Raw genomic sequence first — 144,179 nt, 5'->3', positions numbered from 1 at the left:
GCGTTTTTCCGTGTGAATCAGTTAAAATGGTGACGATTCCGGTAAGTACTTCTAAGCAAACTGTCAAATTTTGGTAAAACTTTTAAAATACACAATGATAGTTCCTAGAAATGATTAAGAACGTGTAAGAAACACCTCAAGTACACGTAATTAGATTCTTACTACATTTACTGTCGTATTCAATCAGGGAGGTTTCCGGTGGAAAGCTGTGAAATAATGAAAATACTGGTAATATTCACAACTCCGGTACTTCCGGTGACGTTTTCACGGGACTGTGCTTTCTAATAGTAAGAGTTCATGCTTACAGAGCTCAAAATTGGTGTCTAAAGCCTTGGAATGACGGGAATAGTGTTTCTGTTTACAATCAAGGAGGATTGGCTTTGGCGTTTTTTCGTGTGAATCAGTTAAAATGGTGACGATTCCAGTAAATACTTCTAACCAAACTGTCTAATTTTGGTAAAACTGTTAAAATACACAATGATAGTTCCCAGAAATGATTAAGAACGTGTAAGAAACACCTCAAGTACACGTAAATAGATTCTTACTACATTTACTGCCGTATTGAATCACGGAGGTTTCCAGTGGAAAGCTGTGAAATGACGAAAATACTGGTAATATTTTCAACTCCGGGTACTTCCGGTGGCGTTTTCATGGGACTGTGCTTTCAAATATTAAGAGTTCATGCTTACAGAGCTCAGAATTAGTGTCTAAAGCCTTGGAATGACGGGAATAGTGTTTACGTTTAGAATTAATGAGGATATGCTTTGCCGTTTTTCGTGTGAATCAGTGAAAATGGTGACGATTCCGGTAAATACTTCTAAGCAAACTGTCTAATTTTGGTAAAACTGTTAAAATACACAATGATCGTTGCCAGAAATGATTAAGAACATGTAAGAAACACCTCAAGTACACGTAAATAGATTCTTACTACATTTACTGTCGTATTCAATCAGGGAGGTTTCCGGTGGAAAGCTGTGAAATAATGAAAATACTGGTAATATTCACAACTCCGGTACTTCCGGTGACGTTTTCACGGGACTGTGCTTTCTAATAGTAAGAGTTCATGCTTACAGAGCTCAGAATTGGTGTGTAAAGCCTTGGAATGACGGGATTAGTGTTTCTGATTACAATTAAGGAGGATTGGCTTTGGCGTTTTTTCGTGTAAATCAGTTAAAATGGTGACGATTCCAGTAAATACTTCTAAGCAAACTGTCTAATTTTGGTAAAACTGTTAATATACACAATGATAGTTCCCAGAAATGATTAAGAACGTGTAAGAAACACCTCAAGTACACGTAAATAGATTCTTACTACATTTACTGCCGTATTGAATCACGGAGGTTTCCGGTGGAAAGCTGTGAAATGACGAAAATACTGGTAATATTTTCAACTCCGGGTACTTCCGGTGGCGTTTTCATGGGACTGTGCTTTCAAATATTAAGAGTTCATGCTTACAGAGCTCAGAATTAGTGTCTAAAGCCTTGGAATGACGGGAATAGTGTTTATGTTTAGAATTAAGGAGGATAGGCTTTGCCGTTTTTCGTGTGAATCAGTGAAAACGGTGACGATTCCGGTAAATACTTCTAAGCAAACTGTCTAATGTTGGTAAAACTGTTAAAATACACGATGATAGTTCCCAGAAATGATTAAGAACGTGTAAGAAACACCTCAAGTACACGTAAATAGATTCTTACTACATTTACTGTCGTATTCCATTAGGGAGGTTTCCGGTGGAAAGCTGTGAAATGACGAAAATACTGGTAATATTTACAACTCCGGGTACTTCCGGTGGCGTTTTCACGGGACTGTGCTTTCAAATATTAAGAGTTCATGCTTACGGAGCTCAGAATTGGTGTCTAAAGCCTTGGAATGACGAGAATAGTGTTTATGTTTACAATTTAGGAGGATTGGCTTTGTCGTTTTTTCGTGTGAATCAGTGAAAATGATGACGATTCCGGTAAGTACTTCTAAGCAAACTGTCTAATTTTGGTAAAACTGTTAAAATACACAATGATAGTTCCCAGAAATGATTAAGAACGTGTAAGAAACACCTCAAGTACACGTAAATAGATTCTTACTACATTTACTGCCGCATTGAATCACGGAGGTTTCCGGTGGAAAGCTGTGAAATGACGAACATACTGGCAATATTTTTAACTCCGGGTACTTCCGGTGGCGTTTTCATGGGACTGTGCTTTCAAATATTAAGAGTTCATGCTTACAGAGCTCAGAATTGGTGTGTAAAGCCTTGGAATGACGAGAATAGTGTTTATGTTTACAATTAAGGAGGATTGGTTTTGGTGTTTTTTCGTGTGAATCAGTTAAAATGGTGATGATTCCCATAAATACTTCTAAGCAAACTGTCAAATTTTGGTAAAACTGTTAAAATACACAATGATATTTCCCAGAAATCATTAAGAACGTGTAAGAAACACCTCAAGTACACGTAAATAGATTCATACTACATTTACTGTCATAGTCAATCAGGGAGGTTTCCGGTGGAAAGCTGTGAAATAATGAAAATACTGGTAATATTCACAACTCCGGTACTTTTGTGACGTTTTCACGGGACTGTGATTTCTAATAGTAAGAGTTCATGCTTACAGAGCTCAGAATTGGTGTCTAAAGCCTTGGAATGACGGGAATAGTGTTTCTGTTTACAAGTAAGGAGGATTGGCTTTGGCGTTTTTTCGTGTGAATCAGTTAAAATGGTGACGATTCCAGTAAATACTTCTAAGCAAACTGTCTAATTTTGGTAAAACTGTTAAAATACACAATGATAGTTCCCAGAAATGATTAAGAACGTGTAAGAAACACCTCAAGTACACGTAAATAGATTCTTACTACATTTACTGCCGTATTGAATCACGGACGTTTCCGGTGGAAAGCTGTGAAATGACGAACATACTGGCAATATTTTTAACTCCGGGTACTTCCGGTGGCGTTTTCATGGGACTGTGCTTACAAATATTAAGAGTTCATGCTTACAGAGCTCAGAATTAGTGTCTAAAGCCTTGGAATGACGGGAATAGTGTTTATGTTTACAATTAAGGAGGATAGGCTTTGCCGTTTTTCCTGTGAATCAGTGAAAATGGTGACGATTCCGGTAAATACTTCTAAGCAAACTGTCTAATTTTGGTAAAACTGTTAAAATACATGATGATAGTTCCCAGAAATGATTAAGAACGTGTAAGAAACACCTCAAGTACACGTAAATAGATTCTTACTACATTTACTGTCGTATTCAATCAGGGAGGTTTCCGGTGGAAAGCTGTGAAATAATGAAAATACTGGTAATATTCACAACTCCGGTACTTCCGGTGACGTTTTCACGGGACTGTGCTTTCTAATAGTAAGAGTTCATGCTTACAGAGCTCAGAATTGGTGTGTAAAGCCTTGGAATGACGGGAATAGTGTTTCTGATTACAATTAAGGAGGATTGGCTTTGGCGTTTTTTCGTGTGAATCAGTTAAAATGGTGACGATTCCAGTAAATACTTCTAAGCAAACTGTCTAATTTTGGTAAAACTGTTAATATACACAATGATAGTTCCCAGAAATGATTAAGAACGTGTAAGAAACACCTCAAGTACACGTAAATAGATTCTTACTACATTTACTGCCGTATTGAATCACGGAGGTTTCCGGTGGAAAGCTGTGAAATGACGAAAATACTGGTAATATTTTCAAGTCCGGGTACTTCCGGTGGCGTTTTCATGGGACTGTGCTTTCAAATATTAAGAGTTCATGCTTACAGAGCTCAGAATTAGTGTCTAAAGCCTTGGAATGACGGGAATAGTGTTTATGTTTAGAATTAAGGAGGATAGGCTTTGCCGTTTTTCGTGTGAATCAGTGAAAACGGTGACGATTCCGGTAAATACTTCTAAGCAAACTGTCTAATGTTGGTAAAACTGTCAAAATACACGATGATAGTTCCCAGAAATGATTAAGAACGTGTAAGAAACACCTCAAGTACACGTAAATAGATTCTTACTACATTTACTGTCGTATTCCATTAGGGAGGTTTCCGGTGGAAAGCTGTGAAATGACGAAAATACTGGTAATATTTACAACTCCGGGTACTTCCGGTGGCGTTTTCATGGCACTGTGCTTTCTAACATTAAGAGTTCATTCTTACAGAGCTCAGAATTCGTGTCTAAAGCCTTGGAATGACAGGAATAGTGTTGATGTTTACAATCAAGGACGATAGGCTTTGGCGTTTTTTCATGTGAATCAGTTAAAATGGTGACGATTCCCATAAATACTTCTAAGCAAACTGTCAAATTTTGGTAAAACTGTTAAAATACACAATGAGATTTCCCAGAAATCATTAAGAACGTGTAAGAAACACCTCAAGTACACGTAAATAGATTCTTACTACATTTACTGTCGTATTCAATTAGGGAGGTTTCCTGTGTAAAGCTGTGAAATGATGAAAATACTGGTAATATTTACAACTCCGGGTACTTCCGGTGGCGTTTTCACGGGACTGTGCTTTCAAATATTAAGAGTTCATGCTTACAGAGCTCAGAATTGGTGTGTAAAGCCTTGGAATGACGGGAATAGTGTTTCTGTTTACAATAAAGGAGGATTGGCTTTGGCGATTTTTCGTGTGAATCAGTTAAAATGGTGACGATTCCAGTAAAAACTTCTAAGCAAACTGTCTAATTTTGGTAAAACTGTTAAAATACACAATGATAGTTCCCAGAAATGATTAAGAACGTGTAAGAAACACCTCAAGTACACGTAAATAGATTCTTACTACATTTACTGCCGTATTGAATCACGGAGGTTTCCGGTGGAAAGCTGTGAAATGACGAACATACTGGCAATATTTTTAACTCCGGGTACTTCCGGTGGCGTTTTCATGGGACTGTGCTTTCAAATATTAAGAGTTCATGCTTACAGAGCTCAGAATTAGTGTCTAAAGCCTTGGAATGACGGGAATAGTGTTTATGTTTACAATTAAGGAGGATAGGCTTTGCCGTTTTTCGTGTGAATCAGTGAAAATGGTGACGATTCCGGTAAATACTTCTAAGCAAACTGTCTAATTTTGGTAAAACTGTTAAAATACATGATGATAGTTCCCAGAAATGATTAAGAACGTGTAAGAAACACCTCAAGTACACGTAAATAGATTCTTACTACATTTACTGTCGTATTCAATCAGGGAGGTTTCCGGTGGAAAGCTGTGAAATAATGAAAATACTGGTAATATTCACAACTCCGGTACTTCCGGTGACGTTTTCACGGGACTGTGCTTTCTAATAGTAAGAGTTCATGCTTACAGAGCTCAGAATTGGCGTGTAAAGCCTTGGAATGACGGGAATAGTGTTTCTGTTTACAATTAAGGAGGATTGGCTTTGGCGTTTTTTCGTGTGAATCAGTTAAAATGGTGACGATTCCAGTAAATACTTCTAAGCAAACTGTCTAATTTTGGTAAAACTGTTAATATACACAATGATAGTTCCCAGAAATGATTAAGAACGTGTAAGAAACACCTCAAGTACACGTAAATAGATTCTTACTACATTTACTGCCGTATGGAATCACGGAGGTTTCCGGTGGAAAGCTGTGAAATGACGAAAATACTGGTAATATTTTCAACTCCGGGTACTTCCGGTGGCGTTTTCATGGGACTGTGCTTTCAAATATTAAGAGTTCATGCTTACAGAGCTCAGAATTAGTGTCTAAAGCCTTGGAATGACGGGAATAGTGTTTATGTTTACACTTAAGGAGGATAGGCTTTGCCGTTTTTCGTGTGAATCAGTGAAAATGGTGACGATTCCGGTAAATACTTCTAAGCAAACTGTCTAATTTTGGTAAAACTGTTAAAATACATGATGATAGTTCCCAGAAATGATTAAGAACGTGTAGGAAACACCTCAAGTACACGTAAATAGATTCTTACTACATTTACTGTCGTATTCAATCACGGAGGTTTCCGGTGGAAAGGTGTGAAATGACGAAAATACTGGTAATTATTTAAAACTCCGGGTACTTCCGGTGGCGTTTTCACGGGACTGTGCTTTCAAATATTAAGAGTTCATGCTTACAGAGCTCAGAATTGGTGTGTAAAGCCTTGGAATGACGAGAATAGTGTTTATGTTTACAATTAAGGAGGATTGGCTTTGGCGTTTTTTCGTGTGAATCAGTTAAAATGGTGATGATTCCCATAAATACTTCTAAGCAAACTGTCTAATTTTTGTAAAACTTTTAAAATACACAATGATAGTTCCCAGAAATGATTAAGAACGTGTAAGAAACACCTCAAGTACACGTAAATAGATTCTTACTACATTTACTGTCGTATTCATTCACGGAGGTTTCCGGTGGAAAGCTGTGAAATGACGAAAATACTGGTAATTATTTAAAACTCCGGGTACTTCCGGTGGCGTTTTCACGGGACTGTGCTTTCAAATATTAAGAGTTCATGCTTACAGAGCTCAGAATTGGTGTGTAAAGCCTTGGAATGACGGGAATAGTGTTTCTGTTTACAATTAAGGAGGATTGGCTTTGGCGTTTTTTCGTGTGAATCAGTTAAAATGGTGACGATTCCAGTAAAAACTTCTAAGCAAACTGTCTAATTTTGGTAAAACTGTTAAAATACACAATGATACTTCCCAGAAATGATTAAGAACGTGTAAGAAACACCTCAAGTACACGTAAATAGATTCTTACTACATTTACTGCCGTATTGAATCACGGAGGTTTCCGGTGGAAAGCTGTGAAATGACGAACATACTGGCAATATTTTTAACTCCGGGTACTTCCGGTGGCGTTTTCATGGGACTGTGCTTTCAAATATTAAGAGTTCATGCTTACAGAGCTCAGAATTAGTGTCTAAAGCCTTGGAATGACGGGAATAGTGTTTATGTTTACAATTAAGGAGGATAGGCTTTGCCGTTTTTCGTGTGAATCAGTGAAAATGGTGACGATTCCGGTAAATACTTCTAAGCAAACTGTCTAATTTTGGTAAAACTGTTAAAATACATGATGATAGTTCCCAGAAATGATTAAGAACGTGTAAGAAACACCTCAAGTACACGTAAATAGATTCTTACTACATTTACTGTCGTATTCAATCAGGGAGGTTTCCGGTGGAAAGCTGTGAAATAATGAAAATACTGGTAATATTCACAACTCCGGTACTTCCGGTGACGTTTTCACGGGACTGTGCTTTCTAATAGTAAGAGTTCATGCTTACAGAGCTCAGAATTGGCGTGTAAAGCCTTGGAATGACGGGAATAGTGTTTCTGTTTACAATTAAGGAGGATTGGCTTTGGCGTTTTTTCGTGTGAATCAGTTAAAATGGTGACGATTCCAGTAAATACTTCTAAGCAAACTGTCTAATTTTGGTAAAACTGTTAATATACACAATGATAGTTCCCAGAAATGATTAAGAACGTGTAAGAAACACCTCAAGTACACGTAAATAGATTCTTACTACATTTACTGCCGTATGGAATCACGGAGGTTTCCGGTGGAAAGCTGTGAAATGACGAAAATACTGGTAATATTTTCAACTCCGGGTACTTCCGGTGGCGTTTTCATGGGACTGTGCTTTCAAATATTAAGAGTTCATGCTTACAGAGCTCAGAATTAGTGTCTAAAGCCTTGGAATGACGGGAATAGTGTTTATGTTTACACTTAAGGAGGATAGGCTTTGCCGTTTTTCGTGTGAATCAGTGAAAATGGTGACGATTCCGGTAAATACTTCTAAGCAAACTGTCTAATTTTGGTAAAACTGTTAAAATACATGATGATAGTTCCCAGAAATGATTAAGAACGTGTAGGAAACACCTCAAGTACACGTAAATAGATTCTTACTACATTTACTGTCGTATTCAATCACGGAGGTTTCCGGTGGAAAGGTGTGAAATGACGAAAATACTGGTAATTATTTAAAACTCCGGGTACTTCCGGTGGCGTTTTCACGGGACTGTGCTTTCAAATATTAAGAGTTCATGCTTACAGAGCTCAGAATTGGTGTGTAAAGCCTTGGAATGACGAGAATAGTGTTTATGTTTACAATTAAGGAGGATTGGCTTTGGCGTTTTTTCGTGTGAATCAGTTAAAATGGTGATGATTCCCATAAATACTTCTAAGCAAACTGTCTAATTTTTGTAAAACTTTTAAAATACACAATGATAGTTCCCAGAAATGATTAAGAACGTGTAAGAAACACCTCAAGTACACGTAAATAGATTCTTACTACATTTACTGTCGTATTCATTCACGGAGGTTTCCGGTGGAAAGCTGTGAAATGACGAAAATACTGGTAATTATTTAAAACTCCGGGTACTTCCGGTGGCGTTTTCACGGGACTGTGCTTTCAAATATTAAGAGTTCATGCTTACAGAGCTCAGAATTGGTGTGTAAAGCCTTGGAATGACGGGAATAGTGTTTCTGTTTACAATTAAGGAGGATTGGCTTTGGCGTTTTTTCGTGTGAATCAGTTAAAATGGTGACGATTCCAGTAAAAACTTCTAAGCAAACTGTCTAATTTTGGTAAAACTGTTAAAATACACAATGATACTTCCCAGAAATGATTAAGAACGTGTAAGAAACACCTCAAGTACACGTAAATAGATTCTTACTACATTTACTGCCGTATTGAATCACGGAGGTTTCCGGTGGAAAGCTGTGAAATGACGAACATACTGGCAATATTTTTAACTCCGGGTACTTCCGGTGGCGTTTTCATGGGACTGTGCTTTCAAATATTAAGAGTTCATGCTTACAGAGCTCAGAATTAGTGTCTAAAGCCTTGGAATGACGGGAATAGTGTTTATGTTTACAATTAAGAAGGATAGGCTTTGCCATTTTTCGTGTGAATCAGTGAAAATGGTGACGATTCCGGTAAATACTTCTAAGCAAACTGTCTAATTTTGGTAAAACTGTTAAAATACATGATGATAGTTCCCAGAAATGATTAAGAACGTGTAAGAAACACCTCAAGTACACGTAAATAGATTCTTACTACATTTACTGTCGTATTCAATCACGGAGGTTTCCGGTGGAAAGTTGTGAAAGGATGAAAATACTGGAAATTATTTAAAACTCTGGGTACTTCCGGTGGCGTTTTCACGGGACTGTGCTTTCAAATATTAAGAGTTCATGCTTACAGAGCTCAGAATTAGTGTGTAAAGCCTTGGAATGACGAGAATAGTGTTTATGTTTACAATTAAGGAGGATTGGCTTTGGCGTTTTTTCGTGTGAATCAGTTAAAATGGTGATGATTCCCATAAATACTTCTAAGCAAACTGTCTAATTTTTGTAAAACTTTTAAAATACACAATGATAGTTCCCAGAAATGATTAAGAACGTGTAAGAAACACCTCAAGTACACGTAAATAGATTCTTACTACATTTACTGTCGTATTCAATCAGGGAGGTTTCCGGTGGAAAGCTGTGAAATAATGAAAATACTGGTAATATTCACAACTCCGGTACTTCCGGTGACGTTTTCACGGGACTGTGCTTTCTAATAGTAAGAATTCATGCTTACAGAGCTCAGAATTGGTGTGTAAAGCCTTGGAATGACGGGAATAGTGTTTCTGTTTACAATTAAGGAGGATTGGCTTTGGCGTTTTTTCGTGTGAATCAGTTAAAATGGTGACGATTCCAGTAAATACTTCTAAGCAAACTGTCTAATTTTGGTAAAACTGTTAATATACACAATGATAGTTCCCAGAAATGATTAAGAACGTGTAAGAAACACCTCAAGTACACGTAAATAGATTCTAACTACATTTACTGCCGTATTGAATCACGGAGGTTTCCGGTGGAAAGCTGTGAAATGACGAAAATACTGGTAATATTTTCAACTCCGGGTACTTCCGGTGGTGTTTTCATGGGACTGTGCTTTCAAATATTAAGAGTTCATGCTTACAGAGCTCAGAATTAGTGTCTAAAGCCTTGGAATGACGGGAATAGTGTTTATGTTTAGAATTAAGGAGGATAGGCTTTGCCGTTTTTCGTGTGAATCAGTGAAAACGGCGACGATTCCGGTAAATACTTCTAAGCAAACTGTCTAATTTTGGTAAAACTGTTAAAATACACGATGATAGTTCCCAGAAATGATTAAGAACGTGTAAGAAACACCTCAAGTACACGTAAATAGATTCTTACTACATTTACTGTCGTATTCCATTAGGGAGGTTTCCGGTGGAAAGCTGTGAAATGACGAAAATACTGGTAATATTTACAACTCCGGGTACTTCCGGTGGCGTTTTCACGGGACTGTGCTTTCAAATATTAAGAGTTCATGCTTACGGATCTCAGAATTGGTGTCTAAAGCCTTGGAATGACGAGAATAGTGCTTATGTTTACAATTTAGGAGGATTGGCTTTGTCGTTTTTTCGTGTGAATCAGTTAAAATGATGACGATTCCGGTAAGTACTTCTAAGCAAACTGTCTAATTTTGGTAAAACTGTTAAAATACACAACGATAGTTCTAAGAAATGATTAAGAACATGTAAGAAACACCTCAAGTACACGTAAATAGATTCTAATTACATTTACTGTCGTATTCAATGACAGATGTTTCCGGTGGAAAGCTTTGAAATGTGGAAAATACTGGTAATATTTACAACTCCGGGTTCTTCCGGTGGAGTTTTCACGGGACTGTGCTTTCAAATATTAAGAATTAATGCTTACGGAGCTCAGAATTGGTGTCTAAAGCCTTGGAATGATGAGAATAGTGTTTATGTTTACAATTAAGGAGGATTGGCTTTGTCGTTTTTTCGTGTCAATCAGTTAAAATCGTGACGATTCCGGTAAGTACTTCTAAGCAAACTCTCTAATTTTGGTAAAACTGTTAAAATACACAATGATAGTTCACAGAAATGATTAAGAACGTGTAAGAAACACCTCAAGTACACGTAAATAGATTCTTACTACATTTACTGTCGTATTCAATTAGGGAGGTTTCCTGTGTAAAGCTGTGAAATGATGAAAATGCTGGTAATATTTACAACTCCGGGTACTTCCGGTGGAGTTTTCACGGGACTGTGCTTTCAAATATTAAGAGTTCATGCTTACGGAGCTCAGAATTGGTGTCTAAAGCCTTGGAATGACGAGAATAGTGTTTATGTTTACAATTAAGGAGGATTGGCTTTGGCGTTTTTTCGTGTGAATCAGTTAAAATGGTGACGCTTCCGGTAAGTACTTCTAAGCAAACTGTCTAATTTTGGTAAAACTGTTAAAATACACAATGATAGTTCCCAGAAATGATTAAGAACGTGTAAGAAACACCTCAAGTACACGTAAATAGATTCTTACTACATTTACTGCCGTATTGAATCCCGGAGGTTTCCGGTGGAAAGCTGTGAAATGACGAACACACTGGCAATATTTTTAACTCCGGGTACTTCCGGTGGCGTTTTCATGGGACTGTGCTTTCAAATATTAAGAGTTCATGCTTACAGAGCTCAGAATTAGTGTCTAAAGCCTTGGAATGACGGGAATAGTGTTTATGTTTACAATTAAGGAGGATAGGCTTTGCCGTTTTTCGTGTGAATCAGTGAAAATGATGACGATTCCGGTAAATACTTCTAAGCAAACTGTCTAATTTTGGTAAAACTGTTAAAATACATGATGATAGTTCCCAGAAATGATTAAGAACATGTAAGAAACACCTCAAGTACACGTAAATAGATTCTTACTACATTTACTGTCGTATTCAATCACGGAGGATTCCGGTGGAAAGCTGTGAAATGACGAAAATACTGGTAATATTGACAACTCCGGGTACTTCCGGTGGCGTTTTCACGGGACTGTGCTTTCAAATATTAAGAGATCACGTTTACAGAGCTCAGAATTGTTGTCTATACCCTTGGAATGACGAGAATCGTGTTTCTGTTTACAATTAAGGTGGATTAAGTTTGGCGTTTTTTTGTGTGAATCATTTAAAATGGTGACAATTCCGGTAAGTACTTCTAAGCAAACTGTCTAATTTTGGTAAAACTGTTAAAATACACAACGATAGTTCTAAGAAATGATTAAGAACGTGTAAGAAACACCTCAAGTACACGTAAATAGATTCTTATTACATTTACTGTCGTATTCAATGACAGAGGTTTCCGGTGGAAAGCTTTGAAATGTGGAAAATACTGGTAATATTTACAACTCCGGGTTCTTCCGGTGGAGTTTTCACGGGACTGTGCTTTCAAATATTAAGAATTCATGCTTACGGAGCTCAGAATTGGTGTCTAAAGCCTTGGAATGATGAGAATAGTGTTTATGTTTACAATTAAGGAGGATTGGCTTTGTCGTTTTTTCGTGTCAATCAGTTAAAATCGTGACGATTCCGGTAAGTACTTCTAAGCAAACTCTCTAATTTTGGTAAAACTGTTAAAATACACAATGATAGTTCCCAGAAATGATTAAGAACGTGTAAGAAACACCTCAAGTACACGTAAATAGATTCTTACTACATTTACTGTCGTATTCAATTAGGGAGGTTTCCTGTTAAAGCTGTGAAATGACGAAAATACTGGTAATATTTACAACTCCGTGTACTTCCGGTGGAGTTTTCACGGGACTGTGCTTTCAAATATTAAGAGTTCATGCTTACGGAGCTCAGAATTGGTGTCTAAAGCCTTGGAATGACGAGAATAGTGTTTATGTTTACAATTAAGGAGGATTGGCTTTGGCGTTTTTTCGTGTGAATCAGTTAAAATGGTGACGATTCCAGTAAATACTTCTAAGCAAACTGTCTAATTTTGGTAAAACTGTTAAAATACACAATGATAGTTCCCAGAAATGATTAAGAACGTGTAAGAAACACCTCAAGTACACGTAAATAGATTCTTACTACATTTACTGTCGTATTCATTCACGGAGGTTTCTGGTGGAAAGCTGTGGAATGACGAACATACTGGCAATATTTTTAACTCCGGGTACTTCCGGTGGCGTTTTCATGGGACTGTGCTTTCAAATATTAAGAGTTCATGCTTACAGAGCTCAGAATTTGTGTCTAAAGCCTTGGAATGACGGGAATAGTGTTTATGTTTACAATTAAGAAGGATAGGCTTTGCCGTTTTTCGTGTGAATCACTGAAAATGGTGACGATTCCGGTAAATACTTCTAAGCAAACTGTCTAATTTTGGTAAAACTGTTAAAATACATGATGATAGTTCCCAGAAATGATTAAGAACGTGTAAGAAACACCTCAAGTACACTTAAATAGATTCTTACTACATTTACTGTCGTATTCAATCACGGAGGTTTCCGGTGGAAAGTTGTGAAAGGATGAAAATACTGGAAATTATTTAAAACTCCGGGTACTTCCGGTGGCGTTTTCACGGGACTGTGCTTTCAAATATTAAGAGTTCATGCTTACAGAGCTCAGAATTGGTGTGTAAAGCCTTGGAATGACGAGAATAGTGTTTATGTTTACAATTAAGGAGGATTGGCTTTGGCGTTTTTTCGTGTGAATCAGTTAAAATGGTGATGATTCCCATAAATACTTCTAAGCAAACTGTCTAATTTTGGTAAAACTTTTAAAATACACAATGGTAGTTCCCAGAAATGATTAAGAACGTGTAAGAAACACCTCAAGTACACGTAAATAGATTCTTACTACATGTACTGCCATATTGAAAGACGGAGGTTTCCGGTGGAAAGCTGTGAAATGACGAAAATACTGGTAATATTTTCAACTCCGGGTACTTCCGGTGGCGTTTTCATGGGACTGTGCTTTCAAATATTAAGAGTTCATGCTTACAGAGCTCAGAATTAGTGTCTAAAGCCTTGGAATGACGGGAATAGTGTTTATGTTTAGAATTAAGGAGGATAGGCTTTGCCGGTTTTCGTGTGAATCAGTGAAAATGGTGACGATTCCAGTAAATACTTCTAAGCAAACTGTCTAATTTTGGTAAAACTGTTAAAATACACGATGATAGTTCCCAGAAATGATTAAGAACGTGTAAGAAACACCTCAAGTACACGTAAATAGATTCTTACTACATTTACTGTCGTATTCAATTAGGGAGGTTTCATGTGTAAAGCTGTGAAATGACGAAAATACTGGTAATATTTACAACTCCGGGTACTTCCGGTGGCGTTTTCACGGGACTGTGCTTTCAAATATTAAGAGTTCATGCTTACGGAGCTCAGAATTGGTGCCTAATGCCTTGGAATGACGAGAATAGTGTTTATGTTTACAATTAAGGAGGATTGGCTTAGTCGTTTTTTCGTGTGAATCAGTTAAAATGGTGACGATTCCGGTAAGTAATTCTAAGCAAACTGTCTAATTTTGGTAAAACTGTTAAAATACACAATGATAGTTCCCAGAAATGATTAAGAACGTGTAAGAAACACCTCAAGTACACGTAAATAGATTCTTACTACATTTACTGCCGTATTGAATCACGGAGGTTTCCGGTGGAAAGCTGTGAAATGACGAACATACTGGCAATATTTTTAACTCCGGGTACTTCCGGTGGCGTTTTCATGGGACTGTGCTTTCAAATATTAAGAGTTCATGCTTACAGAGCTCAGAATTGGTGTGTAAAGCCTTGGAATGACGAGAATAGTATTTATGTTTACAATTAAGGAGGATTGGCTTTGGTGTTTTTTCGTGTGAATCAGTTAAAATGGTGATGATTCCCATAAATACTTCTAAGCAAACTGTCAAATTTTGGTAAAACTGTTAAAATACACAATGATATTTCCCAGAAATCATTAAGAACGTGTAAGAAACACCTCAAGTACACGTAAATAGATTCATACTACATTTACTGTCATAGTCAATCAGGGAGGTTTCCGGTGGAAAGCTGTGAAATAATGAAAATACTGGTAATATTCACAACTCCGGTACTTTTGTGACGTTTTCACGGGACTGTGCTTTCTAATAGTAAGAGTTCATGCTTACAGAGCTCAGAATTGGTGTCTAAAGCCTTGGAATGACGGGAATAGTGTTTCTGTTTACAAGTAAGGAGGATTGGCTTTGGCGTTTTTTCGTGTGAATCAGTTAAAATGGTGACGATTCCAGTAAATACTTCTAAGCAAACTGTCTAATTTTGGTAAAACTGTTAAAATACACAATGATAGTTCCCAGAAATGATTAAGAACGTGTAAGAAACACCTCAAGTACACGTAAATAGATTCTTACTACATTTACTGTCGTATTCCATTAGGGAGGTTTCCGGTGGAAAGCTGTGAAATGACGAAAATACTGGTAATATTTACAACTCCGGGTACTTCCGGTGGCGTTTTCACGGGACTGTGCTTTCAAATATTAAGAGTTCATGCTTACGGAGCTCAGAATTGGTGTCTAAAGCCTTGGAATGACGAGAATAGTGTTTTTGTTTACAATTTAGGAGGATTGGCTTTGTCGTTTTTTCGTGTGAATCAGTTAAAATGATGACGATTCCGGTAAGTACTTCTAAGCAAACTGTGTAATTTTGGTAAAACTGTTAAAATACACAATGATAGTTCCCAGAAATGATTAAGAACGTGTAAGAAACACCTCAAGTACACGTAAATAGATTCTTACTACATTTACTGTCGTATTCATTCACGGAGGTTTCCGGTGGAAAGCTGTGAAATGACGAAAATACTGGTAATATTTACAACTCCGGGTACTTCCGGTGGCGTTTTCACGGCACTGTGCTTTCTAACATTAAGAGTTCATTCTTACAGAGCTCAGAATTGGTGTGTAAAGCCTTGGAATGACGGGAATAGTGTTTCTGTTTACAATTAAGGAGGATTGGCTTTGGCGTTTTTTCGTGTGAATCAGTTAAAATGGTGACGATTCCAGTAAAAACTTCTAAGCAAACTGTCTAATTTTGGTAAAACTGTTAAAATACACAATGATAGTTCCCAGAAATGATTTAGAACGTGTAAGAAACACCTCAAGTACACGTAAATATATTCTTACTACATTTACTGCCGTATTGAATCACGGAGGTTTCCGGTGGAAAGCTGTGAAATGACGAACATACTGGCAATATTTTTAACTCCGGGTACTTCCGGTGGCGTTTTCATGGGACTGTGCTTTCAAATATTAAGAGTTCATGCTTACAGAGCTCAGAATTAGTGTCTAAAGCCTTGGAATGACGGGAATAGTGTTTATGTTTACAATTAAGAAGGATAGGCTTTGCCGTTTTTCGTGTGAATCAGTGAAAATGGTGACGATTCCGGTAAATACTTCTAAGCAAACTGTCTAATTTTGGTAAAACTGTTAAAATACACGATGATAGTTCCCAGAAATGATTAAGAACGTGTAAGAAACACCTCAAGTACACGTAAATAGATTCTTACTACATTTACTGTCGTATTCAATCACGGAGGTTTCCGGTCTAAAGCTGTGAAATGACGAAAATACTGGTAATATTGACAACTCCGGGTACTTCCGGTGGCGTTATCACGGGACTGTGCTTTCAAATATTAAGAGTTCACGTTTACAGAGCTCAGAATTGTTGTCTATACCCTTGGAATGACGAGAATCGTGTTTCTGTTTACACTTAAGGTGGATTAATTTTGGCGTTTTTTTGTGTGAATCATTTAAAATGGTGACAATTCCGGTAAGTACTTCTAAGCAAACTGTCTAATTTTGGTAAAACTGTTAAAATACACAACGATAGTTCTAAGAAATGATTAAGAACGTGTAAGAAACACCTCAAGTACACGTAAATAGATTCTTATTACATTTACTGTCGTATTCAATGACAGAGGTTTCCGGTGGAAAGCTTTGAAATGTGGAAAATACTGGTAATATTTACAACTCCGGGTTCTTCCGGTGGAGTTTTCACGGGACTGTGCTTTCAAATATTAAGAATTCATGCTTACGGAGCTCAGAATTGGTGTCTAAAGCCTTGGAATGATGAGAATAGTGTTTATGTTTACAATTAAGGAGGATTGGCATTGTCGTTTTTTCGTGTCAATCAGTTAAAATCGTGACGATTCCGGTAAGTACTTCTAAGCAAACTCTCTAATTTTGGTAAAACTGTTAAAATACACAATGATAGTTCCCAGAAATGATTAAGAACGTGTAAGAAACACCTCAAGTACACGTAAATAGATTCTTACTACATTTACTGCCGTATTGAATCACGGAGGTTTCCGGTGGAAAGCTGTGAAATGATGAACATACTGGCAATATTTTTAACTCCGGGTACTTCCGGTGGCGTTTTCATGGGACTGTGCTTTCAAATATTAAGAGTTCATGCTTACAGAGCTCAGAATTAGTGTCTAAAGCCTTGGAATGACGGCAATAGTGTTTATGTTTACAATTAAGGAGGATAGGCTTTGCCGTTTTTCGTGTGAATCAGTGAAAATGGTGACGATTCCGGTAAATACTTCTAAGCAAACTGTCTAATTTTGGTAAAACTGTTAAAATACATGATGATAGTTCCCAGAAATGATTAAGAACGTGTAAGAAACACCTCAAGTACACGTAAATAGATTCTTACTACATTTACTGTCGTATTCAATCAGGGAGGTTTCCGGTGGAAAGTTGTGAAATAATGAAAATACTGGTAATATTCACAACTCCGGTACTTCCGGTGACGTTTTCACGGGACTGTGCTTTCTAATAGTAAGAGTTCATGCTTACAGAGCTCAGAATTGGTGCCTAAAGCCTTGGAATGACGGGAATAGTGTGTCTGTTTACAAGTAAGGAGGATTGGCTTTGGCGTTTTTTCGTGTGAATCAGTTAAAATGGTGACGATTCCAGTAAATACTTCTAAGCAAACTGTCTAATTTTGGTAAAACTGTTAAAATACACAATGATAGTTCCCAGAAATGATGAAGAACGTGTAAGAAACACCTCAAGTACACGTAAATAGATTCTTACTACATTTACTGCCGTATTGAATCACGGAGGTTTCCGGTGGAAAGCTGTGAAATGATGAACATACTGGCAATATTTTTAACTCCGGGTACTTCCGGTGGCGTTTTCATGGGACTGTGCTTTCAAATATTAAGAGTTCATGCTTACAGAGCTCAGAATTAGTGTCTAAAGCCTTGGAATGACGGCAATAGTGTTTATGTTTACAATTAAGGAGGATAGGCTTTGCCGTTTTTCGTGTGAATCAGTGAAAATGGTGACGATTCCGGTAAATACTTCTAAGCAAACTGTCTAATTTTGGTAAAACTGTTAAAATACATGATGATAGTTCCCAGAAATGATTAAGAACGTGTAAGAAACACCTCAAGTACACGTAAATAGATTCTTACTACATTTACTGTCGTATTCAATCAGGGAGGTTTCCGGTGGAAAGTTGTGAAATAATGAAAATACTGGTAATATTCACAACTCCGGTACTTCCGGTGACGTTTTCACGGGACTGTGCTTTCTAATAGTAAGAGTTCATGCTTACAGAGCTCAGAATTGGTGCCTAAAGCCTTGGAATGACGGGAATAGTGTGTCTGTTTACAAGTAAGGAGGATTGGCTTTGGCGTTTTTTCGTGTGAATCAGTTAAAATGGTGACGATTCCAGTAAATACTTCTAAGCAAACTGTCTAATTTTGGTAAAACTGTTAAAATACACAATGATAGTTCCCAGAAATGATTAAGAACGTGTAAGAAACACCTCAAGTACACGTAAATAGATTCTTACTACATTTACTGCCGTATTGAATCACGGAGGTTTCCGGTGGAAAGCTGTGAAATGATGAACATACTGGCAATATTTTTAACTCCGGGTACTTCCGGTGGCGTTTTCATGGGACTGTGCTTTCAAATATTAAGAGTTCATGCTTACAGAGCTCAGAATTAGTGTCTAAAGCCTTGGAATGACGGGAATAGTGTTTATGTTTACAATTAAGGAGGATAGGCTTTGCCGTTTTTCGTGTGAATCAGTGAAAATGGTGACGATTCCGGTAAATACTTCTAAGCAAACTGTCTAATTTTGGTAAAACTGTTAAAATACATGATGATAGTTCCCAGAAATGATTAAGAACGTGTAAGAAACACCTCAAGTACACGTAAATAGATTCTTACTACATTTACTGTCGTATTCAATCAGGGAGGTTTCCGGTGGAAAGTTGTGAAATAATGAAAATACTGGTAATATTCACAACTCCGGTACTTCCGGTGACGTTTTCACGGGACTGTGCTTTCTAATAGTAAGAGTTCATGCTTACAGAGCTCAGAATTGGTGCCTAAAGCCTTGGAATGACGGGAATAGTGTGTCTGTTTACAATTAAGGAGGATTGGCTTTGTCGTTTTTTCGTGTGAATCAGTTAAAATGGTGACGATTCCAGTAAATACTTCTAAGCAAACTGTCTAATTTTGGTAAAACTGTTAATATACACAATGATAGCTCCCAGAAATGATTAAGAACGTGTAAGAAACACCTCAAGTACACGTAAATAGATTCTTACTACATTTACTGTCGTATTCAATCACGGAGGTTTCCGGTGGAAAGCTGTGAAATGACGAAAATACTGGTAATATTGACAACTCCGGGTACTTCCGGTGGCGTTTTCACGGGACTGTGCTTTCAAATATTAAGAGTTCACGTTTACAGAGCTCAGAATTGTTGTCTATACCCTTGGAATGACGAGAATCGTGTTTCTGTTTACAATTAAGGTGGATTAATTTTGGCGTTTTTTTGTGTGAATCATTTAAAATGGTGACAATTCCGGTAAGTACTTCTAAGCAAACTGTCTAATTTTGGTAAAACTGTTAAAATACACAACGATAGTTCTAAGAAATGATTAAGAACGTGTAAGAAACACCTCAAGTACACGTACATAGATTCTTATTACATTTACTGTCGTATTCAATGACAGAGGTTTCCGGTGGAAAGCTTTGAAATGTGGAAAATACTGGTAATATTTACAACTCCGGGTTCTTCCGGTGGAGTTTTCACGGGACTGTGCTTTCAAATATTAAGAATTCATGCTTACGGAGCTCAGAATTGGTGTCTAAAGCCTTGGAATGATGAGAATAGTGTTTATGTTTACAATTAAGGAGGATTGGCTTTGTCGTTTTTTCGTGTCAATCAGTTAAAATCGTGACGATTCCGGTAAGTACTTCTAAGCAAACTCTCTAATTTTGGTAAAACTGTTAAAATACACAATGATAGTTCCCAGAAATGATTAAGAACGTGTAAGAAACACCTCAAGTACACGTAAATAGATTCTTACTACATTTACTGTCGTATTCAATTAGGGAGGTTTCCTGTGTAAAGCTGTGAAATGACGAAAATACTGGTAATATTTACAACTCCGGGTACTTCCGGTGGCGTTTTCACGGGACTGTGCTTTCAAATATTAAGAGTTCATGCTTACGGAGCTCAGAATTGGTGTCTAAAGCCTTGGAATGACGAGAATAGTGTTTATGTTTACAATTAAGGAGGATTGGCTTTGGCGTTTTTTCGTGTGAATCAGTTAAAATGGTGACGATTCCGGTAAGTACTTCTAAGCAAACTGTCTAATTTTGGTAAAACTGTTAAAATACACAATGATAGTTCCCAGAAATGATTAAGAACGTGTAAGAAACACCTCAAGTACACGTAAATAGATTCTTACTACATTTACTGTCGTATTCATTCACGGAGGTTTCTGGTGGAAAGCTGTGAAATGACGAACATACTGGCAATATTTTTAACTCCGGGTACTTCCGGTGGCGTTTTCATGGGACTGTGCTTTCAAATATTAAGAGTTCATGCTTACAGAGCTCAGAATTAGTGTCTAAAGCCTTGGAATGACGGGAATAGTGTTTATGTTTACAATTAAGAAGGATAGGCTTTGCCGTTTTTCGTGTGAATCAGTGAAAATGGTGACGATTCCGGTAAATACTTCTAAGCAAACTGTCTAATTTTGGTAAAACTGTTAAAATACATGATGATAGTTCCCAGAAATGATTAAGAACGTGTAAGAAACACCTCAAGTACACGTAAATAGATTCTTACTACATTTACTGTCGTATTCAATCACGGAGGTTTCCGGTGGAAAGTTGTGAAAGGATGAAAATACTGGAAATTATTTAAAACTCCGGGTACTTCCGGTGGCGTTTTCACGGGACTGTGCTTTCAAATATTAAGAGTTCATGCTTACAGAGCTCAGAATTGGTGTGTAAAGCCTTGGAATGACGAGAATAGTGTTTATGTTTACAATTAAGGAGGATTGGCTTTGGCGTTTTTTCGTGTGAATCAGTTAAAATGGTGATGATTCCCATAAATACTTCTAAGCAAACTGTCTAATTTTGGTAAAACTTTTAAAATACACAATGGTAGTTCCCAGAAATGATTAAGAACGTGTAAGAAACACCTCAAGTACACGTAAATAGATTCTTACTACATTTACTGTCGTATTCAATCACGGAGGTTTCCGGTGGAAAGCTGTGAAATGACGAAAATACTGGTAATATTGACAACACCGGGTACTTCTGGTGGCGTTTTCACGGGACTGTGCTTTCAAATATTAAGAGTTCACGTTTACAGAGCTCAGAATTGTTGTCTATACCCTTGGAATGACGGGAATAGTGTTTCTGTTTACAATTAAGGTGGATTAAGTTTGGCGTTTTTTCGTGTGAATCATTTAAAATGGTGACGATTCCGGTAAATACTTTTAAGCAAATTGTCTAATTTTGGTAAAACTGTTAAAATACACAATGATAGTTCCCAGAAATGATTAAGAACGTGTAAGAAACACCTCAAGTACACGTAAATAGATTCTTACTACATTTACTGTCGTATTCAATCACGGAGGTTTCCGGTGGAAAGTTGTGAAATGACGAAAATACTGGTAATTATTTAAAACTCCGGGTACTTCCGGTGGCGTTTTCACGGGACTGTGCTTTCAAATATTAAGAGTTCATGCTTACAGAGCTCAGAATTGGTGTGTAAAGCCTTGGAATGACCAGAATAGTGTTTATGTTTACAATTAAGGAGGATTGGCTTTGGCGTTTTTTCGTGTGAATCAGTTAAAATGGTGATGATTCCCATAAATACTGCTAAGCAAACTGTCTAATTTTTGTAAAACTTTTAAAATACACAATGATAGTTCCCAAAAATGATTAAGAACGTAAGAAACACCTCAAGTACACGTCAATAGATTCTTACTACATTTACTGTCGTATTCAATCAGGGAGGTTTCCGGTGGAAAGCTGTGAAATAATGAAAATACTGGTAATATTCACAACTCCGGTACTTCCGGTGACGTTTTCACGGGACTGTGCTTTCTAAGAGTAAGAGTTCATGCTTACAGAGCTCAGAATTGGTGCCTAAAGCCTTGGAATGACGGGAATAGTGTTTCTGTTTACAATTAAGGAGGATTGGCTTTGTCGTTTTTTCGTGTGAATCAGTTAAAATGGTGACGATTCCAGTAAATACTTCTAAGCAAACTGTCTAATTTTGGTAAAACTGTTAATATACACAATGATAGCTCCCAGAAATGATTAAGAACGTGTAAGAAACACCTCAAGTACACGTAAATAGATTCTTACTACATTTACTGCCGTATTGAATCACGGTTTCCAGTGGAAAGCTGTGAAATGACGAAGATACTGGTAATATTTTCAACTCCGGGTACTTCCGGTGGTGTTTTCATGGGACTGTGCTTTCAAATATTAAGAGTTCATGCTTACAGAGCTCAGAATTGGTGTCTAAAGCCTTGGAATGATGAGAATAGTGTTTATGTTTACAATTAAGGAGGATTGGCTTTGTCGTTTTTTCGTGTGAATCAGTGAAAATGGTGACGATTCCGGTAAATACTTCTAAGCAAACTGTCTAATTTTGGTAAAACTGTTAAAATACACGATGATAGTTCCCAGAAATGATTAAGAACGTGTAAGAAACACCTCAAGTACACGTAAATAGATTCTTACTACATTTACTGTCGTATTCAATCACGGAGGTTTCCGGTGGAAAGCTGTGAAATGACGAAAATACTGGTAATATTGACAACTCCGGGTACTTCCGGTGGCGTTTTCACGGGACTGTGCTTTCAAATATTAAGAGTTCACGTTTACAGAGCTCAGAATTGTTGTCTATACCCTTGGAATGACGAGAATCGTGTTTCTGTTTACAATTAAGGTGGATTAATTTTGGCGTTTTTTTGTGTGAATCATTTAAAATGGTGACAATTCCGGTAAGTACTTCTAAGCAAACTGTCTAATTTTGGTAAAACTGTTAAAATACACAACGATAGTTCTAAGAAATGATTAAGAACGTGTAAGAAACACCTCAAGTACACGTACATAGATTCTTATTACATTTACTGTCGTATTCAATGACAGAGGTTTCCGGTGGAAAGCTTTGAAATGTGGAAAATACTGGTAATATTTACAACTCCGGGTTCTTCCGGTGGAGTTTTCACGGGACTGTGCTTTCAAATATTAAGAATTCATGCTTACGGAGCTCAGAATTGGTGTCTAAAGCCTTGGAATGATGAGAATAGTGTTTATGTTTACAATTAAGGAGGATTGGCTTTGTCGTTTTTTTGTGTCAATCAGTTAAAATCGTGACGATTCCGGTAAGTACTTCTAAGCAAACTCTCTAATTTTGGTAAAACTGTTAAAATACACAATGATAGTTCCCAGAAATGATTAAGAACGTGTAAGAAACACCTCAAGTACACGTAAATAGATTCTTACTACATTTACTGTCGTATTCAATTAGGGAGGTTTCCTGTGTAAAGCTGTGAAATGACGAAAATACTGGTAATATTTACAACTCCGGGTACTTCCGGTGGAGTTTTCACGGGACTGTGCTTTCAAATATTAAGAGTTCATGCTTACGGAGCTCAGAATTGGTGTCTAAAGCCTTGGAATGACGAGAATAGTGTTTATGTTTACAATTAAGGAGGATTGGCTTTGGCGTTTTTTCGTGTGAATCAGTTAAAATGGTGACGATTCCGGTAAGTACTTCTAAGCAAACTGTCTAATTTTGGTAAAACTGTTAAAATACACAATGATAGTTCCCAGAAATGATTAAGAACGTGTAAGAAACACCTCAAGTACACGTAAATAGATTCTTACTACATTTACTGTCGTATTCATTCACGGAGGTTTCTGGTGGAAAGCTGTGAAATGACGAACATACTGGCAATATTTTTAACTCCGGGTACTTCCGGTGGCGTTTTCATGGGACTGTGCTTTCAAATATTAAGAGTTCATGCTTACAGAGCTCAGAATTAGTGTCTAAAGCCTTGGAATGACGGGAATAGTGTTTATGTTTACAATTAAGAAGGATAGGCTTTGCCGTTTTTCGAGTGAATCAGTGAAAATGGTGACGATTCCGGTAAATACTTCTAAGCAAACTCTCTAATTTTGGTAAAACTGTTAAAATACATGATGATAGTTCCCAGAAATGATTAAGAACGTGTAAGAAACACCTCAAGTACACGTAAATAGATTCTTACTACATTTACTGTCGTATTCAATCACGGAGGTTTCCGGTGGAAAGTTGTGAAAGGATGAAAATACTGGAAATTATTTAAAACTCCGGGTACTTCCGGTGGCGTTTTCACGGGACTGTGCTTTCAAATATTAAGAGTTCATGCTTACAGAGCTCAGAATTGGTGTGTAAAGCCTTGGAATGACGAGAATAGTGTTTATGTTTACAATTAAGGAGGATTGGCTTTGGCGTTTTTCCGTGTGAATCAGTTAAAATGGTGATGATTCCCATAAATACTTCTAAGCAAACTGTCTAATTTTGGTAAAACTTTTAAAATACACAATGGTAGTTCCCAGAAATGATTAAGAACGTGTAAGAAACACCTCAAGTACACGTAAATAGATTCTTACTACATTTACTGTCGTATTCAATCACGGAGGTTTCCGGTGGAAAGCTGTGAAATGACGAAAATACTGGTAATATTGACAACACCGGGTACTTCTGGTGGCGTTTTCACGGGACTGTGCTTTCAAATATTAAGATTTCACGTTTACAGAGCTCAGAATTGTTGTCTATACCCTTGGAATGACGGAAATCGTGTTTCTGTTTACAATTAAGGTGGATTAAGTTTGGCGTTTTTTTGTGTGAATCATTTAAAATGGTGACGATTCCGGTAAATACTTTTAAGCAAATTGTCTAATTTTGGTAAAACTGTTAAAATACACAATGATAGTTCTAAGAAATGATTAAGAACGTGTAAGAAACACCTCAAGTACACGTAAATAGATTCTTATTACATTTACTGTCGTATTCAATGACAGAAGTTTCCGGTGGAAAGCTATGAAATGTGGAAAATACTGGTAATATTTAAAACTCCGGGTACTTCCGGTGGCGTTTTCACGGGACTGTGCTTTCAAATATTAAGAATTCATGCTTACGGAGCTCAGAATTGGTGTCTAAAGCCTTGGAATGATGAGAATAGTGTTTATGTTTACAATTAAGGAGGATTGGCTTTGTCGTTTTTTCGTGTCAATCAGTTAAAATCGTGACGATTCCGGTAAGTACTTCTAAGCAAACTCTCTAATTTTGGTAAAACTGTTAAAATACACAATGATAGTTCCCAGAAATGATTAAGAACGTGTAAGAAACACCTCAAGTACACGTAAATAGATTCTTACTACATTTACTGTCGTATTCATTCACGGAGGTTTCTGGTGGAAAGCTGTGAAATGACGAACATACTGGCAATATTTTTAACTCCGGGTACTTCCGGTGGCGTTTTCATGGGACTGTGCTTTCAAATATTAAGAGTTCATGCTTACAGAGCTCAGAATTAGTGTCTAAAGCCTTGGAATGACGGGAATAGTGTTTATGTTTACAATTAAGAAGGATAGGCTTTGCCGTTTTTCGAGTGAATCAGTGAAAATGGTGACGATTCCGGTAAATACTTCTAAGCAAACTCTCTAATTTTGGTAAAACTGTTAAAATACATGATGATAGTTCCCAGAAATGATTAAGAACGTGTAAGAAACACCTCAAGTACACGTAAATAGATTCTTACTACATTTACTGTCGTATTCAATCACGGAGGTTTCCGGTGGAAAGTTGTGAAAGGATGAAAATACTGGAAATTATTTAAAACTCCGGGTACTTCCGGTGGCGTTTTCACGGGACTGTGCTTTCAAATATTAAGAGTTCATGCTTACAGAGCTCAGAATTGGTGTGTAAAGCCTTGGAATGACGAGAATAGTGTTTATGTTTACAATTAAGGAGGATTGGCTTTGGCGTTTTTTCGTGTGAATCAGTTAAAATGGTGATGATTCCCATAAATACTTCTAAGCACACTGTCTAATTTTGGTAAAACTTTTAAAATACACAATGGTAGTTCCCAGAAATGATTAAGAACGTGTAAGAAACACCTCAAGTACACGTAAATAGATTCTTACTACATTTACTGTCGTATTCAATCACGGAGGTTTCCGGTGGAAAGCTGTGAAATGACGAAAATACTGGTAATATTGACAACACCGGGTACTTCTGGTGGCGTTTTCACGGGACTGTGCTTTCAAATATTAAGAGTTCACGTTTACAGAGCTCAGAATTGTTGTCTATACCCTTGGAATGACGGGAATCGTGTTTCTGTTTACAATTAAGGTGGATTAAGTTTGGCGTTTTTTTGTGTGAATCATTTAAAATGGTGACGATTCCGGTAAATACTTTTAAGCAAATTGTCTAATTTTGGTAAAACTGTTAAAATACACAATGATAGTTCTAAGAAATGATTAAGAACGTGTAAGAAACACCTCAAGTACACGTAAATAGATTCTTATTACATTTACTGTCGTATTCAATGACAGAAGTTTCCGGTGGAAAGCTATGAAATGTGGAAAATACTGGTAATATTTAAAACTCCGGGTACTTCCGGTGGCGTTTTCACGGGACTGTGCTTTCAAATATTAAGAATTCATGCTTACGGAGCTCAGAATTGGTGTCTAAAGCCTTGGAATGATGAGAATAGTGTTTATGTTTACAATTAAGGAGGATTGGCTTTGTCGTTTTTTCGTGTCAATCAGTTAAAATCGTGACGATTCCGGTAAGTACTTCTAAGCAAACTCTCTAATTTTGGTAAAACTGTTAAAATACACAATGATAGTTCCCAGAAATGATTAAGAACGTGTAAGAAACACCTCAAGTACACGTAAATAGATTCTTACTACATTTACTGTCGTATTCAATTAGGGAGGTTTCCTGTGTAAAGCTGTGAAATGACGAAAATACTGGTAATATTTACAACTCCGGGTACTTCCGGTGGAGTTTTCACGGGACTGTGCTTTCAAATATTAAGAGTTCATGCTTACGGAGCTCAGAATTGGTGTCTAAAGCCTTGGAATGACGAGAATAGTGTTTATGTTTACAATTAAGGAGGATTGGCTTTGGCGTTTTTTCGTGTGAATCAGTTAAAATGGTGACGATTCCAGTAAAAACTTCTAAGCAAACTGTCTAATTTTGGTAAAACTGTTAAAATACACAATGATAGTTCCCAGAAATGATTAAGAACGTGTAAGAAACACCTCAAGTACACGTAAATAGATTCTTACTGCATTTACTGTCGTATTCATTCACGGAGGTTTCTGGTGGAAAGCTGTGAAATGACGAACATACTGGCAATATTTTTAACTCCGGGTACTTCCGGTGGCGTTTTCATGGGACTGTGCTTTCAAATATTAAGAGTTCATGCTTACAGAGCTCAGAATTAGTGTCTAAAGCCTTGGAATGACGGGAATAGTGTTTATGTTTACAATTAAGAAGGATAGGCTTTGCCGTTTTTCGTGTGAATCAGTGAAAATGGTGACGATTCCGGTAAATACTTCTAAGCAAACTCTCTAATTTTGGTAAAACTGTTAAAATACATGATGATAGTTCCCAGAAATGATTAAGAACGTGTAAGAAACACCTCAAGTACACGTAAATAGATTCTTACTACATTTACTGTCGTATTCAATCACGGAGGTTTCCGGTGGAAAGTTGTGAAAGGATGAAAATACTGGAAATTATTTAAAACTCTGGGTACTTCCGGTGGCGTTTTCACGGGACTGTGCTTTCAAATATTAAGAGTTCATGCTTACAGAGCTCAGAATTGGTGTGTAAAGCCTTGGAATGACGAGAATAGTGTTTATGTTTACAATAAAGGAGGATTGGCTTTGGCGTTTTTTCGTGTGAATCAGTTAAAATGGTGATGATTCCCATAAATACTTCTAAGCAAACTGTCTAATTTTGGTAAAACTTTTAAAATACACAATGGTAGTTCCCAGATATGATTAAGAACGTGTAAGAAACACCTCAAGTACACGTAAATAGATTCTTACTACATTTACTGTCGTATTCAATCACGGAGGTTTCCGGTGGAAAGCTGTGAAATGACGAAAATACTGGTAATATTGACAACACCGGGTACTTCTGGTGGCGTTTTCACGGGACTGTGCTTTCAAATATTAAGAGTTCACGTTTACAGAGCTCAGAATTGTTGTCTATACCCTTGGAATGACGGGAATAGTGTTTCTGTTTACAATTAAGGTGGATTAAGTTTGGCGTTTTTTTGTGTGAATCATTTAAAATGGTGACGATTCCGGTAAATACTTTTAAGCAAATTGTCTAATTTTGGTAAAACTGTTAAAATACACAATGATAGTTCTAAGAAATGATTAAGAACGTGTAAGAAACACCTCAAGTACACGTAAATAGATTCTTATTACATTTACTGTCGTATTCAATGACAGAAGTTTCCGGTGGAAAGCTATGAAATGTGGAAAATACTGGTAATATTTAAAACTCCGGGTACTTCCGGTGGCGTTTTCACGGGACTGTGCTTTCAAATATTAAGAATTCATGCTTACGGAGCTCAGAATTGGTGTCTAAAGCCTTGGAATGATGAGAATAGTGTTTATGTTTACAATTAAGGAGGATTGGCTTTGTCGTTTTTTCGTGTCAATCAGTTAAAATCGTGACGATTCCGGTAAGTACTTCTAAGCAAACTCTCTAATTTTGGTAAAACTGTTAAAATACACAATGATAGTTCCCAGAAATGATTAAGAACGTGTAAGAAACACCTCAAGTACACGTAAATAGATTCTTACTACATTTACTGTCGTATTCAATTAGGGAGGTTTCCTGTGTAAAGCTGTGAAATGACGAAAATACTGGTAATATTTACAACTCCGGGTACTTCCGGTGGAGTTTTCACGGGACTGTGCTTTCAAATATTAAGAGTTCATGCTTACGGAGCTCAGAATTGGTGTCTAAAGCCTTGGAATGACGAGAATAGTGTTTATGTTTACAATTAAGGAGGATTGGCTTTGGCGTTTTTTCGTGTGAATCAGTTAAAATGGTGACGATTCCAGTAAAAACTTCTAAGCAAACTGTCTAATTTTGGTAAAACTGTTAAAATACACAATGATAGTTCCCAGAAATGATTAAGAACGTGTAAGAAACACCTCAAGTACACGTAAATAGATTCTTACTACATTTACTGTCGTATTCATTCACGGAGGTTTCTGGTGGAAAGCTGTGAAATGACGAACATACTGGCAATATTTTTAACTCCGGGTACTTCCGGTGGCGTTTTCATGGGACTGTGCTTTCAAATATTAAGAGTTCATGCTTACAGAGCTCAGAATTAGTGTCTAAAGCCTTGGAATGACGGGAATAGTGTTTATGTTTACAATTAAGAAGGATAGGCTTTGCCGTTTTTCGTGTGAATCAGTGAAAATGGTGACGATTCCGGTAAATACTTCTAAGCAAACTGTCTAATTTTGGTAAAACTGTTAAAATACATGATGATAGTTCCCAGAAATGATTAAGAACGTGTAAGAAACACCTCAAGTACACGTAAATAGATTCTTACTACATTTACTGTCGTATTCAATCACGGAGGTTTCCGGTGGAAAGTTGTGAAAGGATGAAAATACTGGAAATTATTTAAAACTCCGGGTACTTCCGGTGGCGTTTTCACGGGACTGTGCTTTCAAATATTAAGAGTTCATGCTTACAGAGCTCAGAATTGGTGTGTAAAGCCTTGGAATGACGGGAATAGTGTTTATGTTTACAATAAAGGAGGATTGGCTTTGGCGTTTTTTCGTGTGAATCAGTTAAAATGGTGATGATTCCCATAAATACTTCTAAGCAAACTGTCTAATTTTGGTAAAACTTTTAAAATACACAATGGTAGTTCCCAGAAATGATTAAGAACGTGTAAGAAACACCTCAAGTACACGTAAATAGATTCTTACTACATTTACTGTCGTATTCAATCACGGAGGTTTCCGGTGGAAAGCTGTGAAATGACGAAAATACTGGTAATATTGACAACACCGGGTACTTCTGGTGGCGTTTTCACGGGACTGTGCTTTCAAATATTAAGAGTTCACGTTTACAGAGCTCAGAATTGTTGTCTATACCCTTGGAATGACGGGAATAGTGTTTCTGTTTACAATTAAGGTGGATTAAGTTTGGCGTTTTTTCGTGTGAATCATTTAAAATGGTGACGATTCCGGTAAATACTTTTAAGCAAATTGTCTAATTTTGGTAAAACTGTTAAAATACACAATGATAGTTCCCAGAAATGATTAAGAACGTGTAAGAAACACCTCAAGTACACGTAAATAGATTCTTACTACATTTACTGTCGTATTCAATCACGGAGGTTTCCGGTGGAAAGTTGTGAAATGACGAAAATACTGGTAATTATTTAAAACTCCGGGTACTTCCGGTGGCGTTTTCACGGGACTGTGCTTTCAAATATTAAGAGTTCATGCTTACAGAGCTCAGAATTGGTGTGTAAAGCCTTGGAATGACCAGAATAGTGTTTATGTTTACAATTAAGGAGGATTGGCTTTGGCGTTTTTTCGTGTGAATCAGTTAAAATGGTGATGATTCCCATAAATATTGCTAAGCAAACTGTCTAATTTTTGTAAAACTTTTAAAATACACAATGATAGTTCCCAAAAATGATTAAGAACGTAAGAAACACCTCAAGTACACGTCAATAGATTCTTACTACATTTACTGTCGTATTCAATCAGGGAGGTTTCCGGTGGAAAGCTGTGAAATAATGAAAATACTGGTAATATTCACAACTCCGGTACTTCCGGTGACGTTTTCACGGGACTGTGCTTTCTAAGAGTAAGAGTTCATGCTTACAGAGCTCAGAATTGGTGCCTAAAGCCTTGGAATGACGGGAATAGTGTTTCTGTTTACAATTAAGGAGGATTGGCTTTGTCGTTTTTTCGTGTGAATCAGTTAAAATGGTGACGATTCCAGTAAATACTTCTAAGCAAACTGTCTAATTTTGGTAAAACTGTTAATATACACAATGATAGTTCCCAGAAATGATTAAGAACGTGTAAGAAACACCTCAAGTACACGTAAATAGATTCTTACTACATTTACTGCCGTATTGAATCACGGTTTCCAGTGGAAAGCTGTGAAATGACGAAGATACTGGTAATATTTTCAACTCCGGGTACTTCCGGTGGTGTTTTCATGGGACTGTGCTTTCAAATATTAAGAGTTCATGCTTACAGAGCTCAGAATTGGTGTCTAAAGCCTTGGAATGATGAGAATAGTGTTTATGTTTACAATTAAGGAGGATTGGCTTTGTCGTTTTTTCGTGTGAATCAGTGAAAATGGTGACGATTCCGGTAAATACTTCTAAGCAAACTGTCTAATTTTGGTAAAACTGTTAAAATACACGATGATAGTTCCCAGAAATGATTAAGAACGTGTAAGAAACACCTCAAGTACACGTAAATAGATTCTTACTACATTTACTGTCGTATTCAATCACGGAGGTTTCCGGTGGAAAGCTGTGAAATGACGAAAATACTGGTAATATTGACAACTCCGGGTACTTCCGGTGGCGTTTTCTCGGGACTGTGCTTTCAAATATTAAGAGTTCACGTTTACAGAGCTCAGAATTGTTGTCTATACCCTTGGAATGACGAGAATCGTGTTTCTGTTTACAATTAAGGTGGATTAATTTTGGCGTTTTTTTGTGTGAATCATTTAAAATGGTGACAATTCCGGTAAGTACTTCTAAGCAAACTGTCTAATTTTGGTAAAACTGTTAAAATACACAACGATAGTTCTAAGAAATGATTAAGAACGTGTAAGAAACACCTCAAGTACACGTACATAGATTCTTATTACATTTACTGTCGTATTCAATGACAGAGGTTTCCGGTGGAAAGCTTTGAAATGTGGAAAATACTGGTAATATTTACAACTCCGGGTTCTTCCGGTGGAGTTTTCACGGGACTGTGCTTTCAAATATTAAGAATTCATGCTTACGGAGCTCAGAATTGGTGTCTAAAGCCTTGGAATGATGAGAATAGTGTTTATGTTTACAATTAAGGAGGATTGGCTTTGTCGTTTTTTTGTGTCAATCAGTTAAAATCGTGACGATTCCGGTAAGTACTTCTAAGCAAACTCTCTAATTTTGGTAAAACTGTTAAAATACACAATGATAGTTCCCAGAAATGATTAAGAACGTGTAAGAAACACCTCAAGTACACGTAAATAGATTCTTACTACATTTACTGTCGTATTCAATTAGGGAGGTTTCCTGTGTAAAGCTGTGAAATGACGAAAATACTGGTAATATTTACAACTCCGGGTACTTCCGGTGGAGTTTTCACGGGACTGTGCTTTCAAATATTAAGAGTTCATGCTTACGGAGCTCAGAATTGGTGTCTAAAGCCTTGGAATGACGAGAATAGTGTTTATGTTTACAATTAAGGAGGATTGGCTTTGGCGTTTTTTCGTGTGAATCAGTTAAAATGGTGACGATTCCGGTAAGTACTTCTAAGCAAACTGTCTAATTTTGGTAAAACTGTTAAAATACACAATGATAGTTCCCAGAAATGATTAAGAACGTGTAAGAAACACCTCAAGTACACGTAAATAGATTCTTACTACATTTACTGTCGTATTCATTCACGGAGGTTTCTGGTGGAAAGCTGTGAAATGACGAACATACTGGCAATATTTTTAACTCCGGGTACTTCCGGTGGCGTTTTCATGGGACTGTGCTTTCAAATATTAAGAGTTCATGCTTACAGAGCTCAGAATTAGTGTCTAAAGCCTTGGAATGACGGGAATAGTGTTTATGTTTACAATTAAGAAGGATAGGCTTTGCCGTTTTTCGAGTGAATCAGTGAAAATGGTGACGATTCCGGTAAATACTTCTAAGCAAACTCTCTAATTTTGGTAAAACTGTTAAAATACATGATGATAGTTCCCAGAAATGATTAAGAACGTGTAAGAAACACCTCAAGTACACGTAAATAGATTCTTACTACATTTACTGTCGTATTCAATCACGGAGGTTTCCGGTGGAAAGTTGTGAAAGGATGAAAATACTGGAAATTATTTAAAACTCCGGGTACTTCCGGTGGCGTTTTCACGGGACTGTGCTTTCAAATATTAAGAGTTCATGCTTACAGAGCTCAGAATTGGTGTGTAAAGCCTTGGAATGACGAGAATAGTGTTTATGTTTACAATTAAGGAGGATTGGCTTTGGCGTTTTTCCGTGTGAATCAGTTAAAATGGTGATGATTCCCATAAATACTTCTAAGCAAACTGTCTAATTTTGGTAAAACTTTTAAAATACACAATGGTAGTTCCCAGAAATGATTAAGAACGTGTAAGAAACACCTCAAGTACACGTAAATAGATTCTTACTACATTTACTGTCGTATTCAATCACGGAGGTTTCCGGTGGAAAGCTGTGAAATGACGAAAATACTGGTAATATTGACAACACCGGGTACTTCTGGTGGCGTTTTCACGGGACTGTGCTTTCAAATATTAAGAGTTCACGTTTACAGAGCTCAGAATTGTTGTCTATACCCTTGGAATGACGGAAATCGTGTTTCTGTTTACAATTAAGGTGGATTAAGTTTGGCGTTTTTTTGTGTGAATCATTTAAAATGGTGACGATTCCGGTAAATACTTTTAAGCAAATTGTCTAATTTTGGTAAAACTGTTAAAATACACAATGATAGTTCTAAGAAATGATTAAGAACGTGTAAGAAACACCTCAAGTACACGTAAATAGATTCTTATTACATTTACTGTCGTATTCAATGACAGAAGTTTCCGGTGGAAAGCTATGAAATGTGGAAAATACTGGTAATATTTAAAACTCCGGGTACTTCCGGTGGCGTTTTCACGGGACTGTGCTTTCAAATATTAAGAATTCATGCTTACGGAGCTCAGAATTGGTGTCTAAAGCCTTGGAATGATGAGAATAGTGTTTATGTTTACAATTAAGGAGGATTGGCTTTGTCGTTTTTTCGTGTCAATCAGTTAAAATCGTGACGATTCCGGTAAGTACTTCTAAGCAAACTCTCTAATTTTGGTAAAACTGTTAAAATACACAATGATAGTTCCCAGAAATGATTAAGAACGTGTAAGAAACACCTCAAGTACACGTAAATAGATTCTTACTACATTTACTGTCGTATTCATTCACGGAGGTTTCTGGTGGAAAGCTGTGAAATGACGAACATACTGGCAATATTTTTAACTCCGGGTACTTCCGGTGGCGTTTTCATGGGACTGTGCTTTCAAATATTAAGAGTTCATGCTTACAGAGCTCAGAATTAGTGTCTAAAGCCTTGGAATGACGGGAATAGTGTTTATGTTTACAATTAAGAAGGATAGGCTTTGCCGTTTTTCGAGTGAATCAGTGAAAATGGTGACGATTCCGGTAAATACTTCTAAGCAAACTCTCTAATTTTGGTAAAACTGTTAAAATACATGATGATAGTTCCCAGAAATGATTAAGAACGTGTAAGAAACACCTCAAGTACACGTAAATAGATTCTTACTACATTTACTGTCGTATTCAATCACGGAGGTTTCCGGTGGAAAGTTGTGAAAGGATGAAAATACTGGAAATTATTTAAAACTCCGGGTACTTCCGGTGGCGTTTTCACGGGACTGTGCTTTCAAATATTAAGAGTTCATGCTTACAGAGCTCAGAATTGGTGTGTAAAGCCTTGGAATGACGAGAATAGTGTTTATGTTTACAATTAAGGAGGATTGGCTTTGGCGTTTTTTCGTGTGAATCAGTTAAAATGGTGATGATTCCCATAAATACTTCTAAGCAAACTGTCTAATTTTGGTAAAACTTTTAAAATACACAATGGTAGTTCCCAGAAATGATTAAGAACGTGTAAGAAACACCTCAAGTACACGTAAATAGATTCTTACTACATTTACTGTCGTATTCAATCACGGAGGTTTCCGGTGGAAAGCTGTGAAATGACGAAAATACTGGTAATATTGACAACACCGGGTACTTCTGGTGGCGTTTTCACGGGACTGTGCTTTCAAATATTAAGAGTTCACGTTTACAGAGCTCAGAATTGTTGTCTATACCCTTGGAATGACGGGAATCGTGTTTCTGTTTACAATTAAGGTGGATTAAGTTTGGCGTTTTTTTGTGTGAATCATTTAAAATGGTGACGATTCCGGTAAATACTTTTAAGCAAATTGTCTAATTTTGGTAAAACTGTTAAAATACACAATGATAGTTCTAAGAAATGATTAAGAACGTGTAAGAAACACCTCAAGTACACGTAAATAGATTCTTATTACATTTACTGTCGTATTCAATGACAGAAGTTTCCGGTGGAAAGCTATGAAATGTGGAAAATACTGGTAATATTTAAAACTCCGGGTACTTCCGGTGGCGTTTTCACGGGACTGTGCTTTCAAATATTAAGAATTCATGCTTACGGAGCTCAGAATTGGTGTCTAAAGCCTTGGAATGATGAGAATAGTGTTTATGTTTACAATTAAGGAGGATTGGCTTTGTCGTTTTTTCGTGTCAATCAGTTAAAATCGTGACGATTCCGGTAAGTACTTCTAAGCAAACTCTCTAATTTTGGTAAAACTGTTAAAATACACAATGATAGTTCCCAGAAATGATTAAGAACGTGTAAGAAACACCTCAAGTACACGTAAATAGATTCTTACTACATTTACTGTCGTATTCAATTAGGGAGGTTTCCTGTGTAAAGCTGTGAAATGACGAAAATACTGGTAATATTTACAACTCCGGGTACTTCCGGTGGAGTTTTCACGGGACTGTGCTTTCAAATATTAAGAGTTCATGCTTACGGAGCTCAGAATTGGTGTCTAAAGCCTTGGAATGACGAGAATAGTGTTTATGTTTACAATTAAGGAGGATTGGCTTTGGCGTTTTTTCGTGTGAATCAGTTAAAATGGTGACGATTCCAGTAAAAACTTCTAAGCAAACTGTCTAATTTTGGTAAAACTGTTAAAATACACAATGATAGTTCCCAGAAATGATTAAGAACGTGTAAGAAACACCTCAAGTACACGTAAATAGATTCTTACTGCATTTACTGTCGTATTCATTCACGGAGGTTTCTGGTGGAAAGCTGTGAAATGACGAACATACTGGCAATATTTTTAACTCCGGGTACTTCCGGTGGCGTTTTCATGGGACTGTGCTTTCAAATATTAAGAGTTCATGCTTACAGAGCTCAGAATTAGTGTCTAAAGCCTTGGAATGACGGGAATAGTGTTTATGTTTACAATTAAGAAGGATAGGCTTTGCCGTTTTTCGTGTGAATCAGTGAAAATGGTGACGATTCCGGTAAATACTTCTAAGCAAACTCTCTAATTTTGGTAAAACTGTTAAAATACATGATGATAGTTCCCAGAAATGATTAAGAACGTGTAAGAAACACCTCAAGTACACGTAAATAGATTCTTACTACATTTACTGTCGTATTCAATCACGGAGGTTTCCGGTGGAAAGTTGTGAAAGGATGAAAATACTGGAAATTATTTAAAACTCTGGGTACTTCTGGTGGCGTTTTCACGGGACTGTGCTTTCAAATATTAAGAGTTCATGCTTACAGAGCTCAGAATTGGTGTGTAAAGCCTTGGAATGACGAGAATAGTGTTTATGTTTACAATAAAGGAGGATTGGCTTTGGCGTTTTTTCGTGTGAATCAGTTAAAATGGTGATGATTCCCATAAATACTTCTAAGCAAACTGTCTAATTTTGGTAAAACTTTTAAAATACACAATGGTAGTTCCCAGATATGATTAAGAACGTGTAAGAAACACCTCAAGTACACGTAAATAGATTCTTACTACATTTACTGTCGTATTCAATCACGGAGGTTTCCGGTGGAAAGCTGTGAAATGACGAAAATACTGGTAATATTGACAACACCGGGTACTTCTGGTGGCGTTTTCACGGGACTGTGCTTTCAAATATTAAGAGTTCACGTTTACAGAGCTCAGAATTGTTGTCTATACCCTTGGAATGACGGGAATAGTGTTTCTGTTTACAATTAAGGTGGATTAAGTTTGGCGTTTTTTTGTGTGAATCATTTAAAATGGTGACGATTCCGGTAAATACTTTTAAGCAAATTGTCTAATTTTGGTAAAACTGTTAAAATACACAATGATAGTTCTAAGAAATGATTAAGAACGTGTAAGAAACACCTCAAGTACACGTAAATAGATTCTTATTACATTTACTGTCGTATTCAATGACAGAAGTTTCCGGTGGAAAGCTATGAAATGTGGAAAATACTGGTAATATTTAAAACTCCGGGTACTTCCGGTGGCGTTTTCACGGGACTGTGCTTTCAAATATTAAGAATTCATGCTTACGGAGCTCAGAATTGGTGTCTAAAGCCTTGGAATGATGAGAATAGTGTTTATGTTTACAATTAAGGAGGATTGGCTTTGTCGTTTTTTCGTGTCAATCAGTTAAAATCGTGACGATTCCGGTAAGTACTTCTAAGCAAACTCTCTAATTTTGGTAAAACTGTTAAAATACACAATGATAGTTCCCAGAAATGATTAAGAACGTGTAAGAAACACCTCAAGTACACGTAAATAGATTCTTACTACATTTACTGTCGTATTCAATTAGGGAGGTTTCCTGTGTAAAGCTGTGAAATGACGAAAATACTGGTAATATTTACAACTCCGGGTACTTCCGGTGGAGTTTTCACGGGACTGTGCTTTCAAATATTAAGAGTTCATGCTTACGGAGCTCAGAATTGGTGTCTAAAGCCTTGGAATGACGAGAATAGTGTTTATGTTTACAATTAAGGAGGATTGGCTTTGGCGTTTTTTCGTGTGAATCAGTTAAAATGGTGACGATTCCAGTAAAAACTTCTAAGCAAACTGTCTAATTTTGGTAAAACTGTTAAAATACACAATGATAGTTCCCAGAAATGATTAAGAACGTGTAAGAAACACCTCAAGTACACGTAAATAGATTCTTACTACATTTACTGTCGTATTCATTCACGGAGGTTTCTGGTGGAAAGCTGTGAAATGACGAACATACTGGCAATATTTTTAACTCCGGGTACTTCCGGTGGCGTTTTCATGGGACTGTGCTTTCAAATATTAAGAGTTCATGCTTACAGAGCTCAGAATTAGTGTCTAAAGCCTTGGAATGACGGGAATAGTGTTTATGTTTACAATTAAGAAGGATAGGCTTTGCCGTTTTTCGTGTGAATCAGTGAAAATGGTGACGATTCCGGTAAATACTTCTAAGCAAACTGTCTAATTTTGGTAAAACTGTTAAAATACATGATGATAGTTCCCAGAAATGATTAAGAACGTGTAAGAAACACCTCAAGTACACGTAAATAGATTCTTACTACATTTACTGTCGTATTCAATCACGGAGGTTTCCGGTGGAAAGTTGTGAAAGGATGAAAATACTGGAAATTATTTAAAACTCCGGGTACTTCCGGTGGCGTTTTCACGGGACTGTGCTTTCAAATATTAAGAGTTCATGCTTACAGAGCTCAGAATTGGTGTGTAAAGCCTTGGAATGACGGGAATAGTGTTTATGTTTACAATAAAGGAGGATTGGCTTTGGCGTTTTTTCGTGTGAATCAGTTAAAATGGTGATGATTCCCATAAATACTTCTAAGCAAACTGTCTAATTTTGGTAAAACTTTTAAAATACACAATGGTAGTTCCCAGATATGATTAAGAACGTGTAAGAAACACCTCAAGTACACGTAAATAGATTCTTACTACATTTACTGTCGTATTCAATCACGGAGGTTTCCGGTGGAAAGCTGTGAAATGACGAAAATACTGGTAATATTGACAACACCGGGTACTTCTGGTGGCGTTTTCACGGGACTGTGCTTTCAAATATTAAGAGTTCACGTTTACAGAGCTCAGAATTGTTGTCTATACCCTTGGAATGACGGGAATAGTGTTTCTGTTTACAATTAAGGTGGATTAAGTTTGGCGTTTTTTTGTGTGAATCATTTAAAATGGTGACGATTCCGGTAAATACTTTTAAGCAAATTGTCTAATTTTGGTAAAACTGTTAAAATACACAATGATAGTTCCCAGAAATGATTAAGAACGTGTAAGAAACACCTCAAGTACACGTAAATAGATTCTTACTACATTTACTGTCGTATTCAATCACGGAGGTTTCCGGTGGAAAGTTGTGAAATGACGAAAATACTGGTAATTATTTAAAACTCCGGGTACTTCCGGTGGCGTTTTCACGGGACTGTGCTTTCAAATATTAAGAGTTCATGCTTACAGAGCTCAGAATTGGTGTGTAAAGCCTTGGAATGACCAGAATAGTGTTTATGTTTACAATTAAGGAGGATTGGCTTTGGCGTTTTTTCGTGTGAATCAGTTAAAATGGTGATGATTCCCATAAATACTTCTAAGCAAACTGTCTAATTTTTGTAAAACTTTTAAAATACACAATGATAGTTCCCAAAAATGATTAAGAACGTAAGAAACACCTCAAGTACACGTCAATAGATTCTTACTACATTTACTGTCGTATTCAATCAGGGAGGTTTCCGGTGGAAAGCTGTGAAATAATGAAAATACTGGTAATATTCACAACTCCGGTACTTCCGGTGACGTTTTCACGGGACTGTGCTTTCTAAGAGTAAGAGTTCATGCTTACAGAGCTCAGAATTGGTGCCTAAAGCCTTGGAATGACGGGAATAGTGTTTCTGTTTACAATTAAGGAGGATTGGCTTTGTCGTTTTTTCGTGTGAATCAGTTAAAATGGTGACGATTCCAGTAAATACTTCTAAGCAAACTGTCTAATTTTGGTAAAACTGTTAATATACACAATGATAGTTCCCAGAAATGATTAAGAACGTGTAAGAAACACCTCAAGTACACGTAAATAGATTCTTACTACATTTACTGCCGTATTGAATCACGGTTTCCAGTGGAAAGCTGTGAAATGACGAAGATACTGGTAATATTTTCAACTCCGGGTACTTCCGGTGGTGTTTTCATGGGACTGTGCTTTCAAATATTAAGAGTTCATGCTTACAGAGCTCAGAATTGGTGTGTAAAGCCTTGGAATGATGAGAATAGTGTTTATGTTTACAATTAAGGAGGATTGGCTTTGTCGTTTTTTCGTGTGAATCAGTGAAAATGGTGACGATTCCGGTAAATACTTCTAAGCAAACTGTCTAATTTTGGTAAAACTGTTAAAATACACGATGATAGTTCCCAGAAATGATTAAGAACGTGTAAGAAACACCTCAAGTACACGTAAATAGATTCTTACTACATTTACTGTCGTATTCAATCACGGAGGTTTCCGGTGGAAAGCTGTGAAATGACGAAAATACTGGTAATATTGACAACTCCGGGTACTTCCGGTGGCGTTTTCACGGGACTGTGCTTTCAAATATTAAGAGTTCATGCTTACAGAGCTCAGAATTGGTGTGTAAAGCCTTGGAATGACGAGAATAGTGTTTATGTTTACAATAAAGGAGGATTGGCTTTGGCGTTTTTTCGTGTGAATCAGTTAAAATGGTGATGATTCCCATAAATACTTCTAAGCAAACTGTCTAATTTTGGTAAAACTTTTAAAATACACAATGGTAGTTCCCAGAAATGATTAAGAACGTGTAAGAAACACCTCAAGTACACGTAAATAGATTCTTACTACATTTACTGTCGTATTCAATCACGGAGGTTTCCGGTGGAAAGCTGTGAAATGACGAAAATACTGGTAATATTGACAACACCGGGTATTTCTGGTGGCGTTTTCACGGGACTGTGCTTTCAAATATTAAGAGTTCACGTTTACAGAGCTCAGAATTGTTGTCTATACCCTTGGAATGACGGGAATAGTGTTTCTGTTTACAATTAAGGTGGATTAAGTTTGGCGTTTTTTCGTGTGAATCATTTAAAATGGTGACGATTCCGGTAAATACTTTTAAGCAAATTGTCTAATTTTGGTAAAACTGTTAAAATACACAATGATAGTTCCCAGAAATGATTAAGAACGTGTAAGAAACACCTCAAGTACACGTAAATAGATTCTTACTACATTTACTGTCGTATTCAATCACGGAGGTTTCCGGTGGAAAGTTGTGAAATGACGAAAATACTGGTAATTATTTAAAACTCCGGGTACTTCCGGTGGCGTTTTCACGGGACTGTGCTTTCAAATATTAAGAGTTCATGCTTACAGAGCTCAGAATTGGTGTGTAAAGCCTTGGAATGACCAGAATAGTGTTTATGTTTACAATTAAGGAGGATTGGCTTTGGCGTTTTTTCGTGTGAATCAGTTAAAATGGTGATGATTCCCATAAATACTGCTAAGCAAACTGTCTAATTTTTGTAAAACTTTTAAAATACACAATGATAGTTCCCAAAAATGATTAAGAACGTAAGAAACACCTCAAGTACACGTCAATAGATTCTTACTACATTTACTGTCGTATTCAATCAGGGAGGTTTCCGGTGGAAAGCTGTGAAATAATGAAAATACTGGTAATATTCACAACTCCGGTACTTCCGGTGACGTTTTCACGGGACTGTGCTTTCTAAGAGTAAGAGTTCATGCTTACAGAGCTCAGAATTGGTGCCTAAAGCCTTGGAATGACGGGAATAGTGTTTCTGTTTACAATTAAGGAGGATTGGCTTTGTCGTTTTTTCGTGTGAATCAGTTAAAATGGTGACGATTCCAGTAAATACTTCTAAGCAAACTGTCTAATTTTGGTAAAACTGTTAATATACACAATGATAGTTCCCAGAAATGATTAAGAACGTGTAAGAAACACCTCAAGTACACGTAAATAGATTCTTACTACATTTACTGCCGTATTGAATCACGGTTTCCAGTGGAAAGCTGTGAAATGACGAAGATACTGGTAATATTTTCTACTCCGGGTACTTCCGGTGGTGTTTTCATGGGACTGTGCTTTCAAATATTAAGAGTTCATGCTTACAGAGCTCAGAATTGGTGTCTAAAGCCTTGGAATGATGAGAATAGTGTTTCTGTTTACAATTAAGGAGGATTGGCTTTGTCGTTTTTTCGTGTGAATCAGTGAAAATGGTGACGATTCCGGTAAATACTTCTAAGCAAACTGTCTAATTTTGGTAAAACTGTTAAAATACACGATGATAGTTCCCAGAAATGATTAAGAACGTGTAAGAAACACCTCAAGTACACGTAAATAGATTCTTACTACATTTACTGTCGTATTCAATCACGGAGGTTTCCGGTGGAAAGCTGTGAAATGACGAAAATACTGGTAATATTGACAACTCCGGGTACTTCCGGTGGCATTTTCACGGGACTGTGCTTTCAAATATTAAGAGTTCACGTTTACAGAGCTCAGAATTGTTGTCTATACCCTTGGAATGACGAGAATCGTGTTTCTGTTTACAATTAAGGTGGATTAATTTTGGCGTTTTTTTGTGTGAATCATTTAAAATGGTGACAATTCCGGTAAGTACTTCTAAGCAAACTGTCTAATTTTGGTAAAACTGTTAAAATACACAACGATAGTTCTAAGAAATGATTAAGAACGTGTAAGAAACACCTCAAGTACACGTACATAGAGTCTTATTACATTTACTGTCGTATTCAATGACAGTGGTTTCCGGTGGAAAGCTTTGAAATGTGGAAAATACTGGTAATATTTACAACTCCGGGTTCTTCCGGTGGAGTTTTCACGGGACTGTGCTTTCAAATATTAAGAATTCATGCTTACGGAGCTCAGAATTGGTGTCTAAAGCCTTGGAATGATGAGAATAGTGTTTATGTTTACAATTAAGGAGGATTGGCTTTGTCGTTTTTTTGTGTCAATCAGTTAAAATCGTGACGATTCCGGTAAGTACTTCTAAGCAAACTCTCTAATTTTGGTAAAACTGTTAAAATACACAATGATAGTTCCCAGAAATGATTAAGAACGTGTAAGAAACACCTCAAGTACACGTAAATAGATTCTTACTACATTTACTGTCGTATTCAATTAGGGAGGTTTCCTGTGTAAAGCTGTGAAATGACGAAAATACTGGTAATATTTACAACTCCGGGTACTTCCGGTGGAGTTTTCACGGGACTGTGCTTTCAAATATTAAGAGTTCATGCTTACGGAGCTCAGAATTGGTGTCTAAAGCCTTGGAATGACGGGAATAGTGTTTATGTTTACAATTAAGGAGGATTGGCTTTGGCGTTTTTTCGTGTGAATCAGTTAAAATGGTGACGATTCCGGTAAGTACTTCTAAGCAAACTGTCTAATTTTGGTAAAACTGTTAAAATACACGATGATAGTTCCCAGAAATGATTAAGAACGTGTAAGAAACACCTCAAGTACACGTAAATAGATTCTTACTACATTTACTGTCGTATTCAATCACGGAGGTTTCCGGTGGAAAGCTGTGAAATGACGAAAATACTGGTAATATTGACAACTCCGGGTACTTCCGGTGGCGTTTTCACGGGACTGTGCTTTCAAATATTAAGAGTTCACGTTTACAGAGCTCAGAATTGTTGTCTATACCCTTGGAATGACGAGAATCGTGTTTCTGTTTACAATTAAGGTGGATTAATTTTGGCGTTTTTTTGTGTGAATCATTTAAAATGGTGACAATTCCGGTAAGTACTTCTAAGCAAACTGTCTAATTTTGGTAAAACTATTAAAATACACAACGATAGTTCTAAGAAATGATTAAGAACGTGTAAGAAACACCTCAAGTACACGTACATAGATTCTTATTACATTTACTGTCGTATTCAATGACAGAGGTTTCCGGTGGAAAGCTTTGAAATGTGGAAAATACTGGTAATATTTACAACTCCGGGTTCTTCCGGTGGAGTTTTCACGGGACTGTGCTTTCAAATATTAAGAATTCATGCTTACGGAGCTCAGAATTGGTGTCTAAAGCCTTGGAATGATGAGAATAGTGTTTATGTTTACAATTAAGGAGGATTGGCTTTGTCGATTTTTCGTGTCAATCAGTTAAAATCGTGACGATTCCGGTAAGTACTTCTAAGCAAACTCTCTAATTTTGGTAAAACTGTTAAAATACACAATGATAGTTCACAGAAATGATTAAGAACGTGTAAGAAACACCTCAAGTACACGTAAATAGATTCTTATTACATTTACTGTCGTATTCAATGACAGAAGTTTCCCCTGGAAAGCTATGAAATGTGGAAAATACTGGTAATATTTAAAACTCCGGGTACTTCCGGTGGCGTTTTCACGGGACTGTGCTTTCAAATATTAAGAGTTCATGCTTACGTAGCTCAGAATTGGTGTCTAAAGCCTTGGAATGACGAGAATAGTGTTTATGTTTACAATTAAGGAGGATTGGCTTTGGCGTTTTTTCGTGTGAATCAGTTAAAATGGTGATGATTCCCATAAATACTTCTAAGCAAACTGTTTAATTTTTGTTAAACTTTTAAAATACACAATGATAGTTCCCAGAAATGATTAAGAACGTGTAAGAAACACCTCAAGTACATGTAAATAGACTCTTACTACATTTACTGTCGTATTCAATCAGGGAGGTTTCTGGTGGAAAGCTGTGAAATAATGAAAATACTGGTAATATTCACAACTCGGTACTTCCGGTGACGTTTTCACGGGACTGTGCTTTCTAAAAGTAAGAGTTCATGCTTACAGAGCTCAGAATTGCTGCCTAAAGCCTTGGAATGACGGGAATAGTGTTTCTGTTTACAATTAAGGAGGATTGGCTTTGGCGTTTTTTCGTGTGAATCAGTTTAAATGGTGACGATTCCAGTAAATACTTCTAAGCAAACTGTCTAATTTTGGTAAAACTGTTAATATACACAATGATAGTTCCCAGAAATGATTAAAAACGTGTAAGAAACACCTCAAGTACACGTAAATAGATTCTTACTACATTTACTGCCGTATTGAATCACGGAGGTTTCCGGTGGAAAGCTGTGAAATGACGAAAATACTGGCAATATTTTCAACTCCGGGTACTTCCGGTGGCGTTTTCATGGGACTGTGCTTTCAAATATTAAGAGTTCATGCTTACAGAGCTCAGAGTTGGTGTCTAAAGCCGTGGAATGACGAGAATAGTGTTTATGTTTACAATTAAGGAGGATTGGCTTTGGCGTTTTTTCCTGTGAATCAGTTAAAATGGTGACGATTCCCATAAATACTTCTAAGAAAACTGTCTAATTTTGGTAAAACTGTTAAAATACACAATGATAGTTCCCAGAAATGATTAAAAACGTGTAAGAAACACCTCAAGTACACGTAAATAGATTCTTACTACATTTACTGCCGTATTGAATCACGGAGGTTTCCGGTGGAAAGCTGTGAAAAGACGAAAATCCTGGTAATATTTTCAACTCCGGGTACTTCCGGTGGCGTTTTCATGGGACTGTGCTTTCAAATATTAAGAGTTCATGTTTACAGAGCTCAGAATTCGTGTATAAAGCCTTGGAATCACGAGAATAGTGTTTATGTTTACAATTAAGGAGGATTGGCTTGGGCGTTTTTTTGTGTGAATCAGTTAAAATGGTGACGATTCCCATAAATACTTCTAAGCAAACTGTCTAATTTTGGTAAAACTGTTAAAATACACAATGATAGTTCCCAGAAATGATTAAGAACGTGTAAGAAACACCTCAAGTACACGTACATAGATTCTTACTACATTTACTGTCGTATTCAATTAGGGAGGTTTCCTGTGAAAAGCTGTGAAATGACGAAAATACTGGTAATATTTAAAACTCCGGGTACTTCCGTTGGCGTTTTCACGGGACTGTGCTTTCAAATATTAAGAGTTCATGCTTACGGAGCTCAGAATTGGTGTCTAAAGCCTTGGAATGATGAGAATAGTGTTTCTGTTTACAATTAAGGAGGATTGGCTTGGTCGTTTTTTCGTGTGAATCAGTAAAAATGGTGACGATTCCGGTAAGTACTTCTAAGCAAAGTGTCTAATTTTGGTAAAACTGTTAAAATACACAATGATAGTTCCCAGAAATGATTAAGAACGTGTAAGAAACACCTCAAGTACACGTAAATATATTCTTACTACATTTACTGCCGTATTGAATCACGGAGGTTTCCGGTGGAAAGCTGTGAAAAGACGAAAATCCTGGTAATAATTTCAACTCCGGGTACTTCAGGTGGCGTTTTCATGGGACTGTGCTTTCAAATATTAAGAGTTCATGCTTACAGAGCTCAGAATTGGTGTGTAAAGCCTTGGAATGATGAGAATAGTGTTTATGTTTACAATTAAGGAGGATTGGCTTTGTCGTTTTTTCGTGTGAATCAGTGAAAATGGTGACGATTCCGGTAAATACTTCTAAGCAAACTGTCTAATTTTGGTAAAACTGTTAAAATACACGATGATAGTTCCCAGAAATGATTAAGAACGTGTAAGAAACACCTCAAGTACACGTAAATAGATTCTTACTACATTTACTGTCGTATTCAATCACGGAGGTTTCCGGTGGAAAGCTGTGAAATGACGAAAATACTGGTAATATTGACAACTCCGGGTACTTCCGGTGGCGTTTTCACGGGACTGTGCTTTCAAATATTAAGAGTTCACGTTTACAGAGCTCAGAATTGTTGTCTATACCCTTGGAATGACGAGAATCGTGTTTCTGTTTACAATTAAGGTGGATTAATTTTGGCGTTTTTTTGTGTGAATCATTTAAAATGGTGACAATTCCGGTAAGTACTTCTAAGCAAACTGTCTAATTTTGGTAAAACTGTTAAAATACACAACGATAGTTCTAAGAAATGATTAAGAACGTGTAAGAAACACCTCAAGTACACGTACATAGATTCTTATTACATTTACTGTCGTATTCAATGACAGAGGTTTCCGGTGGAAAGCTTTGAAATGTGGAAAATACTGGTAATATTTACAACTCCGGGTTCTTCCGGTGGAGTTTTCACGGGACTGTGCTTTCAAATATTAAGAATTCATGCTTACGGAGCTCAGAATTGGTGTCTAAAGCCTTGGAATGATGAGAATAGTGTTTATGTTTACAATTAAGGAGGATTGGCTTTGTCGTTTTTTCGTGTCAATCAGTTAAAATCGTGACGATTCCGGTAAGTACTTCTAAGCAAACTCTCTAATTTTGGTAAAACTGTTAAAATACACAATGATAGTTCCCAGAAATGATTAAGAACGTGTAAGAAACACCTCAAGTACACGTAAATAGATTCTTACTACATTTACTGTCGTATTCAATTAGGGAGGTTTCCTGTGTAAAGCTGTGAAATGACGAAAATACTGGTAATATTTACAACTCCGGGTACTTCCGGTGGAGTTTTCACGGGACTGTGCTTTCAAATATTAAGAGTTCATGCTTACGGAGCTCAGAATTGGTGTCTAAAGCCTTGGAATGACGAGAATAGTGTTTATGTTTACAATTAAGGAGGATTGGCTTTGGCGTTTTTTCGTGTGAATCAGTTAAAATGGTGACGATTCCGGTAAGTACTTCTAAGCAAACTGTCTAATTTTGGTAAAACTGTTAAAATACACAATGATAGTTCCCAGAAATGATTAAGAACGTGTAAGAAACACCTCAAGTACACGTAAATAGATTCTTACTACATTTACTGTCGTATTCATTCACGGAGGTTTCTGGTGGAAAGCTGTGAAATGACGAACATACTGGCAATATTTTTAACTCCGGGTACTTCCGGTGGCGTTTTCATGGGACTGTGCTTTCAAATATTAAGAGTTCATGCTTACAGAGCTCAGAATTAGTGTCTAAAGCCTTGGAATGACGGGAATAGTGTTTATGTTTACAATTAAGAAGGATAGGCTTTGCCGTTTTTCGTGTGAATCAGTGAAAATGGTGACGATTCCGGTAAATACTTCTAAGCAAACTCTCTAATTTTGGTAAAACTGTTAAAATACATGATGATAGTTCCCAGAAATGATTAAGAACGTGTAAGAAACACCTCAAGTACACGTAAATAGATTCTTACTACATTTACTGTCGTATTCAATCACGGAGGTTTCCGGTGGAAAGTTGTGAAAGGATGAAAATACTGGAAATTATTTAAAACTCCGGGTACTTCCGGTGGCGTTTTCACGGGACTGTGCTTTCAAATATTAAGAGTTCATGCTTACAGAGCTCAGAATTGGTGTGTAAAGCCTTGGAATGACGAGAATAGTGTTTATGTTTACAATAAAGGAGGATTGGCTTTGGCGTTTTTTCGTGTGAATCAGTTAAAATGGTGATGATTCCCATAAATACTTCTAAGCAAACTGTCTAATTTTGGTAAAACTTTTAAAATACACAATGGTAGTTCCCAGAAATGATTAAGAACGTGTAAGAAACACCTCAAGTACACGTAAATAGATTCTTACTACATTTACTGTCGTATTCAATCACGGAGGTTTCCGGTGGAAAGCTGTGAAATGACGAAAATACTGGTAATATTGACAACACCGGGTATTTCTGGTGGCGTTTTCACGGGACTGTGCTTTCAAATATTAAGAGTTCACGTTTACAGAGCTCAGAATTGTTGTCTATACCCTTGGAATGACGGGAATAGTGTTTCTGTTTACAATTAAGGTGGATTAAGTTTGGCGTTTTTTCGTGTGAATCATTTAAAATGGTGACGATTCCGGTAAATACTTTTAAGCAAATTGTCTAATTTTGGTAAAACTGTTAAAATACACAATGATAGTTCCCAGAAATGATTAAGAACGTGTAAGAAACACCTCAAGTACACGTAAATAGATTCTTACTACATTTACTGTCGTATTCAATCACGGAGGTTTCCGGTGGAAAGTTGTGAAATGACGAAAATACTGGTAATTATTTAAAACTCCGGGTACTTCCGGTGGCGTTTTCACGGGACTGTGCTTTCAAATATTAAGAGTTCATGCTTACAGAGCTCAGAATTGGTGTGTAAAGCCTTGGAATGACGAGAATAGTGTTTATGTTTACAATTAAGGAGGATTGGCTTTGGCGTTTTTTCGTGTGAATCAGTTAAAATGGTGATGATTCCCATAAATACTGCTAAGCAAACTGTCTAATTTTTGTAAAACTTTTAAAATACACAATGATAGTTCCCAAAAATGATTAAGAACGTAAGAAACACCTCAAGTACACGTCAATAGATTCTTACTACATTTACTGTCGTATTCAATCAGGGAGGTTTCCGGTGGAAAGCTGTGAAATAATGAAAATACTGGTAATATTCACAACTCCGGTACTTCCGGTGACGTTTTCACGGGACTGTGCTTTCTAAGAGTAAGAGTTCATGCTTACAGAGCTCAGAATTGGTGCCTAAAGCCTTGGAATGACGGGAATAGTGTTTCTGTTTACAATTAAGGAGGATTGGCTTTGTCGTTTTTTCGTGTGAATCAGTTAAAATGGTGACGATTCCAGTAAATACTTCTAAGCAAACTGTCTAATTTTGGTAAAACTGTTAATATACACAATGATAGTTCCCAGAAATGATTAAGAACGTGTAAGAAACACCTCAAGTACACGTAAATAGATTCTTACTACATTTACTGCCGTATTGAATCACGGTTTCCAGTGGAAAGCTGTGAAATGACGAAGATACTGGTAATATTTTCTACTCCGGGTACTTCCGGTGGTGTTTTCATGGGACTGTGCTTTCAAATATTAAGAGTTCATGCTTACAGAGCTCAGAATTGGTGTCTAAAGCCTTGGAATGATGAGAATAGTGTTTATGTTTACAATTAAGGAGGATTGGCTTTGTCGTTTTTTCGTGTGAATCAGTGAAAATGGTGACGATTCCGGTAAATACTTCTAAGCAAACTGTCTAATTTTGGTAAAACTGTTAAAATACACGATGATAGTTCCCAGAAATGATTAAGAACGTGTAAGAAACACCTCAAGTACACGTAAATAGATTCTTACTACATTTACTGTCGTATTCAATCACGGAGGTTTCCGGTGGAAAGCTGTGAAATGACGAAAATACTGGTAATATTGACAACTCCGGGTACTTCCGGTGGCATTTTCACGGGACTGTGCTTTCAAATATTAAGAGTTCACGTTTACAGAGCTCAGAATTGTTGTCTATACCCTTGGAATGACGAGAATCGTGTTTCTGTTTACAATTAAGGTGGATTAATTTTGGCGTTTTTTTGTGTGAATCATTTAAAATGGTGACAATTCCGGTAAGTACTTCTAAGCAAACTGTCTAATTTTGGTAAAACTGTTAAAATACACAACGATAGTTCTAAGAAATGATTAAGAACGTGTAAGAAACACCTCAAGTACACGTACATAGAGTCTTATTACATTTACTGTCGTATTCAATGACAGTGGTTTCCGGTGGAAAGCTTTGAAATGTGGAAAATACTGGTAATATTTACAACTCCGGGTTCTTCCGGTGGAGTTTTCACGGGACTGTGCTTTCAAATATTAAGAATTCATGCTTACGGAGCTCAGAATTGGTGTCTAAAGCCTTGGAATGATGAGAATAGTGTTTATGTTTACAATTAAGGAGGATTGGCTTTGTCGTTTTTTTGTGTCAATCAGTTAAAATCGTGACGATTCCGGTAAGTACTTCTAAGCAAACTCTCTAATTTTGGTAAAACTGTTAAAATACACAATGATAGTTCCCAGAAATGATTAAGAACGTGTAAGAAACACCTCAAGTACACGTAAATAGATTCTTACTACATTTACTGTCGTATTCAATTAGGGAGGTTTCCTGTGTAAAGCTGTGAAATGACGAAAATACTGGTAATATTTACAACTCCGGGTACTTCCGGTGGAGTTTTCACGGGACTGTGCTTTCAAATATTAAGAGTTCATGCTTACGGAGCTCAGAATTGGTGTCTAAAGCCTTGGAATGACGGGAATAGTGTTTATGTTTACAATTAAGGAGGATTGGCTTTGGCGTTTTTTCGTGTGAATCAGTTAAAATGGTGACGATTCCGGTAAGTACTTCTAAGCAAACTGTCTAATTTTGGTAAAACTGTTAAAATACACGATGATAGTTCCCAGAAATGATTAAGAACGTGTAAGAAACACCTCAAGTACACGTAAATAGATTCTTACTACATTTACTGTCGTATTCAATCACGGAGGTTTCCGGTGGAAAGCTGTGAAATGACGAAAATACTGGTAATATTGACAACTCCGGGTACTTCCGGTGGCGTTTTCACGGGACTGTGCTTTCAAATATTAAGAGTTCACGTTTACAGAGCTCAGAATTGTTGTCTATACCCTTGGAATGACGAGAATCGTGTTTCTGTTTACAATTAAGGTGGATTAATTTTGGCGTTTTTTTGTGTGAATCATTTAAAATGGTGACAATTCCGGTAAGTACTTCTAAGCAAACTGTCTAATTTTGGTAAAACTATTAAAATACACAACGATAGTTCTAAGAAATGATTAAGAACGTGTAAGAAACACCTCAAGTACACGTACATAGATTCTTATTACATTTACTGTCGTATTCAATGACAGAGGTTTCCGGTGGAAAGCTTTGAAATGTGGAAAATACTGGTAATATTTACAACTCCGGGTTCTTCCGGTGGAGTTTTCACGGGACTGTGCTTTCAAATATTAAGAATTCATGCTTACGGAGCTCAGAATTGGTGTCTAAAGCCTTGGAATGATGAGAATAGTGTTTATGTTTACAATTAAGGAGGATTGGCTTTGTCGATTTTTCGTGTCAATCAGTTAAAATCGTGACGATTCCGGTAAGTACTTCTAAGCAAACTCTCTAATTTTGGTAAAACTGTTAAAATACACAATGATAGTTCACAGAAATGATTAAGAACGTGTAAGAAACACCTCAAGTACACGTAAATAGATTCTTATTACATTTACTGTCGTATTCAATGACAGAAGTTTCCCCTGGAAAGCTATGAAATGTGGAAAATACTGGTAATATTTAAAACTCCGGGTACTTCCGGTGGCGTTTTCACGGGACTGTGCTTTCAAATATTAAGAGTTCATGCTTACGTAGCTCAGAATTGGTGTCTAAAGCCTTGGAATGACGAGAATAGTGTTTATGTTTACAATTAAGGAGGATTGGCTTTGGCGTTTTTTCGTGTGAATCAGTTAAAATGGTGATGATTCCCATAAATACTTCTAAGCAAACTGTTTAATTTTTGTTAAACTTTTAAAATACACAATGATAGTTCCCAGAAATGATTAAGAACGTGTAAGAAACACCTCAAGTACATGTAAATAGACTCTTACTACATTTACTGTCGTATTCAATCAGGGAGGTTTCTGGTGGAAAGCTGTGAAATAATGAAAATACTGGTAATATTCACAACTCGGTACTTCCGGTGACGTTTTCACGGGACTGTGCTTTCTAAAAGTAAGAGTTCATGCTTACAGAGCTCAGAATTGCTGCCTAAAGCCTTGGAATGACGGGAATAGTGTTTCTGTTTACAATTAAGGAGGATTGGCTTTGGCGTTTTTTCGTGTGAATCAGTTTAAATGGTGACGATTCCAGTAAATACTTCTAAGCAAACTGTCTAATTTTGGTAAAACTGTTAATATACACAATGATAGTTCCCAGAAATGATTAAAAACGTGTAAGAAACACCTCAAGTACACGTAAATAGATTCTTACTACATTTACTGCCGTATTGAATCACGGAGGTTTCCGGTGGAAAGCTGTGAAATGACGAAAATACTGGCAATATTTTCAACTCCGGGTACTTCCGGTGGCGTTTTCATGGGACTGTGCTTTCAAATATTAAGAGTTCATGCTTACAGAGCTCAGAGTTGGTGTCTAAAGCCGTGGAATGACGAGAATAGTGTTTATGTTTACAATTAAGGAGGATTGGCTTTGGCGTTTTTTCCTGTGAATCAGTTAAAATGGTGACGATTCCCATAAATACTTCTAAGAAAACTGTCTAATTTTGGTAAAACTGTTAAAATACACAATGATAGTTCCCAGAAATGATTAAAAACGTGTAAGAAACACCTCAAGTACACGTAAATAGATTCTTACTACATTTACTGCCGTATTGAATCACGGAGGTTTCCGGTGGAAAGCTGTGAAAAGACGAAAATCCTGGTAATATTTTCAACTCCGGGTACTTCCGGTGGCGTTTTCATGGGACTGTGCTTTCAAATATTAAGAGTTCATGTTTACAGAGCTCAGAATTCGTGTATAAAGCCTTGGAATCACGAGAATAGTGTTTATGTTTACAATTAAGGAGGATTGGCTTGGGCGTTTTTTTGTGTGAATCAGTTAAAATGGTGACGATTCCCATAAATACTTCTAAGCAAACTGTCTAATTTTGGTAAAACTGTTAAAATACACAATGATAGTTCCCAGAAATGATTAAGAACGTGTAAGAAACACCTCAAGTACACGTACATAGATTCTTACTACATTTACTGTCGTATTCAATTAGGGAGGTTTCCTGTGAAAAGCTGTGAAATGACGAAAATACTGGTAATATTTAAAACTCCGGGTACTTCCGTTGGCGTTTTCACGGGACTGTGCTTTCAAATATTAAGAGTTCATGCTTACGGAGCTCAGAATTGGTGTCTAAAGCCTTGGAATGATGAGAATAGTGTTTCTGTTTACAATTAAGGAGGATTGGCTTGGTCGTTTTTTCGTGTGAATCAGTAAAAATGGTGACGATTCCGGTAAGTACTTCTAAGCAAAGTGTCTAATTTTGGTAAAACTGTTAAAATACACAATGATAGTTCCCAGAAATGATTAAGAACGTGTAAGAAACACCTCAAGTACACGTAAATATATTCTTACTACATTTACTGCCGTATTGAATCACGGAGGTTTCCGGTGGAAAGCTGTGAAAAGACGAAAATCCTGGTAATAATTTCAACTCCGGGTACTTCAGGTGGCGTTTTCATGGGACTGTGCTTTCAAATATTAAGAGTTCATGCTTACAGAGCTCAGAATTGGTGTGTAAAGCCTTGGAATGACGAGAATAGTGTTTCTGTTTACAATTAAGGTGGATTTAGTTTGGCGTTTTTTTGTGTGAATCATTTAAAATGGTGACGATTCCGGTAAATACTTCTAAGCAAACTGTCTAATTTTGGTTAAACTGTTAAAATACACAATGATAGTTCCCAGAAATGATTAAGAACGTGTAAGAAACACCTCAACTACACGTAAATAGATTCTTACTACATTTACTGCCGTATTGAATCACGGAGGTTTCCGGTGGAAAGCTGTGAAATGACGAAAATACTGGCAATATTTTCAACTCCGGGTACTTCCGGTGGCGTTTTCATGGGACTGTGCTTTCAAATATTAAGAGTTCATGCTTACAGAGCTCAGAGTTGGTGTCTAAAGCCGTGGAATGACGAGAATAATGTTTCTGTTTACAATTAAGGAGGATTGGCTTTGGCGTTTTTTCCTGTGAATCAGTTAAAATGGTGACGATTCCCATAAATACTTCTAAGCAAACTGTCTAATTTTGGTAAAACTGTTAAAATACACAATGATAGTTCCCAGAAATGATTAAGAACGTGTAAGAAACACCTCAAGTACACGTAAATATATTCTTACTACATTTACTGCCGTATTGAATCACGGAGGTTTCCGGTGGAAAGCTGTGAAATGACGAACATACTGGCAATATTTTTAACTCCGGGTACTTCCGGTGGCGTTTTCATGGGACTGTGCTTTCAAATATTAAGAGTTCATGCTTACAGAGCTCAGAATTGGTGTGTAAAGCCTTGGAATGGCGAGAATAGTGTTTATGTTTACAATTAAGGAGGATTGGCTTTGGTGTTTTTTCGTGTGAATCAGTTAAAATGGTGATGATTCCCATAAATACTTCTAAGCAAACTGTCAAATTTTGGTAAAACTGTTAAAATACACAATGATATTTCCCAGAAATCATTAAGAACGTGTAAGAAACACCTCAAGTACACGTAAATAGATTCATACTACATTTACTGTCATAGTCAATCAGGGAGGTTTCCGGTGGAAAGCTGTGAAATAATGAAAATACTGGTAATATTCACAACTCCGGTACTTTTGTGACGTTTTCACGGGACTGTGCTTTCTAATAGTAAGAGTTCATGCTTACAGAGCTCAGAATTGGTGTCTAAAGCCTTGGAATGACGGGAATAGTGTTTCTGTTTACAAGTAAGGAGGATTGGCTTTGGCGTTTTTTCGTGTGAATCAGTTAAAATGGTGACGATTCCAGTAAAAACTTCTAAGCAAACTGTCTAATTTTGGTAAAACTGTTAAAATACAAAATGATAGTTCCCAGAAATGATTAAGAACGTGTAAGAAACACCTCAAGTACACGTAAATAGATTCTTACTACATTTACTGCCGTATTGAATCACGGAGGTTTCCGGTGGAAAGCTGTGAAATGACGAAAATACTGGTAATATTTTCAACTCCGGGTACTTCCGGTGGCGTTTTCATGGGACTGTGCTTTCAAATATTAAGAGTTCATGCTTACAGAGCTCAGAATTAGTGTCTAAAGCCTTGGAATGACGGGAATAGTGTTTATGTTTAGAATTAAGGAGGATAGATTTTGCCGTTTTTCGTGTGAATCAGTGAAAACGGTGACGATTCCGGTAAATACTTCTAAGCAAACTGTCTAATGTTGGTAAAACTGTTAAAATACACGATGATAGTTCCCAGAAATGATTAAGAACGTGTAAGGAACACCTCAAGTACACGTAAATAGATTCTTACTACATTTACTGTCGTATTCCATTAGGGAGGTTTCCGGTGGAAAGCTGTGAAATGACGAAAATACTGGTAATATTTACAACTCCGGGTACTTCCGGTGGCGTTTTCACGGGACTGTGCTTTCAAATATTAAGAGTTCATGCTTACGGAGCTCAGAATTGGTGTCTAAAGCCTTGGAATGACGAGAATAGTGTTTTTGTTTACAATTTAGGAGGATTGGCTTTGTCGTTTTTTCGTGTGAATCAGTTAAAATGATGACGATTCCGGTAAGTACTTCTAAGCAAACTGTCTAATTTTGGTAAAACTGTTAAAATACACAATGATAGTTCCCAGAAATGATTAAGAACGTGTAAGAAACACCTCAAGTACACATAAATAGATTCTTACTACATTTACTGTCGTATTCAATCAGGGAGGTTTCCAGTGGAAAGCTGTGAAATAATGAAAATACTGGTAATATTCACAACTCCGGTACTTCCGGTGACGTTTTCACGGGACTGTGCTTTCTAATAGTAAGAGTTCATGCTTACAGAGCTCAGAATTGGTGTGTAAAGCCTTGGATTGACGGGAATAGTGTTTCTGTTTACAATTAAGGAGGATTGGCTTTGGCGTTTTTTCGTGTGAATCAGTTAAAATGGTGACGATTCCAGTAAATACTTCTAAGCAAACTGTCTAATTTTGGTAAAACTGTTAATATACACAATGATAGTTCCCAGAAATGATTAAGAACGTGTAAGAAACACCTCAAGTACACGTAAATAGATTCTTACTACATTTACTGCCGTATTGAATCACGGAGGTTTCCGGTGGAAAGCTGTGAAATGACGAAAATACTGGTAATATTTACAACTCCGGGTACTTCCGGTGGCGTTTTCACGGGACTGTGCTTTCAAATATTAAGAGTTCATGCTTACGGAGCTCAGAATTGGTGTCTAAAGCCTTGGAATGACGAGAATAGTGTTTTTGTTTACAATTTAGGAGGATTGGCTTTGTCGTTTTTTCGTGTGAATCAGTTAAAATGATGACGATTCCGGTAAGTACTTCTAAGCAAACTGTCTAATTTTGGTAAAACTGTTAAAATACACAATGATAGTTCCCAGAAATGATTAAGAACGTGTAAGAAACACCTCAAGTACACGTAAATAGATTCTTACTACATTTACTGTCGTATTCAATCAGGGAGGTTTCCAGTGGAAAGCTGTGAAATAATGAAAATACTGGTAATATTCACAACTCCGGTACTTCCGGTGACGTTTTCACGGGACTGTGCTTTCTAATAGTAAGAGTTCATGCTTACAGAGCTCAGAATTGGTGTGTAAAGCCTTGGATTGACGGGAATAGTGTTTCTGTTTACAATTAAGGAGGATTGGCTTTGGCGTTTTTTCGTGTGAATCAGTTAAAATGGTGACGATTCCAGTAAATACTTCTAAGCAAACTGTCTAATTTTGGTAAAACTGTTAATATACACAATGATAGTTCCCAGAAATGATTAAGAACGTGTAAGAAACACCTCAAGTACACGTAAATAGATTCTTACTACATTTACTGCCGTATTGAATCACGGAGGTTTCCGGTGGAAAGCTGTGAAATGACGAAAATACTGGTAATATTTTCAACTCCGGGTACTTCCGGTGGCGTTTTCATGGGACTGTGCTTTCAAATATTAAGAGTTCATGCTTACAGAGCTCAGAATTATTGTCTAAAGCCTTGGAATGACGGGAATAGTGTTTATGTTTAGAATTAAGGAGGATAGGCTTTGCCGTTTTTCGTGTGAATCAGTGAAAACGGTGACGATTCCGGTAAATACTTCTAAGCAAACTGTCTAATGTTGGTAAAACTGTTAAAATACACGATGATAGTTCCCAGAAATGATTAAGAACGTGTAAGGAACACCTCAAGTACACGTAAATAGATTCTTACTACATTTACTGTCGTATTCCATTAGGGAGGTTTCCGGTGGAAAGCTGTGAAATGACGAAAATACTGGTAATATTTACAACTCCGGGTACTTCCGGTGGCGTTTTCACGGGACTGTGCTTTCAAATATTAGAGTTCATGCTTACGGAGCTCAGAATTGGTGTCTAAAGCCTTGGAATGACGAGAATAGTGTTTATGTTTACAATTTAGGAGGATTGGCTTTGTCGTTTTTTCGTGTGAATCAGTTAAAATGATGACGATTCCGGTAAGTACTTCTAAGCAAACTGTGTAATTTTGGTAAAACTGTTAAAATACACAATGATAGTTCCCAGAAATGATTAAGAACGTGTAAGAAACACCTCAAGTACACGTAAATAGATTCTTACTACATTTACTGTCGTATTCATTCACGGAGGTTTCCGGTGGAAAGCTGTGAAATGACGAAAATACTGGTAATATTTACAACTCCGGGTACTTCCGGTGGCGTTTTCACGGCACTGTGCTTTCTAACATTAAGAGTTCATTCTTACAGAGCTCAGAATTGGTGTGTAAAGCCTTGGAATGATGGGAATAGTGTTTCTGTTTACAATTAAGGAGGATTGGCTTTGGCGTTTTTTCGTGTGAATCAGTTAAAATGGTGACGATTCCAGTAAAAACTTCTAAGCAAACTGTCTAATTTTGGTAAAACTGTTAAAATACACAATGCTAGTTCCCAGAAATGATTAAGAACGTGTAAGAAACACCTCAAGTACACGTAAATATATTCTTACTACATTTACTGCCGTATTGAATCACGGAGGTTTCCGGTGGAAAGCTGTGAAATGACGAACATACTGGCAATATTTTTAACTCCGGGTACTTCCGGTGGCGTTTTCATGGGACTGTGCTTTCAAATATTAAGAGTTCATGCTTACAGAGCTCAGAATTAGTGTCTAAAGCCTTGGAATGACGGGAATAGTGTTTATGTTTACAATTAAGAAGGATAGGCTTTGCCGTTTTTCGTGTGAATCAGTGAAAATGGTGACGATTCCGGTAAATACTTCTAAGCAAACTGTCTAATTTTGGTAAAACTGTTAAAATACACGATGATAGTTCCCAGAAATGATTAAGAACGTGTAAGAAACACCTCAAGTACACGTAAATAGATTCTTACTACATTTACTGTCGTATTCAATCACGGAGGTTTCCGGTGGAAAGCTGTGAAATGACGAAAATACTGGTAATATTGACAACTCCGGGTACTTCCGGTGGCGTTATCACGGGACTGTGCTTTCAAATATTAAGAGTTCACGTTTACAGAGCTCAGAATTGTTGTCTATACCCTTGGAATGACGAGAATCGTGTTTCTGTTTACACTTAAGGTGGATTAATTTTGGCGTTTTTTTGTGTGAATCATTTAAAATGGTGACAATTCCGGTAAGTACTTCTAAGCAAACTGTCTAATTTTGGTAAAACTGTTAAAATACACAACGATAGTTCTAAGAAATGATTAAGAACGTGTAAGAAACACCTCAAGTACACGTAAATAGATTCTTATTACATTTACTGTCGTATTCAATGACAGAGGTTTCCGGTGGAAAGCTTTGAAATGTGGAAAATACTGGTAATATTTACAACTCCGGGTTCTTCCGGTGGAGTTTTCACGGGACTGTGCTTTCAAATATTAAGAATTCATGCTTACGGAGCTCAGAATTGGTGTCTAAAGCCTTGGAATGATGAGAATAGTGTTTATGTTTACAATTAAGGAGGATTGGCTTTGTCGTTTTTTCGTGTCAATCAGTTAAAATCGTGACGATTCCGGTAAGTACTTCTAAGCAAACTCTCTAATTTTGGTAAAACTGTTAAAATACACAATGATAGTTCCCAGAAATGATTAAGAACGTGTAAGAAACACCTCAAGTACACGTAAATAGACTCTTACTACATTTACTGTCGTATTCAATCAGGGAGGTTTCTGGTGGAAAGCTGTGAAATAATGAAAATACTGGTAATATTCACAACTCGGTACTTCCGGTGACGTTTTCACGGGACTGTGCTTTCTAAAAGTAAGAGTTCATGCTTACAGAGCTCAGAATTGCTGCCTAAAGCCTTGGAATGACGGGAATAGTGTTTCTGTTTACAATTAAGGAGGATTGGCTTTGGCGTTTTTTCGTGTGAATCAGTTTAAATGGTGACGATTCCAGTAAATACTTCTAAGCAAACTGTCTAATTTTGGTAAAACTGTTAATATACACAATGATAGTTCCCAGAAATGATTAAAAACGTGTAAGAAACACCTCAAGTACACGTAAATAGATTCTTACTACATTTACTGCCGTATTGAATCACGGAGGTTTCCGGTGGAAAGCTGTGAAATGACGAAAATACTGGCAATATTTTCAACTCCGGGTACTTCCGGTGGCGTTTTCATGGGACTGTGCTTTCAAATATTAAGAGTTCATGCTTACAGAGCTCAGAGTTGGTGTCTAAAGCCGTGGAATGACGAGAATAGTGTTTATGTTTACAATTAAGGAGGATTGGCTTTGGCGTTTTTTCCTGTGAATCAGTTAAAATGGTGACGATTCCCATAAATACTTCTAAGAAAACTGTCTAATTTTGGTAAAACTGTTAAAATACACAATGATAGTTCCCAGAAATGATTAAGAACGTGTAAGAAACACCTCAAGTACACGTAAATAGATTCTTACTACATTTACTGCCGTATTGAATCACGGAGGTTTCCGGTGGAAAGCTGTGAAAAGACGAAAATCCTGGTAATATTTTCAACTCCGGGTACTTCCGGTGGCGTTTTCATGGGACTGTGCTTTCAAATATTAAGAGTTCATGTTTACAGAGCTCAGAATTCGTGTATAAAGCCTTGGAATCACGAGAATAGTGTTTATGTTTACAATTAAGGAGGATTGGCTTGGGCGTTTTTTTTTGTGAATCAGTTAAAATGGTGACGATTCCCATAAATACTTCTAAGCAAACTGTCTAATTTTGGTAAAACTGTTAAAATACACAATGATAGTTCCCAGAAATGATTAAGAACGTGTAAGAAACACCTCAAGTACACGTACATAGATTCTTACTACATTTACTGTCGTATTCAATTAGGGAGGTTTCCTGTGAAAAGCTGTGAAATGACGAAAATACTGGTAATATTTAAAACTCCGGGTACTTCCGTTGGCGTTTTCACGGGACTGTGCTTTCAAATATTAAGAGTTCATGCTTACGGAGCTCAGAATTGGTGTCTAAAGCCTTGGAATGATGAGAATAGTGTTTCTGTTTACAATTAAGGAGGATTGGCTTGGTCGTTTTTTCGTGTGAATCAGTAAAAATGGTGACGATTCCGGTAAGTACTTCTAAGCAAACTGTCTAATTTTGGTAAAACTGTTAAAATACACAATGATAGTTCCCAGAAATGATTAAGAACGTGTAAGAAACACCTCAAGTACACGTAAATATATTCTTACTACATTTACTGCCGTATTGAATCACGGAGGTTTCCGGTGGAAAGCTGTGAAAAGACGAAAATCCTGGTAATAATTTCAACTCCGGGTACTTCAGGTGGCGTTTTCATGGGACTGTGCTTTCAAATATTAAGAGTTCATGCTTACAGAGCTCAGAATTGGTGTGTAAAGCCTTGGAATGACGAGAATAGTGTTTCTGTTTACAATTAAGGTGGATTTAGTTTGGCGTTTTTTTGTGTGAATCATTTAAAATGGTGACGATTCCGGTAAATACTTCTAAGCAAACTGTCTAATTTTGGTTAAACTGTTAAAATACACAATGATAGTTCCCAGAAATGATTAAGAACGTGTAAGAAACACCTCAACTACACGTAAATAGATTCTTACTACATTTACTGCCGTATTGAATCACGGAGGTTTCCGGTGGAAAGCTGTGAAATGACGAAAATACTGGCAATATTTTCAATTCCGGGTACTTCCGGTGGCGTTTTCATGGGACTGTGCTTTCAAATATTAAGAGTTCATGCTTACAGAGCTCAGAGTTGGTGTCTAAAGCCGTGGAATGACGAGAATAGTGTTTCTGTTTACAATTAAGGAGGATTGGCTTTGGCGTTTTTTCCTGTGAATCAGTTAAAATGGTGACGATTCCCATAAATACTTCTAAGCAAACTGTCTAATTTTGGTAAAACTGTTAAAATACACAATGATAGTTCCCAGAAATGATTAAGAACGTGTAAGAAACACCTCAAGTACACGTAAATAGATTCTTACTACATTTACTGCCGTATTGAATCACGGAGGTTTCCGGTGGAAAGCTGTGAAAAGACGAAAATCCTGGTAATATTTTCAACTCCGGGTACTTCCGGTGGCGTTTTCATGGGACTGTGCTTTCAAATATTAAGAGTTCATGTTTACAGAGCTCAGAATTCGTGTATAAAGCCTTGGAATCACGAGAATAGTGTTTATGTTTACAATTAAGGAGGATTGGCTTGGGCGTTTTTTTTTGTGAATCAGTTAAAATGGTGACGATTCCCATAAATACTTCTAAGCAAACTGTCTAATTTTGGTAAAACTGTTAAAATACACAATGATAGTTCCCAGAAATGATTAAGAACGTGTAAGAAACACCTCAAGTACACGTACATAGATTCTTACTACATTTACTGTCGTATTCAATTAGGGAGGTTTCCTGTGAAAAGCTGTGAAATGACGAAAATACTGGTAATATTTAAAACTCCGGGTACTTCCGTTGGCGTTTTCACGGGACTGTGCTTTCAAATATTAAGAGTTCATGCTTACGGAGCTCAGAATTGGTGTCTAAAGCCTTGGAATGATGAGAATAGTGTTTCTGTTTACAATTAAGGAGGATTGGCTTGGTCGTTTTTTCGTGTGAATCAGTAAAAATGGTGACGATTCCGGTAAGTACTTCTAAGCAAACTGTCTAATTTTGGTAAAACTGTTAAAATACACAATGATAGTTCCCAGAAATGATTAAGAACGTGTAAGAAACACCTCAAGTACACGTAAATATATTCTTACTACATTTACTGCCGTATTGAATCACGGAGGTTTCCGGTGGAAAGCTGTGAAAAGACGAAAATCCTGGTAATAATTTCAACTCCGGGTACTTCAGGTGGCGTTTTCATGGGACTGTGCTTTCAAATATTAAGAGTTCATGCTTACAGAGCTCAGAATTGGTGTGTAAAGCCTTGGAATGACGAGAATAGTGATTCTGTTTACAATTAAGGTGGATTTAGTTTGGCGTTTTTTTGTGTGAATCATTTAAAATGGTGACGATTCCGGTAAATACTTCTAAGCAAACTGTCTAATTTTGGTTAAACTGTTAAAATACACAATGATAGTTCCCAGAAATGATTAAGAACGTGTAAGAAACACCTCAACTACACGTAAATAGATTCTTACTACATTTACTGCCGTATTGAATCACGGAGGTTTCCGGTGGAAAGCTGTGAAATGACGAAAATACTGGCAATATTTTCAACTCCGGGTACTTCCGGTGGCGTTTTCATGGGACTGTGCTTTCAAATATTAAGAGTTCATGCTTACAGAGCTCAGAGTTGGTGTCTAAAGCCGTGGAATGACGAGAATAGTGTTTCTGTTTACAATTAAGGAGGATTGGCTTTGGCGTTTTTTCCTGTGAATCAGTTAAAATGGTGACGATTCCCATAAATACTTCTAAGCAAACTGTCTAATTTTGGTAAAACTGTTAAAATACACAATGATAGTTCCCAGAAATGATTAAGAACGTGTAAGAAACACCTCAAGTACACGTAAATAGATTCTTACTACATTTACTGCCGTATTGAATCACGGAGGTTTCCGGTGGAAAGCTGTGAAAAGACGAAAATCCTGGTAATATTTTCAACTCCGGGTACTTCCGGTGGCGTTTTCATGGGACTGTGCTTTCAAATATTAAGAGTTCATGTTTACAGAGCTCAGAATTCGTGTCTAAAGCCTTGGAATCACGAGAATAGTGTTTATGTTTACAATTAAGGAGGATTGTCTTGGGCGTTTTTTTGTGTGAATCAGTTAAAATGGTGACGATTCCCATAAATACTTCTAAGCAAACTGTCTAATTTTGGTAAAACTGTTAAAATACACAATGATAGTTCCCAGAAATGATTAAGAACGTGTAAGAAACACCTCAAGTACACGTACATAGATTCTTACTACATTTACTGTCGTATTCAATTAGGGAGGTTTCCTGTGAAAAGCTGTGAAATGACGAAAATACTGGTAATATTTAAAACTCCGGGTACTTCCGTTGGCGTTTTCACGGGACTGTGCTTTCAAATATTAAGAGTTCATGCTTACGGAGCTCAGAATTGGTGTCTAAAGCCTTGGAATGACGAGAATAGTGTTTCTGTTTACAATTAAGGAGGATTGGCTTTGTCGTTTTTTCGTGTGAATCAGTAAAAATGGTGACGATTCCGGTAAGTACTTCTAAGCAAACTGTCTAATTTTGGTAAAACTGTTAAAATACACAATGATAGTTCCCAGAAATGATTAAGAACGTGTAAGAAACACCTCAAGTACACGTAAATGTATTCTTACTACATTTACTGCCGTATTGAATCACGGAGGTTTCCGGTGGAAAGCTGTGAAATGACGAACATACTGGCAATATTTTTAACTCCGGGTACTTCCGGTGGCGTTTTCATGGGACTGTGCTTTCAAATATTAAGAGTTCATGCTTACAGAGCTCAGAATTGGTGTGTAAAGCCTTGGAATGACGAGAATAGTGTTTATGTTTACAATTAAGGAGGATTGGCTTTGGTGTTTTTTCGTGTGAATCAGTTAAAATGGTGATGATTCCCATAAATACTTCTAAGCAAACTGTCAAATTTTGGTAAAACTGTTAAAATACACAATTGTATTTCCCAGAAATCATTAAGAACGTGTAAGAAACACCTCAAGTACACGTAAATAGATTCATACTACATTTACTGTCATAGTCAATCAGGGAGGTTTCCGGTGGAAAGCTGTGAAATAATGAAAATACTGGTAATATTCACAACTCCGGTACTTTTGTGACGTTTTCACGGGACTGTGCTTTCTAATAGTAAGAGTTCATGCTTACAGAGCTCAGAATTGGTGTCTAAAGCCTTGGAATGACGGGAATAGTGTTTCTGTTTACAAGTAAGGAGGATTGGCTTTGTCGTTTTTTCGTGTGAATCAGTTAAAATGATGACGATTCCGGTAAGTACTTCTAAGCAAACTGTCTAATTTTGGTAAAACTGTTAAAATACACAATGATAGTTCCCAGAAATGATTAAGAACGTGTAAGAAACACCTCAAGTACACGTAAATAGATTCTTACTACATTTACTGTCGTATTCAATCAGGGAGGTTTCCAGTGGAAAGCTGTGAAATAATGAAAATACTGGTAATATTCACAACTCCGGTACTTCCGGTGACGTTTTCACGGGACTGTGCTTTCTAATAGTAAGAGTTCATGCTTACAGAGCTCAGAATTGGTGTGTAAAGCCTTGGATTGACGGGAATAGTGTTTCTGTTTACAATTAAGGAGGATTGGCTTTGGCGTTTTTTCGTGTGAATCAGTTAAAATGGTGACGATTCCAGTAAATACTTCTAAGCAAACTGTCTAATTTTGGTAAAACTGTTAATATACACAATGATAGTTCCCAGAAATGATTAAGAACGTGTAAGAAACACCTCAAGTACACGTAAATAGATTCTTACTACATTTACTGCCGTATTGAATCACGGAGGTTTCCGGTGGAAAGCTGTGAAATGACGAAAATACTGGTAATATTTTCAACTCCGGGTACTTCCGGTGGCGTTTTCATGGGACTGTGCTTTCAAATATTAAGAGTTCATGCTTACAGAGCTCAGAATTAGTGTCTAAAGCCTTGGAATGACGGGAATCGTGTTTATGTTTAGAATTAAGGAGGATAGGCTTTGCCGTTTTTCGTGTGAATCAGTGAAAACGGTGACGATTCCGGTAAATACTTCTAAGCAAACTGTCTAATGTTGGTAAAACTGTTAAAATACACGATGATAGTTCCCAGAAATGATTAAGAACGTGTAAGGAACACCTCAAGTACACGTAAATAGATTCTTACTACATTTACTGTCGTATTCCATTAGGGAGGTTTCCGGTGGAAAGCTGTGAAATGACGAAAATACTGGTAATATTTACAACTCCGGGTACTTCCGGTGGCGTTTTCACGGGACTGTGCTTTCAAATATTAAGAGTTCATGCTTACGGAGCTCAGAATTGGTGTCTAAAGCCTTGGAATGACGAGAATAGTGTTTATGTTTACAATTTAGGAGGATTGGCTTTGGCGTTTTTCGTGTGAATCAGTGAAAATGGTGACGATTCCGGTAAATACTTCTAAGCAAACTGTCTAATTTTGGTAAAACTGTTAAAATACACGATGATAGTTCCCAGAAATGATTAAGAACGTGTAAGAAACACCTCAAGTACACGTAAATAGATTCTTACTACATTTACTGTCGTATTCAATCACGGAGGTTTCCGGTGGAAAGCTGTGAAATGACGAAAATACTGGTAATATTGACAACTCCGGGTACTTCCGGTGGCGTTATCACGGGACTGTGCTTTCAAATATTAAGAGTTCACGTTTACAGAGCTCAGAATTGTTGTCTATACCCTTGGAATGACGAGAATCGTGTTTCTGTTTACACTTAAGGTGGATTAATTTTGGCGTTTTTTTGTGTGAATCATTTAAAATGGTGACAATTCCGGTAAGTACTTCTAAGCAAACTGTCTAATTTTGGTAAAACTGTTAAAATACACAACGATAGTTCTAAGAAATGATTAAGAACGTGTAAGAAACACCTCAAGTACACGTAAATAGATTCTTATTACATTTACTGTCGTATTCAATGACAGAGGTTTCCGGTGGAAAGCTTTGAAATGTGGAAAATACTGGTAATATTTACAACTCCGGGTTCTTCCGGTGGAGTTTTCACGGGACTGTGCTTTCAAATATTAAGAATTCATGCTTACGGAGCTCAGAATTGGTGTCTAAAGCCTTGGAATGATGAGAATAGTGTTTATGTTTACAATTAAGGAGGATTGGCTTTGTCGTTTTTTCGTGTCAAGCAGTTAAAATCGTGACGATTCCGGTAAGTACTTCTAAGCAAACTCTCTAATTTTGGTAAAACTGTTAAAATACACAATGATAGTTCCCAGAAATGATTAAGAACGTGTAAGAAACACCTCAAGTACACGTAAATAGATTCTTACTACATTTACTGCCGTATTGAATCACGGAGGTTTCCGGTGGAAAGCTGTGAAATGATGAACATACTGGCAATATTTTTAACTCCGGGTACTTCCGGTGGCGTTTTCATGGGACTGTGCTTTCAAATATTAAGAGTTCATGCTTACAGAGCTCAGAATTAGTGTCTAAAGCCTTGGAATGACGGCAATAGTGTTTATGTTTACAATTAAGGAGGATAGGCTTTGCCGTTTTTCCTGTGAATCAGTGAAAATGGTGACGATTCCGGTAAATACTTCTAAGCAAACTGTCTAATTTTGGTAAAACTGTTAAAATACATGATGATAGTTCCCAGAAATGATTAAGAACGTGTAAGAAACACCTCAAGTACACGTAAATAGATTCTTACTACATTTACTGTCGTATTCAATCAGGGAGGTTTCCGGTGGAAAGTTGTGAAATAATGAAAATACTGGTAATATTCACAACTCCGGTACTTCCGGTGACGTTTTCACGGGACTGTGCTTTCTAATAGTAAGAGTTCATGCTTACAGAGCTCAGAATTGGTGCCTAAACCCTTGGAATGACGGGAATAGTGTGTCTGTTTACAAGTAAGGAGGATTGGCTTTGGCGTTTTTTCGTGTGAATCAGTTAAAATGGTGACGATTCCAGTAAATACTTCTAAGCAAACTGTCTAATTTTGGTAAAACTGTTAAAATACACAATGATAGTTCCCAGAAATGATTAAGAACGTGTAAGAAACACCTCAAGTACACGTAAATAGATTCTTACTACATTTACTGCCGTATTGAATCACGGAGGTTTCCGGTGGAAAGCTGTGAAATGATGAACATACTGGCAATATTTTTAACTCCGGGTACTTCCGGTGGCGTTTTCATGGGACTGTGCTTTCAAATATTAAGAGTTCATGCTTACAGAGCTCAGAATTAGTGTCTAAAGCCTTGGAATGACGGGAATAGTGTTTATGTTTACAATTAAGGAGGATAGGCTTTGCCGTTTTTCGTGTGAATCAGTGAAAATGGTGACGATTCCGGTAAATACTTCTAAGCAAACTCTCTAATTTTGGTAAAACTGTTAAAATACATGATGATAGTTCCCAGAAATGATTAAGAACGTGTAAGAAACACCTCAAGTACACGTAAATAGATTCTTACTACATTTACTGTCGTATTCAATCACGGAGGTTTCCGGTGGAAAGTTGTGAAAGGATGAAAATACTGGAAATTATTTAAAACTCCGGGTACTTCCGGTGGCGTTTTCACGGGACTGTGCTTTCAAATATTAAGAGTTCATGCTTACAGAGCTCAGAATTGGTGTGTAAAGCCTTGGAATGACGAGAATAGTGTTTATGTTTACAATTAAGGAGGATTGGCTTTGGCGTTTTTTCGTGTGAATCAGTTAAAATGGTGATGATTCCCATAAATACTTCTAAGCAAACTGTCTAATTTTGGTAAAACTTTTAAAATACACAATGGTAGTTCCCAGAAATGATTAAGAACGTGTAAGAAACACCTCAAGTACACGTAAATAGATTCTTACTACATTTACTGTCGTATTCAATCACGGAGGTTTCCGGTGGAAAGCTGTGAAATGACGAAAATACTGGTAATATTGACAACACCGGGTACTTCTGGTGGCGTTTTCACGGGACTGTGCTTTCAAATATTAAGAGTTCACGTTTACAGAGCTCAGAATTGTTGTCTATACCCTTGGAATGACGGGAATAGTGTTTCTGTTTACAATTAAGGTGGATTAAGTTTGGCGTTTTTTTGTGTGAATCATTTAAAATGGTGACGATTCCGGTAAATACTTTTAAGCAAATTGTCTAATTTTGGTAAAACTGTTAAAATACACAATTATAGTTCCCAGAAATGATTAAGAACGTGTAAGAAACACCTCAAGTACACGTAAATAGATTCTTACTACATTTACTGTCGTATTCAATCACGGAGGTTTCCGGTGGAAAGTTGTGAAATGACGAAAATACTGGTAATTATTTAAAACTCCGGGTACTTCCGGTGGCGTTTTCACGGGACTGTGCTTTCAAATATTAAGAGTTCATGCTTACAGAGCTCAGAATTGGTGTGTAAAGCCTTGGAATGACGGGAATAGTGTTTCTGTTTACAATTAAGGAGGATTGGCTTTGTCGTTTTTTCGTGTGAATCAGTTAAAATGGTGACGATTCCAGTAAATACTTCTAAGCAAACTGTCTAATTTTGGTAAAACTGTTAATATACACAATGATAGTTCCCAGAAATGATTAAGAACGTGTAAGAAACACCTCAAGTACACGTAAATAGATTCTTACTACATTTACTGCCGTATTGAATCACGGTTTCCAGTGGAAAGCTGTGAAATGACGAAGATACTGGTAATATTTTCAACTCCGGGTACTTCCGGTGGTGTTTTCATGGGACTGTGCTTTCAAATATTAAGAGTTCATGCTTATAGAGCTCAGAATTGGTGTCTAAAGCCTTGGAATGATGAGAATAGTGTTTATGTTTACAATTAAGGAGGATTGGCTTTGTCGTTTTTTCGTGTGAATCAGTGAAAATGGTGACGATTCCGGTAAATACTTCTAAGCAAACTGTCTAATTTTGGTAAAACTGTTAAAATACACGATGATAGTTCCCAGAAATGATTAAGAACGTGTAAGAAACACCTCAAGTACACGTAAATAGATTCTTACTACATTTACTGTCGTATTCAATCACGGAGGTTTCCGGTGGAAAGCTGTGAAATGACGAAAATACTGGTAATATTGACAACTCCGGGTACTTCCGGTGGCGTTTTCACGGGACTGTGCTTTCAAATATTAAGAGTTCACGTTTACAGAGCTCAGAATTGTTGTCTATACCCTTGGAATGACGAGAATCGTGTTTCTGTTTACAATTAAGGTGGATTAATTTTGGCGTTTTTTTGTGTGAATCATTTAAAATGGTGACAATTCTGGTAAGTACTTCTAAGCATACTGTCTAATTTTGGTAAAACTGTTAAAATACACAACGATAGTTCTAAGAAATGATTAAGAACGTGTAAGAAACACCTCAAGTACACGTACATAGATTCTTATTACATTTACTGTCGTATTCAATTAGGGAGGTTTCCTGTGTAAAGCTGTGAAATGACGAAAATACTGGTAATATTTACAACTCCGGGTACTTCCGGTGGAGTTTTCACGGGACTGTGCTTTCAAATATTAAGAGTTCATGCTTACGGAGCTCAGAATTGGTGTCTAAAGCCTTGGAATGACGAGAATAGTGTTTATGTTTACAATTAAGGAGGATTGGCTTTGGCGTTTTTTCGTGTGAATCAGTTAAATTGGTGACGATTCCGGTAAGTACTTCTAAGCAAACTGTCTAATTTTGGTAAAACTGTTAAAATACACAATGATAGTTCCCAGAAATGATTAAGAACGTGTAAGAAACACCTCAAGTACACGTAAATAGATTCTTACTACATTTACTGTCGTATTCATTCACGGAGGTTTCTGGTGGAAAGCTGTGAAATGACGAACATACTGGCAATATTTTTAACTCCGGGTACTTCCGGTGGCGTTTTCATGGGACTGTGCTTTCAAATATTAAGAGTTCATGCTTACAGAGCTCAGAATTAGTGTCTAAAGCCTTGGAATGACGGGAATAGTGTTTATGTTTACAATTAAGAAGGATAGGCTTTGCCGTTTTTCGAGTGAATCAGTGAAAATGGTGTCGATTCCGGTAAATACTTCTAAGCAAACTCTCTAATTTTGGTAAAACTGTTAAAATACATGATGATAGTTCCCAGAAATGATTAAGAACGTGTAAGAAACACCTCAAGTACACGTAAATAGATTCTTACTACATTTACTGTCGTATTCAATCACGGAGGTTTCCGGTGGAAAGTTGTGAAAGGATGAAAATACTGGAAATTATTTAAAACTCCGGGTACTTCCGGTGGCGTTTTCACGGGACTGTGCTTTCAAATATTAAGAGTTCATGCTTACAGAGCTCAGAATTGGTGTGTAAAGCCTTGGAATGACGAGAATAGTGTTTATGTTTACAATTAAGGAGGATTGGCTTTGGCGTTTTTTCGTGTGAATCAGTTAAAATGGTGATGATTCCCATAAATACTTCTAAGCAAACTGTCTAATTTTGGTAAAACTTTTAAAATACACAATGGTAGTTCCCAGAAATGATTAAGAACGTGTAAGAAACACCTCAAGTACACGTAAATAGATTCTTACTACATTTACTGTCGTATTCAATCACGGAGGTTTCCGGTGGAAAGCTGTGAAATGACGAAAATACTGGTAATATTGACAACACCGGGTACTTCTGGTGGCGTTTTCACGGGACTGTGCTTTCAAAAATTAAGAGTTCACGTTTACAGAGCTCAGAATTGTTGTCTATACCCTTGGAATGACGGGAATCGTGTTTCTGTTTACAATTAAGGTGGATTAAGTTTGGCGTTTTTTTGTGTGAATCATTTAAAATGGTGACGATTCCGGTAAATACTTTTAAGCAAATTGTCTAATTTTGGTAAAACTGTTAAAATACACAATGATAGTTCTAAGAAATGATTAAGAACGTGTAAGAAACACCTCAAGTACACGTAAATAGATTCTTATTACATTTACTGTCGTATTCAATGACAGAAGTTTCCGGTGGAAAGCTATGAAATGTGGAAAATACTGGTAATATTTAAAACTCCGGGTACTTCCGGTGGCGTTTTCACGGGACTGTGCTTTCAAATATTAAGAATTCATGCTTACGGAGCTCAGAATTCGTGTCTAAAGCCTTGGAATGATGAGAATAGTGTTTATGTTTACAATTAAGGAGGATTGGCTTTGTCGTTTTTCGTGTCAATCAGTTAAAATCGTGACGATTCCGGTAAGTACTTCTAAGCAAACTCTGTAATTTTGGTAAAACTGTTAAAATACACAATGATAGTTCCCAGAAATGATTAAGAACGTGTAAGAAACACCTCAAGTACACGTAAATAGATTCTTACTACATTTACTGTCGTATTCATTCACGGAGGTTTCTGGTGGAAAGCTGTGAAATGACGAACATACTGGCAATATTTTTAACTCCGGGTACTTCCGGTGGCGTTTTCATGGGACTGTGCTTTCAAATATTAAGAGTTCATGCTTACAGAGCTCAGAATTAGTGTCTAAAGCCTTGGAATGACGGGAATAGTGTTTATGTTTACAATTAAGAAGGATAGGCTTTGCCGTTTTTCGAGTGAATCAGTGAAAATGGTGACGATTCCGGTAAATACTTCTAAGCAAACTCTCTAATTTTGGTAAAACTGTTAAAATACATGATGATAGTTCCCAGAAATGATTAAGAACGTGTAAGAAACACCTCAAGTACACGTAAATAGATTCTTACTACATTTACTGTCGTATTCAATCACGGAGGTTTCCGGTGGAAAGTTGTGAAAGGATGAAAATACTGGAAATTATTTAAAACTCCGGGTACTTCCGGTGGCGTTTTCACGGGACTGTGCTTTCAAATATTAAGAGTTCATGCTTACAGAGCTCAGAATTGGTGTGTAAAGCCTTGGAATGACGAGAATAGTGTTTATGTTTACAATTAAGGAGGATTGGCTTTGGCGTTTTTTCGTGTGAATCAGTTAAAATGGTGATGATTCCCATAAATACTTCTAAGCAAACTGTCTAATTTTGGTAAAACTTTTAAAATACACAATGGTAGTTCCCAGAAATGATTAAGAACGTGTAAGAAACACCTCAAGTACACGTAAATAGATTCTTACTACATTTACTGTCGTATTCAATCACGGAGGTTTCCGGTGGAAAGCTGTGAAATGACGAAAATACTGGTAATATTGACAACACCGGGTACTTCTGGTGGCGTTTTCACGGGACTGTGCTTTCAAATATTAAGAGTTCACGTTTACAGAGCTCAGAATTGTTGTCTATACCCTTGGAATGACGGGAATCGTGTTTCTGTTTACAATTAAGGTGGATTAAGTTTGGCGTTTTTTTGTGTGAATCATTTAAAATGGTGACGATTCCGGTAAATACTTTTAAGCAAATTGTCTAATTTTGGTAAAACTGTTAAAATACACAATGATAGTTCTAAGAAATGATTAAGAACGTGTAAGAAACACCTCAAGTACACGTAAATAGATTCTTATTACATTTACTGTCGTATTCAATGACAGAAGTTTCCGGTGGAAAGCTATGAAATGTGGAAAATACTGGTAATATTTAAAACTCCGGGTACTTCCGGTGGCGTTTTCACGGGACTGTGCTTTCAAATATTAAGAATTCATGCTTACGGAGCTCAGAATTGGTGTCTAAAGCCTTGGAATGATGAGAATAGTGTTTATGTTTACAATTAAGGAGGATTGGCTTTGTCGTTTTTTCGTGTCAATCAGTTAAAATCGTGACGATTCCGGTAAGTACTTCTAAGCAAACTCTCTAATTTTGGTAAAACTGTTAAAATACACAATGATAGTTCCCAGAAATGATTAAGAACGTGTAAGAAACACCTCAAGTACACGTAAATAGATTCTTACTACATTTACTGTCGTATTCAATTAGGGAGGTTTCCTGTGTAAAGCTGTGAAATGACGAAAATACTGGTAATATTTACAACTCCGGGTACTTCCGGTGGAGTTTTCACGGGACTGTGCTTTCAAATATTAAGAGTTCATGCTTACGGAGCTCAGAATTGGTGTCTAAAGCCTTGGAATGACGGCAATAGTGTTTATGTTTACAATTAAGGAGGATAGGCTTTGCCGTTTTTCCTGTGAATCAGTGAAAATGGTGACGATTCCGGTAAATACTTCTAAGCAAACTGTCTAATTTTGGTAAAACTGTTAAAATACATGATGATAGTTCCCAGAAATGATTAAGAACGTGTAAGAAACACCTCAAGTACACGTAAATAGATTCTTACTACATTTACTGTCGTATTCAATCAGGGAGGTTTCCGGTGGAAAGTTGTGAAATAATGAAAATACTGGTAATATTCACAACTCCGGTACTTCCGGTGACGTTTTCACGGGACTGTGCTTTCTAAGAGTAAGAGTTCATGCTTACAGAGCTCAGAATTAGTGTCTAAAGCCTTGGAATGACGGCAATAGTGTTTATGTTTACAATTAAGGAGGATAGGCTTTGCCGTTTTTCCTGTGAATCAGTGAAAATGGTGACGATTCCGGTAAATACTTCTAAGCAAACTGTCTAATTTTGGTAAAACTGTTAAAATACATGATGATAGTTCCCAGAAATGATTAAGAACGTGTAAGAAACACCTCAAGTACACGTAAATAGATTCTTACTACATTTACTGTCGTATTCAATCAGGGAGGTTTCCGGTGGAAAGTTGTGAAATAATGAAAATACTGGTAATATTCACAACTCCGGTACTTCCGGTGACGTTTTCACGGGACTGTGCTTTCTAATAGTAAGAGTTCATGCTTACAGAGCTCAGAATTGGTGCCTAAACCCTTGGAATGACGGGAATAGTGTGTCTGTTTACAAGTAAGGAGGATTGGCTTTGGCGTTTTTTCGTGTGAATCAGTTAAAATGGTGACGATTCCAGTAAATACTTCTAAGCAAACTGTCTAATTTTGGTAAAACTGTTAAAATACACAATGATAGTTCCCAGAAATGATTAAGAACGTGTAAGAAACACCTCAAGTACACGTAAATAGATTCTTACTACATTTACTGCCGTATTGAATCACGGAGGTTTCCGGTGGAAAGCTGTGAAATGATGAACATACTGGCAATATTTTTAACTCCGGGTACTTCCGGTGGCGTTTTCATGGGACTGTGCTTTCAAATATTAAGAGTTCATGCTTACAGAGCTCAGAATTAGTGTCTAAAGCCTTGGAATGACGGGAATAGTGTTTATGTTTACAATTAAGGAGGATAGGCTTTGCCGTTTTTCGTGTGAATCAGTGAAAATGGTGACGATTCCGGTAAATACTTCTAAGCAAACTCTCTAATTTTGGTAAAACTGTTAAAATACATGATGATAGTTCCCAGAAATGATTAAGAACGTGTAAGAAACACCTCAAGTACACGCAAATAGATTCTTACTACATTTACTGTCGTATTCAATCACGGAGGTTTCCGGTGGAAAGTTGTGAAAGGATGAAAATACTGGAAATTATTTAAAACTCCGGGTACTTCCGGTGGCGTTTTCACGGGACTGTGCTTTCAAATATTAAGAGTTCATGCTTACAGAGCTCAGAATTGGTGTGTAAAGCCTTGGAATGACGAGAATAGTGTTTATGTTTACAATTAAGGAGGATTGGCTTTGGCGTTTTTTCGTGTGAATCAGTTAAAATGGTGATGATTCCCATAAATACTTCTAAGCAAACTGTCTAATTTTGGTAAAACTTTTAAAATACACAATGGTAGTTCCCAGAAATGATTAAGAACGTGTAAGAAACACCTCAAGTACACGTAAATAGATTCTTACTACATTTACTGTCGTATTCAATCACGGAGGTTTCCGGTGGAAAGCTGTGAAATGACGAAAATACTGGTAATATTGACAACACCGGGTACTTCTGGTGGCGTTTTCACGGGACTGTGCTTTCAAATATTAAGAGTTCACGTTTACAGAGCTCAGAATTGTTGTCTATACCCTTGGAATGACGGGAATAGTGTTTCTGTTTACAATTAAGGTGGATTAAGTTTGGCGTTTTTTTGTGTGAATCATTTAAAATGGTGACGATTCCGGTAAATACTTTTAAGCAAATTGTCTAATTTTGGTAAAACTGTTAAAATACACAATGATAGTTCCCAGAAATGATTAAGAACGTGTAAGAAACACCTCAAGTACACGTAAATAGATTCTTACTACATTTACTGTCGTATTCAATCACGGAGGTTTCCGGTGGAAAGTTGTGAAATGACGAAAATACTGGTAATTATTTAAAACTCCGGGTACTTCCGGTGGCGTTTTCACGGGACTGTGCTTTCAAATATTAAGAGTTCATGCTTACAGAGCTCAGAATTGGTGTGTAAAGCCTTGGAATGACGGGAATAGTGTTTCTGTTTACAATTAAGGAGGATTGGCTTTGTCGTTTTTTCGTGTGAATCAGTTAAAATGGTGACGATTCCAGTAAATACTTCTAAGCAAACTGTCTAATTTTGGTAAAACTGTTAATATACACAATGATAGTTCCCAGAAATGATTAAGAACGTGTAAGAAACACCTCAAGTACACGTAAATAGATTCTTACTACATTTACTGCCGTATTGAATCACGGTTTCCAGTGGAAAGCTGTGAAATGACGAAGATACTGGTAATATTTTCAACTCCGGGTACTTCCGGTGGTGTTTTCATGGGACTGTGCTTTCAAATATTAAGAGTTCATGCTTATAGAGCTCAGAATTGGTGTCTAAAGCCTTGGAATGATGAGAATAGTGTTTATGTTTACAATTAAGGAGGATTGGCTTTGTCGTTTTTTCGTGTGAATCAGTGAAAATGGTGACGATTCCGGTAAATACTTCTAAGCAAACTGTCTAATTTTGGTAAAACTGTTAAAATACACGATGATAGTTCCCAGAAATGATTAAGAACGTGTAAGAAACACCTCAAGTACACGTAAATAGATTCTTACTACATTTACTGTCGTATTCAATCACGGAGGTTTCCGGTGGAAAGCTGTGAAATGACGAAAATACTGGTAATATTGACAACTCCGGGTACTTCCGGTGGCGTTTTCACGGGACTGTGCTTTCAAATATTAAGAGTTCACGTTTACAGAGCTCAGAATTGTTGTCTATACCCTTGGAATGACGAGAATCGTGTTTCTGTTTACAATTAAGGTGGATTAATTTTGGCGTTTTTTTGTGTGAATCATTTAAAATGGTGACAATTCTGGTAAGTACTTCTAAGCATACTGTCTAATTTTGGTAAAACTGTTAAAATACACAACGATAGTTCTAAGAAATGATTAAGAACGTGTAAGAAACACCTCAAGTACACGTACATAGATTCTTATTACATTTACTGTCGTATTCAATGACAGAGGTTTCCGGTGGAAAGCTTTGAAATGTGGAAAATACTGGTAATATTTACAACTCCGGGTTCTTCCGGTGGAGTTTTCACGGGACTGTGCTTTCAAATATTAAGAATTCATGCTTACGGAGCTCAGAATTGGTGTCTAAAGCCTTGGAATGATGAGAATAGTGTTTATGTTTACAATTAAGGAGGATTGGCTTTGTCGTTTTTTCGTGTCAATCAGTTAAAATCGTGACGATTCCGGTAAGTACTTCTAAGCAAACTCTCTAATTTTGGTAAAACTGTTAAAATACACAATGATAGTTCCCAGAAATGATTAAGAACGTGTAAGAAACACCTCAAGTACACGTAAATAGATTCTTACTACATTTACTGTCGTATTCAATTAGGGAGGTTTCCTGTGTAAAGCTGTGAAATGACGAAAATACTGGTAATATTTACAACTCCGGGTACTTCCGGTGGAGTTTTCACGGGACTGTGCTTTCAAATATTAAGAGTTCATGCTTACGGAGCTCAGAATTGGTGTCTAAAGCCTTGGAATGACGAGAATAGTGTTTATGTTTACAATTAAGGAGGATTGGCTTTGGCGTTTTTTCGTGTGAATCAGTTAAATTGGTGACGATTCCGGTAAGTACTTCTAAGCAAACTGTCTAATTTTGGTAAAACTGTTAAAATACACAATGATAGTTCCCAGAAATGATTAAGAACGTGTAAGAAACACCTCAAGTACACGTAAATAGATTCTTACTACATTTACTGTCGTATTCATTCACGGAGGTTTCTGGTGGAAAGCTGTGAAATGACGAACATACTGGCAATATTTTTAACTCCGGGTACTTCCGGTGGCGTTTTCATGGGACTGTGCTTTCAAATATTAAGAGTTCATGCTTACAGAGCTCAGAATTAGTGTCTAAAGCCTTGGAATGACGGGAATAGTGTTTATGTTTACAATTAAGAAGGATAGGCTTTGCCGTTTTTCGAGTGAATCAGTGAAAATGGTGTCGATTCCGGTAAATACTTCTAAGCAAACTCTCTAATTTTGGTAAAACTGTTAAAATACATGATGATAGTTCCCAGAAATGATTAAGAACGTGTAAGAAACACCTCAAGTACACGTAAATAGATTCTTACTACATTTACTGTCGTATTCAATCACGGAGGTTTCCGGTGGAAAGCTGTGAAATGACGAAAATACTGGTAATATTGACAACACCGGGTACTTCTGGTGGCGTTTTCACGGGACTGTGCTTTCAAAAATTAAGAGTTCACGTTTACAGAGCTCAGAATTGTTGTCTATACCCTTGGAATGACGGGAATCGTGTTTCTGTTTACAATTAAGGTGGATTAAGTTTGGCGTTTTTTTGTGTGAATCATTTAAAATGGTGACGATTCCGGTAAATACTTTTAAGCAAATTGTCTAATTTTGGTAAAACTGTTAAAATACACAATGATAGTTCTAAGAAATGATTAAGAACGTGTAAGAAACACCTCAAGTACACGTAAATAGATTCTTATTACATTTACTGTCGTATTCAATGACAGAAGTTTCCGGTGGAAAGCTATGAAATGTGGAAAATACTGGTAATATTTAAAACTCCGGGTACTTCCGGTGGCGTTTTCACGGGACTGTGCTTTCAAATATTAAGAATTCATGCTTACGGAGCTCAGAATTGGTGTCTAAAGCCTTGGAATGATGAGAATAGTGTTTATGTTTACAATTAAGGAGGATTGGCTTTGTCGTTTTTCGTGTCAATCAGTTAAAATCGTGACGATTCCGGTAAGTACTTCTAAGCAAACTCTGTAATTTTGGTAAAACTGTTAAAATACACAATGATAGTTCCCAGAAATGATTAAGAACGTGTAAGAAACACCTCAAGTACACGTAAATAGATTCTTACTACATTTACTGTCGTATTCATTCACGGAGGTTTCTGGTGGAAAGCTGTGAAATGACGAACATACTGGCAATATTTTTAACTCCGGGTACTTCCGGTGGCGTTTTCATGGGACTGTGCTTTCAAATATTAAGAGTTCATGCTTACAGAGCTCAGAATTAGTGTCTAAAGCCTTGGAATGACGGGAATAGTGTTTATGTTTACAATTAAGAAGGATAGGCTTTGCCGTTTTTCGAGTGAATCAGTGAAAATGGTGACGATTCCGGTAAATACTTCTAAGCAAACTCTCTAATTTTGGTAAAACTGTTAAAATACATGATGATAGTTCCCAGAAATGATTAAGAACGTGTAAGAAACACCTCAAGTACACGTAAATAGATTCTTACTACATTTACTGTCGTATTCAATCACGGAGGTTTCCGGTGGAAAGTTGTGAAAGGATGAAAATACTGGAAATTATTTAAAACTCCGGGTACTTCCGGTGGCGTTTTCACGGGACTGTGCTTTCAAATATTAAGAGTTCATGCTTACAGAGCTCAGAATTGGTGTGTAAAGCCTTGGAATGACGAGAATAGTGTTTATGTTTACAATTAAGGAGGATTGGCTTTGGCGTTTTTTCGTGTGAATCAGTTAAAATGGTGATGATTCCCATAAATACTTCTAAGCAAACTGTCTAATTTTGGTAAAACTTTTAAAATACACAATGGTAGTTCCCAGAAATGATTAAGAACGTGTAAGAAACACCTCAAGTACACGTAAATAGATTCTTACTACATTTACTGTCGTATTCAATCACGGAGGTTTCCGGTGGAAAGCTGTGAAATGACGAAAATACTGGTAATATTGACAACACCGGGTACTTCTGGTGGCGTTTTCACGGGACTGTGCTTTCAAATATTAAGAGTTCACGTTTACAGAGCTCAGAATTGTTGTCTATACCCTTGGAATGACGGGAATCGTGTTTCTGTTTACAATTAAGGTGGATTAAGTTTGGCGTTTTTTTGTGTGAATCATTTAAAATGGTGACGATTCCGGTAAATACTTTTAAGCAAATTGTCTAATTTTGGTAAAACTGTTAAAATACACAATGATAGTTCTAAGAAATGATTAAGAACGTGTAAGAAACACCTCAAGTACACGTAAATAGATTCTTATTACATTTACTGTCGTATTCAATGACAGAAGTTTCCGGTGGAAAGCTATGAAATGTGGAAAATACTGGTAATATTTAAAACTCCGGGTACTTCCGGTGGCGTTTTCACGGGACTGTGCTTTCAAATATTAAGAATTCATGCTTACGGAGCTCAGAATTGGTGTCTAAAGCCTTGGAATGATGAGAATAGTGTTTATGTTTACAATTAAGGAGGATTGGCTTTGTCGTTTTTTCGTGTCAATCAGTTAAAATCGTGACGATTCCGGTAAGTACTTCTAAGCAAACTCTCTAATTTTGGTAAAACTGTTAAAATACACAATGATAGTTCCCAGAAATGATTAAGAACGTGTAAGAAACACCTCAAGTACACGTAAATAGATTCTTACTACATTTACTGTCGTATTCAATTAGGGAGGTTTCCTGTGTAAAGCTGTGAAATGACGAAAATACTGGTAATATTTACAACTCCGGGTACTTCCGGTGGAGTTTTCACGGGACTGTGCTTTCAAATATTAAGAGTTCATGCTTACGGAGCTCAGAATTGGTGTCTAAAGCCTTGGAATGACGAGAATAGTGTTTATGTTTACAATTAAGGAGGATTGGCTTTGGCGTTTTTTCGTGTGAATCAGTGAAAATGGTGACGATTCCGGTAAGTTCTTCTAAGCAAACTGTCTAATTTTTGTAAAACTTTTAAAATACACAATGATAGTTCCCAAAAATGATTAAGAACGTAAGAAACACCTCAAGTACACGTCAATAGATTCTTACTACATTTACTGTCGTATTCAATCAGGGAGGTTTCCGGTGGAAAGCTGTGAAATAATGAAAATACTGGTAATATTCACAACTCCGGTACTTCCGGTGACGTTTTCACGGGACTGTGCTTTCTAAGAGTAAGAGTTCATGCTTACAGAGCTCAGAATTGGTGCCTAAAGCCTTGGAATGACGGGAATAGTGTTTCTGTTTACAATTAAGGAGGATTGGCTTTGTCGTTTTTTCGTGTGAATCAGTTAAAATGGTGACGATTCCAGTAAATACTTCTAAGCAAACTGTCTAATTTTGGTAAAACTGTTAATATACACAATGATAGTTCCCAGAAATGATTAAGAACGTGTAAGAAACACCTCAAGTACACGTAAATAGATTCTTACTACATTTACTGCCGTATTGAATCACGGTTTCCAGTGGAAAGCTGTGAAATGACGAAGATACTGGTAATATTTTCAACTCCGGGTTCTTCCGGTGGTGTTTTCATGGGACTGTGCTTTCAAATATTAAGAGTTCATGCTTACGGAGCTCAGAATTGGTGTCTAAAGCCTTGGAATGATGAGAATAGTGTTTATGTTTACAATTAAGGAGGATTGGCTTTGTCGTTTTTTCGTGTGAATCAGTGAAAATGGTGACGATTCCGGTAAATACTTCTAAGCAAACTGTCTAATTTTGGTAAAACTGTTAAAATACACGATGATAGTTCCCAGAAATGATTAAGAACGTGTAAGAAACACCTCAAGTACACGTAAATAGATTCTTACTACATTTACTGTCGTATTCAATCACGGAGGTTTCCGGTGGAAAGCTGTGAAATGACGAAAATACTGGTAATATTGACAACTCCGGGTACTTCCGGTGGCGTTTTCACGGGACTGTGCTTTCAAATATTAAGAGTTCACGTTTACAGAGCTCAGAATTGTTGTCTATACCCTTGGAATGACGAGAATCGTGTTTCTGTTTACAATTAAGGTGGATTAATTTTGGCGTTTTTTTGTGTGAATCATTTAAAATGGTGACAATTCCGGTAAGTACTTCTAAGCAAACTGTCTAATTTTGGTAAAACTGTTAAAATACACAACGATAGTTCTAAGAAATGATTAAGAACGTGTAAGAAACACCTCAAGTACACGTACATAGATTCTTATTACATTTACTGTCGTATTCAATGACAGAGGTTTCCGGTGGAAAGCTTTGAAATGTGGAAAATACTGGTAATATTTACAACTCCGGGTTCTTCCGGTGGAGTTTTCACGGGACTGTGCTTTCAAATATTAAGAATTCATGCTTACGGAGCTCAGAATTGGTGTCTAAAGCCTTGGAATGATGAGAATAGTGTTTCTGTTTACAATTAGGGAGGATTGGCTTTGTCGTTTTTTCGTGTGAATCAGTAAAAATGGTGACGATTCCGGTAAGTACTTCTAAGCAAACTGTCTAATTTTGGTAAAACTGTTAAAATACACAATGATAGTTCCCAGAAATGATTAAGAACGTGTAAGAAACACCTCAAGTACACGTAAATAGATTCTTACTACATTTACTGTCGTATTCAATTAGGGAGGTTTCCTGTGTAAAGCTGTGAAATGACGAAAATACTGGTAATATTTACAACTCCGGGTACTTCCGGTGGAGTTTTCACGGGACTGTGCTTTCAAATATTAAGAGTTCATGCTTACGGAGCTCAGAATTGGTGTCTAAAGCCTTGGAATGACGGGAATAGTGTTTATGTTTACAATTAAGGAGGATTGGCTTTGGCGTTTTTTCGTGTGAATCAGTTAAAATGGTGACGATTCCGGTAAGTACTTCTAAGCAAACTGTGTAATTTTGGTAAAACTGTTAAAATACACAATGATAGTTCCCAGAAATGATTAAGAACGTGTAAGAAACACCTCAAGTACACGTAAATAGATTCTTACTACATTTACTGTCGTATTCATTCACGGAGGTTTCTGGTGGAAAGCTGTGAAATGACGAACATACTGGCAATATTTTTAACTCCGGGTACTTCCGGTGGCGTTTTCATGGGACTGTGCTTTCAAATATTAAGAGTTCATGCTTACAGAGCTCAGAATTAGTGTCTAAAGCCTTGGAATGACGGGAATAGTGTTTATGTTTACAATTAAGAAGGATAGGCTTTGCAGTTTTTCGTGTGAATCAGTGAAAATGGTGACGATTCCGGTAAATACTTCTAAGCAAACTCTCTAATTTTGGTAAAACTGTTAAAATACATGATGATAGTTCCCAGAAATGATTAAGAACGTGTAAGAAACACCTCAAGTACACGTAAATAGATTCTTACTACATTTACTGTCGTATTCAATCACGGAGGTTTCCGGTGGAAAGTTGTGAAAGGATGAAAATACTGGAAATTATTTAAAACTCCGGGTACTTCCGGTGGCGTTTTCACGGGACTGTGCTTTCAAATATTAAGAGTTCATGCTTACAGAGCTCAGAATTGGCGTGTAAAGCCTTGGAATGACGAGAATAGTGTTTATGTTTACAATTAAGGAGGATTGGCTTTGGCGTTTTTTCGTGTGAATCAGTTAAAATGGTGATGATTCCCATAAATACTTCTAAGCAAACTGTCTAATTTTGGTAAAACTTTTAAAATACACAATGGTAGTTCCCAGAAATGATTAAGAACATGTAAGAAACACCTCAAGTACACGTAAATAGATTCTTACTACATTTACTGTCGTATTCAATCACGGAGGTTTCCGGTGGAAAGCTGTGAAATGACGAAAATACTGGTAATATTGACAACACCGGGTACTTCTGGTGGCGTTTTCACGGGACTGTGCTTTCAAATATTAAGAGTTCACGTTTACAGAGCTCAGAATTGTTGTCTATACCCTTGGAATGACGGGAATAGTGTTTCTGTTTACAATTAAGGTGGATTAAGTTTGGCGTTTTTTTGTGTGAATCATTTAAAATGGTGACGATTCCGGTAAATACTTTTAAGCAAATTGTCTAATTTTGGTAAAACTGTTAAAATACACAATGATAGTTCTAAGAAATGATTAAGAACGTGTAAGAAACACCTCAAGTACACGTAAATAGATTCTTACTACATTTACTGCCGTATTGAATCACGGAGGTTTCCGGTGGAAAGCTGTGAAATGACGAAAATACTGGCAATATTTTCAACTCCGGGTACTTCCGGTGGCGTTTTCATGGGACTGTGCTTTCAAATATTAAGAGTTCATGCTTACAGAGCTCAGAGTTGGTGTCTAAAGCCGTGGAATGACGAGAATAGTGTTTATGTTTACAATTAAGGAGGATTGGCTTTGGCGTTTTTTCCTGTGAATCAGTTAAAATGGTGACGATTCCCATAAATACTTCTAAGAAAACTGTCTAATTTTGGTAAAACTGTTAAAATACACAATGATAGTTCCCAGAAATGATTAAGAACGTGTAAGAAACACCTCAAGTACACGTAAATAGATTCTTACTACATTTACTGCCGTATTGAATCACGGAGGTTTCCGGTGGAAAGCTGTGAAAAGACGAAAATCCTGGTAATATTTTCAACTCCGGGTACTTCCGGTGGCGTTTTCATGGGACTGTGCTTTCAAATATTAAGAGTTCATGTTTACAGAGCTCAGAATTCGTGTATAAAGCCTTGGAATCACGAGAATAGTGTTTATGTTTACAATTAAGGAGGATTGGCTTGGGCGTTTTTTTGTGTGAATCAGTTAAAATGGTGACGATTCCCATAAATACTTCTAAGCAAACTGTCTAATTTTGGTAAAACTGTTAAAATACACGATGATAGTTCCCAGAAATGATTAAGAACGTGTAAGAAACACCTCAAGTACACGTAAATAGATTCTTACTACATTTACTGTCGTATTCAATCACGGAGGTTTCCGGTGGAAAGCTGTGAAATGACGAAAATACTGGTAATATTGACAACTCCGGGTACTTCCGGTGGCGTTTTCACGGGACTGTGCTTTCAAATATTAAGAGTTCACGTTTACAGAGCTCAGAATTGTTGTCTATACCCTTGGAATGACGAGAATCGTGTTTCTGTTTACAATTAAGGTGGATTAATTTTGGCGTTTTTTTGTGTGAATCATTTAAAATGGTGACAATTCCGGTAAGTACTTCTAAGCAAACTGTCTAATTTTGGTAAAACTGTTAAAATACACAACGATAGTTCTAAGAAATGATTAAGAACGTGTAAGAAACACCTCAAGTACACGTACATAGATTCTTATTACATTTACTGTCGTATTCAATGACAGAGGTTTCCGGTGGAAAGCTTTGAAATGTGGAAAATACTGGTAATATTTACAACTCCGGGTTCTTCCGGTGGAGTTTTCACGGGACTGTGCTTTCAAATATTAAGAATTCATGCTTACGGAGCTCAGAATTGGTGTCTAAAGCCTTGGAATGATGAGAATAGTGTTTCTGTTTACAATTAGGGAGGATTGGCTTTGTCGTTTTTTCGTGTGAATCAGTAAAAATGGTGACGATTCCGGTAAGTACTTCTAAGCAAACTGTCTAATTTTGGTAAAACTGTTAAAATACACAATGATAGTTCCCAGAAATCATTAAGAACGTGTAAGAAACACCTCAAGTACACGTAAATAGATTCTTACTACATTTACTGTCGTATTCAATTAGGGAGGTTTCCTGTGTAAAGCTGTGAAATGACGAAAATACTGGTAATATTTACAACTCCGGGTACTTCCGGTGGAGTTTTCACGGGACTGTGCTTTCAAATATTAAGAGTACATGCTTACGGAGCTCAGAATTGGTGTCTAAAGCCTTGGAATGACGGGAATAGTGTTTATGTTTACAATTAAGGAGGATTGGCTTTGGCGTTTTTTCGTGTGAATCAGTTAAAATGGTGACGATTCCGGTAAGTACTTCTAAGCAAACTGTCTAATTTTGGTAAAACTGTTAAAATACACAATGATAGTTCCCAGAAATGATTAAGAACGTGTAAGAAACACCTCAAGTACACGTAAATAGATTCTTACTACATTTACTGTCGTATTCATTCACGGAGGTTTCTGGTGGAAAGCTGTGAAATGACGAACATACTGGCAATATTTTTAACTCCGGGTACTTCCGGTGGCGTTTTCATGGGACTGTGCTTTCAAATATTAAGAGTTCATGCTTACAGAGCTCAGAATTAGTGTCTAAAGCCTTGGAATGACGGGAATAGTGTTTATGTTTACAATTAAGAAGGATAGGCTTTGCCGTTTTTCGTGTGAATCAGTGAAAATGGTGACGATTCCGGTAAATACTTCTAAGCAAACTCTCTAATTTTGGTAAAACTGTTAAAATACATGATGATAGTTCCCAGAAATGATTAAGAACGTGTAAGAAACACCTCAAGTACACGTAAATAGATTCTTACTACATTTACTGTCGTATTCAATCACGGAGGTTTCCGGTGGAAAGTTTTGAAAGGATGAAAATACTGGAAATTATTTAAAACTCCGGGTACTTCCGGTGGCGTTTTCACGGGACTGTGCTTTCAAATATTAAGAGTTCATGCTTACAGAGCTCAGAATTGGTGTGTAAAGCCTTGGAATGACGAGAATAGTGTTTATGTTTACAATTAAGGAGGATTGGCTTTGGCGTTTTTTCGTGTGAATCAGTTAAAATGGTGATGATTCCCATAAATACTTCTAAGCAAACTGTCTAATTTTGGTAAAACTTTTAAAATACACAATGGTAGTTCCCAGAAATGATTAAGAACATGTAAGAAACACCTCAAGTACACGTAAATAGATTCTTACTACATTTACTGTCGTATTCAATCACGGAGGTTTCCGGTGGAAAGCTGTGAAATGACGAAAATACTGGTAATATTGACAACACCGGGTACTTCTGGTGGCGTTTTCACGGGACTGTGCTTTCAAATATTAAGAGTTCACGTTTACAGAGCTCAGAATTGTTGTCTATACCCTTGGAATGACGGGAATAGTGTTTCTGTTTACAATTAAGGTGGATTAAGTTTGGCGTTTTTTTGTGTGAATCATTTAAAATGGTGACGATTCCGGTAAATACTTTTAAGCAAATTGTCTAATTTTGGTAAAACTGTTAAAATACACAATGATAGTTCTAAGAAATGATTAAGAACGTGTAAGAAACACCTCAAGTACACGTAAATAGATTCTTATTACATTTACTGTCGTATTCAATGACAGAAGTTTCCCCTGGAAAGCTATGAAATGTGGAAAATACTGGTAATATTTAAAACTCCGGGTACTTCCGGTGGTGTTTTCACGGGACTGTGCTTTCAAATATTAAGAGTTCATGCTTACGGAGCTCAGAATTGGTGTCTAAAGCCTTGGAATGACGAGAATAGTGTTTATGTTTACAATTAAGGAGGATTGGCTTTGGCGTTTTTTCGTGTGAATCAGTTAAAATGGTGATGATTCCCATAAATACTTCTAAGCAAACTGTTTAATTTTTGTTAAACTTTTAAAATACACAATGATAGTTCCCAGAAATGATTAAGAACGTGTAAGAAACACCTCAAGTACACGTAAATAGACTCTTACTACATTTACTGTCGTATTCAATCAGGGAGGTTTCTGGTGGAAAGCTGTGAAATAATGAAAATACTGGTAATATTCACAACTCGGTACTTCCGGTGACGTTTTCACGGGACTGTGCTTTCTAAAAGTAAGAGTTCATGCTTACAGAGCTCAGAATTGCTGCCTAAAGCCTTGGAATGACGGGAATAGTGTTTCTGTTTACAATTAAGGAGGATTGGCTTTGGCGTTTTTTCGTGTGAATCAGTTTAAATGGTGACGATTCCAGTAAATACTTCTAAGCAAACTGTCTAATTTTGGTAAAACTGTTAATATACACAATGATAGTTCCCTGAAATGATTAAGAACGTGTAAGAAACACCTCAAGTACACGTAAATAGATTCTTACTACATTTACTGCCGTATTGAATCACGGAGGTTTCCGGTGGAAAGCTGTGAAATGACGAAAATACTGGCAATATTTTCAACTCCGGGTACTTCCGGTGGCGTTTTCATGGGACTGTGCTTTCAAATATTAAGAGTTCATGCTTACAGAGCTCAGAGTTGGTGTCTAAAGCCGTGGAATGACGAGAATAGTGTTTATGTTTACAATTAAGGAGGATTGGCTTTGGCGTTTTTTCCTGTGAATCAGTTAAAATGGTGACGATTCCCATAAATACTTCTAAGCAAACTGTCTAATTTTGGTAAAACTGTTAAAATACACAATGATAGTTCCCAGAAATGATTAAGAACGTGTAAGAAACACCTCAAGTACACGTACATAGATTCTTACTACATTTACTGTCGTATTCAATTAGGGAGGTTTCCTGTGAAAAGCTGTGAAATGACGAAAATACTGGTAATATTTAAAACTCCGGGTACTTCCGTTGGCGTTTTCACGGGACTGTGCTTTCAAATATTAAGAGTTCATGCTTACGGAGCTCAGAATTGGTGTCTAAAGCCTTGGAATGACGAGAATAGTGTTTCTGTTTACAATTAAGGAGGATTGGCTTTGTCGTTTTTTCGTGTGAATCAGTAAAAATGGTGACGATTCCGGTAAGTACTTCTAAGCAAACTGTCTAATTTTGGTAAAACTGTTAAAATACACAATGATAGTTCCCAGAAATGATTAAGAACGTGTAAGAAACACCTCAAGTACACGTAAATAGATTCTTACTACATTTACTGCCGTATTGAATCACGGAGGTTTCCGGTGGAAAGCTGTGAAAAGACGAAAATCCTGGTAATAATTTCAACCCCGGGTACTTCCGGTGGCGTTTTCATGGGACTGTGCTTTCAAATATTAAGAGTTCATGCTTACAGAGCTCAGAATTGGTGTGTAAAGCCTTGGAATGACGAGAATAGTGTTTCTGTTTACAATTAAGGTGGATTTAGTTTGGCGTTTTTTTGTGTGAATCATTTAAAATGGTGACGAATCCGGTAAATACTTCTAAGCAAACTGTCTAATTTTGGTTAAACTGTTAAAATACACAATGATAGTTCCCAGAAATGATTAAGAACGTGTAAGAAACACCTCAACTACACGTAAATAGATTCTTACTACATTTACTGCCGTATTGAATCACGGAGGTTTCCGGTGGAAAGCTGTGAAATGACGAAAATACTGGGAATATTTTCAACTCCGGGTACTTCCGGTGGCGTTTTCATGGGACTGTGCTTTCAAATATTAAGAGTTCATGCTTACAGAGCTCAGAGTTGGTGTCTAAAGCCGTGGAATGACGAGAATAGTGTTTATGTTTACAATTAAGGAGGATTGGCTTGGGCGTTTTTTCCTGTGAATCAGTTAAAATGGTGACGATTCCCATAAATACTTCTAAGAAAACTGTCTAATTTTGGTAAAACTGTTAAAATACACAATGATAGTTCCCAGAAATGATTAAGAACGTGTAAGAAACACCTCAAGTACACGTAAATAGATTCTTACTACATTTACTGCCGTATTGAATCACGGAGGTTTCCGGTGGAAAGCTGTGAAAAGACGAAAATCCTGGTAATATTTTCAACTCCGGGTACTTCCGGTGGCGTTTTCATGGGACTGTGCTTTCAAATATTAAGAGTTCATGTTTACAGAGCTCAGAGTTGGTGTCTAAAGCCTTGGAATCACGAGAATAGTGTTTATGTTTACAATTAAGGAGGATTGTCTTGGGCGTTTTTTTGTGTGAATCAGTTAAAATGGTGACGATTCCCATAAATACTTCTAAGCAAACTGTCTAATTTTGGTAAAACTGTTAAAATACACAATGATAGTTCCCAGAAATGATTAAGAACGTGTAAGAAACACCTCAAGTACACGTACATAGATTCTTACTACATTTACTGTCGTATTCAATTAGGGAGGTTTCCTGTGAAAAGCTGTGAAATGACGAAAATACTGGTAATATTTAAAACTCCGGGTACTTCCGTTGGCGTTTTCACGGGACTGTGCTTTCAAATATTAAGAGTTCATGCTTACGGAGCTCAGAATTGGTGTCTAAAGCCTTGGAATGACGAGAATAGTGTTTCTGTTTACAATTAAGGAGGATTGGCTTTGTCGTTTTTTCGTGTGAATCAGTAAAAATGGTGACGATTCCGGTAAGTATTTCTAAGCAAACTGTCTAATTTTGGTAAAACTGTTAAAATACACAATGATAGTTCCCAGAAATGATTAAGAACGTGTAAGAAACACCTCAAGTACACGTAAATAGATTCTTACTACATTTACTGCCGTATTGAATCACGGAGGTTTCCGGTGGAAAGCTGTGAAAAGACGAAAATCCTGGTAATAATTTCAACCCCGGGTACTTCCGGTGGCGTTTTCATGGGACTGTGCTTTCAAATATTAAGAGTTCATGCTTACAGAGCTCAGAATTGGTGTGTAAAGCCTTGGAATGACGAGAATAGTGTTTCTGTTTACAATTAAGGTGGATTAAGTTTGGCGTTTTTTTGTGTGAATCATTTAAAATGGTGACGAATCCGGTAAATACTTCTAAGCAAACTGTCTAATTTTGGTTAAACTGTTAAAATACACAATGATAGTTCCCAGAAATGATTAAGAACGTGTAAGAAACACCTCAACTACACGTAAATAGATTCTTACTACATTTACTGCCGTATTGAATCACGGAGGTTTCCGGTGGAAAGCTGTGAAATGACGAAAATACTGGCAATATTTTCAACTCCGGGTACTTCCGGTGGCGTTTTCATGGGACTGTGCTTTCAAATATTAAGAGTTCATGCTTACAGAGCTCAGAGTTGGTGTCTAAAGCCGTGGAATGACGAGAATAGTGTTTATGTTTACAATTAAGGAGGATTGGCTTTGGCGTTTTTTCCTGTGAATCAGTTAAAATGGTGACGATTCCCATAAATACTTCTAAGAAAACTGTCTAATTTTGGTAAAACTGTTAAAATACACAATGATAGTTCCCAGAAATGATTAAGAACGTGTAAGAAACACCTCAAGTACACGTAAATAGATTCTTACTACATTTACTGCCGTATTGAATCACGGAGGTTTCCGGTGGAAAGCTGTGAAAAGACGAAAATCCTGGTAATATTTTCAACTCCGGGTACTTCCGGTGGCGTTTTCATGGGACTGTGCTTTCAAATATTAAGAGTTCATGTTTACAGAGCTCAGAATTCGTGTATAAAGCCTTGGAATCACGAGAATAGTGTTTATGTTTACAATTAAGGAGGATTGGCTTGGGCGTTTTTTTGTGTGAATCAGTTAAAATGGTGACGATTCCCATAAATACTTCTAAGCAAACTGTCTAATTTTGGTAAAACTGTTAAAATACACAATGATAGTTCCCAGAAATGATTAAGAACGTGTAAGAAACACCTCAAGTACACGTACATAGATTCTTACTACATTTACTGTCGTATTCAATTAGGGAGGTTTCCTGTGAAAAGCTGTGAAATGACGAAAATACTGGTAATATTTAAAACTCCGGGTACTTCCGTTGGCGTTTTCACGGGACTGTGCTTTCAAATATTAAGAGTTCATGCTTACGGAGCTCAGAATTGGTGTCTAAAGCCTTGGAATGACGAGAATAGTGTTTCTGTTTACAATTAAGGAGGATTGGCTTTGTCGTTTTTTCGTGTGAATCAGTAAAAATGGTGACGATTCCGGTAAGTACTTCTAAGCAAACTGTCTAATTTTGGTAAAACTGTTAAAATACACAATGATAGTTCCCAGAAATGATTAAGAACGTGTAAGAAACACCTTAAGTACACGTAAATAGATTCTTACTACATTTACTGCCGTATTGAATCACGGAGGTTTCCGGTGGAAAGCTGTGAAAAGACGAAAATCCTGGTAATAATTTCAACCCCGGGTACTTCCGGTGGCGTTTTCATGGGACTGTGCTTTCAAATATTAAGAGTTCATGCTTACAGAGCTCAGAATTGGTGTGTAAAGCCTTGGAATGACGAGAATAGTGTTTCTGTTTACAATTAAGGTGGATTTAGTTTGGCGTTTTTTTGTGTGAATCATTTAAAATGGTGACGAATCCGGTAAATACTTCTAAGCAAACTGTCTAATTTTGGTTAAACTGTTAAAATACACAATGATAGTTCCCAGAAATGATTAAGAACGTGTAAGAAACACCTCAACTACACGTAAATAGATTCTTACTACATTTACTGCCGTATTGAATCACGGAGGTTTCCGGTGGAAAGCTGTGAAATGACGAAAATACTGGGAATATTTTCAACTCCGGGTACTTCCGGTGGCGTTTTCATGGGACTGTGCTTTCAAATATTAAGAGTTCATGCTTACAGAGCTCAGAGTTGGTGTCTAAAGCCGTGGAATGACGAGAATAGTGTTTATGTTTACAATTAAGGAGGATTGGCTTGGGCGTTTTTTCCTGTGAATCAGTTAAAATGGTGACGATTCCCATAAATACTTCTAAGAAAACTGTCTAATTTTGGTAAAACTGTTAAAATACACAATGATAGTTCCCAGAAATGATTAAGAACGTGTAAGAAACACCTCAAGTACACGTAAATAGATTCTTACTACATTTACTGCCGTATTGAATCACGGAGGTTTCCGGTGGAAAGCTGTGAAAAGACGAAAATCCTGGTAATATTTTCAACTCCGGGTACTTCCGGTGGCGTTTTCATGGGACTGTGCTTTCAAATATTAAGAGTTCATGTTTACAGAGCTCAGAATTCGTGTATAAAGCCTTGGAATCACGAGAATAGTGTTTATGTTTACAATTAAGGAGGATTGTCTTGGGCGTTTTTTTGTGTGAATCAGTTAAAATGGTGACGATTCCCATAAATACTTCTAAGCAAACTGTCTAATTTTGGTAAAACTGTTAAAATACACAATGATAGTTCCCAGAAATGATTAAGAACGTGTAAGAAACACCTCAAGTACACGTACATAGATTCTTACTACATTTACTGTCGTATTCAATTAGGGAGGTTTCCTGTGAAAAGCTGTGAAATGACGAAAATACTGGTAATATTTAAAACTCCGGGTACTTCCGTTGGCGTTTTCACGGGACTGTGCTTTCAAATATTAAGAGTTCATGCTTACGGAGCTCAGAATTGGTGTCTAAAGCCTTGGAATGACGAGAATAGTGTTTCTGTTTACAATTAAGGAGGATTGGCTTTGTCGTTTTTTCGTGTGAATCAGTAAAAATGGTGACGATTCCGGTAAGTACTTCTAAGCAAACTGTCTAATTTTGGTAAAACTGTTAAAATACACAATGATAGTTCCCAGAAATGATTAAGAACGTGTAAGAAACACCTCAAGTACACGTAAATAGATTCTTACTACATTTACTGCCGTATTGAATCACGGAGGTTTCCGGTGGAAAGCTGTGAAAAGACGAAAATCCTGGTAATAATTTCAACCCCGGTTACTTCCGGTGGCGTTTTCATGGGTCTGTGCTTTCAAATATTAAGAGTTCATGCTTACAGAGCTCAGAATTGGTGTGTAAAGCCTTGGAATGAGGAGAATAGTGTTTCTGTTTACAATTAAGGTGGATTAAGTTTGGCGTTTTTTTGTGTGAATCATTTAAAATGGTGACGAATCCGGTAAATACTTCTAAGCAAACTGTCTAATTTTGGTTAAACTGTTAAAATACACAATGATAGTTCCCAGAAATGATTAAGAACGTGTAAGAAACACCTCAACTACACGTAAATAGATTCTTACTACATTTACTGCCGTATTGAATCACGGAGGTTTCCGGTGGAAAGCTGTGAAATGACGAAAATACTGGCAATATTTTCAACTCCGGGTACTTCCGGTGGCGTTTTCATGGGACTGTGCTTTCAAATATTAAGAGTTCATGCTTACAGAGCTCAGAGTTGGTGTCTAAAGCCGTGGAATGACGAGAATAGTGTTTATGTTTACAATTAAGGAGGATTGGCTTTGGCGTTTTTTCCTGTGAATCAGTTAAAATGGTGACGATTCCCATAAATACTTCTAAGAAAACTGTCTAATTTTGGTAAAACTGTTAAAATACACAATGATAGTTCCCAGAAATGATTAAGAACGTGTAAGAAACACCTCAAGTACACGTAAATAGATTCTTACTACATTTACTGCCGTATTGAATCACGGAGGTTTCCGGTGGAAAGCTGTGAAAAGACGAAAATCCTGGTAATATTTTCAACTCCGGGTACTTCCGGTGGCGTTTTCATGGGACTGTGCTTTCAAATATTAAGAGTTCATGCTTACAGAGCTCAGAATTGGTGTGTAAAGCCTTGGAATGTCGAGAATAGTGTTTATGTTCACAATTAAGGAGGATTGGCTTGGGCGTTTTTTTGTGTGAATCAGTAAAAATGGTGACGATTCCCATAAATACTTCTAAGCAAACTGTCAAATTTTGGTAAAACTGTTAAAATACACAATGATATTTCCCAGAAATCATTAAGAACGTGTAAGAAAGACCTCAAGTACACGTAAATAGATTCTTACTACATTTACTGTCGTATTCAATTAGGGAGGTTTCCTGTGTAAAGCTGTGAAATGACGAAAATACTGGTAATATTTACAACTCCGGGTACTTCCGTTGGCGTTTTCACGGGACTGTGCTTTCAAATATTAAGAGTTCATGCTTACGGAGCTCAGAATTGGTGTCTATAGCCTTGGAATGACGAGAATAGTGTTTCTGTTTACAATCAAGGACGATAGGCTTTGGCGTTTTTTCATGTGAATCAGTTAAAATGGTGACGATTCCGGTAAGTACTTCTAAGCAAACTGTCTAATTTTGGTAAAACTGTTAAAATACACAATTAAAGTTCCAAGAAATGATTAAGAACGTGTAAGAAACACCTCAAGTACACGTACATAGATTCTTACTACATTTACTGTCTTATTCAATTAGGGAGGTTTCCTGTGAAAAGCTGTGAAATGACGAAAATACTGGTAATATTTAAAACTCCGGGTACTTCCGTTGGCGTTTTCACGGGACTGTGCTTTCAAATATTAAGAGTTCATGCTTACGGAGCTCAGAATTGGTGTCTAAAGCCTTGGAATGAGGAGAATAGTGTTTCTGTTTACAATTAAGGAGGATTGGCTTTGTCGTTTTTTCGTGTGAATCAGTAAAAATGGTGACGATTCCGGTAAGTACTTCTAAGCAAACTGTCTAATTTTGGTAAAACTGTTAAAATACACAATGATAGTTCCCAGAAATGATTAAGAACGTGTAAGAAACACCTCAAGTACACGTAAATAGATTCTTACTACATTTACTGCCGTATTGAATCACGGAGGTTTCCGGTGGAAAGCTGTGAAATGATGAAAATCCTGGTAATATTTTCAACTCCGGGTACTTCCGGTGGCGTTTTCATGGGACTGTGCTTTCAAATATTAAGAGTTCATGCTTACAGAGCTCAGAGTTGGTGTCTAAAGCCTTGGAATGATTAGAATAGTGTTTATGTTTACAATTAAGGAGGATTGGCTTGGGCGTTTTTTTGTGTGAATCAGTAAAAATGGTGACGATTCCCATAAATACTTCTAAGCAAACTGTCAAATTTTGGTAAAACTGTTAAAATACACAATGATATTTCCCAGAAATCATTAAGAACGTGTAAGAAACACCTCAAGTACACGTAAATAGATTCTTACTACATTTACTGTCGTATTCAATTAGGGAGGTTTCCTGTGTAAAGTTGTGAAATGACGAAAATACTGGTAATATTTACAACTCCGGGTACTTCCGTCGGCGTTTTCACGGGACTGTGCTTTCAAATATTAAGAGTTCATGCTTACGGAGCTCAGAATTGGTGTCTATAGCCTTGGAATGACGAGAATAGTGTTTCTGTTTACAATCAAGGACGATAGGCTTTGGCGTTTTTTCATGTGAATCAGTTAAAATGGTGACGATTCCGGTAAGTACTTCTAAGCAAACTGTCTAATTTTGGTAAAACTGTTAAAATACACAATTAAAGTTCCCAGAAATGATTAAGAACGTGTAAGAAACACCTCAAGTACACGTAAATATATTCTTACTACATTTACTGCCGTATTGAATCACGGAGGTTTCCGGTGGAAAGCTGTGAAAAGACGAAAATCCTGGTAATAATTTCAACTCCGGGTACTTCAGGTGGCGTTTTCATGGGACTGTGCTTTCAAATATTAAGAGTTCATGCTTAAAGAGCTCAGAATTGGTGTGTAAAGCCTTGGAATGACGAGAATAGTGTTTCTGTTTACAATTAAGGTGGATTTAGTTTGGCGTTTTTTTGTGTGAATCATTTAAAATGGTGACGATTCCGGTAAATACTTCTAAGCAAACAGTCTAATTTTGGTTAAACTGTTAAAATACACAATGATAGTTCCCAGAAATGATTAAGAACGTTTAAGAAACACCTCAACTACACGTAAATAGATTCTTACTACATTTACTGCCGTATTGAATCACGGAGGTTTCCGGTGGAAAGCTGTGAAATGACGAAAATCCTGGGAATATTTTCAACTCCGGGTACTTCCGGTGGCGTTTTCATGGGACTGTGCTTTCAAATATTAAGAGTTCATGCTTACAGAGCTCAGAGTTGGTGTCTAAAGCCGTGGAATGACGAGAATAGTGTTTATGTTTACAATTAAGGAGGATTGGCTTTGGCGTTTTTTCCTGTGAATCAGTTAAAATGGTGACGATTCCCATAAATACTTCTAAGAAAACTGTCTAATTTTGGTAAAACTGTTAAAATACACAATGATAGTTCCCAGAAATGATTAAGAACGTGTAAGAAACACCTCAAGTACACGTAAATAGATTCTTACTACATTTACTGTCGTATTCAATTAGGGAGGTTTCCTGTGAAAAGCTGTGAAATGACGAAAATACTGGTAATATTTAAAACTCCGGGTATTTCCGTTGGCGTTTTCACGGGACTGTGCTTTCAAATATTAAGAGTTCATGCTTACGGAGCTCAGAATTGGTGTCTAAAGCCTTGGAATGATGAGAATAGTGTTTCTGTTTACAATTAAGGAGGATTGGCTTTGTCGTTTTTTCGTGTGAATCAGTAAAAATGGTGACGATTCCGGTAAGTACTTCTAAGCAAACTGTCTAATTTTGGTAAAACTGTTAAAATACACAATGATAGTTCCCAGAAATGATTAAGAACGTGTAAGAAACACCTCAAGTACACGTAAATATATTCTTACTACATTTACTGCCGTATTGAATCACGGAGGTTTCCGGTGGAAAGCTGTGAAAAGACGAAAATCCTGGTAATAATTTCAACTCCGGGTACTTCCGGTGGCGTTTTCATGGTACTGTGCTTTCAAATATTAAGAGTTCATGCTTACAGAGCTCAGAATTGGTGTGTAAAGCCTTGGAATGACGAGAATAGTGTTTCTGTTTACAATTAAGGTGGATTTAGTTTGGCGTTTTTTTGTGTGAATCATTTAAAATGGTGACGATTCCGGTAAATACTTCTAAGCAAACTGTCTAATTTTGGTTAAACTGTTAAAATACACAATGATAGTTCCCAGAAATGATTAAGAACGTTTAAGAAACACCTCAACTACACGTAAATAGATTCTTACTACATTTACTGCCGTATTGAATCACGGAGGTTTCCGGTGGAAAGCTGTGAAATGATGAAAATCCTGGTAATATTTTCAACTCCGGGTACTTCCGGTGGCGTTTTCATGGGACTGTGCTTTCAAATATTAAGAGTTCATGCTTACAGAGCTCAGAGTTGGTGTCTAAAGCCGTGGAATGACGAGAATAGTGTTTATGTTTACAATTAAGGAGGATTGGCTTTGGCGTTTTTTCCTGTGAATCAGTTAAAATGGTGACGATTCCCATAAATACTTCTAAGCAAACTGTCTAATTTTGGTAAAACTGTTAAAATACACAATGATAGTTCCCAGAAATGATTAAGAACGTGTAAGAAACACCTCAAGTACACGTAAATAGATTCTTACTACATTTACTGCCGTATTGAATCACGGAGGTTTCCGGTGGAAAGCTGTGAAAAGACGAAAATCCTGGTAATATTTTCAACTCCGGGTACTTCCGGTGGCGTTTTCATGGGACTGTGCTTTCAAATATTAAGAGTTCATGTTTACAGAGCTCAGAATTCGTGTATAAAGCCTTGGAATCACGAGAATAGTGTTTATGTTTACAATTAAGGAGGATTGGCTTGGGCGTTTTTTTGTGTGAATCAGTTAAAATGGTGACGATTCCCATAAATACTTCTAAGCAAACTGTCTAATTTTGGTAAAACTGTTAAAATACACAATGATAGTTCCCAGAAATGATTAAGAACGTGTAAGAAACACCTCAAGTACACGTACATAGATTCTTACTACATTTACTGTCGTATTCAATTAGGGAGGTTTCCTGTGAAAAGCTGTGAAATGACGAAAATACTGGTAATATTTAAAACTCCGGGTACTTCCGTTGGCGTTTTCACGGGACTGTGCTTTCAAATATTAAGAGTTCATGCTTACGGAGCTCAGAATTGGTGTCTAAAGCCTTGGAATGACGAGAATAGTGTTTCTGTTTACAATTAAGGAGGATTGGCTTTGTCGTTTTTTCGTGTGAATCAGTAAAAATGGTGACGATTCCGGTAAGTACTTCTAAGCAAACTGTCTAATTTTGGTAAAACTGTTAAAATACACAATGATAGTTCCCAGAAATGATTAAGAACGTGTAGGAAACACCTCAAGTACACGTAAATAGATTCTTACTACATTTACTGTCGTATTGAATCACGGAGGTTTCCGGTGGAAAGCTGTGAAAAGACGAAAATCCTGGTAATAATTTCAACCCCGGGTACTTCCGGTGGCGTTTTCATGGTACTGTGCTTTCAAATATTAAGAGTTCATGCTTACAGAGCTCAGAATTGGTGTGTAAAGCCTTGGAATGACGAGAATAGTGTTTCTGTTTACAATTAAGGTGGATTTAGTTTGGCGTTTTTTTGTGTGAATCATTTAAAATGGTGACGATTCCGGTAAATACTTCTAAGCAAACTGTCTAATTTTGGTTAAACTGTTAAAATACACAATGATAGTTCCCAGAAATGATTAAGAACGTTTAAGAAACACCTCAACTACACGTAAATAGATTCTTACTACATTTACTGCCGTATTGAATCACGGAGGTTTCCGGTGGAAAGCTGTGAAATGACGAAAATACTGGTAATATTTTCAACTCCGGGTACTTCCGGTGGCGTTTTCATGGGACTGTGCTTTCAAATATTAAGAGTTCATGCTTAGAGAGCTCAGAGTTGGTGTCTAAAGCCTTGGAATGATTAGAATAGTGTTTATGTTTACAATTAAGGAGGATTGGCTTGGGCGTTTTTTTGTGTGAATCAGTTAAAATGGTGACGATTCCCATAAATACTTCTAAGCAAACTGTCAAATTTTGGTAAAACTGTTAAAATACACAATGATATTTCCCAGAAATCATTAAGAACGTGTAAGAAGCACCTCAAGTACACGTAAATTGATTCTTACTACATTTACTGTCGTATTGAATCACGGAGGTTTCCGGTGGAAAGCTGTGAAATGACGAAAATACTGGTAATATGTACAACTCCGGGTACTTCCGGTGGCGTTTTCACGGGACTGTGCTTTCAAATATTAAGAGTTCATGCTTACAGAGCTCAGAGTTGGTGTCTAAAGCCTTGGAATGATGAGAATAGTGTTTATGTTTACAATTAAGGAGGATTGGCTTTGTCGTTTTTTCGTGTGAATCAGTAAAAATGGTGACGATTCCGGTAAGTACTTCTAAGCAAACTGTCTAATTTTGGTAAAACTGTTAAAATACACAATGATAGTTCCCAGAAATGATTAAGAACGTGTAAGAAACACCTCAAGTACACGTAAATAGATTCTTACTACATTTACTGTCGTATTCAATTAGGGAGGTTTCCTGTGTAAAGCTGTGAAATGACGAAAATACTGGTAATATTTACAACTCCCGGTACTTCCGGTGGCGTTTTCAGGGCACAGTGCTTTCTAACATTAAGAGTTCATGCTTACAGATCTCAGAATTGGTGTCTAAAGCCTTGGAATGACAGGAATAGTGTTGATGTTTACAATCAAGGATGATAGGCTTTGGTGTTTTTTCGTGTGAATCAGTTAAAATGGTGACGATTCCCATAAATACTTCTAAGCAAACTGTCAAATTTTGGTAAAACTGTTAAAATACACAATGATATTTCCCAGAAATCATTAAGAACGTGTAAGAAACACCTCAAGTACACGTAAATAGATTCTTACTACATTTACTGTCGTATTCAATCAGGGAGGTTTCCGGTGGAAAGCTGTGAAATAATGAAAATACTGGTAATATTCACAACTCCGGTACTTCCGGTGACGTTTTCACGGGACTGTGCTTTCTAATAGTAAGAGTTCATGCTTACAGAGCTCAGAATTGGTGTCTAAAGCCTTGGAATGACGGGAATAGTGTTTCTGTTTACAATTAAGGTGGATTTAGTTTGGCGTTTTTTTGTGTGAATCATTTAAAATGGTGACGATTCCGGTAAATACTTCTAAGCAAACTGTCTAATTTTGGTAAAACTGTTAAAATACACAATGATAGTTCCCAGAAATGATTAAGAACGTGTAAGAAACACCTCAAGTACACGTAAATAGATTCTTACTACATTTACTGCCGTATTGAATCACGGAGGTTTCCGGTGGAAAGCTGTGAAATGACGAAAATACTGGTAATATTTTCAACTCCGGGTACTTCCGGTGGCATTTTCATGGGACTGTGCTTTCAAATATTAAGAGTTCATGCTTACAGAGATCAGAATTAGTGTCTAAAGCCTTGAAATGACGGGAATAGTGTTTATGTTTACAATTAAGGAGGATAGACTTTGCAGTTTTTCGTGTGAATCAGTGAAAATGGTGACGATTCCAGTAAATACTTCTAAGCAAACTGTCTAATTTTGGTAAAACTGTTAAAATACACAATGATAGTTCCCAGAAATGATTAAGAACGTGTAAGAAACCCCTCAAGTACACGTAAATAGATTCTTACTACATTTACTGTCGTATTCATTCACGGAGGTTTCCGGTGGAAAGCTGTGAAATGACGAAAATACTGGCAATATTTTCAACTCCGGGTACTTCCGGTGGCGTTTTCATGGGACTGTGCTTTCAAATATTAAGAGTTCATGCTTACAGAGCTCAGAGTTGGTGTCTAAAGCCGTGGAATGACGAGAATAGTGTTTATGTTTACAATTAAGGAGGATTGGCTTTGGCGTTTTTTCCTGTGAATCAGTGAAAATGGTGACGATTCCAATAAATACTTCTAAGAAAACTGTCTAATTTTGGTAAAACTGTTAAAATACACAATGATAGTTCCCAGAAATGATTAAGAACGTGTAAGAAACACCTCAAGTACACGTAAATAGATTCTTACTACATTTACTGCCGTATTGAATCACGGAGGTTTCCGGTGGAAAGCTGTGAAAAGAGGAAAATCCTGGTAATATTTTCAACTCCGGGTACTTCCGGTGGCGTTTTCATGGGACTGTGCTTTCAAATATTAAGAGTTCATGCTTACAGAGCTCAGAATTGGTGTGTAAAGCCTTGGAATGTCGAGAATAGTGTTTATGTTTACAATTAAGGAGGATTGGCTTGGGCGTTTTTTTGTGTGAATCAGTTAAAATGGTGACGATTCCCAAAAATACTTCTAAGCAAACTGTCTAATTTTGGTAAAACTGTTAAAATACACAATGATAGTTCCCAGAAATGATTAAGAACGTGTAAGAAACACCTCAAGTACACGTAAATAGATTCTTACTACATTTACTGCCGTATTGAATCACGGAGGTTTCCGGTGGAAAGCTGTGAAATGATGAAAATCCTGGTAATATTTTCAACTCCGGGTACTTCCGGTGGCGTTTTCATGGGACTGTGCTTTCAAATATTAAGAGTTCATGCTTACAGAGCTTAGAATTGGTGTCTAAAGCCTTGGAATGATTAGAATAGTGTTTATGTTTACAATTAAGGAGGATTGGCTTGGGCGTTTTTTTGTGTGAATCAGTTAAAATGGAGACGATTCCCATAAATACTTCTAAGCAAACTGTCAAATTTTGGTAAAACTGTTAAAATACACAATGATATTTCCCAGAAATCATTAAGAACGTGTAAGAAGCACCTCAAGTACACGTAAATTGATTCTTACTACATTTACTGTCGTATTCATTCACGGAGGTTTCCGGTGGAAAGCTGTGAAATGACGAAAATACTGGTAATATTTACAACTCCGGGTACTTCCGGTGGCGTTTTCACGGGACTGTGCTTTCAAATATTAAGAGTTCATGCTTACAGAGCTCAGAGTTGGTGTCTAAAGCCTTGGAATGATGAGAATAGTGTTTATGTTTACAATTAAGGAGGATTGGCTTTGTCGTTTTCTCGTGTGAATCAGTAAAAATGGTGACGATTCCGGTAAGTACTTCTAAGCAAACTGTCTAATTTTGGTAAAACTGTTAAAATACACAATGATAGTTCCCAGAAATGATTAAGAACGTGTAAGAAACACCTCAAGTACACGTAAATAGATTCTTACTACATTTACTGTCGTATTCAATTAGGGAGGTTTCCTGTGTAAAGCTGTGAAATGACGAAAATACTGGTAATATTTACAACTCCCGGTACTTCCGGTGGCGTTTTCAGGGCACAGTGCTTTCTAACATTAAGAGTTCATGCTTACAGATCTCAGAATTGTTGTCTAAAGCCTTGGAATGACAGGAATAGTGTTGATGTTTACAATCAAGGATGATAGGCTTTGGTGTTTTTTCGTGTGAATCAGTTAAAATGGTGACGATTCCCATAAATACTTCTAAGCAAACTGTCAAATTTTGGTAAAACTGTTAAAATACACAATGATATTTCCCAGAAATCATTAAGAACGTGTAAGAAACACCTCAAGTACACGTAAATAGATTCTTACTACATTTACTGTCGTATTCAATCAGGGAGGTTTCCGGTGGAAAGCTGTGAAATAATGAAAATACTGGTAATATTCACAACTCCGGTACTTCCGGTGACGTTTTCACGGGACTGTGCTTTCTAATAGTAAGAGTTCATGCTTACAGAGCTCAGAATTGGTGTCTAAAGCCTTGGAATGACGGGAATAGTGTTTCTGTTTACAATTCAGGAGGATTGGCTTTGGCATTTTTCCTGTGAATCAGTTAAAATGGTGACGATTCCAGTAAATACTTCTAAGCAAACTGTCTAATTTTGGTAAAACTGTTAAAATACACAATGATAGTTCCCAGAAATGATTAAGAACGTGTAAGAAACACCTCAAGTACACGTAAATAGATTCTTACTACATTTACTGCCGTATTGAATCACGGAGGTTTCCGGTGGAAAGCTGTGAAATGACGAAAATACTGGTAATATTTTCAACTCCGGGTACTTCCGGTGGCATTTTCATGGGACTGTGCTTTAAAATATTAAGAGTTCATGCTTACAGAGCTCAGAATTAGTGTCTAAAGCCTTGAAATGACGGGAATAGTGTTTATGTTTACAATTAAGGAGGATAGACTTTGCAGTTTTTCGTGTGAATCAGTGAAAATGGTGACGATTCCAGTAAATACTTCTAAGCAAACTGTCTAATTTTGGTTAAACTGTTAAAATACACAATGATAGTTCCCAGAAATGATTAAGAACGTGTAAGAAACACCTCAACTACACGTAAATAGATTCTTACTACATTTACTGCCGTATTGAATCACGGAGGTTTCCGGTGGAAAGCTGTGAAATGACGAAAATACTGGCAATATTTTCAACTCCGGGTACTTCCGGTGGCGTTTTCATGGGACTGTGCTTTCAAATATTAAGAGTTCATGCTTACAGAGCTCAGAGTTGGTGTCTAAAGCCGTGGAATGACGAGAATAGTGTTTATGTTTACAATTAAGGAGGATTGGCTTTGGCGTTTTTTCCTGTGAATCAGTTAAAATGGTGACGATTCCCATAAATACTTCTAAGAAAACTGTCTAATTTTGGTAAAACTGTTAAAATACACAATGATAGTTCCCAGAAATGATTAAGAACGTGTAAGAAACACCTCAAGTACACGTAAATAGATTCTTACTACATTTACTGCCGTATTGAATCACGGAGGTTTCCGGTGGAAAGCTGTGAAAAGACGAAAATCCTGGTAATATTTTCAACTCCGGGTACTTCCGGTGGCGTTTTCATGGGACTGTGCTTTCAAATATTAAGAGTTCATGCTTACAGAGCTCAGAATTGGTGTGTAAAGCCTTGGAATGTCGAGAATAGTGTTTATGTTCACAATTAAGGAGGATTGGCTTGGGCGTTTTTTTGTGTGAATCAGTAAAAATGGTGACGATTCCCATAAATACTTCTAAGCAAACTGTCAAATTTTGGTAAAACTGTTAAAATACACAATGATATTTCCCAGAAATCATTAAGAACGTGTAAGAAAGACCTCAAGTACACGTAAATAGATTCTTACTACATTTACTGTCGTATTCAATTAGGGAGGTTTCCTGTGTAAAGCTGTGAAATGACGAAAATACTGGTAATATTTACAACTCCGGGTACTTCCGTTGGCGTTTTCACGGGACTGTGCTTTCAAATATTAAGAGTTCATGCTTACGGAGCTCAGAATTGGTGTCTATAGCCTTGGAATGATGAGAATAGTGTTTCTGTTTACAATCAAGGACGATAGGCTTTGGCGTTTTTTCATGTGAATCAGTTAAAATGGTGACGATTCCGGTAAGTACTTCTAAGCAAACTGTCTAATTTTGGTAAAACTGTTAAAATACACAATTAAAGTTCCAAGAAATGATTAAGAACGTGTAAGAAACACCTCAAGTACACGTACATAGATTCTTACTACATTTACTGTCTTATTCAATTAGGGAGGTTTCCTGTGAAAAGCTGTGAAATGACGAAAATACTGGTAATATTTAAAACTCCGGGTACTTCCGTTGGCGTTTTCACGGGACTGTGCTTTCAAATATTAAGAGTTCATGCTTACGGAGCTCAGAATTGGTGTCTAAAGCCTTGGAATGAGGAGAATAGTGTTTCTGTTTACAATTAAGGAGGATTGGCTTTGTCGTTTTTTCGTGTGAATCAGTAAAAATGGTGACGATTCCGGTAAGTACTTCTAAGCAAACTGTCTAATTTTGGTAAAACTGTTAAAATACACAATGATAGTTCCCAGAAATGATTAAGAACGTGTAAGAAACACCTCAAGTACACGTAAATAGATTCTTACTACATTTACTGCCGTATTGAATCACGGAGGTTTCCGGTGGAAAGCTGTGAAATGATGAAAATCCTGGTAATATTTTCAACTCCGGGTACTTCCGGTGGCGTTTTCATGGGACTGTGCTTTCAAATATTAAGAGTTCATGCTTACAGAGCTCAGAGTTGGTGTCTAAAGCCTTGGAATGATTAGAATAGTGTTTATGTTTACAATTAAGGAGGATTGGCTTGGGCGTTTTTTTGTGTGAATCAGTAAAAATGGTGACGATTCCCATAAATACTTCTAAGCAAACTGTCAAATTTTGGTAAAACTGTTAAAATACACAATGATATTTCCCAGAAATCATTAAGAACGTGTAAGAAACACCTCAAGTACACGTAAATAGATTCTTACTACATTTACTGTCGTATTCAATTAGGGAGGTTTCCTGTGTAAAGTTGTGAAATGACGAAAATACTGGTAATATTTACAACTCCGGGTACTTCCGTCGGCGTTTTCACGGGACTGTGCTTTCAAATATTAAGAGTTCATGCTTACGGAGCTCAGAATTGGTGTCTATAGCCTTGGAATGACGAGAATAGTGTTTCTGTTTACAATCAAGGACGATAGGCTTTGGCGTTTTTTCATGTGAATCAGTTAAAATGGTGACGATTCCGGTAAGTACTTCTAAGCAAACTGTCTAATTTTGGTAAAACTGTTAAAATACACAATTAAAGTTCCCAGAAATGATTAAGAACGTGTAAGAAACACCTCAAGTACACGTAAATATATTCTTACTACATTTACTGCCGTATTGAATCACGGAGGTTTCCGGTGGAAAGCTGTGAAAAGACGAAAATCCTGGTAATAATTTCAACTCCGGGTACTTCAGGTGGCGTTTTCATGGGACTGTGCTTTCAAATATTAAGAGTTCATGCTTAAAGAGCTCAGAATTGGTGTGTAAAGCCTTGGAATGACGAGAATAGTGTTTCTGTTTACAATTAAGGTGGATTTAGTTTGGCGTTTTTTTGTGTGAATCATTTAAAATGGTGACGATTCCGGTAAATACTTCTAAGCAAACAGTCTAATTTTGGTTAAACTGTTAAAATACACAATGATAGTTCCCAGAAATGATTAAGAACGTTTAAGAAACACCTCAACTACACGTAAATAGATTCTTACTACATTTACTGCCGTATTGAATCACGGAGGTTTCCGGTGGAAAGCTGTGAAATGACGAAAATCCTGGGAATATTTTCAACTCCGGGTACTTCCGGTGGCGTTTTCATGGGACTGTGCTTTCAAATATTAAGAGTTCATGCTTACAGAGCTCAGAGTTGGTGTCTAAAGCCGTGGAATGACGAGAATAGTGTTTATGTTTACAATTAAGGAGGATTGGCTTTGGCGTTTTTTCCTGTGAATCAGTTAAAATGGTGACGATTCCCATAAATACTTCTAAGAAAACTGTCTAATTTTGGTAAAACTGTTAAAATACACAATGATAGTTCCCAGAAATGATTAAGAACGTGTAAGAAACACCTCAAGTACACGTAAATAGATTCTTACTACATTTACTGTCGTATTCAATTAGGGAGGTTTCCTGTGAAAAGCTGTGAAATGACGAAAATACTGGTAATATTTAAAACTCCGGGTATTTCCGTTGGCGTTTTCACGGGACTGTGCTTTCAAATATTAAGAGTTCATGCTTACGGAGCTCAGAATTGGTGTCTAAAGCCTTGGAATGATGAGAATAGTGTTTCTGTTTACAATTAAGGAGGATTGGCTTTGTCGTTTTTTCGTGTGAATCAGTAAAAATGGTGACGATTCCGGTAAGTACTTCTAAGCAAACTGTCTAATTTTGGTAAAACTGTTAAAATACACAATGATAGTTCCCAGAAATGATTAAGAACGTGTAAGAAACACCTCAAGTACACGTAAATATATTCTTACTACATTTACTGCCGTATTGAATCACGGAGGTTTCCGGTGGAAAGCTGTGAAAAGACGAAAATCCTGGTAATAATTTCAACTCCGGGTACTTCCGGTGGCGTTTTCATGGTACTGTGCTTTCAAATATTAAGAGTTCATGCTTACAGAGCTCAGAATTGGTGTGTAAAGCCTTGGAATGACGAGAATAGTGTTTCTGTTTACAATTAAGGTGGATTTAGTTTGGCGTTTTTTTGTGTGAATCATTTAAAATGGTGACGATTCCGGTAAATACTTCTAAGCAAACTGTCTAATTTTGGTTAAACTGTTAAAATACACAATGATAGTTCCCAGAAATGATTAAGAACGTTTAAGAAACACCTCAACTACACGTAAATAGATTCTTACTACATTTACTGCCGTATTGAATCACGGAGGTTTCCGGTGGAAAGCTGTGAAATGATGAAAATCCTGGTAATATTTTCAACTCCGGGTACTTCCGGTGGCGTTTTCATGGGACTGTGCTTTCAAATATTAAGAGTTCATGCTTACAGAGCTCAGAGTTGGTGTCTAAAGCCGTGGAATGACGAGAATAGTGTTTATGTTTACAATTAAGGAGGATTGGCTTTGGCGTTTTTTCCTGTGAATCAGTTAAAATGGTGACGATTCCCATAAATACTTCTAAGCAAACTGTCTAATTTTGGTAAAACTGTTAAAATACACAATGATAGTTCCCAGAAATGATTAAGAACGTGTAAGAAACACCTCAAGTACACGTAAATAGATTCTTACTACATTTACTGCCGTATTGAATCACGGAGGTTTCCGGTGGAAAGCTGTGAAAAGACGAAAATCCTGGTAATATTTTCAACTCCGGGTACTTCCGGTGGCGTTTTCATGGGACTGTGCTTTCAAATATTAAGAGTTCATGTTTACAGAGCTCAGAATTCGTGTATAAAGCCTTGGAATCACGAGAATAGTGTTTATGTTTACAATTAAGGAGGATTGGCTTGGGCGTTTTTTTGTGTGAATCAGTTAAAATGGTGACGATTCCCATAAATACTTCTAAGCAAACTGTCTAATTTTGGTAAAACTGTTAAAATACACAATGATAGTTCCCAGAAATGATTAAGAACGTGTAAGAAACACCTCAAGTACACGTACATAGATTCTTACTACATTTACTGTCGTATTCAATTAGGGAGGTTTCCTGTGAAAAGCTGTGAAATGACGAAAATACTGGTAATATTTAAAACTCCGGGTACTTCCGTTGGCGTTTTCACGGGACTGTGCTTTCAAATATTAAGAGTTCATGCTTACGGAGCTCAGAATTGGTGTCTAAAGCCTTGGAATGACGAGAATAGTGTTTCTGTTTACAATTAAGGAGGATTGGCTTTGTCGTTTTTTCGTGTGAATCAGTAAAAATGGTGACGATTCCGGTAAGTACTTCTAAGCAAACTGTCTAATTTTGGTAAAACTGTTAAAATACACAATGATAGTTCCCAGAAATGATTAAGAACGTGTAGGAAACACCTCAAGTACACGTAAATAGATTCTTACTACATTTACTGTCGTATTGAATCACGGAGGTTTCCGGTGGAAAGCTGTGAAAAGACGAAAATCCTGGTAATAATTTCAACCCCGGGTACTTCCGGTGGCGTTTTCATGGTACTGTGCTTTCAAATATTAAGAGTTCATGCTTACAGAGCTCAGAATTGGTGTGTAAAGCCTTGGAATGACGAGAATAGTGTTTCTGTTTACAATTAAGGTGGATTTAGTTTGGCGTTTTTTTGTGTGAATCATTTAAAATGGTGACGATTCCGGTAAATACTTCTAAGCAAACTGTCTAATTTTGGTTAAACTGTTAAAATACACAATGATAGTTCCCAGAAATGATTAAGAACGTTTAAGAAACACCTCAACTACACGTAAATAGATTCTTACTACATTTACTGCCGTATTGAATCACGGAGGTTTCCGGTGGAAAGCTGTGAAATGACGAAAATACTGGTAATATTTTCAACTCCGGGTACTTCCGGTGGCGTTTTCATGGGACTGTGCTTTCAAATATTAAGAGTTCATGCTTAGAGAGCTCAGAGTTGGTGTCTAAAGCCTTGGAATGATTAGAATAGTGTTTATGTTTACAATTAAGGAGGATTGGCTTGGGCGTTTTTTTGTGTGAATCAGTTAAAATGGTGACGATTCCCATAAATACTTCTAAGCAAACTGTCAAATTTTGGTAAAACTGTTAAAATACACAATGATATTTCCCAGAAATCATTAAGAACGTGTAAGAAGCACCTCAAGTACACGTAAATTGATTCTTACTACATTTACTGTCGTATTGAATCACGGAGGTTTCCGGTGGAAAGCTGTGAAATGACGAAAATACTGGTAATATGTACAACTCCGGGTACTTCCGGTGGCGTTTTCACGGGACTGTGCTTTCAAATATTAAGAGTTCATGCTTACAGAGCTCAGAGTTGGTGTCTAAAGCCTTGGAATGATGAGAATAGTGTTTATGTTTACAATTAAGGAGGATTGGCTTTGTCGTTTTTTCGTGTGAATCAGTAAAAATGGTGACGATTCCGGTAAGTACTTCTAAGCAAACTGTCTAATTTTGGTAAAACTGTTAAAATACACAATGATAGTTCCCAGAAATGATTAAGAACGTGTAAGAAACACCTCAAGTACACGTAAATAGATTCTTACTACATTTACTGTCGTATTCAATTAGGGAGGTTTCCTGTGTAAAGCTGTGAAATGACGAAAATACTGGTAATATTTACAACTCCCGGTACTTCCGGTGGCGTTTTCAGGGCACAGTGCTTTCTAACATTAAGAGTTCATGCTTACAGATCTCAGAATTGGTGTCTAAAGCCTTGGAATGACAGGAATAGTGTTGATGTTTACAATCAAGGATGATAGGCTTTGGTGTTTTTTCGTGTGAATCAGTTAAAATGGTGACGATTCCCATAAATACTTCTAAGCAAACTGTCAAATTTTGGTAAAACTGTTAAAATACACAATGATATTTCCCAGAAATCATTAAGAACGTGTAAGAAACACCTCAAGTACACGTAAATAGATTCTTACTACATTTACTGTCGTATTCAATCAGGGAGGTTTCCGGTGGAAAGCTGTGAAATAATGAAAATACTGGTAATATTCACAACTCCGGTACTTCCGGTGACGTTTTCACGGGACTGTGCTTTCTAATAGTAAGAGTTCATGCTTACAGAGCTCAGAATTGGTGTCTAAAGCCTTGGAATGACGGGAATAGTGTTTCTGTTTACAATTAAGGTGGATTTAGTTTGGCGTTTTTTTGTGTGAATCATTTAAAATGGTGACGATTCCGGTAAATACTTCTAAGCAAACTGTCTAATTTTGGTAAAACTGTTAAAATACACAATGATAGTTCCCAGAAATGATTAAGAACGTGTAAGAAACACCTCAAGTACACGTAAATAGATTCTTACTACATTTACTGCCGTATTGAATCACGGAGGTTTCCGGTGGAAAGCTGTGAAATGACGAAAATACTGGTAATATTTTCAACTCCGGGTACTTCCGGTGGCATTTTCATGGGACTGTGCTTTCAAATATTAAGAGTTCATGCTTACAGAGATCAGAATTAGTGTCTAAAGCCTTGAAATGACGGGAATAGTGTTTATGTTTACAATTAAGGAGGATAGACTTTGCAGTTTTTCGTGTGAATCAGTGAAAATGGTGACGATTCCAGTAAATACTTCTAAGCAAACTGTCTAATTTTGGTAAAACTGTTAAAATACACAATGATAGTTCCCAGAAATGATTAAGAACGTGTAAGAAACCCCTCAAGTACACGTAAATAGATTCTTACTACATTTACTGTCGTATTCATTCACGGAGGTTTCCGGTGGAAAGCTGTGAAATGACGAAAATACTGGCAATATTTTCAACTCCGGGTACTTCCGGTGGCGTTTTCATGGGACTGTGCTTTCAAATATTAAGAGTTCATGCTTACAGAGCTCAGAGTTGGTGTCTAAAGCCGTGGAATGACGAGAATAGTGTTTATGTTTACAATTAAGGAGGATTGGCTTTGGCGTTTTTTCCTGTGAATCAGTGAAAATGGTGACGATTCCAATAAATACTTCTAAGAAAACTGTCTAATTTTGGTAAAACTGTTAAAATACACAATGATAGTTCCCAGAAATGATTAAGAACGTGTAAGAAACACCTCAAGTACACGTAAATAGATTCTTACTACATTTACTGCCGTATTGAATCACGGAGGTTTCCGGTGGAAAGCTGTGAAAAGAGGAAAATCCTGGTAATATTTTCAACTCCGGGTACTTCCGGTGGCGTTTTCATGGGACTGTGCTTTCAAATATTAAGAGTTCATGCTTACAGAGCTCAGAATTGGTGTGTAAAGCCTTGGAATGTCGAGAATAGTGTTTATGTTTACAATTAAGGAGGATTGGCTTGGGCGTTTTTTTGTGTGAATCAGTTAAAATGGTGACGATTCCCAAAAATACTTCTAAGCAAACTGTCTAATTTTGGTAAAACTGTTAAAATACACAATGATAGTTCCCAGAAATGATTAAGAACGTGTAAGAAACACCTCAAGTACACGTAAATAGATTCTTACTACATTTACTGCCGTATTGAATCACGGAGGTTTCCGGTGGAAAGCTGTGAAATGATGAAAATCCTGGTAATATTTTCAACTCCGGGTACTTCCGGTGGCGTTTTCATGGGACTGTGCTTTCAAATATTAAGAGTTCATGCTTACAGAGCTTAGAATTGGTGTCTAAAGCCTTGGAATGATTAGAATAGTGTTTATGTTTACAATTAAGGAGGATTGGCTTGGGCGTTTTTTTGTGTGAATCAGTTAAAATGGAGACGATTCCCATAAATACTTCTAAGCAAACTGTCAAATTTTGGTAAAACTGTTAAAATACACAATGATATTTCCCAGAAATCATTAAGAACGTGTAAGAAGCACCTCAAGTACACGTAAATTGATTCTTACTACATTTACTGTCGTATTCATTCACGGAGGTTTCCGGTGGAAAGCTGTGAAATGACGAAAATACTGGTAATATTTACAACTCCGGGTACTTCCGGTGGCGTTTTCACGGGACTGTGCTTTCAAATATTAAGAGTTCATGCTTACAGAGCTCAGAGTTGGTGTCTAAAGCCTTGGAATGATGAGAATAGTGTTTATGTTTACAATTAAGGAGGATTGGCTTTGTCGTTTTCTCGTGTGAATCAGTAAAAATGGTGACGATTCCGGTAAGTACTTCTAAGCAAACTGTCTAATTTTGGTAAAACTGTTAAAATACACAATGATAGTTCCCAGAAATGATTAAGAACGTGTAAGAAACACCTCAAGTACACGTAAATAGATTCTTACTACATTTACTGTCGTATTCAATTAGGGAGGTTTCCTGTGTAAAGCTGTGAAATGACGAAAATACTGGTAATATTTACAACTCCCGGTACTTCCGGTGGCGTTTTCAGGGCACAGTGCTTTCTAACATTAAGAGTTCATGCTTACAGATCTCAGAATTGTTGTCTAAAGCCTTGGAATGACAGGAATAGTGTTGATGTTTACAATCAAGGATGATAGGCTTTGGTGTTTTTTCGTGTGAATCAGTTAAAATGGTGACGATTCCCATAAATACTTCTAAGCAAACTGTCAAATTTTGGTAAAACTGTTAAAATACACAATGATATTTCCCAGAAATCATTAAGAACGTGTAAGAAACACCTCAAGTACACGTAAATAGATTCTTACTACATTTACTGTCGTATTCAATCAGGGAGGTTTCCGGTGGAAAGCTGTGAAATAATGAAAATACTGGTAATATTCACAACTCCGGTACTTCCGGTGACGTTTTCACGGGACTGTGCTTTCTAATAGTAAGAGTTCATGCTTACAGAGCTCAGAATTGGTGTCTAAAGCCTTGGAATGACGGGAATAGTGTTTCTGTTTACAATTCAGGAGGATTGGCTTTGGCATTTTTCCTGTGAATCAGTTAAAATGGTGACGATTCCAGTAAATACTTCTAAGCAAACTGTCTAATTTTGGTAAAACTGTTAAAATACACAATGATAGTTCCCAGAAATGATTAAGAACGTGTAAGAAACACCTCAAGTACACGTAAATAGATTCTTACTACATTTACTGCCGTATTGAATCACGGAGGTTTCCGGTGGAAAGCTGTGAAATGACGAAAATACTGGTAATATTTTCAACTCCGGGTACTTCCGGTGGCATTTTCATGGGACTGTGCTTTAAAATATTAAGAGTTCATGCTTACAGAGCTCAGAATTAGTGTCTAAAGCCTTGAAATGACGGGAATAGTGTTTATGTTTACAATTAAGGAGGATAGACTTTGCAGTTTTTCGTGTGAATCAGTGAAAATGGTGACGATTCCAGTAAATACTTCTAAGCAAACTGTCTAATTTTGGTAAAACTGTTAAAATACACAATGATAGTTCCCAGAAATGATTAAGAACGTGTAAGAAACACCTCAAGTACACGTAAATAGATTCTTACTACATTTACTGTCGTATTCATTCACGGAGGTTTCCGGTGGAAAGCTGTGAAAAGACGAAAATACTGGCAATATTTTCAACTCCGGGTACTTCCGGTGGCGTTTTCATGGGACTGTGCTTTCAAATATTAAGAGTTCATGCTTACAGAGCTCAGAGTTGGTGTCTAAAGCCGTGGAATGACGAGAATAGTGTTTATGTTTACAATTAAGGAGGATTGGCTTTGGCGTTTTTTCCTGTGAATCAGTGAAAATGGTGACGATTCCCATAAATACTTCTAAGCAAACTGTCTAATTTTGGTAAAACTGTTAAAATACACAATGATAGTTCCCAGAAATGATTAAGAACGTGTAAGAAACACCTCAAGTACACGTAAATAGATTCTTACTACATTTACTGCCGTATTGAATCACGGAGGTTTCCGGTGGAAAGCTGTGAAAAGACGAAAATCCTGGTAATATTTTCAACTCCGGGTACTTCCGGTGGCGTTTTCATGGGACTGTGCTTTCAAATATTAAGAGTTCATGCTTACAGAGCTCAGAATTGGTGTGTAAAGCCTTGGAATGTCGAGAATAGTGTTTATGTTTACAATTAAGGAGGATTGGCTTGGGCGTTTTTTTGTGTGAATCAGTTAAAATGGAGACGATTCCCATAAATACTTCTAAGCAAACTGTCAAATTTTGGTAAAACTGTTAAAATACACAATGATATTTCCCAGAAATCATTAAGAACGTGTAAGAAGCACCTCAAGTACACGTAAATAGATTCTTACTACATTTACTGCCGTATTGAATCACGGAGGTTTCCGGTGGATAGCTGTGAAAAGAGGAAAATCCTGGTAATATTTTCAACTCCGGGTACTTCCGGTGGCGTTTTCATGGTACTGTGCTTTCAAATATTAAGAGTTCATGCTAACAGAGCTCAGAATTGGTGTGTAAAGCCTTGGAATGACGAGAATAGTGTTTCTGTTTACAATTAAGGTGGATTTAGTTTGGCGTTTTTTTGTGTGAATCATTTAAAATGGTGACGATTCCGGTAAATACTTCTAAGCAAACTGTCTAATTTTGGTTAAACTGTTAAAATACACAATGATAGTTCCCAGAAATGATTAAGAACGTTTAAGAAACACCTCAACTACACGTAAATAGATTCTTACTACATTTACTGCCGTATTGAATCACGGAGGTTTCCGGTGGAAAGCTGTGAAATGACGAATATCCTGGCAATATTTTCAACTCCGGGTACTTCTGGTGGCGTTTTCATGGGACTGTGCTTTCAAATATTAAGAGTTCATGCTTACAGAGCTCAGAGTTGGTGTCTAAAGCCGTGGAATGACGAGAATAGTGTTTATGTTTACAATTAAGGAGGATTGGCTTTGGCGTTTTTTCCTGTGAATCAGTTAAAATGGAGACGATTCCCATAAATACTTCTAAGAAAACTGTCTAATTTTGGTAAAACTGTTAAAATACACAATGATAGTTCCCAGAAATGTTTAAGAACGTGTAAGAAACACCTCAAGTACACGTAAATAGATTCTTACTACATTTACTGCCGTATTGAATCACGGAGGTTTCCGGTGGAAAGCTGTGAAATGATGAAAATCCTGGTAATATTTTCAACTCCGGGTACTTCCGGTGGCGTTTTCATGGGACTGTGCTTTCAAATATTAAGAGTTCATGCTTACAGAGCTCAGAATTCGTGTATAAAGCCTTGGAATCACGAGAATAGTGTTTATGTTTACAATTAAGGAGGATTGGCTTGGGCGTTTTTTTGTGTGAATCAGTTAAAATGGTGACGATTCCCATAAATACTTCTAAGCAAACTGTCTAATTTTGGTAAAACTGTTAAAATACACAATGATATTTCCCAGAAATGATTAAGAACGTGTAAGAAACACCTCAAGTACACGTACATAGATTCTTACTACATTTACTGTCGTATTCAATTAGGGAGGTTTCCTGTGAAAAGCTGTGAAATGACGAAAATACTGGTAATATTTAAAACTCCGGGTACTTCCGTTGGCGTTTTCACGGGACTGTGCTTTCAAATATTAAGAGTTCATGCTTACGGAGCTCAGAATTGGTGTCTAAAGCCTTGGAATGACGAGAATAGTGTTTCTGTTTACAATTAAGGAGGATTGGCTTTGTCGTTTTTTCCTGTGAATCAGTAAAAATGGTGACGATTCCGGTAAGTACTTCTAAGCAAACTGTCTAATTTTGGTAAAACTGTTAAAATACACAATGATAGTTCCCAGAAATGATTAAGAACGTGTAAGAAACACCTCAAGTACACGTAAATAGATTCTTACTACATTTACTGCCGTATTGAATCACGGAGGTTTCCGGTGGAAAGCTGTGAAAAGACGAAAATCCTGGTAATAATTTCAACTCCGGGTACTTCCGGTGGCGTTTTCATGGGACTGTGCTTTCAAATATTAAGAGTTCATGCTTACAGAGCTCAGAATTGGTGTGTAAAGCCTTGGAATGACGAGAATAGTGTTTCTGTTTACAATTAAGGTGGATTTAGTTTGGCGTTTTTTTTTTGTGAATCATTTAAAATTGTGACGAATCCGGTAAATACTTCTAAGCAAACTGTCTTATTTTGGTTAAACTGTTAAAATACACAATGATAGTTCCCAGAAATGATTAAGAACGTGTAAGAAACACCTCAACTACACGTAAATAGATTCTTACTACATTTACTGCCGTATTGAATCACGGAGGTTTCCGGTGGAAAGCTGTGAAATGACGAAAATACTGGCAATATTTTCAACTCCGGGTACTTCCGGTGGCGTTTTCATGGGACTGTGCTTTCAAATATTAAGAGTTCATGCTTACAGAGCTCAGAGTTGGTGTCTAAAGCCGTGGAATGACGAGAATAGTGTTTATGTTTACAATTAAGGAGGATTGGCTTTGGCGTTTTTTCCTGTGAATCAGTTAAAATGGTGACGATTCCCATAAATACTTCTAAGCAAACTGTCTAATTTTGGTAAAACTGTTAAAATACACAATGATAGTTCCCAGAAATGATTAAGAACGTGTAAGAAACACCTCAAGTACACGTAAATAGATTCTTACTACATTTACTGCCGTATTGAATCACGGAGGTTTCCAGTGGAAAGCTGTGAAAAGACGAAAATCCTGGTAATATTTTCAAATCCGGGTACTTCCGGTGGCGTTTCCATGGGACTGTGCTTTCAAATATTAAGAGTTCATGCTCACAGAGCTCAGAATTGGTGTGTAAAGCCTTGGAATGTCGAGAATAGTGTTTATGTTTACAATTAAGGAGGATTGGCTTGGGCGTTTTTTTGTGTGAATCAGTTAAAATGGTGACGATTCCCATAAATACTTCTAAGCAAACTGTCTAATTTTGGTAAAACTGTTAAAATACACAATGATAGTTCCCAGAAATGATTAAGAACGTGTAAGAAACACCTCAAGTACACGTACATAGATTCTTACTACATTTACTGTCGTATTCAATTAGGGAGGTTTCCTGTGAAAAGCTGTGAAATGACGAAAATACTGGAAATATTTAAAACTCCGGGTACTTCCGTTGGCGTTTTCACGGGACTGTGCTTTCAAATATTAAGAGTTCATGCTTACGGAGCTCAGAATTGGTGTCTAAAGCCTTGGAATGACGAGAATAGTGTTTCTGTTTACAATTAAGGAGGATTGGCTTTGTCGTTTTTTCGTGTGAATCAGTAAAAATGGTGACGATTCCGGTAAGTACTTCTAAGCAAACTGTCTAATTTTGGTAAAACTGTTAAAATACACAATGATAGTTCCCAGAAATCATTAAGAACGTGTAAGAAACACATCAAGTAGACGTAAATAGATTCTTACTACATTTACTGCCGTATTGAATCACGGAGGTTTCCGGTGGAAAGCTGTGAAATGATGAAAATCCTGGTAATATTTTCAACTCCGGGTACTTCCGGTGGCGTTTTCATGGGACTGTGCTTTCAAATATTAAGAGTTCATGCTTACAGAGCTCAGAGTTGGTGTCTAAAGCCTTGGAATGATTAGAATAGTGTTTATGTTTACAATTAAGGAGGATTGGCTTGGGCGTTTTTTTGTGTGAATCAGTTAAAATGGAGACGATTCCCATAAATACTTCTAAGCAAACTGTCAAATTTTGGTAAAACTGTTAAAATACACAATGATATTTCCCAGAAATCATTAAGAACGTGTAAGAAGCACCTCAAGTACACGTAAATTGATTCTTACTACATTTACTGTCGTATTCATTCACGGAGGTTTCCGGTGGAAAGCTGTGAAATGACGAAAATACTGGTAATATTTACAACTCCGGGTACTTCCGGTGGCGTTTTCACGGGACTGTGCTTTCAAATATTAAGAGTTCATGCCTACAGAGCTCAGAGTTGGTGTCTAAAGCCTTGGAATGATGAGAATAGTGTTTATGTTTACAATTAAGGAGGATTGGCTTTGGCGTTTTTTCCTGTGAATCAGTGAAAATGGTGACGATTCCCATAAATACTTCTAAGAAAACTGTCTAATTTTGGTAAAACTGTTAAAATACACAATGATAGTTCCCAGAAATGATTAAGAACGTGTAGGAAACACCTCAAGTACACGTAAATAGATTCTTACTACATTTACTGTCGTATTCAATTAGGGAGGTTTCCTGTGTAAAGCTGTGAAATGACGAAAATACTGGTAATATTTACAACTCCCGGTACTTCCGGTGGCGTTTTCAGGGCACAGTGCTTTCTAACATTAAGAGTTCATGCTTACAGATCTCAGAATTGGTGTCTAAAGCCTTGGAATGACAGGAATAGTGTTGATGTTTACAATCAAGGATGATAGGCCTTGGTGTTTTTTCGTGTGAATCAGTTAAAATGGTGACGATTCCCATAAATACTTCTAAGCAAACTGTCAAATTTTGGTAAAACTGTTAAAATACACAATGATATTTCCCAGAAATCATTAAGAACGTGTAAGAAACACCTCAAGTACACGTAAATAGATTCTTACTACATTTACTGTCGTATTCAATCATGGAGGTTTCCGGTGGAAAGCTGTGAAATAATGAAAATACTGGTAATATTCACAACTCCGGTACTTCCGGTGACGTTTTCACGGGACTGTGCTTTCTAATAGTAAGAGTTCATGCTTACAGAGCTCAGAATTGGTGTCTAAAGCCTTGGAATGACGGGAATAGTGTTTCTGTTTACAATTCAGGAGGATTGGCTTTGGCATTTTTCCTGTGAATCAGTTAAAATGGTGACGATTCCAGTAAATACTTCTAAGCAAACTGTCTAATTTTGGTAAAACTGTTAAAATACACAATGATAGTTCCCAGAAATGATTAAGAACGTGTAAGAAACACCTCAAGTACACGTAAATAGATTCTTACTACATTTACTGCCGTATTGAATCACGGAGGTTTCCGGTGGAAAGCTGTGAAATGACGAAAATACTGGTAATATTTTCAACTCCGGGTACTTCCGGTGGCATTTTCATGGGACTGTGCTTTCAAATATTAAGAGTTCATGCTTACAGAGCTCAGAATTAGTGTCTAAAGCCTTGAAATGACGGGAATAGTGTTTATGTTTACAATTAAGGAGGATAGACTTTGCAGTTTTTCGAGTGAATCAGTGAAAATGGTGACGATTCCAGTAAATACTTCTAAGCAAACTGTCTAATTTTGGTAAAACTGTTAAAATACACAATGATAGTTCCCAGAAATGATTAAGAACGTGTAAGAAACACCTCAAGTACACGTAAATAGATTCTTACTACATTTACTGTCGTATTCATTCACGGAGGTTTCCGGTGGAAAGCTGTGAAATGACGAAAATACTGGTAATATTTAAAACTCCGGGTACTTCCGTTGGCGTTTTCACGGGACTGTGCTTTCAAATATTAAGAGTTCATGCTTACGGAGCTCAGAATTGGTGTCTAAAGCCTTGGAATGACGAGAATAGTGTTTCTGTTTACAATTAAGGAGGATTGGCTTTGTCGTTTTTTCCTGTGAATCAGTAAAAATGGTGACGATTCCGGTAAGTACTTCTAAGCAAACTGTCTAATTTTGGTAAAACTGTTAAAATACACAATGATAGTTCCCAGAAATGATTAAGAACGTGTAAGAAACACCTCAAGTACACGTAAATAGATTCTTACTACATTTACTGCCGTATTGAATCACGGAGGTTTCCGGTGGAAAGCTGTGAAATGACGAAAATACTGGTAATATTTTCAACTCCGGGTACTTCCGGTGGCATTTTCATGGGACTGTGCTTTCAAATATTAAGAGTTCATGCTTACAGAGCTCAGAATTGGTGTGTAAAGCCTTGGAATGTCGAGAATAGTGTTTATGTTTACAATTAAGGAGGATTGGCTTGGGCGTTTTTTTGTGTGAATCAGTTAAAATGGTGACGATTCCGGTAAGTACTTCTAAGCAAACTGTCTAATTTTGGTAAAACTGTTAAAATACACAATGATAGTTCCCAGAAATGATTAAGAACGTGTAAGAAACACCTCAAGTACACGTACATAGATTCTTACTACATTTACTGTCGTATTCAATTAGGGAGGTTTCCTGTGAAAAGCTGTGAAATGACGAAAATACTGGTAATATTTAAAACTCCGGGTACTTCCGTTGGCGTTTTCACGGGACTGTGCTTTCAAATATTAAGAGTTCATGCTTACGGAGCTCAGAATTGGTGTCTAAAGCCTTGGAATGACGAGAATAGTGTTTCTGTTTACAATTAAGGAGGATTGGCTTTGTCGTTTTTTCCTGTGAATCAGTAAAAATGGTGACGATTCCGGTAAGTACTTCTAAGCAAACTGTCTAATTTTGGTAAAACTGTTAAAATACACAATGATAGTTCCCAGAAATGATTAAGAACGTGTAAGAAACACCTCAAGTACACGTAAATAGATTCTTACTACATTTACTGCCGTATTGAATCACGGAGGTTTCCGGTGGAAAGCTGTGAAATGATGAAAATCCTGGTAATATTTTCAACTCCGGGTACTTCCGGTGGCGTTTTCATGGGACTGTGCTTTCAAATATTAAGAGTTCATGCTTACAGAGCTCAGAATTGGTGTCTAAAGCCTTGGAATGATTAGAATAGTGTTTATGTTTACAATTAAGGAGGATTGGCTTTGGCGTTTTTTCCTGTGAATCAGTGAAAATGGTGACGATTCCCATAAATACTTCTAAGAAAACTGTCTAATTTTGGTAAAACTGTTAAAATACACAATGATAGTTCCCAGAAATGATTAAGAACGTGTAAGAAACACCTCAAGTACACGTAAATAGATTCTTACTACATTTACTGCCGTATTGAATCACGGAGGTTTCCGGTGGAAAGCTGTGAAAAGACGAAAATCCTGGTAATATTTTCAACTCCGGGTACTTCCGGTGGCGTTTTCATGGGACTGTGCTTTCAAATATTAAGAGTTCATGCTTACAGAGCTCAGAATTGGTGTGTAAAGCCTTGGAATGTCGAGAATAGTGTTTATGTTTACAATTAAGGAGGATTGGCTTGGGCGTTTTTTTGTGTGAATCAGTTAAAATGGTGACGATTCCCATAAATACTTCTAAGCAAACTGTCAAATTTTGGTAAAACTGTTAAAATACACAATGATATTTCCCAGAAATCATTAAGAACGTGTAAGAAGCACCTCAAGTACACGTAAATTGATTCTTACTACATTTACTGTCGTATTGAATCACGGAGGTTTCCGGTGGAAAGCTGTGAAATGACGAAAATACTGGTAATATGTACAACTCCGGGTACTTCCGGTGGCGTTTTCACGGGACTGTGCTTTCAAATATTAAGAGTTCATGCTTACAGAGCTCAGAGTTGGTGTCTAAAGCCTTGGAATGATGAGAATAGTGTTTATGTTTACAATTAAGGAGGATTGGCTTTGTCGTTTTTTCGTGTGAATCAGTAAAAATGGTGACGATTCCGGTAAGTACTTCTAAGCAAACTGTCTAATTTTGGTAAAACTGTTAAAATACACAATGATAGTTCCCAGAAATGATTAAGAACGTGTAAGAAACACCTCAAGTACACGTAAATAGATTCTTACTACATTTACTGTCGTATTCAATTAGGGAGGTTTCCTGTGTAAAGCTGTGAAATGACGAAAATACTGGTAATATTTACAACTCCCGGTACTTCCGGTGGCGTTTTCAGGGCACAGTGCTTTCTAACATTAAGAGTTCATGCTTACAGATCTCAGAATTGGTGTCTAAAGCCTTGGAATGACAGGAATAGTGTTGATGTTTACAATCAAGGATGATAGGCTTTGGTGTTTTTTCGTGTGAATCAGTTAAAATGGTGACGATTCCCATAAATACTTCTAAGCAAACTGTCAAATTTTGGTAAAACTGTTAAAATACACAATGATATTTCCCAGAAATCATTAAGAACGTGTAAGAAACACCTCAAGTACACGTAAATAGATTCTTACTACATTTACTGTCGTATTCAATCAGGGAGGTTTCCGGTGGAAAGCTGTGAAATAATGAAAATACTGGTAATATTCACAACTCCGGTACTTCCGGTGACGTTTTCACGGGACTGTGCTTTCTAATAGTAAGAGTTCATGCTTACAGAGCTCAGAATTGGTGTCTAAAGCCTTGGAATGACGGGAATAGTGTTTCTGTTTACAATTAAGGTGGATTTAGTTTGGCGTTTTTTTGTGTGAATCATTTAAAATGGTGACGATTCCGGTAAATACTTCTAAGCAAACTGTCTAATTTTGGTAAAACTGTTAAAATACACAATGATAGTTCCCAGAAATGATTAAGAACGTGTAAGAAACACCTCAAGTACACGTAAATAGATTCTTACTACATTTACTGCCGTATTGAATCACGGAGGTTTCCGGTGGAAAGCTGTGAAATGACGAAAATACTGGTAATATTTTCAACTCCGGGTACTTCCGGTGGCATTTTCATGGGACTGTGCTTTCAAATATTAAGAGTTCATGCTTACAGAGATCAGAATTAGTGTCTAAAGCCTTGAAATGACGGGAATAGTGTTTATGTTTACAATTAAGGAGGATAGACTTTGCAGTTTTTCGTGTGAATCAGTGAAAATGGTGACGATTCCAGTAAATACTTCTAAGCAAACTGTCTAATTTTGGTAAAACTGTTAAAATACACAATGATAGTTCCCAGAAATGATTAAGAACGTGTAAGAAACCCCTCAAGTACACGTAAATAGATTCTTACTACATTTACTGTCGTATTCATTCACGGAGGTTTCCGGTGGAAAGCTGTGAAATGACGAAAATACTGGCAATATTTTCAACTCCGGGTACTTCCGGTGGCGTTTTCATGGGACTGTGCTTTCAAATATTAAGAGTTCATGCTTACAGAGCTCAGAGTTGGTGTCTAAAGCCGTGGAATGACGAGAATAGTGTTTATGTTTACAATTAAGGAGGATTGGCTTTGGCGTTTTTTCCTGTGAATCAGTGAAAATGGTGACGATTCCAATAAATACTTCTAAGAAAACTGTCTAATTTTGGTAAAACTGTTAAAATACACAATGATAGTTCCCAGAAATGATTAAGAACGTGTAAGAAACACCTCAAGTACACGTAAATAGATTCTTACTACATTTACTGCCGTATTGAATCACGGAGGTTTCCGGTGGAAAGCTGTGAAAAGAGGAAAATCCTGGTAATATTTTCAACTCCGGGTACTTCCGGTGGCGTTTTCATGGGACTGTGCTTTCAAATATTAAGAGTTCATGCTTACAGAGCTCAGAATTGGTGTGTAAAGCCTTGGAATGTCGAGAATAGTGTTTATGTTTACAATTAAGGAGGATTGGCTTGGGCGTTTTTTTGTGTGAATCAGTTAAAATGGTGACGATTCCCAAAAATACTTCTAAGCAAACTGTCTAATTTTGGTAAAACTGTTAAAATACACAATGATAGTTCCCAGAAATGATTAAGAACGTGTAAGAAACACCTCAAGTACACGTAAATAGATTCTTACTACATTTACTGCCGTATTGAATCACGGAGGTTTCCGGTGGAAAGCTGTGAAATGATGAAAATCCTGGTAATATTTTCAACTCCGGGTACTTCCGGTGGCGTTTTCATGGGACTGTGCTTTCAAATATTAAGAGTTCATGCTTACAGAGCTTAGAATTGGTGTCTAAAGCCTTGGAATGATTAGAATAGTGTTTATGTTTACAATTAAGGAGGATTGGCTTGGGCGTTTTTTTGTGTGAATCAGTTAAAATGGAGACGATTCCCATAAATACTTCTAAGCAAACTGTCAAATTTTGGTAAAACTGTTAAAATACACAATGATATTTCCCAGAAATCATTAAGAACGTGTAAGAAGCACCTCAAGTACACGTAAATTGATTCTTACTACATTTACTGTCGTATTCATTCACGGAGGTTTCCGGTGGAAAGCTGTGAAATGACGAAAATACTGGTAATATTTACAACTCCGGGTACTTCCGGTGGCGTTTTCACGGGACTGTGCTTTCAAATATTAAGAGTTCATGCTTACAGAGCTCAGAGTTGGTGTCTAAAGCCTTGGAATGATGAGAATAGTGTTTATGTTTACAATTAAGGAGGATTGGCTTTGTCGTTTTCTCGTGTGAATCAGTAAAAATGGTGACGATTCCGGTAAGTACTTCTAAGCAAACTGTCTAATTTTGGTAAAACTGTTAAAATACACAATGATAGTTCCCAGAAATGATTAAGAACGTGTAAGAAACACCTCAAGTACACGTAAATAGATTCTTACTACATTTACTGTCGTATTCAATTAGGGAGGTTTCCTGTGTAAAGCTGTGAAATGACGAAAATACTGGTAATATTTACAACTCCCGGTACTTCCGGTGGCGTTTTCAGGGCACAGTGCTTTCTAACATTAAGAGTTCATGCTTACAGATCTCAGAATTGTTGTCTAAAGCCTTGGAATGACAGGAATAGTGTTGATGTTTACAATCAAGGATGATAGGCTTTGGTGTTTTTTCGTGTGAATCAGTTAAAATGGTGACGATTCCCATAAATACTTCTAAGCAAACTGTCAAATTTTGGTAAAACTGTTAAAATACACAATGATATTTCCCAGAAATCATTAAGAACGTGTAAGAAACACCTCAAGTACACGTAAATAGATTCTTACTACATTTACTGTCGTATTCAATCAGGGAGGTTTCCGGTGGAAAGCTGTGAAATAATGAAAATACTGGTAATATTCACAACTCCGGTACTTCCGGTGACGTTTTCACGGGACTGTGCTTTCTAATAGTAAGAGTTCATGCTTACAGAGCTCAGAATTGGTGTCTAAAGCCTTGGAATGACGGGAATAGTGTTTCTGTTTACAATTCAGGAGGATTGGCTTTGGCATTTTTCCTGTGAATCAGTTAAAATGGTGACGATTCCAGTAAATACTTCTAAGCAAACTGTCTAATTTTGGTAAAACTGTTAAAATACACAATGATAGTTCCCAGAAATGATTAAGAACGTGTAAGAAACACCTCAAGTACACGTAAATAGATTCTTACTACATTTACTGCCGTATTGAATCACGGAGGTTTCCGGTGGAAAGCTGTGAAATGACGAAAATACTGGTAATATTTTCAACTCCGGGTACTTCCGGTGGCATTTTCATGGGACTGTGCTTTAAAATATTAAGAGTTCATGCTTACAGAGCTCAGAATTAGTGTCTAAAGCCTTGAAATGACGGGAATAGTGTTTATGTTTACAATTAAGGAGGATAGACTTTGCAGTTTTTCGTGTGAATCAGTGAAAATGGTGACGATTCCAGTAAATACTTCTAAGCAAACTGTCTAATTTTGGTAAAACTGTTAAAATACACAATGATAGTTCCCAGAAATGATTAAGAACGTGTAAGAAACACCTCAAGTACACGTAAATAGATTCTTACTACATTTACTGTCGTATTCATTCACGGAGGTTTCCGGTGGAAAGCTGTGAAAAGACGAAAATACTGGCAATATTTTCAACTCCGGGTACTTCCGGTGGCGTTTTCATGGGACTGTGCTTTCAAATATTAAGAGTTCATGCTTACAGAGCTCAGAGTTGGTGTCTAAAGCCGTGGAATGACGAGAATAGTGTTTATGTTTACAATTAAGGAGGATTGGCTTTGGCGTTTTTTCCTGTGAATCAGTGAAAATGGTGACGATTCCCATAAATACTTCTAAGCAAACTGTCTAATTTTGGTAAAACTGTTAAAATACACAATGATAGTTCCCAGAAATGATTAAGAACGTGTAAGAAACACCTCAAGTACACGTAAATAGATTCTTACTACATTTACTGCCGTATTGAATCACGGAGGTTTCCGGTGGAAAGCTGTGAAAAGACGAAAATCCTGGTAATATTTTCAACTCCGGGTACTTCCGGTGGCGTTTTCATGGGACTGTGCTTTCAAATATTAAGAGTTCATGCTTACAGAGCTCAGAATTGGTGTGTAAAGCCTTGGAATGTCGAGAATAGTGTTTATGTTTACAATTAAGGAGGATTGGCTTGGGCGTTTTTTTGTGTGAATCAGTTAAAATGGAGACGATTCCCATAAATACTTCTAAGCAAACTGTCAAATTTTGGTAAAACTGTTAAAATACACAATGATATTTCCCAGAAATCATTAAGAACGTGTAAGAAGCACCTCAAGTACACGTAAATAGATTCTTACTACATTTACTGCCGTATTGAATCACGGAGGTTTCCGGTGGATAGCTGTGAAAAGAGGAAAATCCTGGTAATATTTTCAACTCCGGGTACTTCCGGTGGCGTTTTCATGGTACTGTGCTTTCAAATATTAAGAGTTCATGCTAACAGAGCTCAGAATTGGTGTGTAAAGCCTTGGAATGACGAGAATAGTGTTTCTGTTTACAATTAAGGTGGATTTAGTTTGGCGTTTTTTTGTGTGAATCATTTAAAATGGTGACGATTCCGGTAAATACTTCTAAGCAAACTGTCTAATTTTGGTTAAACTGTTAAAATACACAATGATAGTTCCCAGAAATGATTAAGAACGTTTAAGAAACACCTCAACTACACGTAAATAGATTCTTACTACATTTACTGCCGTATTGAATCACGGAGGTTTCCGGTGGAAAGCTGTGAAATGACGAATATCCTGGCAATATTTTCAACTCCGGGTACTTCTGGTGGCGTTTTCATGGGACTGTGCTTTCAAATATTAAGAGTTCATGCTTACAGAGCTCAGAGTTGGTGTCTAAAGCCGTGGAATGACGAGAATAGTGTTTATGTTTACAATTAAGGAGGATTGGCTTTGGCGTTTTTTCCTGTGAATCAGTTAAAATGGAGACGATTCCCATAAATACTTCTAAGAAAACTGTCTAATTTTGGTAAAACTGTTAAAATACACAATGATAGTTCCCAGAAATGTTTAAGAACGTGTAAGAAACACCTCAAGTACACGTAAATAGATTCTTACTACATTTACTGCCGTATTGAATCACGGAGGTTTCCGGTGGAAAGCTGTGAAATGATGAAAATCCTGGTAATATTTTCAACTCCGGGTACTTCCGGTGGCGTTTTCATGGGACTGTGCTTTCAAATATTAAGAGTTCATGCTTACAGAGCTCAGAATTCGTGTATAAAGCCTTGGAATCACGAGAATAGTGTTTATGTTTACAATTAAGGAGGATTGGCTTGGGCGTTTTTTTGTGTGAATCAGTTAAAATGGTGACGATTCCCATAAATACTTCTAAGCAAACTGTCTAATTTTGGTAAAACTGTTAAAATACACAATGATATTTCCCAGAAATGATTAAGAACGTGTAAGAAACACCTCAAGTACACGTACATAGATTCTTACTACATTTACTGTCGTATTCAATTAGGGAGGTTTCCTGTGAAAAGCTGTGAAATGACGAAAATACTGGTAATATTTAAAACTCCGGGTACTTCCGTTGGCGTTTTCACGGGACTGTGCTTTCAAATATTAAGAGTTCATGCTTACGGAGCTCAGAATTGGTGTCTAAAGCCTTGGAATGACGAGAATAGTGTTTCTGTTTACAATTAAGGAGGATTGGCTTTGTCGTTTTTTCCTGTGAATCAGTAAAAATGGTGACGATTCCGGTAAGTACTTCTAAGCAAACTGTCTAATTTTGGTAAAACTGTTAAAATACACAATGATAGTTCCCAGAAATGATTAAGAACGTGTAAGAAACACCTCAAGTACACGTAAATAGATTCTTACTACATTTACTGCCGTATTGAATCACGGAGGTTTCCGGTGGAAAGCTGTGAAAAGACGAAAATCCTGGTAATAATTTCAACTCCGGGTACTTCCGGTGGCGTTTTCATGGGACTGTGCTTTCAAATATTAAGAGTTCATGCTTACAGAGCTCAGAATTGGTGTGTAAAGCCTTGGAATGACGAGAATAGTGTTTCTGTTTACAATTAAGGTGGATTTAGTTTGGCGTTTTTTTTTTGTGAATCATTTAAAATTGTGACGAATCCGGTAAATACTTCTAAGCAAACTGTCTTATTTTGGTTAAACTGTTAAAATACACAATGATAGTTCCCAGAAATGATTAAGAACGTGTAAGAAACACCTCAACTACACGTAAATAGATTCTTACTACATTTACTGCCGTATTGAATCACGGAGGTTTCCGGTGGAAAGCTGTGAAATGACGAAAATACTGGCAATATTTTCAACTCCGGGTACTTCCGGTGGCGTTTTCATGGGACTGTGCTTTCAAATATTAAGAGTTCATGCTTACAGAGCTCAGAGTTGGTGTCTAAAGCCGTGGAATGACGAGAATAGTGTTTATGTTTACAATTAAGGAGGATTGGCTTTGGCGTTTTTTCCTGTGAATCAGTTAAAATGGTGACGATTCCCATAAATACTTCTAAGCAAACTGTCTAATTTTGGTAAAACTGTTAAAATACACAATGATAGTTCCCAGAAATGATTAAGAACGTGTAAGAAACACCTCAAGTACACGTAAATAGATTCTTACTACATTTACTGCCGTATTGAATCACGGAGGTTTCCAGTGGAAAGCTGTGAAAAGACGAAAATCCTGGTAATATTTTCAAATCCGGGTACTTCCGGTGGCGTTTCCATGGGACTGTGCTTTCAAATATTAAGAGTTCATGCTCACAGAGCTCAGAATTGGTGTGTAAAGCCTTGGAATGTCGAGAATAGTGTTTATGTTTACAATTAAGGAGGATTGGCTTGGGCGTTTTTTTGTGTGAATCAGTTAAAATGGTGACGATTCCCATAAATACTTCTAAGCAAACTGTCTAATTTTGGTAAAACTGTTAAAATACACAATGATAGTTCCCAGAAATGATTAAGAACGTGTAAGAAACACCTCAAGTACACGTACATAGATTCTTACTACATTTACTGTCGTATTCAATTAGGGAGGTTTCCTGTGAAAAGCTGTGAAATGACGAAAATACTGGTAATATTTAAAACTCCGGGTACTTCCGTTGGCGTTTTCACGGGACTGTGCTTTCAAATATTAAGAGTTCATGCTTACGGAGCTCAGAATTGGTGTCTAAAGCCTTGGAATGACGAGAATAGTGTTTCTGTTTACAATTAAGGAGGATTGGCTTTGTCGTTTTTTCGTGTGAATCAGTAAAAATGGTGACGATTCCGGTAAGTACTTCTAAGCAAACTGTCTAATTTTGGTAAAACTGTTAAAATACACAATGATAGTTCCCAGAAATCATTAAGAACGTGTAAGAAACACATCAAGTAGACGTAAATAGATTCTTACTACATTTACTGCCGTATTGAATCACGGAGGTTTCCGGTGGAAAGCTGTGAAATGATGAAAATCCTGGTAATATTTTCAACTCCGGGTACTTCCGGTGGCGTTTTCATGGGACTGTGCTTTCAAATATTAAGAGTTCATGCTTACAGAGCTCAGAGTTGGTGTCTAAAGCCTTGGAATGATTAGAATAGTGTTTATGTTTACAATTAAGGAGGATTGGCTTGGGCGTTTTTTTGTGTGAATCAGTTAAAATGGAGACGATTCCCATAAATACTTCTAAGCAAACTGTCAAATTTTGGTAAAACTGTTAAAATACACAATGATATTTCCCAGAAATCATTAAGAACGTGTAAGAAGCACCTCAAGTACACGTAAATTGATTCTTACTACATTTACTGTCGTATTCATTCACGGAGGTTTCCGGTGGAAAGCTGTGAAATGACGAAAATACTGGTAATATTTACAACTCCGGGTACTTCCGGTGGCGTTTTCACGGGACTGTGCTTTCAAATATTAAGAGTTCATGCCTACAGAGCTCAGAGTTGGTGTCTAAAGCCTTGGAATGATGAGAATAGTGTTTATGTTTACAATTAAGGAGGATTGGCTTTGGCGTTTTTTCCTGTGAATCAGTGAAAATGGTGACGATTCCCATAAATACTTCTAAGAAAACTGTCTAATTTTGGTAAAACTGTTAAAATACACAATGATAGTTCCCAGAAATGATTAAGAACGTGTAGGAAACACCTCAAGTACACGTAAATAGATTCTTACTACATTTACTGTCGTATTCAATTAGGGAGGTTTCCTGTGTAAAGCTGTGAAATGACGAAAATACTGGTAATATTTACAACTCCCGGTACTTCCGGTGGCGTTTTCAGGGCACAGTGCTTTCTAACATTAAGAGTTCATGCTTACAGATCTCAGAATTGGTGTCTAAAGCCTTGGAATGACAGGAATAGTGTTGATGTTTACAATCAAGGATGATAGGCCTTGGTGTTTTTTCGTGTGAATCAGTTAAAATGGTGACGATTCCCATAAATACTTCTAAGCAAACTGTCAAATTTTGGTAAAACTGTTAAAATACACAATGATATTTCCCAGAAATCATTAAGAACGTGTAAGAAACACCTCAAGTACACGTAAATAGATTCTTACTACATTTACTGTCGTATTCAATCATGGAGGTTTCCGGTGGAAAGCTGTGAAATAATGAAAATACTGGTAATATTCACAACTCCGGTACTTCCGGTGACGTTTTCACGGGACTGTGCTTTCTAATAGTAAGAGTTCATGCTTACAGAGCTCAGAATTGGTGTCTAAAGCCTTGGAATGACGGGAATAGTGTTTCTGTTTACAATTCAGGAGGATTGGCTTTGGCATTTTTCCTGTGAATCAGTTAAAATGGTGACGATTCCAGTAAATACTTCTAAGCAAACTGTCTAATTTTGGTAAAACTGTTAAAATACACAATGATAGTTCCCAGAAATGATTAAGAACGTGTAAGAAACACCTCAAGTACACGTAAATAGATTCTTACTACATTTACTGCCGTATTGAATCACGGAGGTTTCCGGTGGAAAGCTGTGAAATGACGAAAATACTGGTAATATTTTCAACTCCGGGTACTTCCGGTGGCATTTTCATGGGACTGTGCTTTCAAATATTAAGAGTTCATGCTTACAGAGCTCAGAATTAGTGTCTAAAGCCTTGAAATGACGGGAATAGTGTTTATGTTTACAATTAAGGAGGATAGACTTTGCAGTTTTTCGAGTGAATCAGTGAAAATGGTGACGATTCCAGTAAATACTTCTAAGCAAACTGTCTAATTTTGGTAAAACTGTTAAAATACACAATGATAGTTCCCAGAAATGATTAAGAACGTGTAAGAAACACCTCAAGTACACGTAAATAGATTCTTACTACATTTACTGTCGTATTCATTCACGGAGGTTTCCGGTGGAAAGCTGTGAAATGACGAAAATACTGGTAATATTTAAAACTCCGGGTACTTCCGTTGGCGTTTTCACGGGACTGTGCTTTCAAATATTAAGAGTTCATGCTTACGGAGCTCAGAATTGGTGTCTAAAGCCTTGGAATGACGAGAATAGTGTTTCTGTTTACAATTAAGGAGGATTGGCTTTGTCGTTTTTTCCTGTGAATCAGTAAAAATGGTGACGATTCCGGTAAGTACTTCTAAGCAAACTGTCTAATTTTGGTAAAACTGTTAAAATACACAATGATAGTTCCCAGAAATGATTAAGAACGTGTAAGAAACACCTCAAGTACACGTAAATAGATTCTTACTACATTTACTGCCGTATTGAATCACGGAGGTTTCCGGTGGAAAGCTGTGAAATGACGAAAATACTGGTAATATTTTCAACTCCGGGTACTTCCGGTGGCATTTTCATGGGACTGTGCTTTCAAATATTAAGAGTTCATGCTTACAGAGCTCAGAATTGGTGTGTAAAGCCTTGGAATGTCGAGAATAGTGTTTATGTTTACAATTAAGGAGGATTGGCTTGGGCGTTTTTTTGTGTGAATCAGTTAAAATGGTGACGATTCCGGTAAGTACTTCTAAGCAAACTGTCTAATTTTGGTAAAACTGTTAAAATACACAATGATAGTTCCCAGAAATGATTAAGAACGTGTAAGAAACACCTCAAGTACACGTACATAGATTCTTACTACATTTACTGTCGTATTCAATTAGGGAGGTTTCCTGTGAAAAGCTGTGAAATGACGAAAATACTGGTAATATTTAAAACTCCGGGTACTTCCGTTGGCGTTTTCACGGGACTGTGCTTTCAAATATTAAGAGTTCATGCTTACGGAGCTCAGAATTGGTGTCTAAAGCCTTGGAATGACGAGAATAGTGTTTCTGTTTACAATTAAGGAGGATTGGCTTTGTCGTTTTTTCCTGTGAATCAGTAAAAATGGTGACGATTCCGGTAAGTACTTCTAAGCAAACTGTCTAATTTTGGTAAAACTGTTAAAATACACAATGATAGTTCCCAGAAATGATTAAGAACGTGTAAGAAACACCTCAAGTACACGTAAATAGATTCTTACTACATTTACTGCCGTATTGAATCACGGAGGTTTCCGGTGGAAAGCTGTGAAATGATGAAAATCCTGGTAATATTTTCAACTCCGGGTACTTCCGGTGGCGTTTTCATGGGACTGTGCTTTCAAATATTAAGAGTTCATGCTTACAGAGCTCAGAATTGGTGTCTAAAGCCTTGGAATGATTAGAATAGTGTTTATGTTTACAATTAAGGAGGATTGGCTTTGGCGTTTTTTCCTGTGAATCAGTGAAAATGGTGACGATTCCCATAAATACTTCTAAGAAAACTGTCTAATTTTGGTAAAACTGTTAAAATACACAATGATAGTTCCCAGAAATGATTAAGAACGTGTAAGAAACACCTCAAGTACACGTAAATAGATTCTTACTACATTTACTGCCGTATTGAATCACGGAGGTTTCCGGTGGAAAGCTGTGAAAAGACGAAAATCCTGGTAATATTTTCAACTCCGGGTACTTCCGGTGGCGTTTTCATGGGACTGTGCTTTCAAATATTAAGAGTTCATGCTTACAGAGCTCAGAATTGGTGTGTAAAGCCTTGGAATGTCGAGAATAGTGTTTATGTTTACAATTAAGGAGGATTGGCTTGGGCGTTTTTTTGTGTGAATCAGTTAAAATGGTGACGATTCCCATAAATACTTCTAAGCAAACTGTCTAATTTTGGTAAAACTGTTAAAATACACAATGATAGTTCCCAGAAATGATTAAGAACGTGTAAGAAACACCTCAAGTACACGTACATAGATTCTTACTACATTTACTGTCGTATTCAATTAGGGAGGTTTCCTGTGAAAAGCTGTGAAATGACGAAAATACTGGTAATATTTAAAACTCCGGGTACTTCCGTTGGCGTTTTCACGGGACTGTGCTTTCAAATATTAAGAGTTCATGCTTACGGAGCTCAGAATTGGTGTCTAATGCCTTGGAATGACGAGAATAGTGTTTCTGTTTACAATTAAGGAGGATTGGCTTTGTCGTTTTTTCCTGTGAATCAGTAAAAATGGTGACGATTCCGGTAAGTACTTCTAAGCAAACTGTCTAATTTTGGTAAAACTGTTAAAATACACAATGATAGTTCCCAGAAATGATTAAGAACGTGTAAGAAACACCTCAAGTACACGTAAATAGATTCTTACTACATTTACTGCCGTATTGAATCACGGAGGTTTCCGGTGGAAAGCTGTGAAATGATGAAAATCCTGGTAATATTTTCAACTCCGGGTACTTCCGGTGGCGTTTTCATGGGACTGTGCTTTCAAATATTAAGAGTTCATGCTTACAGAGCTCAGAATTGGTGTCTAAAGCCTTGGAATGATTAGAATAGTGTTTATGTTTACAATTAAGGAGGATTGGCTTGGGCGTTTTTTTGTGTGAATCAGTTAAAATGGAGACGATTCCCATAAATACTTCTAAGCAAACTGTCAAATTTTGGTAAAACTGTTAAAATACACAATGATATTTCCCAGAAATCATTAAGAACGTGTAAGAAGCACCTCAAGTACACGTAAATTGATTCTTACTACATTTACTGTCGTATTCATTCACGGAGGTTTCCGGTGGAAAGCTGTGAAATGACGAAAATACTGGTAATATTTACAACTCCGGGTACTTCTGGTGGCGTTTTCACGGGACTGTGCTTTCAAATATTAAGAGTTCATGCTTACAGAGCTCAGAGTTGGTGTCTAAAGCCTTGGAATGATGAGAATAGTGTTTATGTTTACAATTAAGGAGGATTGGCTTTGTCTTTTTTCGTGTGAATCAGTAAAAATGGTGACGATTCCAGTAAGTACTTCTAAGCAAACTGTCTAATTTTGGTAAAACTGTTAAAATACACAATGATAGTTCCCAGAAATGATTAAGAACGTGTAAGAAACACCTCAAGTACACGTAAATAGATTCTTACTACATTTACTGTGGTATTCAATTAGGGAGGTTTCCTGTGTAAAGCTGTGAAATGACGAAAATACTGGTAATATTTACAACTCCCGGTACTTCCGGTGTCGTTTTCAGGGCACAGTGCTTTCTAACATTAAGAGTTCATGCTTACAGATCTCAGAATTGGTGTCTAACGCCTTGGAATGACAGGAATAGTGTTGATGTTTACAATCAAGGATGATAGGCTTTGGTGTTTTTTCGTGTGAATCAGTTAAAATGGTGACGATTCCCATAAATACTTCTAAGCAAACTGTCAAATTTTGGTAAAACTGTTAAAATACACAATGATATTTCCCAGAAATCATTAAGAACGTGTAAGAAACACCTCAAGTACACGTAAATAGATTCTTACTACATTTACTGTCGTATTCAATCAGGGAGGTTTCCGGTGGAAAGCTGTGAAATAATGAAAATACTGGTAATATTCACAACTCCGGTACTTCCGGTGACGTTTTCACGGGACTGTGCTTTCTAATAGTAAGAGTTCATGCTTACAGAGCTCAGAATTGGTGTCTAAAGCCTTGGAATGACGGGAATAGTGTTTCTGTTTACAATTCAGGAGGATTGGCTTTGGCATTTTTCCTGTGAATCAGTTAAAATGGTGACGATTCCGGTAAGTACTTCTAAGCAAACTGTCTAATTTTGGTAAAACTGTTAAAATACACAATGATAGTTCCCAGAAATGATTAAGAACGTGTAAGAAACACCTCAAGTACACGTAAATAGATTCTTACTACATTTACTGCCGTATTGAATCACGGAGGTTTCCGGTGGAAAGCTGTGAAAACACGAAAATCCTGGTAATAATTTCAACTCCGGGTACTTCCGGTGGCGTTTTCATGGGACTGTGCTTTCAAATATTAAGAGTTCATGCTTACAGAGCTCAGAATTGGTGTGTAAAGCCTTGGAATGACGAGAATAGTGTTTCTGTTTACAATTAAGGTGGATTTAGTTTGGCGTTTTTTTGTGTGAATCATTTAAAATTGTGACGAATCCGGTAAATACTTCTAAGCAAACTGTCTAATTTTGGTTAAACTGTTAAAATACACAATGATAGTTCCCAGAAATGATTAAGAACGTGTAAGAAACACCTCAACTACACGTAAATAGATTCTTACTACATTTACTGCCGTATTGAATCACGGAGGTTTCCGGAGGAAAGCTGTGAAATGACGAAAATACTGGCAATATTTTCAACTCCGGGTACTTCCAGTGGCGTTTTCATGGGACTGTGCTTTCAAATATTAAGAGTTCATGCTTACAGAGCTCAGAGTTGGTGTCTAAAGCCGTGGAATGAAGAGAATAGTGTTTATGTTTACAATTAAGGAGGATTGGCTTTGTCGTTTTTTCGTGTGAATCAGTAAAAATGGTGACGATTCCGGTAAGTACTTCTAAGCAAACTGTCTAATTTTGGTAAAACTGTTAAAATACACAATGATAGTTCCCAGAAATGATTAAGAACGTGTAGGAAACACCTCAAGTACACGTAAATAGATTCTTACTACATTTACTGTCGTATTCAATTAGGGAGGTTTCCTGTGTAAAGCTGTGAAATGACGAAAATACTGGTAATATTTACAACTCCCGGTACTTCCGGTGGCGTTTTCAGGGCACAGTGCTTTCTAACATTAAGAGTTCATGCTTACAGATCTCAGAATTGGTGTCTAAAGCCTTGGAATGACAGGAATAGTGTTGATGTTTACAATCAAGGATGATAGGCCTTGGTGTTTTTTCGTGTGAATCAGTTAAAATGGTGACGATTCCCATAAATACTTCTAAGCAAACTGTCAAATTTTGGTAAAACTGTTAAAATACACAATGATATTTCCCAGAAATCATTAAGAACGTGTAAGAAACACCTCAAGTACACGTAAATAGATTCTTACTACATTTACTGTCGTATTCAATCAGGGAGGTTTCCGGTGGAAAGCTGTGAAATAATGAAAATACTGGTAATATTCACAACTCCGGTACTTCCGGTGACGTTTTCACGGGACTGTGCTTTCTAATAGTAAGAGTTCATGCTTACAGAGCTCAGAATTGGTGTCTAAAGCCTTGGAATGACGGGAATAGTGTTTCTGTTTACAATTCAGGAGGATTGGCTTTGGCATTTTTCCTGTGAATCAGTTAAAATGGTGACGATTCCAGTAAATACTTCTAAGCAAACTGTCTAATTTTGGTAAAACTGTTAAAATACACAATGATAGTTCCCAGAAATGATTAAGAACGTGTAAGAAACACCTCAAGTACACGTAAATAGATTCTTACTACATTTACTGCCGTATTGAATCACGGAGGTTTCCGGTGGAAAGCTGTGAAATGACGAAAATACTGGTAATATTTTCAACTCCGGGTACTTCCGGTGGCATTTTCATGGGACTGTGCTTTCAAATATTAAGAGTTCATGCTTACAGAGCTCAGAATTAGTGTCTAAAGCCTTGAAATGACGGGAATAGTGTTTATGTTTACAATTAAGGAGGATAGACTTTGCAGTTTTTCGAGTGAATCAGTGAAAATGGTGACGATTCCAGTAAATACTTCTAAGCAAACTGTCTAATTTTGGTAAAACTGTTAAAATACACAATGATAGTTCCCAGAAATGATTAAGAACGTGTAAGAAACACCTCAAGTACACGTAAATAGATTCTTACTACATTTACTGTCGTATTCATTCACGGAGGTTTCCGGTGGAAAGCTGTGAAATGACGAAAATACTGGCAATATTTTCAACTCCGGGTACTTCCGGTGGCGTTTTCATGGGACTGTGCTTTCAAATATTAAGAGTTCATGCTTACAGAGCTCAGAGTTGGTGTCTAAAGCCGTGGAATGACGAGAATAGTGTTAATGTTTACAATTAAGGAGGATTGGCTTTGGCGTTTTTTCCTGTGAATCAGTGAAAATGGTGACGATTCCCATAAATACTTCTAAGAAAACTGTCTAATTTTGGTAAAACTGTTAAAATACACAATGATAGTTCCCAGAAATGATTAAGAACGTGTAAGAAACACCTCAAGTACACGTAAATAGATTCTTACTACATTTACTGCCGTATTGAATCACGGAGGTTTCCGGTGGAAAGCTGTGAAATGACGAAAATACTGGTAATATTTAAAACTCCGGGTACTTCCGTTGGCGTTTTCACGGGACTGTGCTTTCAAATATTAAGAGTTCATGCTTACGGAGCTCAGAATTGGTGTCTAAAGCCTTGGAATGACGAGAATAGTGTTTCTGTTTACAATTAAGGAGGATTGGCTTTGTCGTTTTTTCCTGTGAATCAGTAAAAATGGTGACGATTCCGGTAAGTACTTCTAAGCAAACTGTCTAATTTTGGTAAAACTGTTAAAATACACAATGATAGTTCCCAGAAATGATTAAGAACGTGTAAGAAACACCTCAAGTACACGTAAATAGATTCTTACTACATTTACTGCCGTATTGAATCACGGAGGTTTCCGGTGGAAAGCTGTGAAATGACGAAAATACTGGTAATATTTTCAACTCCGGGTACTTCCGGTGGCATTTTCATGGGACTGTGCTTTCAAATATTAAGAGTTCATGCTTACAGAGCTCAGAATTGGTGTGTAAAGCCTTGGAATGTCGAGAATAGTGTTTATGTTTACAATTAAGGAGGATTGGCTTGGGCGTTTTTTTGTGTGAATCAGTTAAAATGGTGACGATTCCCATAAATACTTCTAAGCAAACTGTCTAATTTTGGTAAAACTGTTAAAATACACAATGATAGTTCCCAGAAATGATTAAGAACGTGTAAGAAACACCTCAAGTACACGTACATAGATTCTTACTACATTTACTGTCGTATTCAATTAGGGAGGTTTCCTGTGAAAAGCTGTGAAATGACGAAAATACTGGTAATATTTAAAACTCCGGGTACTTCCGTTGGCGTTTTCACGGGACTGTGCTTTCAAATATTAAGAGTTCATGCTTACGGAGCTCAGAATTGGTGTCTAAAGCCTTGGAATGACGAGAATAGTGTTTCTGTTTACAATTAAGGAGGATTGGCTTTGTCGTTTTTTCCTGTGAATCAGTAAAAATGGTGACGATTCCGGTAAGTACTTCTAAGCAAACTGTCTAATTTTGGTAAAACTGTTAAAATACACAATGATAGTTCCCAGAAATGATTAAGAACGTGTAAGAAACACCTCAAGTACACGTAAATAGATTCTTACTACATTTACTGCCGTATTGAATCACGGAGGTTTCCGGTGGAAAGCTGTGAAATGATGAAAATCCTGGTAATATTTTCAACTCCGGGTACTTCCGGTGGCGTTTTCATGGGACTGTGCTTTCAAATATTAAGAGTTCATGCTTACAGAGCTCAGAATTGGTGTCTAAAGCCTTGGAATGATTAGAATAGTGTTTATGTTTACAATTAAGGAGGATTGGCTTTGGCGTTTTTTCCTGTGAATCAGTGAAAATGGTGACGATTCCCATAAATACTTCTAAGAAAACTGTCTAATTTTGGTAAAACTGTTAAAATACACAATGATAGTTCCCAGAAATGATTAAGAACGTGTAAGAAACACCTCAAGTACACGTAAATAGATTCTTACTACATTTACTGCCGTATTGAATCACGGAGGTTTCCGGTGGAAAGCTGTGAAAAGACGAAAATCCTGGTAATATTTTCAACTCCGGGTACTTCCGGTGGCGTTTTCATGGGACTGTGCTTTCAAATATTAAGAGTTCATGCTTACAGAGCTCAGAATTGGTGTGTAAAGCCTTGGAATGTCGAGAATAGTGTTTATGTTTACAATTAAGGAGGATTGGCTTGGGCGTTTTTTTGTGTGAATCAGTTAAAATGGTGACGATTCCCATAAATACTTCTAAGCAAACTGTCTAATTTTGGTAAAACTGTTAAAATACACAATGATAGTTCCCAGAAATGATTAAGAACGTGTAAGAAACACCTCAAGTACACGTACATAGATTCTTACTACATTTACTGTCGTATTCAATTAGGGAGGTTTCCTGTGAAAAGCTGTGAAATGACGAAAATACTGGTAATATTTAAAACTCCGGGTACTTCCGTTGGCGTTTTCACGGGACTGTGCTTTCAAATATTAAGAGTTCATGCTTACGGAGCTCAGAATTGGTGTCTAATGCCTTGGAATGACGAGAATAGTGTTTCTGTTTACAATTAAGGAGGATTGGCTTTGTCGTTTTTTCCTGTGAATCAGTAAAAATGGTGACGATTCCGGTAAGTACTTCTAAGCAAACTGTCTAATTTTGGTAAAACTGTTAAAATACACAATGATAGTTCCCAGAAATGATTAAGAACGTGTAAGAAACACCTCAAGTACACGTAAATAGATTCTTACTACATTTACTGCCGTATTGAATCACGGAGGTTTCCGGTGGAAAGCTGTGAAATGATGAAAATCCTGGTAATATTTTCAACTCCGGGTACTTCCGGTGGCGTTTTCATGGGACTGTGCTTTCAAATATTAAGAGTTCATGCTTACAGAGCTCAGAATTGGTGTCTAAAGCCTTGGAATGATTAGAATAGTGTTTATGTTTACAATTAAGGAGGATTGGCTTGGGCGTTTTTTTGTGTGAATCAGTTAAAATGGAGACGATTCCCATAAATACTTCTAAGCAAACTGTCAAATTTTGGTAAAACTGTTAAAATACACAATGATATTTCCCAGAAATCATTAAGAACGTGTAAGAAGCACCTCAAGTACACGTAAATTGATTCTTACTACATTTACTGTCGTATTCATTCACGGAGGTTTCCGGTGGAAAGCTGTGAAATGACGAAAATACTGGTAATATTTACAACTCCGGGTACTTCTGGTGGCGTTTTCACGGGACTGTGCTTTCAAATATTAAGAGTTCATGCTTACAGAGCTCAGAGTTGGTGTCTAAAGCCTTGGAATGATGAGAATAGTGTTTATGTTTACAATTAAGGAGGATTGGCTTTGTCTTTTTTCGTGTGAATCAGTAAAAATGGTGACGATTCCAGTAAGTACTTCTAAGCAAACTGTCTAATTTTGGTAAAACTGTTAAAATACACAATGATAGTTCCCAGAAATGATTAAGAACGTGTAAGAAACACCTCAAGTACACGTAAATAGATTCTTACTACATTTACTGTCGTATTCAATTAGGGAGGTTTCCTGTGTAAAGCTGTGAAATGACGAAAATACTGGTAATATTTACAACTCCCGGTACTTCCGGTGGCGTTTTCAGGGCACAGTGCTTTCTAACATTAAGAGTTCATGCTTACAGATCTCAGAATTGGTGTCTAAAGCCTTGGAATGACAGGAATAGTGTTGATGTTTACAATCAAGGATGATAGGCCTTGGTGTTTTTTCGTGTGAATCAGTTAAAATGGTGACGATTCCCATAAATACTTCTAAGCAAACTGTCAAATTTTGGTAAAACTGTTAAAATACACAATGATATTTCCCAGAAATCATTAAGAACGTGTAAGAAACACCTCAAGTACACGTAAATAGATTCTTACTACATTTACTGTCGTATTCAATCAGGGAGGTTTCCGGTGGAAAGCTGTGAAATAATGAAAATACTGGTAATATTCACAACTCCGGTACTTCCGGTGACGTTTTCACGGGACTGTGCTTTCTAATAGTAAGAGTTCATGCTTACAGAGCTCAGAATTGGTGTCTAAAGCCTTGGAATGACGGGAATAGTGTTTCTGTTTACAATTCAGGAGGATTGGCTTTGGCATTTTTCCTGTGAATCAGTTAAAATGGTGACGATTCCAGTAAATACTTCTAAGCAAACTGTCTAATTTTGGTAAAACTGTTAAAATACACAATGATAGTTCCCAGAAATGATTAAGAACGTGTAAGAAACACCTCAAGTACACGTAAATAGATTCTTACTACATTTACTGCCGTATTGAATCACGGAGGTTTCCGGTGGAAAGCTGTGAAATGACGAAAATACTGGTAATATTTTCAACTCCGGGTACTTCCGGTGGCATTTTCATGGGACTGTGCTTTCAAATATTAAGAGTTCATGCTTACAGAGCTCAGAATTAGTGTCTAAAGCCTTGAAATGACGGGAATAGTGTTTATGTTTACAATTAAGGAGGATAGACTTTGCAGTTTTTCGAGTGAATCAGTGAAAATGGTGACGATTCCAGTAAATACTTCTAAGCAAACTGTCTAATTTTGGTAAAACTGTTAAAATACACAATGATAGTTCCCAGAAATGATTAAGAACGTGTAAGAAACACCTCAAGTACACGTAAATAGATTCTTACTACATTTACTGTCGTATTCATTCACGGAGGTTTCCGGTGGAAAGCTGTGAAATGACGAAAATACTGGCAATATTTTCAACTCCGGGTACTTCCGGTGGCGTTTTCATGGGACTGTGCTTTCAAATATTAAGAGTTCATGCTTACAGAGCTCAGAGTTGGTGTCTAAAGCCGTGGAATGACGAGAATAGTGTTAATGTTTACAATTAAGGAGGATTGGCTTTGGCGTTTTTTCCTGTGAATCAGTGAAAATGGTGACGATTCCCATAAATACTTCTAAGAAAACTGTCTAATTTTGGTAAAACTGTTAAAATACACAATGATAGTTCCCAGAAATGATTAAGAACGTGTAAGAAACACCTCAAGTACACGTAAATAGATTCTTACTACATTTACTGCCGTATTGAATCACGGAGGTTTCCGGTGGAAAGCTGTGAAATGACGAAAATACTGGTAATATTTAAAACTCCGGGTACTTCCGTTGGCGTTTTCACGGGACTGTGCTTTCAAATATTAAGAGTTCATGCTTACGGAGCTCAGAATTGGTGTCTAAAGCCTTGGAATGACGAGAATAGTGTTTCTGTTTACAATTAAGGAGGATTGGCTTTGTCGTTTTTTCCTGTGAATCAGTAAAAATGGTGACGATTCCGGTAAGTACTTCTAAGCAAACTGTCTAATTTTGGTAAAACTGTTAAAATACACAATGATAGTTCCCAGAAATGATTAAGAACGTGTAAGAAACACCTCAAGTACACGTAAATAGATTCTTACTACATTTACTGCCGTATTGAATCACGGAGGTTTCCGGTGGAAAGCTGTGAAATGACGAAAATACTGGTAATATTTTCAACTCCGGGTACTTCCGGTGGCATTTTCATGGGACTGTGCTTTCAAATATTAAGAGTTCATGCTTACAGAGCTCAGAATTGGTGTGTAAAGCCTTGGAATGTCGAGAATAGTGTTTATGTTTACAATTAAGGAGGATTGGCTTGGGCGTTTTTTTGTGTGAATCAGTTAAAATGGTGACGATTCCCATAAATACTTCTAAGCAAACTGTCTAATTTTGGTAAAACTGTTAAAATACACAATGATAGTTCCCAGAAATGATTAAGAACGTGTAAGAAACACCTCAAGTACACGTACATAGATTCTTACTACATTTACTGTCGTATTCAATTAGGGAGGTTTCCTGTGAAAAGCTGTGAAATGACGAAAATACTGGTAATATTTAAAACTCCGGGTACTTCCGTTGGCGTTTTCACGGGACTGTGCTTTCAAATATTAAGAGTTCATGCTTACGGAGCTCAGAATTGGTGTCTAAAGCCTTGGAATGACGAGAATAGTGTTTCTGTTTACAATTAAGGAGGATTGGCTTTGTCGTTTTTTCCTGTGAATCAGTAAAAATGGTGACGATTCCGGTAAGTACTTCTAAGCAAACTGTCTAATTTTGGTAAAACTGTTAAAATACACAATGATAGTTCCCAGAAATGATTAAGAACGTGTAAGAAACACCTCAAGTACACGTAAATAGATTCTTACTACATTTACTGCCGTATTGAATCACGGAGGTTTCCGGTGGAAAGCTGTGAAATGATGAAAATCCTGGTAATATTTTCAACTCCGGGTACTTCCGGTGGCGTTTTCATGGGACTGTGCTTTCAAATATTAAGAGTTCATGCTTACAGAGCTCAGAATTGGTGTCTAAAGCCTTGGAATGATTAGAATAGTGTTTATGTTTACAATTAAGGAGGATTGGCTTTGGCGTTTTTTCCTGTGAATCAGTGAAAATGGTGACGATTCCCATAAATACTTCTAAGAAAACTGTCTAATTTTGGTAAAACTGTTAAAATACACAATGATAGTTCCCAGAAATGATTAAGAACGTGTAAGAAACACCTCAAGTACACGTAAATAGATTCTTACTACATTTACTGCCGTATTGAATCACGGAGGTTTCCGGTGGAAAGCTGTGAAAAGACGAAAATCCTGGTAATATTTTCAACTCCGGGTACTTCCGGTGGCGTTTTCATGGGACTGTGCTTTCAAATATTAAGAGTTCATGCTTACAGAGCTCAGAATTGGTGTGTAAAGCCTTGGAATGTCGAGAATAGTGTTTATGTTTACAATTAAGGAGGATTGGCTTGGGCGTTTTTTTGTGTGAATCAGTTAAAATGGTGACGATTCCCATAAATACTTCTAAGCAAACTGTCTAATTTTGGTAAAACTGTTAAAATACACAATGATAGTTCCCAGAAATGATTAAGAACGTGTAAGAAACACCTCAAGTACACGTACATAGATTCTTACTACATTTACTGTCGTATTCAATTAGGGAGGTTTCCTGTGAAAAGCTGTGAAATGACGAAAATACTGGTAATATTTAAAACTCCGGGTACTTCCGTTGGCGTTTTCACGGGACTGTGCTTTCAAATATTAAGAGTTCATGCTTACGGAGCTCAGAATTGGTGTCTAATGCCTTGGAATGACGAGAATAGTGTTTCTGTTTACAATTAAGGAGGATTGGCTTTGTCGTTTTTTCCTGTGAATCAGTAAAAATGGTGACGATTCCGGTAAGTACTTCTAAGCAAACTGTCTAATTTTGGTAAAACTGTTAAAATACACAATGATAGTTCCCAGAAATGATTAAGAACGTGTAAGAAACACCTCAAGTACACGTAAATAGATTCTTACTACATTTACTGCCGTATTGAATCACGGAGGTTTCCGGTGGAAAGCTGTGAAATGATGAAAATCCTGGTAATATTTTCAACTCCGGGTACTTCCGGTGGCGTTTTCATGGGACTGTGCTTTCAAATATTAAGAGTTC

Source organism: Myotis daubentonii, chromosome 18 (assembly GCF_963259705.1).
Source record: "Myotis daubentonii chromosome 18, mMyoDau2.1, whole genome shotgun sequence".
In the NCBI taxonomy this organism is placed as follows: Eukaryota; Metazoa; Chordata; class Mammalia; order Chiroptera; family Vespertilionidae; genus Myotis; species Myotis daubentonii.
The sequence above is the reverse complement of the archived record's forward strand: the minus strand, read 5'-3'. Positions refer to the sequence as shown.